We start from the raw sequence: 143,037 nt of genomic DNA on the forward strand, positions 1-143,037 counted from the left end.
CTTGCCTACTTATATTTCTGTACACTGGCATAAATCCTGTTTTTCTTTGCTATAGATTATCCTTTCCTATGTTATGTGCAGCCTAAGACTTCTAAAGCTATCCATGCAGCAGTGTCCTGGTGGCTTGTTTTTAATCATTCTGAAACACATGTATATTTACTGTGCCTAGGCTTTATCACGGTAACCTTTTCATAAATTTCATTCCAACACGATTTTGATGTTTGCAATTACTTTGAAATTCAGAAGTTGCAGTTGCTTGTATAGTCAGCTCCGTGGATCTTGAGCTGGTGGGTGAGTGGGTAGGTATTGGGGATAGAGATATCTCTCGTCAGGTCTGAAGTTCACTAAATAAGTTGTTGCTAATTGGGGATAATGTATAACTTTTTATATGAAAGATACTAGTATCTATAAAATTAACTCGCACAGTATTTTCAACATTTTGTATTCCTTAATAATTAAAAACTACATGAAGAATTACATGTCCTGTTACCATATTTTTATTAACTGTGTCAGTCTATAAGCTCCATACATGTTTATTGGAGAGTAAAATTAGAGGTACCAGCTGTATATTCCCCTTGAGTGGAACTGAGCGTAGTTCTCGGTGCATATTTATGGAATGCTATTACCTTGTCACATTCACTTTAGTCATGTGTATTGAAATGTTTGAAGTGCCTTAGACTCTTGCCATATTTTCAGAATAAAATTTCATTATGCTGTTTTACTCCTGTCCTGTTTTACATGTAATTTGTCATCATCCAAAAGTACTGCAAATTACAACTGCAGCAGCGAAACAGGGTAGGTGGGTAAGTCAAGGCAGGGAGGACTGGATAGCTCAACCCTTGGGGGCTGCTGATGCAAAGAGCGTCAATGGCCAAACTAGCTTTTTCCTGCTGACTGGCAGAGTAAAAAGCTTTGCCCAAGATGATCTGCCGTCACTGTTCTTGCACTTGCTGCAAAGGTTGAACCCTTTGCTGTTTGTGAGAGAAGTGGCCTCGCTTTCAGCCATGTGAAGCATCATGGGGAGGCACTGAAGGATGTTCAAGCAGTTTGCTTGAACTGCAAAGTAGTTACCAACTGAAATGAAAGCTTTTGAGCCTTATCTTCCAAACAGTCCTGGTAGCTTGGTGAAGAGGATGCTTTTTAGGTGGCACTGGAGCAAGTCCTAAACTAGTGCCTCTGTATCCTTGTCAGTTTAGACCTGCCTGATGAGATGGACACCTCAATGCCTTCCATCAAGAGACCTATACACTTCTGTTCTTCTGTGTTCTTCCTCCTTCCCTCCCCAAGTCCTTATCAAACAGCTTTTCCTACGTAGTCGCTTTGAAATAGGGACCCACTGAAGCCATCCTTACCCCACTTGGCCTACGTGGACTTGGTGGCTTGGACTGCATGAAGTTTCTGTGAGCTCTGTCAGACTTGGTTTGGTCCAGGCCCGCAAGTACTATGTGATACCAGTGCCTGGCTGGTATCCCAGTGCTTGGGAGGGTCCCCTGGGCAAAGGGCAGGTGAAGTCTCTCTGCTGGGGGGAACATGTCTTAACATAGCAGTCCCAAACAACCCCCACCCCCTGAACCCCTCCTTGAGGTCAGTCAGTTTTTACTATTGCACCCCTCTGGCCAACTTTTCTTCCCACTTCCCACATAGCAACTAATATTGTGTGGATGCTCTCTCACCTGGGTCCTACCTGCTAGTTAAAGACGTAGGTCACTGACTTGCCAGATTACTGTGAAAATAAGATCTTCCCTCTGACACCAGACTTGACAGCAAATGGCAGCAGCTGTAAAAACTTAAACCAGAAAAAAAATGCCCCTCTCTTTGCCAGCAGTGCTGGGTCAGAGACGGTGGGTGCAGGCTGTCCTGTGTAGCAGGTTGCGGAGCTGCATCCCACCCGTGCGTCCACCAAAGACCAGAGACTTGGTCACACGCAGTACGTGACACTGGTGCAGGCTTCCCAATGAATTCCTCATTCACTTAGGAGCCAGGTAGGTTTCTCGTTCAGCAGAATTAGTGCAAGTTGGATCTCCCTGCCTTGGGCATGGCAAGAGTGGCTTTTGTTTCATTTTCAGGTCTCTTATCTGCCACCTCGTGACGCGGTTCAAACAACTGTCTGGAAAGCAAAATCAGGGTAATCTGTTACTGTCTTTATGAGTTTAAAACACACAGGGTGCTGGAGTTAAACAAATCAAGCTGATGAAGTGAAAAAAAAGGATGACTGCTTTAATCTTTCTCCAGAACTTGTTCTAATTTTACAAAAAATCCAGTTACATTATTTATACATGCTTGCCTGTATCTAATGGCTTAAATTATTGTCTAGTGGAGAGACATTATGTTGCCAGGACAGAATTCGGATCAGGGACAGGTTTCTACTTTCACTTTTACCAAGAATGTAATTTTTATTTAGCATTGATTTGACCAAAACCAATCTAGTTGTGCTTTCTTAAGGAAGTTGTAATCATACCTTTAACTCTGGCTTATATCTCATGACAGTAGTTTTAGGTAGCCCTGTGAAGAGCAGGGAGTTGGACTTGATGATCTTTAAGGGTCCCTTCCAACTTGAGATACTCTGTGAAGCAGTTTTAAAGCCTGTAGGTTATGCTCTCAAGTCTGACTTTGTTAAAGAGTATGCTGAGCCATCTGATAATCATAGAATCATAGAATCATAGAATGGTTAGGGCTGGAAGGGACCTTCAAAGGTCATCTAGTCCAACCCCCCTGCAAGGAACAGGGATATCTCCAACTAGATCAGGTTGCTCAGGGCCTTGTCCAACCTGGCCTTGAACGTCTCCAGGGATGGAGCATCTACCACCTCTCTGGGCAACCTGTTCCAGTGTTCTACCACTCTCATAGTAAAAAATTTTTTCCTAATATCCAACCTGAACCTACCTCCCTCTATTTTAAAACCATTACCCCTTGTCCTATCATAACTGGCCCTCCTGAACAGCCTCTCCCCATCTTTCCTGTAGGCCCCCTTGAGGTACTGGAAGACCGCTATAAGGTCACCCCGGAGCCTCCTCTTCTCCAGGCTGAACAGCCCCAACTCTTTCAGCCTGTCCTCATAGGAAAGGTGCTCCAGCCCTCTTATCATCTTCGTGGCCCTCCTCTGGACCCTCTCCAACTGGTCCATGTCCTTCTTATGTTGGGGACTCCAGAACTGGACGCAGTACTCCAAGTGAGGTCTCACGAGGGCAGAGTACAGGGGGAGAATCACCTCTCTCGACCTGCTGGCCACGCTCCTCTTGATGCAGCCCAGGACGCGGTTGGCCTTCTGGGCCGCAAGAGCACATTGCCGGCTCATATTGAGCTTCTCGTCCACCAGTACTCCCAAGTCCTTCTCCTCAGGGCTGCTCTCGATCCAATCACCACCCAGTCTGTATTTATGCCTGGGATTGCCACGACCCAGATGTAGGACCTTGCATTTGGCCTGGTTAAGCTTCATGAGGTTGGTACGGGCCCACCTCTCCAGCCTGTCAAGGTCCCTCTGGATGGCATCCCTCCCTTCCAGCGTGTCGACGGCACCACACAGCTTGGTGTCATCGGCGAACTTGCTGAGGGTGCACTCCATGCCACTGTCCACGTCACCGACAAAGATGTTGAAGAGGGCCGGGCCCAACACGGACCCCTGAGGGACGCCACTTGTGACCGGTCTCCACTTGGACATTGAGCCGTTGACCACTACTCTCTGAGTGCGGCCATTGAGCCAATTCCTTATCCACCGAGTGGTCCATCCATCAAACCCATGTCAATAATGTCCTCTTCAGTAGTGCCACTGTATTGCTATAGGACATATCTTAATCAGTAACATGTCCAGTAGATCTTTGCCTCAAAAATAGCTTTTTAAACAATAATCTTTGTTGCTGCACTACTACCTTGCTACTGTGCTTCATTTGCACACATGCTTATTTGTACATACTGTAGCCTGAGGCTAAACAAAATCTTTGAAATGTCTGAATTCAGCTTTTCAGAGGAGAGGGCCATGACTGTTATTTTCTGGGCTGGCACAGATCCTTCTCTGTCCCTTCACAAATCACCAGGAGTCCTGGGCACACAACTATTGTAGAAGGGTTTAAAAAAACAGGTCCAGTGGTTTAGGTGACTAATGACACAGGGAGAGTCACCAAATGTATTTTAACACATTTATTTTTAACCTAGGAAAAAAAGCATAGGAAGAGGAATGCAGAAATAAACATTCCTTCCTTTTTTTCTTTTTTTTTTCCACCCCCCTGTAGAGAATTGGTGTATCAGAAACCAACATATTAGGGGTTAAAATTTTCTAAGTGATTGCTGCTTTCGAATGGCCTTGACCGGCAGAAGTCTGTGGATGAATCTGACCCTTCCAACAGTATGCAAGAGTCAGGTTATGCAACTCGGAGTTCCTGGATTTATTTGGGTGCCATTTTCCTCGAAAACGAAAGGTTTGACACAGAATCGACCTCCTAGAGCTTTAGAACATGTTAGGGGAAGCTGTGGATTCTGCATTTCTGTGCAAAGTTCAGTTTCTTCCTGAAAGTTCATTGTCTTGGGTTAAAATGCCTTGTAGAGCAAAGTGCCCTGGTTTTAGCTGTATGTTGAAGTAGGCCATTGCGGTATGCCATGTCAGGAAGACTGCCAAAAGTAACCAAAACTTTGGATGTGCTGGTGGATATGGGTTAAAAGTACAGAACAAACTGACTATTTTGCTGAAGTCAGTGGATGTCATTTCTGGCCTAAAATCCTACTAGGGAAGACTTAATGAATTGAGCAGTTTAAAAAAAAAAAAAAAAAAAGAAAAAAAAAAAAAGAAAAAAGAATAATTACTTCCCTTAGCATTATTTTGCTCTTGGACAGCCCTCCTGTCTCCAAGAGGTTGACACTTGAAGCAGTCCATGCTGTGGAAGTCAGGCCCTTCTCCAGGAAATAGTTAAGAGGTTCCCAAAAGTGTTCGTACCCACGGATGCCCTCTGCAAGCCAAGTTTAATTCCACCTGCTAATGCTGGATAGCGTTTATCACAGGTGCTGGGATTAAGGGGTTTACCATGCATACCAGCTCTGAACCGAACTACCCCCACACATTCTCCCCACTCTCCCCAGCATTTATTTTGCAGTTCAGATCAGATGATGATTGACTCTTAGTATATCGAAGCATGATGTTGTCATCACCTTTGAACTCTGACTGTCAGTGAATAAATAAAAGCTCTGGCACTTTTTCAAGACTGTAAAATACGTGACTCTCTTTTTCCAGTTATACTGTCATACATTAAGTGAGGCTGCCATTTATAATCATCCTAAGAGATAAAAGGCGAGGGTTACTGGTAACAAGTTTTAAAATGATGGAAATTGGCCAACACAATATTGATCTAAACACAATGGCTGAAGAAGGCATTTTTGCAAGACATACTTTCACAGGTTTTATCTTCTTGATACAGCTGGAAGAACTCAAGTTATTCGAGAAATAGCTTTTATGTCTGTTTCTCCCAGTGTCTCATACTTTTGGCTGAGAAGTCTGGCTGCTCTGGGTCCAGTTCTGCCATGGTGTGAATAATGTAAGCCTTGGCAACGATCCCTGACACACAGGACTGGCTCTGTTTGCTGGGATGGAAGCAGCCCAAAGGCTACAGACGTCCTCCTGCCTTTGAAAGGCAGCAGCAGAGCTGGCCAAAATGGTGCTCACACTCTTACTGCAGCTGCGAGCAGCCCTCTTCAGCGGGATCTGTGTCTGCATGTGGGTCTGTGAAGTTCAAGCCTTCCTGCCCTTGTGCCTTTTGCATCCTGGTCCATTGACTGAAAGCTTAACTACAAGCATTTCCTTGGTAAAAAGAGGCACATTCATATGTTCAGCTCACATAGGGATGCTCGGGCCTGCCTCTAAGAGCCTGACATGGGACAAGGAATGTTGGAAGACGGACAAGGAATGTTGGAAGACATACAAGGAGGATTTTGCATCAAACACCCAGAAATGGCCACAGTGAGATTAGGGGACTGGAAAGGGGTATCCAGGTTCAGGTTTGTTCCATATTTCAGTTGGGAACTGTAAAAGTATTAATTAGCCTTCACTGCTCACAGCCTAATGCAATGCTTATGGAAGTTAATTAAAAAAATCCCTGCCCATTTCCCTTCACTTTGGCTGCTGTGTCTCTGTGCATGCATACACTGAACAGGAGTGCCTGGTTAGAGCTGAGCTACCTGGTTGCTGCCTTTTTCCATCAGTTGATCCAGTTTCTGTTTGGTTGATATGACATCATCCAACATATCAGTACCTCATCTTTTCTCAACAAGTACCACTGGACAGCAAAGTGCTGTTACGGAGCTGCAGAATCACATGCTACCTGCAAGAATATTTGGGAATGTCTGTATAAGATACTCTGCAAGAAATACTATAACTGTGTATTTTTTTTTTTGCAAAGATGATTGTAACAACTTAAGTTGTTTGTAAAACAACACATCTGTTTTCCTACCAGGTTTTTAGGTAATGAGAACAAAGTATGTGAGTAAATCATGCTGGAAGTAGTATCGCCTTACGGCTGTATACATATGTAGTGGGTTGACCCTGTCTAGACACCAGGTGCCAACCAAAGCCACTCTGTCACTTCCCTCCTCGGCTGGACAGGGGAGAGAAAATATAATGAAAAGCTCATGGGTCAAGATAAGGACAGGAAAATCACTCACAAATTACCATCGCAGCAAAACTGACTCAACTTGAGGAAACTAGTTTAACTTATTACCAGTCAAAAACAGAGTAGGATAATGAGAAAACAAAAAAACTAAATCTTATAGCACCTTCGTCTTACTCCTCCCTTCCTCCCAGGCTCAACTTTCCTCCCAATTTCTCTACCTTCTCCCACCAGCAGCACAGGGGGACGAGGAATGGGAGTTGCAGCCAGACCATAACATGTCATCTCTGCCGCTTTTTCCTCCTCCAGGGGATGACTCCTCACACTATTCCTTTGCTCCAGTGTAGAGTCCCTCCCACAGCAGACAGTCCTCCATGAACTTCTCCAACTGAGTCCTTCCCATGGGCTACAGCTCTTCACAAACTGCTCCAGCGTGGGTCCCTCCCATGGGGTGCAGTCCTTCAGGAATAGACTGCTCCAGTGCTGAGTATCCCACAGGGTCACAAGTCCTGCCAGCAAACCTGCTCCAGGGTGGGCTCCTCTCTCCATGGGGCCACAGGTCCTGTCAGGAGCCTGCTCCAGCACAGGCTTCCCACAGGGCCACAGGCTCCTTCAGGCATCCACCTGCTCTGGCATAGGGTCCTCCATGAGCTGTAGGTGGCTATCTATCTGCTCCATCGTGACCTCCCCAGGTCTCCCAGGGACCTCCCTCAGGTTGCAGGAGGACAGCCTACCTCACCATGGTCTTCACCACAGGCTGCAGGAAAATCTCTGCTCTGGCACCTGCAGCACCTCCTCCTCCTCTTTCTTCACTGACCTTTGTGTCTGCAGAGTTGTTTCTCTCACATACTTGCACTCCTCTCTCCAGCTGCCATTGGTGTTGCACAGGTTTTTTCCTTCTTAAATATATTATCCCAGAGGTGCTACCACCATCACTGATGGGCTCGGCTGGCATCGGCTCTATCAGACATTGGGGAAGCTTCTAAGAGCTTCTCACAGAAGCCACTCTCGTAGCCCCCTCGCTAACAAAACCTTGGCACACAAACCCAATACAACATACATATATCGGACAGTTCTTTATCATAGGTGATTAACGGATTCAGTGCCTTAAAACCTCTGTGGTAAGCCTTCTGATTCCTTAATGATATGCACTTTCAGCTTTTCCTGTTATAAGAAAAAGATAAACATGTTTCCAACTCCATGCATGATCCTTGAAGAGACCTCAGGAATTAGAAGACCACCAGGGAAAACAGGAACCTTCAGGCAGCTGGTATCTGCTGTGAGCACTTCAGCTGGGGCCTTAAAGGAGGTGGTGAGGGGCGTGGGAAACAAGCTTGATGGACCTTTATTTTTCCTGTATCATTTTACCCACCTGTGCTTTGTTCCTTCACTCTCTGCCACTGGGCAATGGTAGTCTTTTCCCTTGGCCACTTCTTACTGGGAACCATGTCTGTACATTTTCTGTTTGGTTAGCCAACACAGCCAGCACTAGCAAAGATAAATTGCCTTTAAAATAATTCTTGCTATACAAAACTGCCCTTCAAAGACCTCTACAGTAGAGACCTGTAAATAAGGGCATCATTGTACTCTTAAGCAGAGTATCATTAAATACATTCAGCCATGAATAGCAGACCTCAATCTCCATGTCCTCTGAACACCACTACAGCCATTTGCAGGATTATTACTTAGATAACATAAGAGGTAACATTTGTTCAAAGTAGCGCACGTGCTTTTGCATGATCTGTAACTGCTGATCTGAATGGAAGTAGCGAAGAGATATTTCTAGGAGACATACTGGTGATTTTTTTCTCCAGCTTTTCACTTAAAGGCATAAGTCACTGTTGCAGAAACAGCCCTTGCTGTGTTCTCCTTAAGAGCTTCGGCTAGTCGCAGAATTGAAAGAGAAGCTCATGCTCCCCCAGTAACACTGTCCTTCCTCTCCCAGCCACATTAACTTCACCAAGATGAAGATAGGCCATTTCATTTGCATGCCATGGTGAAGAGGCAGATTAATAAATATCCTTCTGTACTTTCTGGCCATAGTATCACACCTTTCTTTGAGGCGTGAAAAGCCACCTCCTGTCTCTGGCAGTCATCCTGCGGTGCCCCTGCATCGCTCTTGGGCATTTTCTGGGGCCAGAAAAGCAACTTTTCTTCAGTCCCAGGGGTGAGTGAGACTTAGAGCCAACCAGTTACAACCCCCTGGGTACTGGGGAGGTGTGAGCAGGCAAGGGCTGGCCCAGGAAATGGCTTCCCCCCACCATACACTCGTTCTTGCAAATTCGTCATGAGAATTTTTCCAGACCAACCACATACATCTGCTCAGAATCCCTTTATTGTGGTGGTTTAATCTGCATCACTAGCCTAGCAGGAGGAGCAAGATGCATGTTAATGCCTTCTGCAGTGGATGCTGATTTGAGAGAAGTGTGAGCAGAACAGCTGTACAAAGAGCTCGAGAGAGATAAGAAACACAGTATGATAATAAAATGACATTTGGTTTAGGAAAATCAGACTGAAAAAAACCTGAGGAAAAAGAATATAAGTTTGTGGGAGTGAGAAAAAGTCAGAAATCTGTAATGCTGAAAGAGAACTTGCCAGACAGTGAATTAAACACAAGTTGGCAGTGAAATGAAAGCAAAAATGGACCAGAGCTGCTGGTGTGATGACAGCAAAAAAAGGTCCATGTATTTTTTTGTCCACTTCAGATGGAGCAGAGAGGCATCTGACACTGGAAGATGTAATGCAACTTGACACCATTTACAGTCAATGTGTCCCCAAGCAGACACCTCCAAAGGCTGCCACGAACAGCTGTTAACAAGTTGGAAGTTGCAAATAAGGAAGAAGTTGAAAAGAATATTTTTTTTTTTTTTTGCTTAGAGACAAATCCTGTAAATAAGAAATCTAAAATATCCCACAGTAAGTGACGGCTGAAATAATAAGCTATGCAGATGGTTTGCAAAGGGGCAGTAAAGCGAGGACATACAGCTGAAGGTGAAAAAGTTCTCCAGGTAAATTCTACAAAAAATATGATTTAGTTCTTGGGAAGTCTGGGTGAGTTTTTAAATGAATATGAGTTTGTCACCATCTCCGTTGCGTCCCAACATAAGTGCGCATTCTGGCCTTCGTACAACTCGTATTTGATCGGAATTGGGTCGAGAATTGGAGACAAAGGAGACACATATAGACATATGAAAACGGGTAAGTATGGGTGTGAGTTTCTGAAAACATGCTATGGAGAAGACTGTAAATCCCTCCTCTTAAGCCATGTAAATAAAATCATCCAGTGCCTTCCCATCATGCCCCGTTGATCTACCGCAGAGCCCAGTAGCCGTGTCCTCCTCGGCATCCCAGTGACTTCTCTGTGGAGCAGGGAGACCTCTGCAGCTGGGATAAATCCAATACGGCAGGCACACAGAGGAAAATAACCAGCCTCTGAAGGAGCAGTGGGTTTGTCTGGGGTTTTCTTTTTAGTATTCTGGTGTTGTTTCATTCATTTTCATCCTCTTTTAAAACCCCCGTTCAACCGCTGATGTGTCAGGGATGATCCAAGGGCTGGAGCACCTCTGCTATGAAGACAGGCTGAGAGAGTTGGGACTGTTCAGCCTGGAGAAGAGAAGGCTCTGGGGTGATCTTATTGCAGCCTTCCAGTACCTAAAGGGGGCCTACAGGAAAGCTGGAGAGGGAGTTTTTACAAGGGCATGTAGTGAAAGGACAAGGGGCAATGGATTTAAACTGAAAGAGGGGAGATTTAGATTGGATATAAGGAAGAAATTTTTCACTCAGAGGGTGGTGAGGCACTGGAACAGGTTGCCCAGAGAAGTTGTAGATGCTCCATCCCTGGAAGTGTTCAAGGCCAGGTGGGATGAGGCTTTAGTAGTGGAGGGTTTCCCTGCCCATGGCAGGGGGGTTGGAACTAGATGACCTTTGAGGTGCCTTCCAACTCTAACCATTCTATGATTCTATGTATGAGCTGACATATGCAAGACTTGGTCTTATATAATTATTTCCTTGAATAAATTAACATCTAATTAGTAGCCCACTGCTTTCTACCCAAGTTTTGTGCTTACAAGGAGGCCCAGCAGTATTTCCTGAGATCTGGGATTGGGAGCTGGAAAAATGCTGTGCCCTAGCATTGCCTTTGGAAGAAGCGATGAGCATTGCAAAACAACTGCTGACAGAAACGTAAGCTCTGTAGACAGAAAAAGGTACCTCACCATGTAGCCCTGTGCTAAACTGCAAAATTGCTACAGCTCTTGTACCAAATCAGCATGGAAGTAGTTTAGGAGCCTGGCATTACCTTCTAGGAAATCTCTAGGGGTGGCATATTTTGGTTTGTAAGGAAGTGGTCTACCCAAGAGCAAGAAGTATTAGGATGGTTATCCAGGCTCTGAGATCGACCTCTGCTCCAAGAATTAAAGTTTCCCTCAAATTACAGGATGACTTTCTTGAGGATGCTAACAAAATCACCTGCCATGTGACCTGGTGCAGGAGACATTTCTAGCGTCCAGGTGTGCCTTTTCCAGCTAAAGTGCGATAAACATGCAAACGTGTTACCCCCCACCACCTCGCCTCTGACCAGCAGCCAGATACAGCCCGAACTTAGAACAGCTGAGGATCAAGGCCGAAACTCTCTTCCAACTGCAGGAAAGGTTTGTGTATTATTCTTTTCAAGCCTGAAAGAACAAAGTTCCTCAACGGCAGGTACAAACCTAGAAGGCAGGCTTTCATCTACCACGGGCCTGCCAAGGGGATCCCATGGTCCACTGCTGGGACACATTAGTACTGAGGGGCAAGAAGATGAGCTGGGTTGGATAAGCTGATCCAATACAGAAATACTTGAGCTGAGTAACTAGCTATCCCAAAGACTTTTCACCTGAAATGTAACACAGGCTGCCTGAAAGTACCCAAAATAGCCAATTGCCTTCCACAGACAGCAAACCTGATCCCTTTCTGTGGCTGAGCAGAGCTGAGTGCGTCAATCTCAATGCCAAACAAAAATACAGCACAAGGATGCCTAACTTGCCATCCTGAACTGCCACGTCTTCTCCTTGAGATGCTGGTGGGGCAAAGGTGGAGAGAAGACTGCATGTGGAAATTTAGCCTTGGCTTTAAACAAAGCTTTAGGGAAAGCATGAGTCCAGAATTGCAAGGAAAATATGCAACTTTACTATCCCTGCCTCCTATACTTCTCTCCAGCATTCCTGATCATGAGTAAACTAACGAGTCCCTCATCATAATGAAGTTGTCTTTCCGACTGCTTTGATTACATCAAAACACAACAAAGCGTGTGAAAGCCACCCCTCCCATCCCCTACCAGAAGCAGGGTCGTATTAACCAGCATTTTGAAGCCAGGTCACTCCTGAATTCCAGTGATGGAACTAAAACTGTCTCCTTCTACCAACATGACCTTCACTGGTCCACTTACAAACTATGATTAACAGTGCAATCTCATATGACTTGGTCTGGTACATCAGTTATTTCTACCATCTTTCATGAGTGGTCAAATGGTGTCCCTTAAAACTTAACATTGATACTAGCAATGATTTGAGAGACCTTCTTTGAATAGGAATAAAAGGTAATTGCAAGATATTCCTTATAACAGCATTCCCATGCTTTGTAATAGTTCCTATTTTAACAAAGGGAATGTCATGATGGGACCAGGTGAGCACTTTAAAAAAAAAAAATAAATAAAGGGGCTCTGTGTGTGTAATTTTCATTTATTCCTAAAGTTTGCTTTGAAAAAATGACAGGAGGTAAAGTGAGCATCCAGGCAGGTACTTAAGGTATGCACCATTCTGCTGGTAGAACATAATGAGTCCTACAGAAAGGAGTTATGGGCTATTGTATTAATAGATACTTGAGAAATTTTAGAGATGCACTCTACTTACCTTCAGGTGCCTAATGAACAATCTTCTAAGACATCATTATTGTGAATTCACAGAAGCTGCATTCCAGTAGTGAAAATGCAGTATCTATGTCTTAGTTTCTTAAAAATAGGTAAAGAGAAAATAATAGCTTAAACAACCATGCAGCAAAGCTACTCTTTGTTCTCAATCTTACTGTGTGTTGTCTGTTACAATTTCAAATTCCAAGGGTATTTAAAAATATTTTACTCAGACAGTGTGAGTATTTGCATGCACTTAGCCAGGATGGCTGAGCTGGGCTCAGAACACCTTTATTCTTGCATCTGCAAGAGACACTGTTCGCATAGGGATGACAGAAAATTAAGATGTCTGACTAATTAGTTTCCATACAATGTTTCCATCACCTGACAAGGCATCTCCGTGTCTAGACAAAGGCTGCCTAATTAAAAGTAATAGCCTGACAGTTGAAATAATTTTAACAATGTGTCCTCTTCATTAGCACCTTCTAGCCAATAGAACTAGGAAAAGTCATTGGCTAATTAGACAATGTGCATATAAGATGTACAGAGATCATCAACCCCAACACTGCTGACCAACATGCAAATGACAGAAGGAAACTGTTACCTAAGGTAGCCAATTAAGTGCTCTGATTATCTATATCCTGATAGCACTAAGCAAAGCCTTACTTGAGAGTTGTAGGTCTCTTGGGACCCAGATCTCCTGGGTCTTTCCTCTGAATTGGATTCCTGTCACGGAGGTAGGATGAGCCCATGAGCCCTTAAAGATGGGGAGACCCAATACATCTGGGGACCACTGATTGATCTGGGGGCTCCGGGACACTGTGGAGAGACAGAAGAGGATGCGGGGAAGAGAACCAGGCCGACAGGGAAGAAGAAATCCTTTTTCTCAGACTAGATGAGAAAGGTCAGCAGCTCACATCAAGTCATTTCACAGCATGGCTGATTAAGCACCAGTCATTTGACTTTGATTAAAATATTTGGAAGAGCTCAGCTGCGGCTCGAGGCAATTCTGACACCCTCACCCCCCTTGCCCTGCATCTCCTCAGTGCGTTTGAAAGACTTCATGCGGGAAGGGGGGAGAAATGGGGGAAGCACAGGACAAAACTTTGGTCTTAGACAGGTATCCTACACTGACCGATTTTAATGGGAAGTCCCACAGAATGAAATGTGCTCCACCGAGAGCAGAAGATTACGTGAAAAAAGATATTTTCTATTTATTTAGGCTTAAATAAAAAAAAGAAGAAAAGAAATTCAGAAGAAATTCAGAAGGAGCTATTGTAACAATACTTTTTCTTCTACCAAGTATCGGAATTAGGAGCAACAAATAATAATGCACAAATAATTAAATGAATTGGACAGCCAATAAATAGACATAGCAAAACCTGCCCCTTCAGATACCTCAGTTGAAATCATTCCTCAAAGTCATGGAGCTCCAGCAGTTTTAGGTTACTAAAGGTGAAGAATATAAAATAATAAAAATTTGCACAATTGAAAAGAAAGCGTAGGTAATAAAGCAAGTGCTTGATAATTTGAAATGATCTATTTGTTCCTTTAAATACCAATGGGCTTGCTCAATGAAGTGGGAATTTAACTGTATCCATTAAAAGATTAAAGACTATAAATAAAAAAGTAGCAATTAATTGTGTTGCCTGTTTTTAAGAGGTTGGAGCTTAGTTTGTCACACTCTGGCAGTCTATCAAATTCAGCTCCATTACAGATGTCTTAGAGGTGAATTGATGATGATATTCAAAACTAAGGGCATTCTCTGCAGTAGTCCTACCCTGATGAAAGAGCTCGACTGTATAGATGGCTTCTGTGATTCTATCATTCTTACAGTGTGAATTACAAATGTTAGAAATGTCAGCTTAATGAGTCATGCAAGAGTCTTCAACGTTCTAAGTCACTGGATCCAATTAATTTTAAGTGTGCCTAAAATGAACAATGAAGACTGAGACTAAGTAACCCAGTGGTTTCCCCATACTTACTCTTTTACTTCCATTTTATGTCAGACCTAATCACGCTTCCAAATAGCCATCCAAGTCAATTATTAACAATGACTGAAATTTCTGAAAAGCTGGCAGCATGTTCTCTTCAGCCTTTAAATCCACAATGAAATTGTCTCGATTTGCATGAAAAAATGAGGAAACGGAGAACATAGGTGTCAGTGAAAAAAATGATAATTTTTCCTTTCTTTATCCCTGTTACTAGTAAAACTAGTCACAGCAGTGACATAACAAAATATATGCATTTTTAACATATCTCCATACTATTTGCTTCATTGTACTTGAATACTGTTTTCCTTCTGTACTGTACATGGCACGATGTATAGCACGAATTTTGTTTCCAGTGACTCATGTTTTTATTGAACACTGTTGGCCAATGTCATTGGCTGGGCTCAGAATTCAGAAAGGGAAGAGCCATTCGTTGTTACAGGCTGGCTTTTCTTGATTTTTACATAAATAATTTTTACCATAACCAGACATTTGGACCATTAAACTCCAGATTCTGACTAGTGTATTTCTTGCTGTCAAACATGCTTTTGCTCAGGCAAGAACGACTGGTGGCTTTTCTCAGCTGTAGCTCATCTGAAGTTCCTGACTTGGAGACTCCCTTTCCACACATCAGGAGAACACCAGCAAGCAGAGTGTGAATGAAGCTCCCACTTCAATGGCCATGAAGACATGTTACCCGCTGTGGCAGGCCTCTTCTCTAATTTGGGATACAGCTGATGCTGTTCCTCACCCCTTGTCAACATCCTGTCTTGCACTCTTTGGAGAAAGGTCCCCTGGGTGGGTGTCACATCTTACCTTCCCAGTGGGTGTGGATTTGGACCAAGAGAAGATGAACTGAGGGTGCTGAAGAGTGTACACATTCTGACTCATCTTGCCAACAACCAGTGGTCTTTGCAAGCAGAGCAGGGCACAGTAGTTTTCCAGCCTGATGCAGCAAGACATCCCTGAGCTCACTGGTGAGAGACCCCCTCCTCAGGGACTCCCCTAACTCTCACTGAGGAAACGTACCAAGTAGCTGAGTGGTGGCAGTGCTATAAACTGCCTCAGTTGTTCACCCAGTGAACATGAGCCCCTGAAAATGAGATGGCAAAGGAAAAAAAGAGTCTGAGGAGAAGAGGAGCAGCACATTGGGGCTTCCTGCACCTAAAGGCCTCACACCATAGAAACATGTTTTGGAGCAAGGAAGAATGAAGCACTTGAAATCTTCTGTCTGAATGAAAGTGTTAGCTTGATTGAATGGACTTTTAGCAAAAACCATCAGTGGCTTATCAGATTTCATTGATCTTGAGTAATGCTGCTGGTGCCAACACTCTATTATAGTCTCACAGAGAAGTGTCTGAGATGGCAAATCTAGGTCTGATTTTAAACTCTTGTAAACATTGGGTATTTCAATGCAGAGTTTGGGTTCGGATCTGCCTGTCTGAAGAAGAAACCCTTACCTTTTGTTATGGCGCAGGCAGTTCTAGAGGTATAACCTGAAAACAGAAAGTGTCAAAACATGAGTACAGAAAGAGACATATCAAAAAAAAAAAAAAAAAAAAGGCTATAAGCTGCCAGAAAGCAACAAGAAAATCCTCCACCTGGAATACAAAACATTGCCAGTGGGGTTGTGTTTTAATAGCCAGGGGACAAAACTTCAGCCTTCCTGTAAGTTAAAATAAGGAATGAATGAAAGAAAGAACAGCACAAGTATACAAGTGAAACTGCAAAAAATGCATGGCTTATTTATGCCACCTACTGGATTTTTCCTGAAATATCTTTTTAATCAGTTTAGTTGTCAAGATCATGCCTGCCACTCCAGCAAATACTTAACATTTGCGTGGGAGGCTGCTCGCAAAAGTAGACCGGCTGATATCAAGGTGATGACTCACATGAGAAAATGACATGTGCAGACCAACACAGCCCCAGGACTGGAGATGGGGGTAGCTGTACACCTCTTTATTCTGCTAACTTGATGGCTGTAGGCCAGCCAAGACACTCAAAGCTACAGGCAAGCCCTGAAGTCCAGCACTCTGGAGTTTCCCAGTCCTTGTCAGTGCCTCAGGGGGCACCTCATCATTTCCCTCCTTTGCTTGACTCCCTCTGTCTGTCTTTGATATTTTGTTCTAAATGTCCAGAGTGTTTATGGACATGTCAATGTTTTCAAACAACGGAGACCGGCAGTGCAAATGCTTTATCTTCTATCCCTCACCACTCCTGCAGCTGAGGCTCTGTTGAGAATCCACAACCAGACCTGATGATACGGTCTATAAAATGACCTGGGAGATTCCACAACCAGCCCTAGTGATACAGTCTATAAAATGACCTGGATAAGGAATTGGCTGGCTGACCGCACTCAAAGAGTTGTGGTCAATGGTTCAATGTCCACGTGGAGGCCAGTGACGAGTGGTGTTCCTCAGGAGTCAGTACTGGGACCAGTGCTATTTAACATCTTTGTTGGCGACATGGACAGTGGGATCGAGTGCACCCTCAGCAAGTTTGCAGATGACACCCAGTTGTGTGGTGTTGTGGACACGCTGGAGGGAAGGGATGCCATCCAGAGAGACTTGGACAGGCTGGAGAGGTGGGCCTGTGAGAACCTCATGAAGTTCAACAAGGCCAAAAGCAAGGTCCTGCACGTGGGTTGGGGCAATCCCAAGCACAAGTACAGGCTGGGTGGAGAATGGATTGAGAGCAGCATGGAGGAAAAGGACTTGGGAGTGCTGGTGGATGAGAAGCTCAACATGAGCACTGGCAGCCCAGAAAGCAAATCGTATCCTGGGCTGCATCAAAAGAAGCGTGGCCAGCAGGTCGAGGGAGGGGATTCTGCCCCTCTACTCTGCTCTCCTGACACCCTACCTGGAGTACTGTGTTCAGCTCTGGAGTCCCCAACACAAGAAGGACATGGAACTACTGGAGCGAGTCCAGAGGAGGGCCACGAAGATGATCCGATGGCTGGAGTACCTCTCCTATGAAGACAGGCTGAGAGAGTTGAGGCTGTTCAGCCTGGAGAAGAGAGGGCTCCAGGGTGATCTTATAGCAGCTTTCCAGTACCTAAAGGGGGCCTACAGGAAAGCTGGAGAGGGAGTTTTTACAAGGGTGTGTAGTGATAGGACAAGGGGAAATGGATTTAAACTGAAAGAGAGGAGATTTTGATCAGATATAAGGAAGAAATTTTTTACATTGAGGGTGGTGAGGCACTGGAACAGGTTGCCCAGAGAAGTTGCGGATGCCCCATCCCTGTAAGTGTTCAAGGCCAGGTTGGATGAGGCTTTGGGCAACCTGGTGTAGTGGAGGATTTCTCTGCCGGTGGCAGGGGGGTTGGAACTAGATCATCTTTAAGGTCCCTTCCAACCCTAACCATTCTATGATTCAAAAAAGATCTGCTGTGAACAGAGGGGGCAAAACCCTCTGGCTTAACCCACTGACAGCAAAAAAAAATATTAAACAGCATCAGATCTAGGAGATCTCTAAGACAGATATAGTAAATGCACTCAACCCCACTGACTTCTGTGAACCTAACTGTTGCTCACCAGCCCAGGCTGCAGCTCCAAAGATGTCTTTGCATCTCCCACAACCAAGAGGAAATGACCTGCCTTTTGTAGGCAGGATCTAAACCTTAATTAGGAAATTCAATCAATTCAACCCAGCTAGGCAATCCAGGCAATAGCCACAGTTGCAATAGCCATAATTCCCTCTTTTTGTTTTTTAAAGGAAGGTGAAGGCTTTATGGTGAGCAGAGACCCAGTCCACTCATTCCAACTCCAGCACACTTCCCTCTTTTGGGCTTGTGGCTTTACCTTCTTTACCGAAGGACTCTCGCTCCGGCCCTGGCTACTCTGGCTCCGGCAAGGGAGTCGCAGTCCTCAGGGTCTCACAGACATATCACATCAGGGTCACCAGTTGCTGCTCACCAGCCCAGGCTACAGCTCTAAGAATGTCATTACATCTTCCACAACCAGGAGGAAATGGCCCACCTTTTGTAGGCAGGGTCTAAACCTTAATTAGGAAATTCAATCAATTCAACCCAGCTGGGCAATCCGGGCAATAGCCACAGTTGCAACAGCCATACCTAACGGTCTTCACTTTCCAGGCAATGGTGTCAGAATCGAGTCCTCTTTGTGACCTCTCTACTGAGATGCTCAGCCGTGCCGAATGTCGTGGCCGAGACACGGCTTGTTCACATCTGTTCCTCAACATGACAATCTTGTTAGCAAATAAAACATTTTTGCAGGGTTCAAGGGATCAGCCAAAGGCATGCATAAGCAAAGCACAGACTGTCACTAGCAGATGACATTTTGCACTTCAAAGACAGCAAAAGCGTTAAAGCTAAAGGATAACCATCACAGCTACCTAGGAAAAAAGCAAAAATCTCATTTGATTCTTCTTACATTTTTCTTCACCAGGAACACTACTTACATTTTTTTCCAAAGGTGCCAGCAAACTGCAGTAACGTTTAGTCAGTGACATCATCACTGGATTCAAATCAGAGACGCCCAGACTTACGTGAAACGAATGACTACGATTTCCTGAAGTCTTGCAGTGAGATTGCTCTGATTCATGTTAGAACCGCTGGCAGTTTATAACCATCTCCTATTCCTTCATGACTCCAATGGATGTGTCAAATCCAGTAATGTGTTCTCATCCTCACCAAACACTCATTAAAAAAATTCGAGACAAACATGACACACTAAAACCATCTCAGAGTGCGATTTCAGCTAGCAAAATCAAAGCAATTCAGTATTAAAGCATCAGCCATGTACTTGTATTCATCAGGCATCTAGGTATTTTGGTGGTATTCATCCAGAACATAAAACACGAGGTAGGTGCTAACAACATTAGTATCTTGTTCCTCACCAATCGGTTCTGTAACACTATGGAAAACAGATCTGTGCAGTTAGCCTGAAAAGCAGGAGTAGAAAATACTAGTTATGTGAAAGACAGATGAATTAATGTTCTTCTTGGAATTGTTGCATTTTTTGCATCTTGTGATTCATCTTTGAGCTTGGCTGTTCCACTTGGTTCCTAGTGAAAAGTCATATATAAGCAGCTGGTGACTGCTATTATTTCTCCTTTGTCTGTCTTTGCCTGCTTTATGCACTGTGCTTCTCTTTTCTCTTTTTTCACTTCTTCCACGTTTCCTCTTCCTCCTCCTCCTGTCATTTCTGATGTGCTTTTTCTCCTCCTACGTGTTCCTACCTGGGTTTTATTTTATTTTGCCTTTCTCTTTCTTTTGATTTATCTTCCTCTCATCTCCTTTTTAGTTTGCATTTTCAATTGACTTCAAGACAATTTGCATCCAAGCACCTGAAAAGATCCCTGCAGTACACTCAACCACGCACAAAACTTCACAAACTGGAGTTTCGCTTTCAAGAGTCGCTCCTAGACAGCAGCTTCGGAGCCTAAAGAATGTCCCTACGAGTTGAGAAGATCTCAACTGATTTTGTTCAGGGAGGAATTTCACATTTCAATATACGAGGCTAAGCATGTCTGTCTGCATTGTTCACTTCCTTATATATTAGTGATATACACCCATTGGGTGTACAGGCAAATGACATTTTTGTTCCACTAACCATTGTATTCATCTTCTCTTTTGCAGGAAAACGTGCCATTGTTGCCTTCAGAAATGTCAATCCCAGCAAAGCGATGCAACGGAAAAGTTTCAGTTTCTGCGAGTTGAATGCTTGTCACAGCCCCGGGCCAAGCCCACCCAGCTTCTGCTGGTGCCTAACTTGAGGACCATCTGACTGCTCCAGACTGGGGCTTAACAGGAATGAGTGTTCTAATGTGGTCTCTCTGGAGGATGGAAAGTACCATAAATGTCTCCCACATTGTACCACGGAGAAAGTTATTTAAATGTAATTTAGTCAATGCTAATGGAAAGCATCAAGAAGCAAGGATCTGGGGCTTTCCTCAGGCTGGGATAGGCACTGATTGTTTCCAGCAGGGAGGCTCGGTGTGAGCAGAATTAGCTGAGAGATAGCTGATGTTGAAGAGGGAGAAGCTTTCCTCGGCTTCTCTAGCAGAAATAAATTTCTACCTACTGTAACTTATTACCATCTGATATGCTGAGTCATGAAGCTGGGGTTATAGAAATCTTTATGCAATCTTTATAAATCAGCCTCACATAATCTCAGGCGCTTTCTGCTTCATCTCTGTTGAGTCACTCATTTGACAGTTGTCATTCATCTTAGATTGAGATGTAATTTAATAGTTTCATTTCAGCATGAAGATAGCGTCATCTAAAGTTGAGCCTGGAAAGATTTAAAGGTGTAACAGAGGAAATATTAATACTGTAAATAATATCTGTAGAGCTGTATGGGTCTATAAATCACATAGTGCCGAGTTGGAAGGCGAGCCTATGTAAAAAAAGGAAAAGAAAAAAGCATCTTCTCCTCTCATCCTCTGCAGAGTATACCCACTCTAGCCACCCACACCGGCTCCAGAAGCGCTGGTTACCGAGTTGCCACTACAATCCGTCGGTATTTGTTAGGGTCACGGGCCCACACAGATATTCATGATCAAAACGTGTTTATACCCAGTTCAGGGATACGCGTGTGAGATGACCCGCGAACAGGGGAGGCAGGCAGCCAGGAGCCAGAAGCCTCAGCAAGGAGAGCAGCGGCGCTGCAGAAACTCGGGTGTTTTATTTGGGGGTCACAGCTCTCCCTGGGCCAGGCCGTGCCGGCCGCCTACCCAAGCAGGGGAACACAGGGCTTCGTAACGGCCTCTCCGGATCCCGGCTCGCTCCCTCTAGACCACGGCCGGCGCTACCACCGCTTGCGCGGCCTGCGGCGGCCCCTGCCCCGGCAGGAAGGGCCGTGCGGGCGGCCGCGGAGCCGCCCCCGCCCCAGGCGAAGGGCGCGTTGTCGTGCGGGGCCTGGGCGCACCTCCAGCACGAAGCCGGCGGTCGGGGGCTGCCCCGGCCCAGCGCCCACCGCCCCGACGCGCACCCGCCGCCGAAGCCGCCTCTCCGCCCCGGGCGGCCGCTTCGGGCCGGGCTGGGCGGGAGGGAGGGGCAGGGAGGGAGGGGTGGCCGCTCCCCCACCCCGGCGCCTGCCCCGCGGCGCAGAGAGGGCTTCGCGGCCGCACGGACCGGCCGGCGGGGGCCGCGGCGGGAGGGGCGACGTCGGGCTGCTGCCGCCCGCCAAAACGCGCGGTGTGGCGGGACGGGACGGGACGGGGCAGGGCAGGGCAGGGCAGAGCGGCGCCGACCCCTCCTCGCTCGGGTGCCCCCAGCCCGCCGCGATGCCCAGTGACTCCCCGGCCTTCAGCAAGACCCCGGACGCGGCGGGGCCGGGGGACAAGACGGGCGGCTTCGGGAAGGCGGCGGCCCTCATGGCGGCCGCCCCGGCGGACGGGGTCGCCGCCGCGGCGGGGAAGAAGCCGCCGCGTCTGCCCAAGTGTGCCCGCTGCCGCAACCACGGCTACTCCTCGCCGCTGAAGGGGCACAAGCGGTTCTGCATGTGGCGGGACTGCCAGTGCAAGAAGTGCAGCCTGATCGCCGAGCGGCAGCGGGTGATGGCAGCGCAGGTGAGCCCCGCGGGGCGGCCGGCCGCCGCCACCTCGGCGGGGTCTGCCCGGAGCAGGGTGGGCTGTCTGCCCGGCGTGCTGCCGGCAGCGGGGTCGTTCCTCCGCGCCCGGAGGGGTTTGGTGCCCGCAGGAGCCAAGCGGTCGGCGCGGCCGCGGCGCGGGGTGCTGAGACAGCGCGGCCGCGGCGGAGCCTCGCCCGGGGCTGGCGTTGCACCGCCGTCTTCCTAAATTAATGACGCTTTTCGCTGTCTTATGTTAATTTTGGGGTTTCTGCATAAAAACAGGAGATGCCCTGAAAAGGCGTGTAGGATTGAAGTGACGGTGAGCGAGCGGCCGCTGCCCGCCGCCCGCCGCCTGCACGCGTCTCCGTCCGAAACTGCGCAAAGCCGAGCGTGCCGCCCGCCCTGCCGCGCGCGGGAGGCGTCCAGTTACCGCCAAATTGCCGGGTTTTCAATTTGGTTGTGGTTTTTGTTTTTTTTTTTATTATTTTTTTTAATAGATAATGAATAATCTAGGCAACTAGTTGGTTAGCCAGAATATTTTCCACTCGTGGTTTCAGATTCCGTATATCTGCTTTTCTTGATGATGCTCGGTAGCTTTACTGGAGTGCGTTTCTAGAAAGACCTCTTTTTTTTTTTTTTTTTTTTTTTTTTTTTAATCGGCGTTGTTCCTGATTTTGCTTAGAGCGGCTCTATAAATAGCTGTGTAAAATCTTAAATCTAAACGAGGACTCAACAGTGTTCGCTGACAAACCAAAGTGCATCCAGTTCTGTGTAGGAATAACTTTTTTTCGTTAGGTAGTCCTGCTGAAGTCACAGCTTGTTGGCAATGTAAATGAGCGCTGTATTAGTCCGTGCGGTCCTTATCTTGAAAAACTTCATTAAGAAGAGTGCTGGGAGTGTGCTGGCTACGGGCGTGCTTGAGCTCTGTGAGGGGGGGGTTGCACGTCCTCGTTCGTGCAATTAGTCCCCTGCAGACAAATTAATGGGAAGGCGTTACAGCTACTGGTGCGAGTCAGTGATATCAGACCCACGGACTCAGTTTGCCATTAATGTGAGCTCAGAGCTTCGTGATCCCGCAGAAGATGAGTGTCCCACTAACAGAGTCTAAAAACTGTGGCAGTCCTGGATTAAATCCTTCCCTACTTTTTTGTTTAATTATTCAGTGCGGGTATACTAAACGTCCTCTGAACCCACTGGGAGCTTTCATTCGTTTAAATAATTGTCGGTGGCATGTCAGTCCAGAAATTGTTATTATGCCCAAGTTACATGTGCTTTCTCTGCCTGGTGTGAACCGTGGAATAATAAACATCAGTCTTTTTGCTGCCTGCCTCGGGGGAGGGAGCACGAAATGGGGTGGTGTTCCCCGTGCAAGTGTCCCCTTCTACCCAGCAGCTTCTGCCAGGCAGTGAAAGCCTCCTGCTAGCAGGTTCAGGCAGTGGCCCTCATGGGGGTTTTCTCTTCCCTGCCTACTATTTGAAAGTGGCTTTGAAAGCCTCCCTAACTAAACCTTATCGGCGTAGGAGTTACACATTGAAAGTCTGTCTTTCCCCCTTTTGATATATTTCTGCAGTAAGCCCCTTGACGCTGGTGGAATTTTACAGGTCAAGGTTGTTGGCTTGTGAAGTCAGAGTTACCCCTGATGTTTGCAAGTCTACACCTCCTCTTTGAGATGTCTCTGTTGTGAGAGCTATTATTAATTTCTCTAACGGTATTATGCATCTGTATTAGAAAAATGTTTCTGTTGAACATGGAAATGGAGGGAAACCCTGTTCAAGTTACCCAGGAGAATTTCCAGCAAGAATAGCCCATGATCCCAGTTGGTAATCTGAGACAGATTTTCCAAGGATCAAATACAGATGCAAATCAGTCACTGGGCATGTTGCAGGGCAGTTAGCTGTAAGGCCCCAGTGTCATATATATACCGCCTGGACATGTGTCACAACTTGGTATGGGGGGACAGCTGTGCAAAGTTGCTGGGCTTGGCCAGTGCTGGCTAGGATTTGGAACATTGTCAGTGTTGGGAAAGAAATGGAGAGCTCCTGCTGCTCCAGGCCTGGCCGGCCACCTGCAATGTGTGTGACTCTGGCTGAGATGCTTACAGGATGGTTCCCCAGATTTGCCATCCTTCTTCCATGATGGCTTTCTGTGTACAGTGTACGGTGTGCTGAAATTCCCTTGAAGGGCTGGATTTCCAGCAAGGAGCCAGCAAGGCTTGGACAGAGCAGCAGATGGCAGGTATAAGCCCTCATGGAACAGCTGCTTTATATGAAGAGGCGCAGCAGAGTCCTGCAAGTAGATGAGTTTCGTATCCCCAGCAGCTCTGTATCAGCAGAGAGGAGGGTAGTGACTGCACTTTTCGAAGTAGGCTTTGCCCAAAAGTGACTGTGTCAGGTGAGTGCAGTCAGCTTTCATACATCTGCACATGGCTTTGTTGGAGGAAGGTGTATATGGCACCAGCATTTCGTAGATTTATTGATACGTGTTTAGACACAAAAAGGGGGTGGTTTCAAATAGCTTTATAACCTCCTTTGTATCCTCCTCTACCCACTGGGTAGATCATGATATCAGCACTGTAGAGAGTTCAAAGAGGAAAAAACAGCCTTGAATTTGCATCTTTTGTTGTTGCTGTTACAAACTGTGCTCCAGCCAGAGAGCGTGCCTGACATCTGTCTTCTCGTTCCCAGGTTGCGCTGAGAAGGCAGCAAGCTCAGGAAGAGGAACTGGGCATCAGCCACCCGGTGCCCCTGCCCAGCACCCCTGAGACACCCGTTAAGAAGAACAGTGGTGGCAGCCCTTGTCTGCTGTTGGAGAGCAGCAGCCCTGCACACTCAACGAGCACGACCATGACGGCAGCCAGCACACCGTCAGGTGAGGTGCTGGGAGAGCGGTGCTCGCTGCTGGGGGCGAGGGCTGACGTGGCTCACCCATGCCTGCTGTTGCACCCCTTTCCCTCTCTGCAGCAGTGGGCTTATGGAGAGTCCCCTCTCCAAGGATGGTGTTACACCGTTGGTATGCTTAGCAAAAGGGAAGAACCCAGGATCAGCCTTTCGTATTTTAATTTATTTTTTTTACTTGACAATCAAAATTAGTTTGGTATAGACTGGCACTGCAATTGAATTCAATAGAGTATATGCCTGCAAGTGGAGATTTATGGGGAGCTTTTCTCCTTTTTCCCAAATGTGATGTGCGGCCGCCACAGTCCTGGCAACTGAATATTGGCTGGCTGTGTATCTTCTTCAAAACTGGAGAGTTTTCAGCGTTTCAGCGTTTTCAGCATAGGAGCCAAGTGTGTAGGTAATGTCATTGACCCGAGCAGCAGAGAGCTGCCCACCTTACGCGACTTGATGTGGTGGCCAGGTGTGATGAACTATGAAAGACTGATGTAGTCCTTCCACTCTCCTGCACCTTACTATGTTGCATCTAACCCTTGTAAAACAACAACAACAAAAAAACCCAAACCAAAAAACAAACAGTATTTGTTTGCAAATTCAGTAAAACCATGGCTAAGCGCAAACAGGACTTAAAGCTGCTCAAGTGAAGACTCTAGGCAAGATTGTTTTTTCCGATGCAGAGCTTATGCCTGAAAGATAAAGCAATTGAGTATGTTTAAAATGAAGCTGATGTAATTGACTTCTGCTGTATAGATAGAAAAAAGAAAAAAAAACAAACATAGAAGAAAGGAAAAGGAAATTTCATTTGTTTCTAATCATCTGTGCTGATGTCAGTAATACAGGTGAATATACTTCCCAGTTTAAAGGACACTTCTAAAGTGGACAGTGCCTTGCATTAACTGACAAAAGGACAGCGCGTATGTGTGTCTGTCAAGCGACATCACTCTGTTTTGCAGGCTATTTAAAGCCTTGTCAGATGGATTTGTTGCATCAGTTGCAGACAGGCAGTTTCAGACCGATGTGGACGAATTTCTTTGGGAAGCTTTTAGAAGAAATGGTTGATAAAACAATAAATAGCTTTTTATTAGCTTTTTTGTTTTCATTATTGCAGTCATGTTAGTGTCACCTTTGAATCGTCGCAATTACTCCTTTCATATTTGGATTACTGCATGCTTTGTCTATAGACATGGAAAAAGCTGGCCAAAGATTAAAGCAGTATATTTAGTAACGTATAGAGATTGTGTGTAACTCAGGAGAACAACAAAACCCTTGCTTATACAGAAAGGCAAAGATGAAATTTTCTTACTGTCAACCAAATTTGCATAAACTTTGATCTCAATGTTTTTAAAATGTCAGTGGAGGTATTTATTAATCTCACTTTGATAATTTCTTCTTAATTGAATTAAATTATGGTCTTTTAATGAAAAATATTCATTAAACAAGCTTAAAGTAATTCACTTACTTGAATAAAGACCTGAAAACATGAAAATGCCTGATTTTAAAGTAATTTGAATCGTCTGAAAAGGCAGTTGTCAATGGTTTGCAGTCATCTTTCTTACAGTAGACTTTTCTTTGTAAGCAATTCAAATACATAGTTTCTCAAGCATTTTACTAAATAACTGTGTGTGGGTGACAACATTTAAAATACATAGCTTCATGTCCAGTGAGAAGATGTGATTCCAGGCAAGAAGATCCTTTGCATTCAGCCAGACCTGTAGAGTGGCCTCATCAGATGTCAGAGTACAGGCTTCACTCTGGAAAGTATGATTTTTCATTGAGGAATACTGCTTAAATATTCCGAGGTGTTTTTTTTTTAGCATAGAAAGATCTTTTGTTAGTAAGAAACTGCCAGATATGATATGACATGAAGTTCTTGGTTTAGGTGTCAGGTTGTTTCGTTAGCAGGTACTCGATTGCTGTTTCACCATTTTGCTGGTACCCTCAACTGTGGGCAAAGTGAGAGACCCTGTTGGAGCCAGTGTCACAGCGTCTCAGTTTGGTGGGCTGAGATGCTGATTTTGCAAGAATTTACAGTAAGCATTAAGGCAGGCAGAGAGAGTGAAATGCGTCGTGGCAGGGGAAGTCAGCAGCTCCCTGCAATCCCGGGAGGAACCGTTGGCTCCTGGGAGTGCAGTGTGCCCTGTACGACACGCATTAGACTGGGCGAGAGGTGGTTTTGACGGCGGTAATTCTGTTCCTCCTGTAAGGTTTTGGCTTCGCAAGAGCGATTTTTCTTTTGGACTCCCATCACGCAGAGCGTCGTTTGCCAGCAGAGGAGTAATGTGTGAAGGAGTCACACAAATCAGACATCGTGCCAGAGAGAGAGAGTCTTGCCTCGCTGTATCCATTTTATCGGCAGATCAGAAATATTGTGACACCTGGAGAGACCAGAGACAATTTTTCAGATCCCTTTGTGACATGCTGTTTTTGGAAAGCGGAAAAATGAATTATCATGGTCATAGTGTAGAGGTTAGCACATTTACTATCGCAAGCTTGGAAACCATGTTTGCTTTGGATGGAACATACCTTCCCCACTCAAAAGCAAACTAGGAATTTGCAGGTTAGTTGAAAGGGAGGAGACCATGGTCGCAGGACATTAGCAGAACCTCTTGCAAACAGATACTAGAGTTTCTGTGCATTTTCTCTGAGAAAGTTGCAGGTTGCTGAGAGCAAAGACCATTAATTGTACAGAGCAGCAAAAAGTCATGATCCCAGGGCGTCTAAAGCCATTGTCCTTCCTTCTGTAGGGTGAGTACTACATCTTGTTAGATTAACTCGTGCAAAACTCAGGAAAATACTATGGTGAGGCATTTAAAATGTGCCTTTCAGACATACTCAGTTTTTAAAACCTGGGTTCTTCCCTGTTCCATGTCCGTTTGGTACCTCTGTCATTTTAGTATTTAGAAGTCACTGGGGGGCAGGACCAGGGGGAAGGAGCACAATCGTGAAACACCTTCGACTGAGAGCTGCTGACGCTGAAAGAAGGAGATGGTGCATTTCACCTTTCTTCTGTTTTATTTGGTCCTCGTCACAGAGTAGGGGTCGTGTTTGGCCTTTGGGCGGGGTGGCTGCAACATCCATCGCTGGATGACCAGAAGGTGCTGGAAAGCACCTCTTCTTTCTGCTGCTCTGTGCTTGTGTTGGCCCAGTTTAGAAACATCCAATACAGAGGGGATTACTGTATGATGCAAAGTGCCAGCTCCTGCTCCTGTGCTCTGTGGTGGTACGTGTCCCGTTGGCTTTGCAGTGGCGGTTAATAATGGCACTGTTGAGGTGCCTTCATAGTATTGCTGGTTGACAAGTTAAACATGTCATTGTCAACAACTGTGAGTAATAAGCTTGTGCTTGTTATTTCCCCTTGCTACATTTATTACACATGACGGAAACAAAATAGTGTTCTTTTTACTTTGCTCAAAGTATGAGCTGCCTTCACTTTGAAACTCTTTGAGGAACAGATGGGTTTTCATCTGCTCATAAATATGGACTGTAGTGGGGTCAGCAGTAATACTATGCCTAATGAATGATGGTACTGAGATCTCTTTGAACTTGCAGTTCCCTAGATGCCTCTGAAAACCCTACTTTGCCTTCTTTACTCTTCCTTTGCTTTTTTCATGTTATCTTTTGCGTTGACCTTTCCTACGACACTGTATTGTGATTTCAAAAATTGATGCTGTGACCTTGCAGATGTTGTGCTGCATAGGTAATGAGGTAAAAAAATTAGTTACTATGAAGATACCATAGCCTTGTTTTAAAAACAGTGAGAAATTTTCTTTATGAAAGAAAGTCCTTTTAAGTCTTTACAGTATAGTGTCCTATGCGGGTTTGTCAAAAAAATCTCATTCTAGTCAGCTGATGGGCAGCATGAGGAAGCTGCCATGGATACTTCACCATGAGAGTGCTTAAGCCCTGGAGCAGGTTGTCCACAGAGTTTGTGGAGCCTCCACTCTTGGGGAGACTCAAAACTCGGCTGGATGGTGCCTGAGCAACATGATCCACCAGTAAAGCTGGCCTTGTTTTGAGCAGAGTTTGGGCCAGATGGCCTCCAGAGGTGCTTTCCAAACTAAACTATTCTGTGAATCTGAGATGCCTACTTTTTTGTATTGACATTAAGTCAACGTATTGAAATTTGAAATTGAGCCAGCCTCAGTACTGATCAGCATTTGCAAGCCTGGGAAGGAAATCCTGACTCTTTTGACCTAAAAAACACTCGATGACTAAATCTACAGAAGATTTCAACAGAAAATTAGCATCACGGGGGTCGACAGATGGTGGGGAGGATTGCTAGTTCAGTTGGCAGCAGCCTCAGCGGGGCTGAGCAGTAAGGAGAAGGAGGCATTAGCTGCTTTGACTGCCTGTGCCAGGGCTGACATGACAGCAAATGTGTCCTCAGAGGTCTTGGTGCGTCTGCAGGGGTTACTGATCCATCATCCTGCTCTTTCCTTTTGTCTTTGTCTCCTTGTTACTTTCTAACGATGATTTTCTCCTGCTGCACCCACTACTACTTCTTCACCAGTTTTAGTTGTTGGCTGCCGCCTGGTCCTGCTGACTCTTCTTCGATACCAAGAGCCAAGCAGCCCCCTCCATTGCTTCCTGGTGCTTTTCCTCAACTTCTCCCACAGCCGACAAATCTCTGTTCAAAAGAAAAGAGCGTAGTTGAACATGGTGTGTCTTTACTGGATTGCGACAGCTGACAAAGAAGTAAGTTTTGCATCCTTCATCTGTGACTAACTAATACCTTTCCATCCATAATCATCTGGTTTTCTCCAGTTGGTTGCATTTCAGATGAGAGAAAGAGAGTCACATTTGCATATGTCTCTTGTAAGAGTTTGTGAACTGTCTTACCTCTCTCGTGTTGGCATTTTTTCCACAGCACAGGTTAGACTTTGTCTTGGGAAGCGGTTACTGGAGATGGCCTTACACCTGTATAGTGATTTTCTCAGTTGCTAAGTCTCTTTCCAGCAGGACCAAGTAAATATTCAGGGAGTGTTTCTCTTTGAACTATCTTTCCTTGGTTTAGGATAAAACTTTCCCTGATAGGCTTTTTTCAATTTCTGACTGATACAGCTGTGTGATGAACGAAGCACTCTGCAAGGAGGTGGCCATGGCTTTGTAATTTTCAGTTCCTACCGAAATCACGTGCGTTTTGTTCAGAGTTGTTGAAAACAGGCATTGCTTGTGAAGCAAGGGGGGCGTTTCTGCCTCTCTCTGCTGCTTTGATTTCGCCGTTCTTGGGAACGCTGCAAAGGAGTTTTGAGCATCTCATTATAAAAGGACATAGATAAATCTGAAAGGATAGAGGGAAGGGTGACAAAAATGATGTATGGCTTGTAGAAAAGGAGACTAAGGGTGGATATAACAGTCTATAAATATTTGAGAGGTAATAATATGGAGGAGGGGGAGGGATTATTTACAGTGCTTGAGACAGCATAACAAGGAGCAACGGCTTGAAACTAAAAAAGACAAAATTAAATTAGACAGTAGACACTTTTTCTCCTAACTAGAAGTGCAATTAGCAACGGAGTGACCTGCATAAGGACAAGGGGGTAAGTGAAGCATAATCAGGAAAGGTGTTTAAGAGTGTGTTAGATTATGATCTCAAGTGATTAATACGGGGGTAAACTCTGATCAATGTGCGGGTTAAGCTAGATGACGGAAATCTCCTGCAGCTTTGTCATCTCCCGTATGATTCATTGCCTGTGGCCATTGTTTGACTGTGTTAAATAAATCATAACGTTACAGGGTTCTGCATCCCTGCTTAGATGTTTCCAGTTAATTCTCCAGTTCTGGAGCCTGCAGCTTGCAAAGCTTGCACTTTCCCTGTGCCTCCTTTCAAACAATATTTGTTTGCCACCTTTGCAGCTTCGTGTGTATGTGTGTGTGTATGTGTGTTTAAAACACAGGTGCTGTGTTTTATCTGAGCTAATGTCTGAAGTGCAGTATGTGTTTATTCAGTGAGGCACAGACTTTTGTGGTATTTCTGCTGTGTTGGTGAAACAGGTAGAACTAGCGGCAATTTTCAGAGTTAAGTCTCTAAATGAGGAAGTTTTATTTTTTCTTTCAGGCTTTCAGTCCTATCTGAAGATTCAATGGAAATGTAAAACTAAATAGTAGCGTAAAAAGATTTGGAAGAAGATTGCTTTTCTTTTTCCATGCCAGTGGTACTGTGGGGCTTGTCCAGGGCTGTCTTCACCAGAGGCAGGGGCTGGGGAGAGCTTTCTGCAGCGTGTCGGGGAAGCAGGGGTGCTGGGGGACCAGCCATGACCTACCCGGATCCTCTTACTTCGGGAAAGACTGCTTAGCCCCAGGGCTAATGTGACTGCCTTTTGTATGGAAGGGTGGAGGTGAAAACCCACAGGCAGCTCAGCAGGTATTTCCATCTTTCTTTCACATTTCAGAAGAGTTTTTTTCCCTAAAGAATTTGGAGCGGATTTTTTTTTTTCCCAAAAAAAAATTTTTCACCGTAGAGCTTTCTGTGTTAGCAGCATCTTTCTATCTGACTTTCCTTGCAGTGGATGAGGTTTCCAGATGTAGAGCTACTGGTTGGAGCAAGCTCTTGCTGTGTGCTGAGCGGACTTTACCGTGTACATTGTCCTTGCACCCGGCTGCTGGGGGTTTCTCTTCCTGCCGAAGGCCATCGGGGCTGGTGGGCAGCCCCGATTGTTCTTTGTGCCTTGGCAGCTCTTCCGCCATCCCACTGGCATTTGCATATGTGCATTCACGTTTAGAGAGTTATTTGTGCAGGCTTGTGCTTTCCATTTGTCATTATGAACACTGAGATAAGGAATGGAGCCAGAGCAGAAGATGTACTAAGAATTTTCTGTCCATGGGTACGTTATTACACTATCTGCGGCTAACCTCTTGTTCCTTTCTGTGTCCTTGAAACAGTTATTATCACTTATCTGAATGTGTGGGGCTTTCTTTTTGCTTTTAGAAAAGATAGAAGTGGGGAGTGAAGGGTACTGCACGCTTCCTTAACTGAGCACTGGCGTGATTTCTTGCTTTTTCTTTTTTTCACATGCTTTCTTATACGTTCAACACTACTTTCATTGGCTTTATCAACTAACTTCCTAATTCAGCACGTTGGCCCATTTTCCATTTTCAGTAGATTTGTCACTTAATGACGTGGGGGCTGAAATGCAGTTTTGAAGGTTTCTTTTGTAAGAACACTTTTTCATGTTTCTTCAGATGCCTCTTTTTTGTTTTCTTTTTATGAACTTTGCTAAACTTTTTCCTGAGTTTGAATGCCTGCTAGTCTTAATTGGAATTGTGAGTAGCTCAGTTACTTGAATACAAACATGGTTCATGCACTTCTGTCCTATGTTTTCTTGAAGAGCGTGCGGAGAGTCAGTTAAGCACTGAGCTTCTCTTCCTTTGTAGTGAGATTGGAAGCCTAATTGTTTTATGATTTTTCTCCTCAGTTCCTGTCTCTAGTCTCAATACATATTATTTTCGTTGCTTACAGCGTAGGCCACCATTTGCTGACTCGGATGCCTATAGTCATGGGCACAACTGAACCTCAGCCAATGTAAGCCACTCTAGTTGCAGTCACTGTGCATTTCTGTCTGTTGGTTGTGCATGAACAAAATTCATAGCAATCAATTTGCATTTGCACGGAAGCAGATTTTGTGAGTGAAAATGTCGTAGCATCCATGCTATACTGCCAATGGTGCACAAAAGTGATGCACGTGCATGTGGTTTTTGCTGACTTGCTCAGGCCCAGTGGGTGTCTACAGTAGTTCTTTACCACTCCTGATATTAGTTTTTCCATCACATATTAGGTGGACAGAGTGAAAAAGCCCTCCTGTTATTTCTAGTTGGTCTTTTTTAGAAACCTTTTGGGTTTCTGTCATCATATAGCTTATAACCAAGCACGGACTTCAGCTAATTCCAACCATCATCCTACTCCCTTTATTATTTTTAGTGTGAGCTGTAATGATTTTATTCCAGTCATATTTCCTCCAAGGTCTCCTATCTCAGACACTTGTAAAGCCTTCCCTCCCTTCTAGTGTTCTCTTTGATCTCTTGTTAATGACTTAAATCTCTTTACGTTTAATCCACACTGAGTTTCTTTCTCCTCCTCTCAATTTGCTTCTTTGCACCTGCAGGTGTCTGAGCTGTTTTCCATCACTACTGTCTAGAAATCTGTTTTTCTTTCCTAATTTCCTTACTCTTTAAATTTTTCTTCTTTTTTTTTTTTTTTTTTTTTTACGTTGTGTTGATTTTAAGTTTTGCTCCCATTATACACTTTAGTAGCATGTTGGATGTCTGAATGGAATGTGGTAAATGTTTGTAAATTTCTTTCTCCAGTCAGATATCTCAAGATGATTCAGATATCTATGTATACAGATATAGTATGTATACATATATATGCACACATAGTAGTTGTACTCCCAGCTTGAAGATTGAAAATGGCACTTGTTTCTCATGCTCCTAATTTTCTGAAGCACTAATTTTGTTGGTCCTGATCTTGTTACCTGTCCTGCATGCTAGTAATTTTAGGTATGTAAATAATCCTGCTGTTTCAGTTCAACGTGAACAAACATATGCTGGAGCATTAAAATAGTGCTTAGCATCTTCACAGATTGAAAGCCATGTTCAAAGACTTTGAGTGCTTTTTCTTTCCTAAAGCCATTCTTTTTTGCCTCTAAAGATTTGAGTACGATTGCTAGAGCTGTATTATAAAGACCAAAAGTGCAAGTAAGGAAAGAACAATCATTGCCCCCCAGTTCACATACGAAGATCTGCTCTAGTCAGTGGCAGAAGGTGTTGAAAGTCGGATTTGCTGCTGTAGACATCTTATTGAGAGCCTGAAGCTTGCATAAACTATGTAAATAAAAATCATTTTCTGTAGGTTTTATTTCTTCAATATTAGGAGGATTTTTAAGTTGCATGCTAAATGTTTGCAGCAGATCATTTTTATTAACTGTATGCTAAATGTGAATAAAATCTACGTTCTTCAGTCCTACTGGCATCAGCAGTGGTATTTCAACTTCTCTTAGCTGGAGCTGGACTGGGGCTGTGTGTATGACTGGGAAACTTAGCACACCAAACTGCAGTCTTCTGGATGGGATTTTCCCCTCCTTGACCCATTATGAGATAATAATTCTACATGTGGAAGAGAGGAGGAAGTGCTCCATAATATTTTCTTATCTTTGCTTTAAAAACAGATGATATTGCTGTATGTGGAGATGGTGACATTTTGCTTTCATTTCCAGCAGTATCTGAATTCACCAGGATTGAGTAACTTGCATACGGTATTTAAAAAAACAACGGCAAACCAAAACCAACAGCTGAAAATCTCTCTGGTCCATTAATGCTGATTTCCAGTAAGTCTTTAAACACTAGGGAAAATCCTAAGGCTTGGAAAAAAGCTGATGTCATGCCAGTGTTTAAGCAAAACCATGCCAATGGTAGGATGGGTGGCTACAAATCTATTGGCGTGACGTCACTTTTTGTGAAAATGGTGGAACAGTCCACAGCAAACTGAAATGTGCAGGAGGGGGGGAAATGCAACAGTTAAAGGGTGCTCACACAACATGAATTAACAGAATTTATGGGTGAAAGGTTCTGTCAAGTTAGTAATCTTTCATTGTTACAAAATTGCCTGACAAAGTGACATACTGATGCAATCAAATTCTGCAAAGCATTTGGTTTTTGTATCCCCTGACATCTTGATTAGGAAACTGAATTGACAGAAATCAGTATTGTATGTGTTACGTGGTTTTAAGAAGGATGGTCCCGTCAGTCTGAAAACATAGTTCTGAGTGGCGGATCTCACACGATGGTGTTCCTGGAGGCATCTCACAGGGGCCTGCTCTTGGCTGTAAGCTGCGTGGTCTTCCTGCTGATATCTTGGAAGCAAGCCTAGGATCACCACAGGTCATGTTGGTAGGTGATGGAAAGGTGTGTGGACTGGCAAGCAGTGCAGAAGACAGAAGCGCGCTGCGGGAAAGCTTGGTTGGATGATCGGTTGCGTGCAAGCAAGAGCTGCTTTAACCATACCAGAAGTGAAAAATGGAGGAGTCTGTCCCCAGACGTTGTCTTTGCAGAGGAGCTGGTGGCCACGGAGGGTATTATGGTGAATGTTAGTGGTTCTCGGTGGAAACTGAAGACCAAGGACTGGCACAGTCCTTCCAGGCAGACGTCGTGATGGGAAGGAGGTTTGGTGTCATCTGTGCCTGAAACTGGTGAGACACTTGTGGAACTAGTGAGACTTCTTCTCTAGGGACATTGTATGTACTGGAAAGTGGGCTCAAAATGGATATTGGAAGGGAAGTGGGTGGTGGTTATTAAGGTTATTATAGGCACAGCACACCAGGCTCAGGAGCATCGCTGAGCCAGAAGCTATGGGAGGCTGGGGAAGGGAGCGAAGGAGGTATCACATCTGTTTGCCCTGTTTGTACTGCTCCTTAGGTTTCTCTTTATAGCTAGTAGTGGGATATAGCCATGGTCTGGACCTACACACCTGGACTCGAGCTTGGAAGGCCTCAGGCAGGAGACATAGGAGACATAGGAGTGATTAAAACACCAGCAAACATGTCCTGGAGTGAGAGACAGTGTGCTGGGTTCATGTGATGGGGTTTTGGTAGCAGGGGAGGGGCTGCAAACATAGCCCCTGTAAGGAGCTGCTTAGCTGCCAGCTGGGCTAGACCACGTCAGACAGCAATTTATTTTGCCCTTTATTGACCCCTTTATTTAATTAATCCCAGTATGATAGTTCCGAATTGCTTGTGCTTTTGCCAGACTAGACCAACTCAAGTTGAAGTTTTCTGTGCCATTTCATGGGATGGGCTTTGATGTTGTGAGGAGCAGCACGTGGATGCAGAGTCCTGTGAAAAGTTTGTGTTTTGGGTGCATCCACCATGAGCCTCAAGCAAGACAGTAACAAATAACCTTAATTCTGGGGTCTCCCAGAATTTTTTGAAATGTCCTGTCCCTGCTGCCTAACTTTTATCCTAGAGTGCGTCTTCTTGGCACATGTTGTTCTTGGTAAGATGTGCTTAAACCAGATGTGTCCTTAAACCAGCCCTAAAACACTTAGGGCTGGTTTAACCCTTCATAGGTGGAACTGGAAAAACTTTTTCTGTTTCACTCAAGGACTGCTCCAGAGTTATTTGTCCTAGGGGAGAAGAGAAAAAAGTAATATTAATTGCTTTGGGGTGAAAATGAACATTGTTCTGGCAGCTGAGTGTTCCTTGAAAAGCAGGAGAGCGCAGCCATCGATGCCTTGGTGGATAAAGCCATTTCCTGCCCTCAGGATGCATGCCCTACACCTGCAGTAACTGCTGCCATTGTGCCCGCTCCTCGCCGATAGTGCCAGCTGAACTTGTGGTCCAGCTGCTTCGTCTGACGAGGGGTGTTGTGGGACACCCCAACTCTGCCCTAGCTATCAGGGGGCTGCTGCAGGAAAGGTGCAATGACTGGTTATTTTGTGTTGAGATGGTGGAAGGAGGTGAAAAGCGTGGTAGGAGTTGGCAGGTGATAAGTGTTTGGTTTTTCTCTTTTTTTCTTCTTTTATTTAAATGTGGTTTTCTGCTTTGAGAAGAAAGGCGTATCTCTGCTGAGTAGCTGTGTTCCCCAGGTACAATCGGAGAGGTACCTATGGACTGTGGTAGCAATAAGCTGTTTTGGCTGTGATTTATTGTCTTTAGCCTGGAGACATAGCTACTTTTAGCCCACGCATCTTGATATGGCTGATAACAGATTTTCCGACCTCTCCCTCTAATAGATGTTAGGCAGAGCACAGCTGGGCATGCAGGGCTGTTTGGGCAGGCAATCCCCAACAAGGACGAAAGAGAACTGCTGGATTTGGCATTTGAGCTCAAGATGGGGTCGTAGCGTTGTTGGCACTTGGGGTAAGGAGGAAGATACATGCTTTTCTCGAAAGCTTTCTGGTCAAAACAATTGGGAGGACTGCAGAAGTGTCTTTCAACAGGCAAATGAGAGTAGGACAGCCCCGTATGTCTCAAGAAACTGGGCTCCTGGACAGCAGTATGAGCGCAAGCTCCCATCCTGCTCTGTAGACCCTGCTCTTCGTCTGTATTTGCTGTCTCATCTCGAACACAGAGCAACTCTCATTCTTGCTGCTCTTAAGGTCTCCACCTCCCACTGCCTGAGGGCCAGCACAGAGCGATGGTCCAGAGGTCGCACAGAGCGATGGGCCAGAGGTCTGCAAACAGTGCAGAAACGCGGAGAAGGGTTTCGTCTTCGCAGCAGTGGCTTGGGTAGCCGTCTCTTAGGGCCCGAATTCAGGGATGCTCTCAGGAGTCCAAGGTCCCTGTTTTTTCACTCTGCTTTTAGGGAGAAGGCTTTCACTGGCGGATCTGAAAGGCCTGATTCTGTATACCTTGTGCTACAGTAATTTATACTGTGTACTTTTCGTCTGAAGTGAGTACCTGATCCTTGACGTTTCCTTTTGTCATGATGGCAGAAAAGTATCTCAGATCTTCTTGTATATGGGAAGTTTATTTAATCACTCAGTTGGAAAGCATCAAAATAATTTTTTTACCAGAATTTGTAAATGATGATTTTTTAGGTACCTCTTTTCAGATAGAATCATAGAATCATGGAATGGTTAGGGTTGGAAGGGACCTCAAAGATCATATAGTTCCAACCCCCCTGCCATGGGCAAGGAAACCCTTCACTACACCAGGCTGCCCAAAGCCTCATCCAGCCTGGCCTTGAACACTTCCAGGGATGGGGCATCTACAGCTTCTCTGGGCAACCTGTTCCAGTACCTCACCATCCTCTGAGTGAAAAATTTCTTCCTTATATCTAATCTAAATCTGCCCTCTTTCAATTTAAAGTATGTAGTCCTATGACTACCTGCCCTTGTAGGGTTGTGAGTTGAGAGTTTTTTACATATATAAATATGTATAAACATATACATATGTACCTGAAAGAGAGGTTTTAAGATAAAGCACCCTCTGGATTATATCGATAAAAAGAGGACTAAGGGGAAAACAAAAATCAGGATGCAGGGAGTCAGCTCTGTTGTTTTCTTGATTGCCCTGCATGTGTGTAGGGTCCGTTTCCACTGTCCTTATGAAGAAGAGGGACATAGTGCATGGACTCGGTGAGGCTGTTAGCCGAAGCAAATGGTGGTGGGATCCTGGTCAGTATCTACTCCTTCACTGGGAGCTTTGAGAGCGGAGACGAAAACCTCATCCTTTGCGCACTCATGTCAGTATCCATAAAGGACGATCCCTGTGAATCTCGTATTGGCCCAGTGTATCTCTTAAGAACCTGTACTACATTGTACAGAACCTGCACAGAAGCTATAAATTGCGGGGGAGGTGGGGTGCAGCATGTTTCAAGTCCAAAGCACAGAGGGTGCTTGCTGAAGGAGCAGTAAATGGGCTTCTGTGTGAAAGAGTAGGGCTCGGCAGAGTAACACAGGTGTGAAAAGAAGCCGAAATGGTGGAATCAGACTCTAGGGAAGGAGAGGAGAAAGACAAAAGGTGGCACTGGAGAGGAGAGCTGCTGGGACCTTCTCCAGAGGTAACACACCTTAGCTGTGTGTTGCTGTCATGTTCCTCAAATTCCCATTGAGAGACTCCAGCCGCTTTTCATTCCCTTCCTGCCCTTACTAAAGAGGTTTCCTTTCCTTTTTTGTTTTAGCTAAAGCAGGGAGCAGGAATAGCGAAGGTGTTAGTGAGTAATATTTTGTATGGTATCACTATGCAGGGGGCAAATAATCAATCGCACACTACATGCTTAGACAATTTACTGCCGGCTTTTGTATGTGCTGTGACAAGTGCTCAAGAGGTCAAAAAAGCTTCCTTAACAAATTTGATAAGATAATGCAGTGAGCTGTAACAGCATAAAGTCCTGGGGGCCATAGACCAGAGTAGAAGAAATAATTATGCATGGTAATGGGTAATTACAGATAATGGCCTTTTTTGGGGGTGGCAGAAAATACACAGCCCCACAGCCTTGCCTGGAATGAACATTGTCTAGCACATTAACTTTATAGCAAGCTAAAAGTTCAGCACTGGAACCGAAGATTATCCACAACTTCTAATGGGAGGAGAACAGAAATAATCCTCTCAAAGGCAAGAGCAAATGTGTGGTTTTGTTCTTTGGGAGATAGAGTGTCTTCAGCAGAAAGTAAGTAATGGCGCCAGCTTTCTTTGACATCTGAAATAGCTCTGTCATGATTGTCCAGTGGGAGAAACATACTGTTCCAGCATTCCTGATTATGATGTTAGGGAGTGATTTCACACCGGCCTCATTCAAGGCTACTGTCCGACCTCAAAGCCAGCTATGAATTGAACTAACGTGTTGCAAGACTTAGTATTGCCAGACCAGTTAATAGGAGTGTACTGATGCTTTTTATGCAGAGCAAGGGGAAGTTGTCAGGTGCGGATCCTCTTTTGAGGTCTGAAGGCAAGTGTTTCCCGACTGAATAATTATTTTTTGACATTTTAATGGCATAGCTGCTTCCGGCCGCAGAGGCAGGCTTGCAGGAAGATAGTAACACTGCAGTGATGAAAACAATCACTCTGAATTGAAAACTACAGGAAATGAAAACTGCCAGAAGCTGAACTGTGCTCACTGTCCGATGTCTGTGCCTTCCTGCTGCTGGAGTAAATGCGTTACTGGAGTAGTCACAGTTCTTCTGCATCTTCAGCGGCATGTCTGTGTAGAGTCTCTGTAGGCATATAAGAAATAGAAGTGGCTAACCATAGGTGTATATGAGAACTCGTGTCAATAAATGTAGGCAGTGAAATTCTCTAAATTGCCACGCTGCATATACAGAATACCTTTTCTGAAATATGCAATCAGATGGGGACTAATCAGCTGTTATGGCCCCATGAGTCAATTGAACCATGTCACTGCATGCTCCCAGACATTGTAACATGACTGTATGTGCTATCCTGATTTTTAAAACAGCTCCTGGTGTGCTGACTGGTATTCTCCCCCAGATTCCCAAGTGTGGTCCAGTAATGGTTCCCGGTAGGCAATTGAGTGGTACCAGCTTGTTTTAGATGCTGAGGAAGTCTAATAGTATGGACTTTATTCCATTTGACCTCAATTGCCCAGGCAAATTTACTATTATCGGTGTACAATAAGATGTATAACTGGCCCTTAACAATACCAATAGGAATAGAAAATACTCCATGCTTATATACAGAATGAGTGAGTGTTACAGACAGAACTTCAGTGTTTGCCTTTCTCGGTGTGTATGCTTAAAAACGCATTTGCATCTGCGACACAGAGATGATGATAGAAATTCCTGTAAATTCCCTGACATTTCTCCTCTCTCCTCCCAAAAAGTAAGAAGGGAAAGAATGATCTATATGCTGGCTTCTGCGTTGATTTTGCCATGCATATCTGCAATTCGTGTAAATCGCCGTAGCTTTATTGAAGTAAATGGTCTGAGACTGGTTTACATTAACTGAGGACTGGACCACTGTTTTTCACCATGCTCTGCTAAGTGAAGGCAGGAGCCCCTCATAGGTTACTGAATGTATAAGACCCGTATGCGTAACTGACCCCGAGCACTCACCTTCCTTAAAAGAAAATACCAGCCGTCCTGAAATGAATTACTGGTTAACTACTATTAATATACCATAGAGCTGGAGAGTCGTCTACAACACTGCAAGATCAATAGCAGTATTTATCGTGCATCATATTGATCTTCTATGAAAGAGTGGGCCATATTTCACACTGTGTACATAGTGCAAAAAAAGTAGCATCGGTTCTCTACAGGAATTAGTAAAGACATAGGAAAGAGCTTAGAGATCCAAGGGCACAACTGCATGAAGAGGTGGGTACTGTTGTCTCACTGCAAGAGCGTTGCTCACACCTGGAGAGCCTCTAATGGCCCTGCACTGTAGATTTGGTGTTCCAAAAACTGAGCGAGAATATTAACCACCCTTTCTTTGGCTTGCTTGTCTAATTTCTGTTCCTTCTTGTACAGGTTCGGTCCTGTGGTTTTAATCATGTCCTGCTTGCAACTTGCAAAATGTTAAAATTTGTGACTAGTGGCAAGGGAGAGACCGGGAAGCCCTTCCCAGTCTTTCCATATAGAGGATGAGAACAGCCAAGGCATGAGCCCGGCTTCTGCAGTGGCCCTCTTATTTTAAAGGGCAGGTGGAGAGGCAGAGTGGGAGTCTGATGGTGCAGCAGCAGTTGCCTTGTTGAGAGCTTAATTCCGCTCGAAAATTGCTCCCCTTAGAGCAATGAACCTCAGGGCTGCCCCTCATGTGCAGGTGTTGTAATGCGGCAAGCTGTGAGGCAGGGGAGGACCCTCTCCTTGCCAGCGGAGCCATTCAGCTGTGTTGAATTACATTTGTGGAAAAAAAAAAAAGCTGAAAGCTGCTTTCTTAACCTTGGTATTCTCTCCTTGCTGGCAGAAAAAACAGCCATGGGCTGACAGCCTCCCTCGAGGAGGACACCTCGGTCGTTGAGCGGCCAGAGGCAAGGCTGTGGGACAGTTCAGACAGCAGGTAGGAGTCAAGAATTAGAGGTACAGGCCAAAGACGGACCGGAGGAGGAGCTCCAGTTAGTTAAATTTTAGTTACAGCCGTTGCTTGCAATAGCTCTGCCCTGTTCTGCAAAAGATGGCCATGCTCGAGGATGCTGCAGCCCAGCAGCAGTGTGCTCACCCGCCAGTGGGCTAGCAGACTTCAGCTGGAGAGAACTGGCATGGATAGGGCAAAAACTCCTCTGGGCATAAGACAAACATGGAATCTTCTCTGGGCAGATCTCTGAGTGCCTGGTTTTATCCCTAGAAGAGTTTAGCAGGGTTCTTTGGCCTTTAATTCTGCTCTCCTTGGCGCTTAGCACTTCTTTGAAGGTACTCCATGTAGCTACCGACTGGTGTGACCTGCTTTTCTTTCTGATCTTTTGTTGTTCAGGAAAAAAAGTAAAGACTTTCAGGGATTTCTCAATTAATAGCAAAACTCCTTCTCTTTAATATATTTACAGTTGTGTATGTTCTATATGTATTGTATATGTGTGATGTATGCATTAGTAGTAATAGATGACGTGATTCATCCAGGCTGGATAAGGTAAGAGCATAGAGCTGTTCTGCAGACCTGCCCTTGACCCATTGCATGTTAGAGTTGATGAAGACCTGCAAGAGCACATCTTTGCAGAGACATCCTCCCTCAGGCTAGCTGGTTCAAGGCTGCGAGGAACTTAGAGTAACTGGTGGGGTGCTTTGATCTGGTCTGACCTGACATCTGCCCAGAGCCCAGATGACACAAAGCTGTCTTGCATGACATGTCTCCCTTCTCCTGGGTGAAGCATCAAATCTCCTCCAGATGCTACAGAAAAAAAGCAGTCTTGTCCCAAAGCATGACATCAAAGAAAATCTCCCAGATTTGGGGGGAACTGTGAGTTGGAGCATGTGGCAGCTTTCTCCTACTCTTTGCCAGATGTTTCCAGTTCTTCCCTCTTCAGAGCAAGATGTGGCTTGGGATTTAGGGAAAAATAACCTTTCTGGCCGTCTTTCCAGCACCATTGTCAGGAGGCCTAGTTCTATATGGAGTTGGATGGGTCTGTCCCTTCACTCAGACTTTCACATGGCTCCTGTTTTTATTGCTAATCTGCTGGGGCACATCCCTGTGTTGTGGCCACAGCTCAGGTGAGTTGCATGCCAGCAATGTTAACAAGGATTGTGGATTCCATAATTCCACATTTATAAGAGAAGAATGCCCTAGGCTGCTGATGCCTGGGGATTTATGTGCATGGGTGTATGGGTGGTGGCATGAGCAGGTAACTGACTCTGCAGACTGCATACTGAGTCTTGAAAGGGCAACTGATAGTACTGTAGAGGCTATCAGGGAAAGGAGGGACAGCAGGAGGAAAGCAGAGGACCATTCTGGTGGCTTCATAACAGGCCTGAGCACTGAACCACCAGCAGCTGTTGTGCAGCTTGGTAAAGGAAAATGAGTGGCAGCAAGTCAACCCTTTTGCACCTTCGGTGGCAAATGATAGTAGCCCCAACTGCAGGTAGAAGGTAGAAAGAGAAAAGAAGGGGCAAAAAGCATAGTTTTTTCTCCTACTTAATGCAGCAGAAGACTGCTGCTGCTGCTCTTTCTTCAGGAAGGAGCTGTAGCGCTGCCAGCCACCAGAACATCACAGAGATGTCAAGGATGCTCGCAGGGTTTTGTGGATAACTATGGGCAGGTCTCTGTTCTAGCTTAACCCACCTCATCCCATGTTAGGAAGTATGGTGCGTGACACCTTTCCAAAAGTTGCAGCAGAACCTACTACTTTCTCGTCCTCTTCCATTTAGCTGCTCACACCTCAGGGTGGCTCATCTTTTGTGTGTAGGTGTAAAAATGCCCCGTCTTGCTGGTGCTAGTATTCTTAGCGGAAAGTATTATCCCTTGTTATGAAGCACTGGAAGTGGAAAGATGTTGCAGAGGTTTCAGAAGGAATTACACATCTGTGCAGCGTGCCATAGCCCTGGCAGAAGTTCTGGGGCTGGCTGCCTTGCATACCTCTGTCTCATGTGAAATCTGTATCCTAGCAGGGAACGCGTTGGAGGATTTTGCTTTTGGCTTCTATTAAGCAGAACAGTTAGACCACAGCTTTATTCAGGAGCTAAGTTTGGGAAGGGGAGTCAGGCTTGTGCTGCAATTTATCAGAGTTGTTGGCTTTTCAGTGCCAGTAATCTAAATTCTGATATTAACAAAGGCATGAAAAAAAGGACTTGAAGAGAGGCCTGCCCGGAAGCAGAATAATAGCAATAATAAAATTTCATAAAAATATGAAACTCCAAAAAGTGTGAAGGGTCTTTTGTGGCATTGCAGACTCCTCTGTTCTGTGTGCGAATTTGAGAGTTACTCCCAATGAAAAAGACCAGCTGGCTTGGTTGGTGCTCGTGTAGGGCTGAGGGGCAGAAAAGTCAAATTCAGGAGGCATAAAACACTCTGTTCGCTAATAAATGGGTATAGTTCGTTGATGTCAACAGAATGTCAGCAAGAGCTGAATGGGGGCACTGTATAATTTAGTGACCTGGAAGGAGACTATCCGTGATTGCAGAGAGCTTTCATTACAGCCAGAAAAGTGAAACAGAATTACCTTGTAGATGGCAATAACTGGTAAAACCGATCATTGGATCTAGCGTGCAGCTAATACATGGTACAGTGGAAGTTGTTACCGTGACTCTGAGAGGCCAATAAATGCCGCCACATCCATTTTGCAGGTAGGTAACCAAGGTACAGATGGATATGCCAGGAGAAAGACTTGAAACGAACTAGGTGATACCTGCCTGGCATCTCTCTTAGGACTGTTACTTCATACGTGCCTGTTGTCCACGCTGCTTCGTCTCTGTACCAGTAGCCCTGAGAGACCATCAGTATTTTAAGTCGCATCCTTTCCTCCTCCACGGTAGAGTTAGACAACATCATGGGAAGAGCAGGAGCTCCTTGCAGAAGGGATCATTGTGGTGCAAACACTGTACGAGTTGGTGCGGGGCAGGGTTACAGGGATGCGAACTGGAACCAGAGCTGCAGGGATGGTGGGATTTACAGTTGCTCCCTTGTTTAATATGTCAATGTATATTCCCCCTGTGGTTAGGCTATCTAAGGTTGTGGCAGTCTTTTGCTGTGTCCTGCTTGGCCAAATAGCTCATGCAGTATTGCAAAGAGAGCTTGGCTGTGAAACAGTACCGACCAACAAGCACCTTGCTTCCTCATGCTTGCAGATATCACAAGGCGCTGGTTGACACTGGAGTGAGGAAAACGGGAGTTAAAACATCCCCTGAGAAGCCTCCCCATCTTAGGGAACGACAGAGGAGGTAGACCTCTGTCGGCAAGCCTGAGAGCCAGAGGCAGCCGGCTGGCCTCTGGTCTGGGCACTCCTCCTCTTTCACCAGTGGTGTGGGAGCTTGTTCTGCTCTGTGATCTTGTAGGTAAACAGGAGCTAAATTTGGGTATGGAGGCTGGGCGAAGACTGATGGTCTCAAGAAGTAGCATGTGGTTTTCTGAGACACCTTGGCTGATCATGCGGAGCTTTCCCTGCTGCAGCTTCTCTTGGCCTCATGGCTGTTTGACCTTCCTAGGGACATGTTCAGAGAGTGTCCTCTCACCTGCAGGACACTGGCTGGAGAGGGATCATCCTGTAGCTAGGGCCTTTCTCCTTCCAGGGAGTTAGAAGAGACTTGTCACACTGTTACAATTTAAAAATAATAAAGGGCTGCATCCATGGCTGGTGTAAATCACCGTCAGATCGACTGATGCCACTTGAGGGCTTAAAGCATTGTCTTAGCCTGCAGTTGGTGTTGTCTCCTGTTTTGCAGTCTGCGGCGTGTGTAGACAGTGGTCTCAGGCTTTGAGCGGACGTTAGTCCACTTGAGTTTCCACCAAACATCCAGCCGCATTTCCCTTTTGACCCCCACCTCTTCCTATTTACTGATCTCTGTCCAGCCTTCAGGAGAAGTAGTAGCTCATCAGAAGGTGAAAGGTAATGGTCTTCATGGAGCCTCCTGTTTCATAATGGCTTGGTTTTTTGTTTTCCAGAGGGACGGATGCTGATTCAGGACATCCCCTCCATCCCCAGTAGAGGGCACTTGGAGAGCACGTCTGATTTGGTTGTGGACTCCACCTACTACAGCAGTTTCTACCAGCCGTCCCTGTATCCTTACTACAACAACCTGTACAACTACTCCCAGTACCAGATGGCAGTGGCCAGCGAGCCTTCCTCCAGTGAGGCAGGGGGTACGATTGTAGGGTCGGCTGTCAAAAACAGCCTTCGAAGCCTCCCAGCAGCGTACGTGCCAAGCCAGTCGGGAAAACAGTGGCAGGTATGATGTTACAGAGATGTTACTCGGAACAGTGAGGTGGACGATAAGCTGTTTCTTGGGTCTGATTCCACCTTCCTGTTTGTGAGGTTCGCGGCAGTGCAAAACCAGAGCCAGATTCTGAGGTGGGATTAGGACCAACGTTAGGAAAATTAGCAGACACGGGTGGTTACGGTGCAACACAACAAAAGCAATGATACAGGTGTAGGTAGGTTGCTGCAAGCACAGAAAAAAGGGCATCCGCTTGATTTTATCTTCTGAGTTACATCATAGCAGATTTGGGGCTGTTTTCTGGAAGAAGAGTCCAACCGAATTACCCAACGTAGCATCCTTGGAGCTTCAGATGTCATTTCTGAGAGGCTTTGCTCTCAGAAATGGACGAGGCCCTGAGCAACCTGATCTAGTTGGAGATATCCCTGTTCCTTGCAGGGGGGTTGGACTAGATGACCTTTGAAGGTCCCTTCCAGCCCTAACCATTCTATGATTCTATGATTCAGGAACCTGTCCTTGTCCTTCCATCTTTGACGTTCGAGACGCTGGAGTGACCCAGGAGACCATACTGTTGTGCAGTGGTTAGTGCCAGTCAGCTGAACGCGACGTGGCGTGTTGCTGACGGTGCGCTCTGGCAGTGGCAGCTCCAGGGCTTGCGATTGCGACTCAGGTACCTCAAGTCACAGGCTGTGCCCAAGAGGTTTGCAGCAGTGCAAACTAGAGGAACTTTGTTAGCTAGGGTCCAAAGCCAGCCAAGCCCTCTCACTCTTGGATTTGATAATTGTGGCCTCCAACTCAGTACCGGTCGGAGGCTGGAAAAAGGAGAGATCTAGCAAGGCAGGGGATTCTTGGCAGAGTAATTGGAGCCATTTTAGCGACCCTGAGGCTGTTTGGTCTTGGGCTGCAGTGGTGCTTTTCTGTCTGCGATTGAACTGGAGAGGCTATACCCTCTGAGCCTGCGTACGCCTATGTCCCTTGTCCAAGGGCAGGAGAGGGCAGGCCGCTTCTGTAGAGCATCAGGAGAGGGCAAGCTGCCTTCTGCAGAGGCTCTGTTGTGAAACCACTCAACAATGAAAGATTAAATGTCCACCGGAACCTCCTTTCAGAAAGGAATAGATGAGTCGGCCCCTTTGCTGGCAGGGAATTCCTCTAGCGATTCTGGCATAGGGAGCAACTCTGAAAGAGCGTTTTAAGTGCCCATGCCGAAGAGCTGGAAGTAAGACCAGAGTGGTTACAATTACTGTAGCAGTCCACATAACCTTCAGTGAGGCTTTCCTATCATTACACACTTTTTTCTTGGAAAGGTCCCTTCTGAAAACGTGGAGGCCTCCTGGGGCAACAGCTGGCAGGTCCATGAATTTTAAGATCATGGCTTTACAACAGTATACGTTTAGTGCTATTCCATGTGCCTTTTTTGCCATGAGTACAGCTGTGCAGGGAAAAGAGCTGTCTCCCTTCCTTCTACTGTATGAGCCCACACGACAAGAGCTGCTCTGTGTGTTGATAGGCTTCACCACAGTTGCCTCCAAATACACGGAAGCTTTTGCACTACCTGGCTGGTAAGAGGCTACTGCAGAGCTGATGCTTGGAGACACCGTGACAGCACAAACCAGGGGCAGCAACATTCATCTTGTGAACATAAGGTTCTTGCAGGCTGCTAGTCCCACACTTCGCCATTCCTGCAGCCAGCAAAGACTTCTGTGATTTTACTTGCTCGAGGAGAACGGAAGTAAATTACCGGTATTGACTATCCTAGCACATGGTGTTTGAGGAAGAAATACATGAGGATATGTTGAAATATGTTACACCTTGGAACGAAGATGATATCGTCTCGGTTCTGTTGTCATGTACTGTCATTTTAACCTAGACTATATGCGCAAAGTCTTGGCCTAGAGGGTCTGTTGTCTTGCTGTGAGATTGTCTGTTTCTTGTGAGACCTTTGACACCCCTTAAAGAAATAAAAGCAATAGCGTGTTTTCCATGCACTTGTCTCTTGGGGCCCTGCAGAACCTGTAACTAACTTCTGCTTAAGTGCCACTCAAATTAGCAGGATACCAAAGAGGTCATTAAGGAAAAAAGGGGTGATGTTGTCAAAAAGGACCATTTTCCTTCCACCAGCAGGCTCTGAGCACTGCGTGTTCATTCCCACCTGTGGACTGTATCATATGGTTCCATTCACCTCTGTGTGAATTTAGTGATTTACCTCTCCTAAGATTTTAATTTCTTCTGGCCAAAGCTTCTGGGATCTCTCAGTGCTGTTCTGGTGAGATGTCTGTGCAGAGAGACTAGAGGTAGTGCCTTCTGCCTGCAGAGGTGACATCTCCACAGCTTCTAAATGGCCTAAAACCAGGACCCACCTCTCCTGTTCAATAGGGCAGAGTGTAGTTCAGGGTCAGTGTTGTGTAACTTAAAAGCTGTTTCGCAGAATCTTCTGCAAGAAGGATGGTTATTGCTAGAAGAGTTATGAATCATGGGGTTCACATATTGTTAGGACAGCACAGTGTTGCATAAAAAGTTTTAGTGAGAGCTGGGCTAGATAATGTGTGATGGCAGTGGGTGCAGAGATGCCAAGGTTGTAAAACACCGTGTGGCACTGGAGATGGTGTGTTGTGAGGGGAATGAGCTCTCAGTTGCTGCACGGGGTTGAGCATCGGTGGAAGGTTACCAGCAAGGGAAGATCGCAGAAATACAGTGTTAATTGGAGAAGGATGAATGAGTTTCTTTGTTGAGCACAGTAGGGAGTTAGAGGACAGTTTCAAAGTGGGATCTGCAAAGAGGAATCAGACCTTGCTTACACCTTCTGGGGTTTTTGCTGGGAGCTGTGTGTGGGCTGATTCTCTCCCAAGGAAACACGTAGCTGTATCTACGCTGGGATTTTTGCTGGGCTGCCTGTACTGACTGGGTTTATCTTTCACATGCACAGGCTTGTTTATCCAGTCTTAACCACACAAGTGAGTCTGCTCGTGTGACTGGTAGTGCTGTAACTGTTTTTGATTAAGGTTTCTGATTTTTGCTTCTTTACCAGTATGATGATGGCTGTGTAATGCCTGCCGTAACCAAGTCAGGGTGGCTTGCTAAGCTGTGAGCCCACAGGAGGGTTTCTTTGTTGGTCTAAGCCACTCATGTGCTCTCTGGAAGCTCTCCTAGTTTGAGCATTGTCGGCAAGATTCCTGCCTTTTCCAGGCTCCATTGGTGGAGGCTTAACTTGTCCTGGGATAACTGTAACCACACAAGGAGAATTGCATACTTAAAGTAAGATAACTTCTGGATGCAGACAAGGCCTTGAGCAGCCTAGCTGTCTGCTGTTTCAGAATTTAGGGAGCCAGAGAGAAATGCCAGGGAGGAAACGTGTGAGTGTGTGTGGGATGGGATGAGGATTAATGCATCATTGAGCCTTGGCAAATAAACTGAATCACGGAATCTTTAATGTGGATTAATGCCAGATTTCATTAGTCTTTGTTCTTTGCAGAGGCTCGTGTACTTGAGTGGATTCATAGAGGTGCAAAATTTTTTAGATATTTCTGTGTAGGTTTTGTTCATTTGTATGCGGATATCCCAGAAGCTGTGTCCATCATGACTTGATAAGGATAGTGAAGATGATAGTTTTGATCGAGACTCCTTCAGTCATTTATATTCTGCTGCTTTTGCCAGCTCTAAGGCAGATAGTCCAGTGTGTCTGGTGTTGGACCTGAAGAAAAGACAAGCTTAGGTTGGAGAGGAAATGCAGTGGATGTGGTGGTTACTGTGCATCTCCTTTCACTCCAGTTCTATGTGAGCATCTGGGCCCTCCCTTTAAGATCTCATAATTGTTCATTACAACAGGAATTTATGTGCATTCAATACAATTAACAGTTAAATGAGTTCACCAGCATTAGTACTGCAAGTCAGTGTGTCAGTATGCAGTCGAAGTTGATGCTACTGAAACCAGTCCCACTGCGTCCTGCTTAGGGACAGCAACTGGAAAACGATGAGATGAATGCAGACTTCTCTGCCACAACGAAAGTGAAATCTGGATGGACACGTCCGAATCTAATTAGGTTTAATTCTCCAAGCTGGCAATGAAACTGCTCACGTGTGACCCACAGCATAAGGATAATCGAGACTCCTTGTGAGTCAGCGTCCTCCCAAAAAAGTGTTAAAACTCTTCCGGTTTCTACAGCTGGACCATTAAAAATTGGCAAGATGCAGAATGTGCCCCAACACCTGGGGACTAGTGGCTGCATTTTTTTCCAGGGATCCTGCTTCTGAGAAAGGTTAAGGTTGGCCACGAGGTTTTGGATAAATTTCAGAATTTCACATAATTTCTGTTTTGGTGCTTTGAGGTGGTTTTTTTCCTTTCTTCCTTTTATTTATTTTTTTTTTCAAATGCAGCTTGACAAACCAGTATTCTGACTTCCAAAACCTCAAATGTTTTGTTCTTTCTTTAAACCAGTTGAGAGCAAAAACCTGAAATCAGTGTCGGTGAGAGTCAGGCTGAGAAATTTCAACTAGTTTTCTAATATGGGAATTACATTTAGCATTTGGAAGTGAAATATTTAGCATTGCTGAGATAGGAAAATGTTTTTTAAGGATTTCTTAAAACATAGCAAACATATAACATTAAGACTATTATATTCCACATAACATTGAAATGTCAATTTTCCTGTCGTTTCAATCAGATCACGCTCCTCTTGCTACTATATCACAGGAATCAGTAAGTTGCAATGCTCTTCAGTCCATCCTCTTCCTTATTTTCATGGCTCTTACAATCTTCTTCCCTAGTTCTGCTCAAAGAGCACTTTTGACCATCATCCAAATCAGTCTGAAGCAAACAGCTTTGCTTGTGGTGAGATCTTCAGTGCTTGGGAAGGGATTAGTTTATATCAGCTAATTTAGCAAACCTGTCTTTTACTAAATCCAGAAAAGTGTGGCCATGACAGGGCAGCTAGCAGTTTGAACTCTTAAGAATAGCTGCTTGCTAGTAAAAAAGATTGATCTTTTCAACTTCCACAACCTGTTTCTAGTTTCTGGCACAGTTTTTTCTTCCATAAGCCTGGCCTTCTTACAGAAATGTACAGTCAGACTCCTCAGAAATAGGTGTAAAATGTGTGTGTGTGTAAATATATACACATTGTGCAAGTCACCCAACACAATCCTGATTTTATGTGTAAGCAGCGTATTATATACTGTATTCATAACATACCCTTCACACTACAGATTTATGCTAAAAGTATCCTAATGTTTCTGACAGCTCATGTGTGACATGAATGCAATCCATATTTCTTGGAGGAGCTAATCTAAGCGGTTTATTTTCCGATACTGCTGATAGGGCTATATCTCTAGGTGTCACCGCAGTTGAGATTCTGATGGTAACATATTGTTTATGGGTCACTGCCTTTGTCTGAAAGAATAGGTTGGAACAGAATAGCAAAGGTTAATTAAGTTTGTCTATCAAGGAGGGACAGATATAGATGTCTCTTGTATTTTCTGTGCTAGAATCAAAGTAAGTCAAGGCAGGGTATCATAGACTCATTTTTTCCTCCTGCTGGAAAATATGCTTAGCTGGTTTTAGGAACAAAACAAAGCCACCTTGGGCAGCGGGAGTGCGGCAGTATTTGCGAGGGATCAGCTCATGCACCGTAGCATTGCGAGGTGGGAGAGTAGCGGCAACCCTGGTTTACAGCTGGGAAAACTGAGGCAGGGAAGTGTTAAATGACTTGCCGACAGTCACACAGCCCGCACGTGACGGAGTGGTGATTCCTGATGTCTGGATTTCTTCTCCGGTGCCCAGCAGATGCCTTCTTGCTTTGTGCTAAAAAACAACCTGTGAATTCTGTTGTTTGCAAACAATGACATGTAAATGCAAAATGCGGTTTTATGCCCCCTAAAGCTGGCTTTAGTTTTAAGATCAAGGCAGAAGGAGGAGGCTATGTTAGAACTTTTCACAGAGTTTCTCTGATGTTTCCCTAATTACTGGTTTTGTTTTAAGGCAGCTGTCAATGAGTTGTGAGTGAGACAGAGGGATGGAAAGCCTAGGTGAAGTGATTTGGCTGAGATCACATGGTACACCAGTGGCAGAGATGAAGGATAGTACTTAGATCTCTTCTGTTGCTCTGATGTTTTTGCAGCCCTTGTCACCCAGGATTAGCATCTGTGACCTCCTCCTACTCCGTCTTGGGAATAAGCCGCATGGTCAGTATCAACTGCAAAATGTGAGGGTGCTGCCAAGAGTTAGTGCTGGCTTGCTCGCAAGGAGATTGTGGCTGGCAGCTTCTGCAAATGGAAGAATGACACGGGTCATGTTTTGTCTGAATAAATCATCTAGGGAGCACAGGTCCATTTGCTAGTCTCTGAGGCCGGAAGGAGAAGTGAGCCACCACTTGTCCCTGCCTTGCCTCTTCTCTGTCTCTGGTCTGGCCACCTCCTCTCCTCAGCTCTTCCTCCGTGAAGAAGATATGTAGAGATAATGCAGGTGCTGCCAGGAGGCTGGAAGGAGCAGCTGGGCTTTACGTTGCTCTTCAGCAACAGCTGCTGAGAAAGCTTTTTCGCAGGAGTGGTCTGAACTGATGCAAGAGCATTTTCTTTATGCTTCCCTGGCTTTTGCTACATATTCCGTGACTGTTGGGCACTGCTGTAGGGTTGTGCTGACGGTTCTGCTCAGTGATGGACAAATCCTTCTTCCAGCTTGCCTGTGTGTGGATGAGCTGTAGTTGCCTCTTGACGCACAGTATTGGCTTTACAAGGGAACAGGGGAATAATTTCCACTGTGTGTGTGGTCTTTTAATCAGGCTGTATTTATTTGTTCAGGAGTTATGAGCATCCCGCTGTTGTTTGCAGTACATCCTTTACAAAGTTACTGAGTGTGCACTGTGTTGTACAATTTAGGGGAACCCGTAAATGTTGAATAGGCCAAATGTGCTTCCCCGATGATCTGTGTCTCCCACTGAAGTCACCGAGGTGCTTGGTGAATCAGTCGTGCAGGGCGACGCGTGGCTGGAGGGGGACGCACTGCCGGCGAGCAGCTCAGGTGCTCCGCTCTGAAGCTCATCTTGCTCTCTGCAAAGAGCAAGCGCGTGCCCTTCTCTTCCACAGCACTTCCTCACCCAAAACACGCCGTGCCTTTAGCAAGGCGTAGCCTGTGGTGTTACAGACCAGAGTGGCTTGTGGGACCCTCCCAGCCCTTGCCTGTCTCAGCCTCACTGTAGGGCTGGAAGCGGCGAGGGAGGCATGAGCGGGTACCAGAGGGCCAGTCATCTCCTCCTGGGATCCCTGCATGACCCCAGTGTTCACCCAGGGCAGAGCCCAGGCAGCGATCCCAAACCTGGCACCTGGCTGGGGCATTCGGAAGGCCGAACTGCCCCAGGTTAGAAATAATCTGAATATTCCAGGGCCTCCCCAGGGCTGTTTTTATGTCCCTTTCTGGTACCCGAAAATGTGCGAGGACTCTCCAGAGCTGCAGAAGTTAATACAGAGCAAATGCCCCTTCTCGTGGGGTAATGATCTCCTAAACCCCCTTTTTAATGCAGCGCTAAGGTCAAGAATTTTTACGATTGGTTGTTTTTTTATTGTTACTGTAAAATAGGATTGCTAAGGACTATAAAAAGGAAACCTTATGGTTCAGATTTACTGCGGTGTGTATTCTAAACAGTTTAATAAAACAAAACCACAAGCTTTTAGATTTTCTTCAGCAGTTAATACACAGCATATTCTTTGCAGAGCCAAGCCTCTGGCTGTCGGTCGAACTGTGGTTCATAGACTTGGTGTGGGTAATAAGATTATAAAACATGTCTCTTGCTAGCCAGCTACCACACACTAATAATAATAGTAGTAATAATTCATTGCATCCAGAGATTTTAGGTGAGTTGTTTTTTTTTAAGAAATGGCGAAAAACCCTAAAAAAAGGTTTGAAAGGAAACAGGTCACCGCTTCCACTCTGCAGGGAGAGGAGACAACACACGTGATCGTTCAGTGCCGGGGAGCGATCCCTCCATTTTGTTACAGCTGGAAGGACGACGTATCCCGCGGGCAACCTGTTCCCATTTGTACGCACGCACATGCCCGTGCCAGAGGGAGAGGCGGAGATGTGAGGGCCAGGGACGCTGCCCGCAGCCCTGCCGTGCCCAAGGAAGGAAGACAGAACAGCGGGCAGGGAGGAGTTTGCTAACTCTTTTCCCCCAGTACTCCCAGAGCTCTTGAGCTTTGCAGAAGCACAGATTCCAAACGGCCTTTGGGCTGAGCTTTTGGGCAGTCTGTATAACTGGTCCATAATCTCAGGGCAGAGGCAGCCTGGGTTTTGTGGAGGAAGTCTGTGCAAACCACAGATGTCTGTTTGCAAGAGGAGACTGCCCTTGTTGGGAACAGCAGAGGGGGTGTCAGTGACTCTTCTGAGTCCAGGCTTCCTTGGCATGACACATTTTTTTAAGAGCAATGTGTTCTTTGTCATGGGTGAAACTTGGGTACATGTTGAACTTTCTCTGCATGCATAGGGTGCGGATGGAAGAAAAGTCACCTTTTAAGTATTGCTTTAATTTATAATAGAAAATTATTTCTATTATAAAATTATATTATTTCTCTTACTTTCACAGACTAAAAGCATGCCCTAATGGTCCCTCAGAACATGCACAAATATGTGCAACTGTGCTGCTGCCAGAAGACAGGCAGGGATGCACTTTGCTTCCTGGAAAGAGCCACTGCTCACTCTCGGCACTTCATCTCACTGCAAACCCAGCTTCACATGGGAAGCGAGATGTGGCCTTCTGTCTCAGAGAGCACCAGCAGGATTTTATGTGACTCTGGCCACGTTATTTCCAGCTAGGCATACTAAAATGAACATTGAATTATTAAGGGGACCCTTGGAAAACAAGGGGTGACTGCATTCCGGCTGCTTTGTTGGGAGGTGCTGGTGGCTCCTTTGGCCAGGACCAGACCCCGGGGGGTCCGCTGGCGCAGGGTGGCCACCTGGAACAGCAGGTTCCTCCCCTTGCTCCACTGCTCCCGGGGCCTGAGCTTTGCAGCCTGGGAAGGGCTGAGGAGCAGGGCTAGATGCGTGGCTGGCTGGGACCCATGGCGGAGCAGGCAGAGTTCCTCTAGCCGAGGTGAGACATGGCTGAAAAGGCTGTCAAGCACTTCTGCTTGTGGAGACAACGTCTAATGGCATAGCTGGACGTGTGTTAGTGCTGGCACTGCCGCCTTAAGCACTTCTGCTTGTGGAGATAACGTCTAATGGCATAGCTGGACGTGCGTTAGTGCTGGCACTGCTGCCTTTTTGCTTGGTACAAAACGGTGATGTTTTTTCTCTGCCAGGAAGCTTTCCGTCTTGAGATCTTTCACTGCCCAGTAGACTTAGAGAAACCAGATGGTGTTACCTTTACTGTTGAAAATCCTGATTTTGTGAAGTGTTTGGCTGTATGTTTTGGAGCACTGTAGCCACATTACATTGTAGGGCTTTGGAACAAATAATGGTAGATGGTAGTTCTTTCATAAAACAAAAATTTAGAAAAGCATTACCGCCTCTCTGAGGAGATGATTTGGATTATTTCAGGGCATTGGAGTAGGTTAAACTTTGATTTCTGAGTGCTGCCAACTTTGCTGCAGGCTGTGGCAGGGAGAAGGGTTTGTCTGGTGGACACTGTGCTGACACAGTGGACCTACTAGCTGGTCTCCAGCTGTGGCTCCACTACAGGCTTCCCATGTAGGCTGTCCATAACTTGGTTTCTCTGGATAAATCAGGAAAATACTTGTTCATCTCACTGGACTAAAAGAAAAGCGATGGGTTGTGCACATGCCATCACTGCTCAGATGCCACAGAGCGTGTCCCGAGTGAGTCAGTTGGTAGGACTGTCCTCCATTGCCACCCTGTAGGACCCTGGCAGAGCAGTTACGACCAGTCTGAGACGGGTTGATCTCTGGGGATGTGTAGGGACTGGATGGGCACTTCACCTCTGCCACTGACTGAGCACATGCAGTTGAAGGAGTCTGGAAAGCTTCCCGTGGTGGTGTCTATGCTGAAGCTTCTTGTAGTGAAGGGTACATGCTGGTGCGCCAGACACAGCATCAGCGGAGGTGAGGGAAACCAGCCGCAGGTGTGCCAGTGCTGCCGCTGCTGCTGCCGGGTCACATCCCTCACCACACCGGCTCACATCCCTCACCACACCGGCTCACCCGTAGCTGAGCAGCGTGGGCACACCATGAGCCAGCCAGAGCAAAGACCCATGGCCAGCGTGTCAGGACTTTACTTCCCATCCACCCGCCATGCCCTCCTTCGAAGCCGTGTGCGTGCAGGGCAGCACCGTGCCTGCAGGGTGCTGGGGCTAAGCTCTCACAGGCTGCTGTTGCACTTCTCCTCTCTCCAACAGGTGAAGGGCATGGAGGGCCGCCACGCCGTCAGCTCCCAGTACCGCATGTGCTCCTACTACCCACCCGCTTCCTACCTAGGACAGGGGGTTGGCACTCCCACATGCCTCCCCCAAATCCTGACCTCTGAGGACATCCCTTCCTACTCGGAGTCGAAAGCAAGAGGTAAGTGCACCCCCCCGGGGCATCTGGGACCGCAGAGACTTGGGGCAGGCAGCCAGAAGATGTGTTGCTGATGGGAAGGAACCTAGACGCCAGAAAATAGGTGTTTGCAAGACAGTGGCTACTTCGTGGAAGGCTTGTAGTGCAGTATCAATGTAGGGCTGTTGCTGTACAGTAGTACGAGCATGTGCTTCAGAAGTCTCGTGGTTCAGGAGCGCAGTTAGTCGGTACCTTTCCGCTCCTGTGTACCTCTCTAAGTTGTGTGAAGAGTCTCTTGAGGTACCATCCGTGGTGATCACCACCCAGCTCCCACAAAGAACAAAGAATTATCTTTGCCCCAACCAAAGATTTATGTTACCTCTCTTCTTCTCAGAAACGCTGTCCATGACTTTTTCCACAGGCCAATGTGGAAAAACATTTCCCCCCAATGACCCTTTGCTCTCCTCTTCTTTCTGAACCACCTGTGGCAGCTATTCCTGGGTCCCAACCATGCTGTGAATCTCTTTGTAGACTTGCTTTCTTGTTCGCTTTCACGCATCACATCGTATTACTTCATTTAAAACTATTGCAGATAAATTTGTCTTTTCACATCCAGTGTTCCTTGGCTGTCCTAAGGATTACTACAGTCTGCAATAATTATCCAGGCAGGTGTTGGTGAATTTACACTGTGGTTTTGACAGTGTTTCTCTTGCTTCCTTGTTCCTCGCTCTGGCATCAGGTAGAGCACATACAGGCATTAACATGGCCCTGCGGGAGCAAACCAAACTCTGCTTAGCTGCTTTTCTGTCCCTGCAACAGGACCGTAACAGAGGCTAGAGAAACGAGAAGAAAAACCAAGAGAGAGTAGAGTGATGCTACTTCATATATCCAAATTCCTCACGCTCCTACAGCATTCAAAGATGTGCTGAGCTGTCTATTGCCTCTGAACCGTTGCTTTCAGCAGCCAGCAGCAGACCTGCACTTCATGAGTTGAACTAACCCTTCTGTAAGCTTTTCACGCCTTTCGTCTCTCTGTAGCAATGGATTTGGCAGTTTAATTTTGTAGGATGTGTGGGGAGTATTTGTCTTCATTTACTTTACGCCTGCTGAATTTTTGGGTGCATGGTGAATTTTTTTTCTGCACAGAGTAACACTGCTGCCAACAGCACCCTTGCTCATTTGCTTCTCTGATGCACTTACACATTGAAATTAATCTTCTCCTCTTTATGTCTGATGGAAATATGTATTTTGCCTAGGTTCTGTAATTGTTTACAGTCATGACCTTTCTGTGACTGATGTCCTGGTGTCTGTTGCATTTGTTTTGTGTGGCGAAAAGTATGGAGGTTGTGTCATGACAGGACCGTAAGGACTCAAATGAAGTTTTGGAAGGTGAGGTACGTATAAAGTCATAGCTGTGGCTGGTGTAAATTGGCACTAGGCCCTTGAATTCAGTAAGTCTGGAATGATTTATGCTGCGGAGATGACTGCTCTTTCATAGTGGCTGTTTTCTGAAAGTCTTCCAACTAACGATGACGTATCAGATAGATGAAGAAACAACATGTGGTGTGATAAAACTTTCGACTTTTTCTCCTTCTCCAGTAGTTCTAAATGGCTTGGAGAAATCAGTGATCCTTGGTTCATTTTCCTTCTCTTTTCTTTGGTTTTATTTTCTTCCCTCTTTTCTGACCACCATCGAACAGTGACGTCTTCCTTTCTGCCCATTGGTTGGAGGAGCAGTTGGCTTTATGCTCAACTGCAGTCGATGCTTTTTCTTGCATCCATCACTACTAACTCACTAAGAAGTCTTACCAGTCGAGTGTTCTTAGAAATAGACAAAAGACCTTATACCCTTTGTTCCCAAATGCACTTCAGTAATTTTTCATCACTCAAGAAAAAAGTTGTGCGTAATGTGCCACTGATTTTTAAACTGCATAAATACTGTATTTTCAATAATCCCTGACTGCTTCTCCAGACTGTATTCCACACACAGATATTGTTCCCTAAGTTACGCCATCAATCAGAAACCGACAAGCAGTGAGATGTAATTTACTGAAATCAAACAGCATTTTCCAGACTCTGAAGAAGTGTTTTTCCATAGCAGGGAGCTAGTGGGTGAAAGAGGCACCAATGTTTTTGTGAGAAACTTGAACATGCGAGCAGGACTGTACCCGTTTCACAGGTTTCTTAGAAGCATCTTATTTTTTGTTAACGCTTGGTTTTGGAGGAGATGACCGCTTTTACTTTTTCCATCTACAGACAAAATAATATTGTCAGGCCGTTACTCAATGATGTACATTCCCATGACATTTTTCTTCTCATGCTTTTCACAGTCCTCAGAGGATTTGAGGGTTTTTGTGTCTTTGTCATCATCTGTGTGAGTGCTGAGCCAGCTGGCAGGCTGTGAGCAGTATTAAAGACGGTGGTCTATTCACCCAAAGTACTGACCACCTATGCTGCAAGTGTTGTCTCTTACAACAGACGTGTTCTTAACGTATTTCTCCATTGATTGTTGGGCTGGACCTTCTGTGGTGGTGTCATGTTTCTGCAGGGTTACTGATTGCTACTTCTTAAAGACAATTCTAGTTGCATGTTTTAAATGAGCAAATCGTATTTTACTCATTGTTCCTTTTCTACAGTTGAGATAGTAACCATGCTCAGAGCCTTGTTTTCTTTCTAAGAATACATGCTCATAGATTTTAGGTCCAGAAGGGAGCAATAGGATCATCTAATCTTACTTGCTATATAATGCAGACTGTAAAACTTCACCTAATAACTCCTGCAGCAACCCCATAACTGTTTTTTAAGATCTGTGTGAAGACTCATGTATTGTTAATCCAGAAGTTTCACAGGAAGGTGACAGTGCATATAGAAAAGCAACAGGTCAAAATAAAAAAATCTCATTTTACAGGCAAATTTTCAAAGCAATGGAAACCTGTATCTGTAACAAAAATGGTTATTAAATTCCCAGCCACAAATCAGAGATGGTCTTACAACACATGCAGCCTATTACCCACATTTTAGTGGTAACTTCAGCTTTATAGAGGTTTTGCCAGTTCATATATTATCTCAGTATTTCGGTCAGGCTATTTCATTATATTTGTTCTACTAAGTTAACTGCCTGCTTAGACCAGTTATGTTGAAAGGGAGGAGAGATGAGCTAGCAGACCACTGATTTACGCTTTGTTTTTATGAATGATGCGAAGTTCTCAGGAAGCTTTTGACATTCGTACATGAAGTCATACCATGTTACAGTGTGGTGCATATAGTAATGGGCTGACATTTTCTGAATGGGAAAACACCATCAGTCAACATCCTTGCAGTTTGAAGTGGTTCTAGGTGAAATGGTTTTGTTTCCAACTAAGCACAGCTGCTGCCCTTCCAGCGGAAATTGAAAAAAAAGTAGGGAGAAAAAGACGATAAACCAGTGACAAATGGCAAAAGGATATTTTAAGATGGCTCTCTTGGATCACCAGGTGGTAACTTTTATTGAATAGTTTCTAGATAGAAGAGGGATTTTGTACTCTGTACTTTCAAAAGAGTTTTCCTCTCATTTTTTCTACTTTGTTGCTAGGTTTTTAAAACAAAAACAATGAGAGGAAAAGATGTATGAGAGGTTATTATCAATCCTTGTGCTTACAGAGCATACTTTAAAACATGTCTTTCTTTTGGAAGAAGCCAAGCTGAGAGATCTTGGTGCAAAGAGTGGAAGAATGAGCATGTATCGCAACAGGGTATTTCATCTGCAAGAGCCAAGGGCCTTATTCCCATTGATTTCTGTGGGACAGTTGCATCATCATCATCATCATTATTATTATTATTGTTATTGTTATTACTATTAAATGTGTTTTTTTTCAGGATTGTTATCAGTGCCCAGATTGCATAGTACCTTCCACTGATTTTTAATCAGGTCCCTCCTGTGCTTAGATTTGTGAAATACCTGCACAAGACCTTGGTTTGAGAGAGCAAGAAAGCACATGCTTGGATCAGGACTGGGTGCCTTGCTCTGGGCCCTGTTTCCACTGAATAAAAGTTGAGCATTTGCTCACCTGTATGGGAGTAGTTTCCAGGTTTGGGACAGTGGAAGAAAAAGTTAGCATTTGGTTAGAAGGGTGCAAATGAAGAACATCCCTCTATTTGCAGACACCTTTAATTTTAGATTAGTTACCTTATCTTGAAGTTAGCATGGAATAAAAACTCCTCTTTGTCATTGTTATGTGAAATGTTGAGCTGGTAATTCTGTGTGCCTGTGCCAGTGGTGAAGGAGACGGCTTGCACATAAAATGTTGCACTATCAGCTGAATGGATTTGAAGTTTTGTTTTCCCATCTGAGTGTCAGGATAGTTTGAGCCACAAGTAATGAAGTGCTAAAGTAGTGCTGTATGTGCAGCTTGAACATATAGCAGCTTGAACCTTGAAACTCCTCCCAAGCACAAATCAGAAGAACTGGTATGAAGTGTTCATTTTGGTATGGAGCATGTCAACAGTTTTGTTTAAATCATCAAACAGCATTTTCCAAAGGAGAACATTTCTGGTAACAGGGTTTTTTTGTCAGCAGAACAGCTTCCAACGCTTTCAAAACACTTTCCAAAGAGTCAGTCCTGTCTAGAAGTTAAATAACTGGTATCTCCAGTTTTACAGCTATGAAAATCAACACAGCACAGACGTTTCAAGGGTCTGCATTTAAAGACTCATTCTTCTGTCTCTCTGCTTGGATGCTGTGTAGAAAATAGTGCTGAGCCATTGAAGAAACCTGCCCAAACTATGAAGCAGCTGCGTAAAGAGTCTCTCCCAGTGGTTTTGCAATCAAGGGCGCGTTGGAAACAGTCTCCCTGCTTAAGACAGAAAGTTTAATTTTGGCGAAAGCATTGCTGGAATGTGAGGAATGCCGTGCACCGGAAACGCATAGGAGAGGTTGGACATTTCTTTCAGGCTGGCTTTTTTCTGAGGTTTCCTACAGTATTTTTGCATGAACCCTGTGCCCTTGGAATGCCATATAAGATAAGAGTAATGCTCCAGAGCCACAGGTGGCACCTGCTTGTTGGGTCAAGGAGCCCTGGTATGGGCAACATCTTTGAGGCTATGTCCTTGAACTTGAACTGCTTTCTGCAACCATTCGAGTTACACAGACAGCACTGCAACAATGTGAGCTGGTATGGGTAAGAAATTACCCCAAAGACCAGAAAAAACTTTTCATCTGCTTTTTATTTACAGCCAGCTGAGAGGATGCACTGACAGAGCTATGCTACTAAGCAGTTCAGCAGCTACTATTTAGCTCATGTGTGGTGTGTGTGTCTTTTGCTTAAAAAGTGACCTCTGCTTAAGAGTATGCTACCCTTGGTGATGAAGGAGCAAGCGGTGTTTGCTGAAAACCCGAGACTGTATTTTCCACTAACTACCCATCTGACATCAAACTTTTAGAAGTAAATTTTGAAATAAGGCAAAAGAAGAAAGGAAGGGGTAATCATCTAAATCTGCAGATTTTGTACAGTCAGTTCAAGTGGGTCACTTGATCTTGTTGCATCTGTTTCTCTTTTCTGTGCATTCTCGTTGCTGCTACTCGCAGTCCCCGATGGCTTCGCTGCCGGCGACTTCCATTTGGCACTCATTACCAGGGTGGCAAGCAGATTTTGTACTGCCCTTCTTGATTCACATTGCTAGTTGTGCATGTGCATTGCAACATTTTACAGACCTCTTTAGGCAGATGCCCGTTTAACGCGTCATTTTCATTTTTGATGAAAAGTTGAATTTTGGGCTTAGCTGACTAGACAGTTGTTGAGTTTGGGGATTTTTTTACCTTTTAAACCAAGCAAATCGCTAACCCTGATTTGTGACATTCTTATTCATACTTCATCGTTTCATTAACTGTAACAGCAACTATCAAAACATTTTGAGAATGTGAGGCATATTCAGTATAAGCTCTGGTAACTCGTTTTTCTGTGTATTGAAGCCTTTTTGTCTGTCTGTTGAAGCTAACTACTGGTCTGTGTTCTAAATGAGGATAGATTGGTGAAGATTTGACCAATATTAAAATAACTTTGTAAGGGAGAGCAGCCCTGAGGAAAAGGACTTGGGAGTGCTGGTGGATGAGAAGCTCAAAATGAGCCGGCAGTGTGCGCTGGCAGCCCAGAAAGCAAATCGTATCCTGGGCTGTATTAAAAGCAGCATGGCCAGCAGGTCAAGGGAAGTGATTCTGCCCCTCTACTCTGCTGTCGTGAGACCCCACCTGGAATACTGCGTTCAGCTCTGGAGACCCCAGCACAAGAAGGTCATGGAGCTGCTGGAGCGGGTCCAGAGGAGGGCCACGAAGATGATCCAAGGGCTGGAACACCTGTGCTATGAAGACAGGCTGAGAGAGTAGGGGCTGTTCAGCCTGAAGAAGAGAAGGCTCCAGGGTGATCTTATTGCAGCTTTCCAGTACTTAAAGGGGGCCTACAGGAAAGCTGGAGAGGGACTTTTTACAAGGGCATGTAGTGATAGGACAAGGGGCAATGGCTTTAAATTGAAAGAGGGGAGATTTCGGTTAAATACAAGGAAGGAATTTTTCACTCAGAGAGTGGCGAGGTACTGGAACAGGTTGCCCAGAGAAGTTGTAGATGTCCCATCCCTGGAAGTGTTCAAGGCCAGGTTGGATGAGGCTTTGGGCAACCTGGCGTAGTGGAGGGTTTCCCTGCCCATGGCAGGGGGTTGGAACTAGATGATCTTTGAGGTCCCTTCCATCCCTAGCCATTCTATGATTCTATGAAATTAATGTAAGCATTTGCTTACATCCCATTCTGCTTCAGTTTACTCCTGATTAAAAGGCTCATTGTAGTAGTTTCTTCTCTAAACTCAGCCTTTATGTTATGCTCACTCATAAGCACACAGGAATTAAATAATATGTGCAGCAAAGCAACTTTTCACTGGACAATCGCAGAATTACAGGTGTGATTTGTGAGTTTTGCTGATTCATGCCAGGGTAGCAGATAAGCCCTTGCTGTTTGCTCTGGGTGAAGCTGCTGGTCGTGCCTCAGGAGCAGCTGGTTTTGATGGTTTTCCGCTAAATCTCTTTTTGCAGAAATGCAGATATTTCTGGACTGAGGCCTCAGCATCCTCTAGGATAAAAAGTACATGTGAATGCTTTTGTTTGTTGGCACCCTAGCAAGAGAGAGTGAACCCTCAGGAGATGCCAGTGGGACCCCACCCACCCACTCTGGCAAAACCACATCCACCCAGAAGGGGATCAGCCCTGGCAGTTGCTAAGCAGGCAAATAAAGCGTTTTTTTTTCACGGGATGTATTTATCCATGCTGTAATATTTACATGAATAATTGGTGCAGGGTTTTTGAAATTCAAGCCTGTGTTTTGGTAAGCATTGCAGGTATTGGTTTGGTAAAACAGGGGAGTTGAGGAAAGTCCTCCTATTCTGAGCAAAATCAAACCAGCGATGCAGTGGGCCACAGAAAGTGCAGATCCAAAGCAATAAATTTAAACCTACTACCAAAATCTCTACTTTTTCGAGCTGTCTTCTGTGAAGAGAAGTTCCCAGTGTCCCATCAATCGAGCTCTGAAAACGACCAGTTTTGGTGCATGCCCTTCGTTCTTGCTGGCCCTAGCTGAGGGTGCAGCAGAGAGCAGGCACCGGGGCAAGCAATGCCACCTTCACATCATGCAGCAGAGTGCACGTGGCAGTGCTGGGTCCCACGCCAGGCGACAGCATCTCTGCAAGCCCCTGCCAGGCTGCTGTCCTGCCAGAAGTAATGGCTCTGTTTGCTTTCCCCAGACACCGTCCCTCTTTTCCTTTGCATTCTCTAAGGGACAGAGATTTCTTCTCAGTCCCTCTTGTATTGAGGAGCGTTTTAGAGTCACATACACATCAGAGACCAGTGGTTTATACCCACTGCATGCCTTGACTTCTATAATTATATAATAATTATATATTATTATACGTATGTTCTATTCTACGTGTTTGAGCTGCTCTTTGTGTGGGATGGAAGGTTTTACTGTAGCTGATGCGGTTCTGTGGGATTTTTCCCCCCACTTTAAAGAATGTTGGGTATTTCACTGAAAAAATTCGCACCCAGTGTGGCTCTGACACTCTGATTTTGTTACTTCTGGGTACAGAATTTTTCCCACTGCAAGCAGAAATTGATAGAAATCACTAATAGTAGAACGAACTTTACCAGAAAGTGCTAAACAAGTGGAGACATCTTGTCAGGACAGCAGTGATAACAGTGTGCTTACCCAGGCGTGATTGGTAATTTAATTGTAACAAACAGCCTTACTGCTCGCCTCTTTGCTTTGCTTTAATGTGCAGTTGCATCCTCGTAACTTGACTGGTTAAGAGAAGAGAGAACTCACTCCATGTCCAGCTCTTCTGTGTGAGAGGGTCTGCGTAGGGCATCTTTGCAGCTCGGGTGAGGAGAGTCTCCAGCTGATCTAATTCTTCTGCGGCTTCTTCTGCCTAGGAAGCAGCCCTCTGCAGATTGTGAGAAACTCTACTGAAAGAAGCATTTGCCACTGACCTCTAAAGAAAATAAAAGAGAGGAGAAGTCAGAATTACTAAGGTTCTGTAGCGCAGAGCAGCGTAGAGTGGGTTACTCCTCTAGCAGGGAGGCGGTGAGCCGAATTGTGGCTCTTCACAAGAGGTTGTCGCAGTCTGTGGCGCTGCTCCCACGCCAGAACAATCTCAGGGAAAACAAAGAGGGGTAACATCTCTCCCCGCTGCCACGCTAGCATGCCATGAGAAGTTTCCTTTCTCTGTGCATTGTACCCTGTCGTAAGGGTGAACTTCTGACGGAAGAGAACCAGAAGTACCTTTCCTGCAAGCAGTGGGCAAAGGAGCTGGAGGACGGTTGAGCACTGTGTGTAACTGCGCAAGATACATGGGAATCATGGTGTGTGAGAAGACGGCCCATCGTTCATTCTGCCTGTTTTATAAATACGCATATTTATATTGCATATGTAAATAATACGTTGCCTGCACATGATGTATGTAACCTGGTGGGGCAGGATAGGGAACGGATACCAAGGCTACTTAATGGGCTTTCTTAATTTAGCAACCATGCCTGCTGGCCAAACGTTTTTAATTCTATGCTTCAGTGTAACCGATGAGTTTATTTCCAGTGCTCCTCACAGGCATAGCTTAGGCCAAGTACAAGTTGAATAACCTTCAGGAAAGCTGTGCTGTCCTTCTGTCGGCCGCTGTCTTTGAAAATTGCCTGCAGAGTTAGTGAGCAGGAACAGTTAAGATTTACAAACAATGATGAAGCTTGTCATGCATCTTTCACCATTCATCATCTGGGTGCCGTGGCTGGGCGGTGAAGTGTTCTTCATAAAAACCAGCTCAGTGTGAAATACACCTCGCAGCAATGTTTACTGCTCTGAAACTCGTCAGCAGCCCTTTATAGTAAATCCAGATTGCGATGTGACATTACAGTATATCATTGCAGAGCGCGCTGGGGTTTACACTAGGAATGAGTGCAGTTCACACCAGATGAGATGTCGAAATTGAGTTATGTAGGAATTTGGCTGTTATATGGGGATAGCTTTTGTTTTCTGAGGACTGAAAGTTAGCTTTATATATATAACATATATAATGTACACATACCTCTACTTGTGTGTGGGTGCCTATATCGATATAGAGAGATATATACATGGATATATGGATAGACACATGCTATGTGCACATTCTATATACAAACACTCCGTATGGCCAAATACAGACTTCTCTGACAGGACCCTGTCTTATTTTTATGCTCTTTCTTAAAAGTGTTTCAGTATTTTGTCAAAGTGCTGCATTTTAGCATTAGCTTTTCAGCAAAGTAGCCTTTTCTTTTAAAAAAAATGCTGTTCAAAATACAGTTCTCTGAATACCGTAGTTTCATGATTCCTGGCTAGAATTACAGAGTGAGAGGTTTCCCGAGGGATTTTTGGTTGACGTTAACTGGGTTTTTTTGATAGGTTTGCTATAGCAGGTGCTAACGTTGGATTTCTCAGTAGCAAAGCCGGGGGACCTGTGAGGTGTTACGCACAGCCCATGTGCTGCCTTTGGGAGAAGGGGGCTGCGTGCAGGTGCACCCCGCAGCAGCCGAGCTCCGGCCAGGCGGAGCACAGCGGGAGCAGCTCAGCCGGACGAGGTTGCTTCTGAGATGTGCAGATGATGCAGACAGCTGGTAATCACCGAAACGGAGCTAAGGCCCATCACTGGGTTTTGGTTTGGGTGGGTTTTTCTTGGTTTTTTTTGTGTGAATGTCTCCTAGAGCTTGGGAGATGCAGCTTTGAGCAGAAGATTTTGGGGAAATTTACCTGGGAGCCTTAAAATACGGAAACTACAAAAGTTACTGGTACATCTGGCTGTGTGCTGGGGTGGCAGATGTTCTGCCTGTGTGTACATGAGGTCATTAGGAATAAGATAAAATAGCAGGTGCCTTTATCCAGTTACATAAGTAGGAAGTCAGTGCAAAATACAACCAAGACATTTTGTGTATGAGTAAATTGAGACTGAGTCTTTGGAGATAAATCTGCTGCCCTGGGGATCTGGTAGTCTGAGAAATATCTCTGGAGTTAAACAGTAACAGCTGAGTGAAGTGGAAAGCACGCTGTGTTGGCTGGCCTACAGACAAAGACAGTAACCTGCTTTAGTGGAAGTTAGGTGCTTTGGTGGCAGTTAAGTGATTAAAAAGAAAGGAAAGTAAAGATTGGAGATAAACCAGCAAAGTTTTTAAGTGCTTCCTGTGATGTTATTATTTCAGTGCTATACTGCAAAACCTGGAAATTAAGTTATATTTCACTGTCTTTCGTGCTGTGACTGCTTTGTCCTCTGTGTTTGAAACAGAGCTGGCATGTTCTGGACTCTTCAACAAAGTCTTTTGGTTTTATTATTGCCTGGCTTTTCAACCAGAGGGAGAGGTGGGATGTTTGAAATACTGTTATATTTAATTTTAGGTTTCTCAGACCCATGCTCGGGTATTAAATATAGTACAGAAGTGGAAAAAGGAGTGGGACTGCAGTTGGTACTACCAGAGAGGAGAGATAACTATACTTCATTTGTCCTCCTCAGCTGTTTTCAGCTCCTGTAGTTGTTTTTGCTTTGAGTGCTAATCCTGCAGTGAAATCATACTTACCTAGCTCAGAACAGTTTCCACAAATGTATTTATTGTTACTGATTTTATTTAGTTGATTTATTATGTTTAAAAAAACAAACCAACAAACAACACTATAAAGTTTACCTTTCGGTCTGCTGCAGGCAATATGAAGGTAAAACTTCAGGTCCACTAATCACATAAACACACAAGCTTCCAGGCATACAAATAGCATTCTGGACTTGTTCATGTTCGTAATTATTTTAATGATACAGTATTTATCTCACTTACTTCTTCACCAGAGGCTTTAAAGGATCCAGTGGTGTTTTCTTAGCGATGATGGGGGGGTAAGAGGATAGAAGCGTTAAGCATTATTCATGACATTTTTTTTTACTTTCTCCTTTTATATGGTGAGGGGAAAGTTTGAACACCTTTTATGTTACTCTTGTGGCTTGAATTAGAAGGGTGGAGAGTAAAGCTGTCACTTACAATGTAGTAGTTTCAGGTGCCAGAACGTTGCATATAAAATCAAGGGAACGTATTTCTTCACAACCTTGGCTGCTTTATGTACCTGTTTGGTTTCCAGTAACTTTGCTAGGCTGCAGTCTTCAGATGTGTGTAGTAAGCGGAGGCTTGACATAGGGATGCTGCAACAGCCTTAGGAAGGTTGAGGTCTTCACGAATACATAGTCAGAACACTATGGCAGAGCATGTCATTTAATTTCCCATTCTTGCAGGCGACTCATTCCTCTTGCGGTGTCTGCCATATGCAGACTGAAAGAGACTTCCAGGAGTTAGGGCAGAAATTGGGAAAAATACTCCATAAAGGTGCCACGTTAACAGTATTTAGTGCAGTGCTAGCATCCTATTGTTGCTGTCTGGACATCTCCAAATTTAAGTTAAATGGGCAAGTGCAAGGGAAAAGAGGTATCTTGTATGTCAGGTTAAGACAATTTTGTGTTGCTTTTCCATACGCATACAAAGGCCTCGTGGTGGGGGAGGGTGGCACTTTGTTAGAGGGACCCTGTAGGGAATCAAAGCCAACGTGTCTATAGAGCACTGTAAAAACAGTCCAGGAGGAAATTGCTCAGAATAGGGGAAAAAAAAACAAACAACACACCACAAATAAGCTAACAGTATGTTGGCTGATTATAATGGCTGCCTTACAGCATCCAGGAGTTGTCAATCATACCTTAATGTTTATAGAAGTGAAAAGTCAATGTGTAGTTGTTTAATTTGACATGACTCCGAGGTTGAGAAAGTGTAATCGCTGGAGGGGACAGTTAAGTAGCTGCGCTCCGTGTCAGCCTGTCTCGCTCCGACTACTGCACTAAACGCTTTCCTGATGAGCGATAGATTTGGTTAAATACCAGGATAATTGCTAGCTACAGCATCCAGCACCCTTTTAATGCCTTGTACTACATCTGTATTAGCTCTTGCCTGAGGCTGTTTGAGGTTTCTCGGGGAAGAAGGCATGTACCTTCAATTACCGCCTTCTCCTGCGGGTTTTGAAGGGCAATTGTTGCAGAGCTAAATAGGCTGTAATAAATTACATTTCCTTTCTTCCAGACCTGTTGAAGTAGATCAGACACGCACGTGTTGCCGCTGCTTTCTGCTCCTGAGCGGCGTTTTGTTAGTCCGAGAACACGCAGAGAACTGAACTATTTAAGCAAGGCAGAGCGTTGTTTCACTCGGAAAAGGGGAAAACGCCGGGCAGCGCTGCCGCGAAGCCGGACGAACGCGTTCTGCGCGACGATGGAAGTGTTTGCTTCCCCTCCCTGCCTCCGCGCCTGCCAATAAGGTCGCGGTACCCACGCGTATCCGTGCCCTCCGTGCGCAGCCCGGACAGGAGGGGGTCCCCCCTCTCCCCTCTGGAGTTCGGAGAGCGTCAGCGGTTGCGCCAGCCTCTCGGTGCCGCTGGCGTTCGGAGGAGAGGGCGCGCAGCGGCGCGGCGGTCGGTCGCCCGCTGACGCGGGTCAGTGGCCGCACGGCCTGCGTGCGCGGTGGGGCGGGGGGGGGAGGAGGGACGCTGGCCCAGCTCTTGGCTGGCGACGTGCCGACGGGTGGCAGGTAGCCCACCTCTCCCCCAAAAAGCGTCCGCCCCGCCGGGGCCCCCGCGGGTCCCGGCGGGATGCGGGAAAGGCGGCGGGCGGCTGGGCACGGGCGGGCGTGTGACGGTCGCGTCAGAGGCGTCGGGAGCGGGTTCGTCGTGGGGCGGCGTTTGTTTGTGAGATACACCCGTCTGAGAGGGCTGGGAAGGTCTGGAGCTTGGGTTTGGAGGTATCTGCAGAAGGGAACGCTTTGTGCGTTGAGATGCGCTTTAGCGCGTGATCCAGAAAGAGCGGGAGGCGAGTTGACCCCGTGGGACGCCCTGTGGGTCGTTCAGAAATAAAACGAAACATTGTGATTCTGCTTCAAGATTGGCGTTTTACCGCCCTTGCATTTATTTCCTGCTTTTTTGTAGTTTTACTATGCCAGTTTTAAAGCCTGATGTTTGTCTCACGGTATCTGCTAAATTAGTTAAGCTTCCCACGTGGAAGATTTGCATAGGGTCTGAATCACACCCCATATGCTGTGGGTAGCGTGTTTATTTACCCCAAGCATGGCACTAATCACCTCTCTGACTGCTGAAAGTAAGAGAATGTTTTTAGTCCAGTTTGTCATTAGTTTTGTTTCCTTTCTGGACATGAAAGAAAAAGAAAAATCAATGAGCTCTCTCTCCTGTTCATTTATAAATCATTTTCCCTTTCAAGTTCTGTCTCAGAGCAGTTGCAGGCACTGCAAGGAGTGTTTTATTTTCCCACCCTGAAACAACTGTTCACACTAGATTTTTTCAGCAGATTTTTGTATTGGCTTTTGGCTGTTAAAACACATGTTGATAAATTTCGGTCTGAGCCAGGTTTGAGTTAGCTGCGTACCCTGTCATACAGTTTAGAACGCCCTAAATAATCTAAATCAAGACCTTGCTCATCTCAGTTTTTGCTGTCTCCTCTTTTGCATAAATATGAACTTCCAGTTCATAGAGCTGTCTCTACCAGCTATGTCAAACGCATCTTGCCCCTGCTCTTCCCTGAGTCACGAGTGTTTCCAGGGACTTCAATTTTGAGGATTGAATCCCTATATTTTCCAAAGCAGAAATGCTACGTGTGGGTTTGTGCAAGCAGAATCTACGCTGGAGTGAAATGGCACCAGCTTGTTGAGGGGCAACTGATATATTCCTGTTACGTGGATACTTTTGTGGGGACTGACCCAAATTAAGCTGTAACTGCCTAAACTGTAGTTAGAAAGGTGTGAGGAGAGAGGAACATGGGTTCCCTGGTTTGAAAGTAATTCACCTGCTCAGCTGTAAGGCCAACCTCTGTACCTCTGACTCTAACTGTCCAGCTTGGATCTCTTTTTCTGCTTTTCTTGCTGCATTCATCTGCTATTGCCTGTCAGCTACATCTGTGGAAGGGGACAGGGATGCCTGCCTGCCCCATCCTCCAAGGGAGGGAAGAAGCCTGCCTTAACCCTGAACAGCACCAGGTACTCAGTTATTCTGCTTGGTGGAAGCTGCTGCAGCTGCTACACTCTCCCTCCTCCACCACCCCAAGTCTGCAGTGGGTTTCAGCAGGGCTCTATGATACAGCAGAGGATGAGCTCCACTTTTGGCTTCCCTTCTCTCCTCCCTGCCTTGCCCCCACAGCGTTGAATCAGTTTTGTATTGACCAGGGTTGTCATTCAGCACTGTTGGAATTAACAGGCATAGTGTTGGAGTGGTCCTCTTGAAGGCAAGTGGTCTTCGACACAGCCACCACTGTCTGGATTGGCCCACTAGGCCCAAGCAACCAGTCTTAAAATTTCCTATATGACAGATGACAGTAATAAAATTCTGGGTTTCTAATTATTTATTTATTTTAGAACTTTTCTGCCACTTAAACATGAGTTAAGGTTCACCTTCCCAAATCAGACTGTGGCAAGCAAGGGCAAGGGAAGCACATGCTGAAAATTGGTCAGATATGCTCGAGCCCATTCCAGTGACCTTCATAAGGAAAGATGGCACAAGAGCACTAAAGTGACCTAGTACCTTCTAGGAAACTGAAATGACCAAGGTTTTTGGACCGTATTGACCCGCAGCTTGTAGACTTTTAGCTGTGATCTCAGAGAAGTTTGGCCCTTCCTAGCAAGGCTGCTGCTGTTGGGATCCTGAATAATGTGTTGAACACTGGTTGAGTTGACCATTCCACTAGGTCTTCATCGCGGTGGCTGTAGGACGTCAGCAAGACCTCCTGGGCCTGGGGGGGATGCCGCTGGCAGCACCAGCAGCATCATTAGGTGCAGCCCATGCCCTCTGGCTGGTAGCACGTGATAAGCCGGAGGCTGGCCCTTCTCCTCGGAGCAGGACTAGCCTCTGTGCCCTGCCAGCGTTCCACAATCTGCATTTAATAACTGCTATTGTGTTTGTGGAAATAAATATAAATACAACACAGTGGGTCTGTCTTAAGCCTAATGTTGTGTGAAACTTCATTTAACTTATTTGACTACCTCAAAAATGTTGTGTGTTCGTTTTTTTTCCCTGTTTTCTCAAGTATTGTGACTTATTGCAGCGAGGTTCCTAAACTTCAGAGGGCATAAATCTCTCTTTAAAATAAGTAGCAACATTTTTACTCTGTTCATGCATATACGCATCTTGTGCTGCATGTTTCATCGATACTTATTGAACCATTTTACTGCAAATCTACTGGACTTGCTTCCAAATTAAAGTTAATATTAAAAGTAGCAATGCCATGGTAGCATTAAGTCACTTTAAAGCCTCCTGGGCTTTTTAAACTGCAAATTCACTTAAATTGTAAGCTGTAAATGATAAGGCTGCTTCTTTCTTCCCTCGTGTTTGATTTTGAGCACAGTCGTTGGTGAGTACAGTCTTGCTCATGCCAAAGTCGGTGACAAACCTCCTGCTGCGTTTGCAAGTGTGGTATGAGTTGCAGGTCCTGTTTTCTCCCTTCCCAGCAGAGAAGCTTGCATTATAAGAGCATTAAAAAACCCCATCTGTTCTTTGCAAGTGAAAAATCTATTGTATCTACCATAACAGATCACTTTCATTAGACTTAGCATTTTCTGTGACTGTTTAGTAACCTCTTGATTTCCAAAAGCTTGGAAATCATGTCCAAAAAAAATCTTTTTAAGCTGTATGTAATATGGCACTTTTGCACTGAGCCAGTATTTTCTAAAATTAAGGTTGTCATTAAACCTGAAACTGCTGAGACCACCATTATTAGCTGTTTGGTTACTCTTTGAGCATTATGACTGATGACAACGGGCATGGATTTCATCTCGTTTTACAGATGGAAAGCAACATTGGCAACAATAAAAATGTAAAGAGGGGTAGCCAGAATTAACATTTACATTTATATGACTAGTTCTGGTGTTGTGCAAACTGTGATATTCTCCTTTTTTTCCTGATAGGCTAGTGAAGGTTAACAGCCTTTCTGACCCAAGAATGGAGAGACATTCAGCCAAAGTAATGTTATATTTGGATTTCTCTGCTGAATTTACACGTGATTATTAAAGTTCTTAGGATCCTATTTCCTTCCTTTAGTATAGCTACACAGGGAGAAACCTTGTGCATTTTTTTGACTGTCCACATACTCTGCTGCTTGATAACATTATCTTGAACCTTGAATGCACTCTTTCCTTTAAAATTACCATTGCTTTTCAAAAAACATTTTGCCACAGCTATTGCAAATGGCAGTGGGTTTTCTAGGTAGGACGATTTATGCTTCTAGAAGTAGTTATGCACAATAGACTTCCTGTTTAGACAGGTTTTAAGTATATATACTAGAAAAAACAAAGACAACTATGTTGTAGCAATGCTCAGAAGCAGGTGAGGAGTTGGGAGTCAGTAGCTGTCTCCTGCATTGCACTAGGAGATAGATGTCTTTCCTCATCTAGAGATGAGGTCTTTCCTCAAAACGGGGAGCAGCCCCCATGTCTCCGTCTGCACCCTGCACCATCAGCAGTCATCCCACAAAGCAGCAGTGGGCAGCGTTTTGCCCGTCCATTCTCACGTGCTGTCCTGCAACAGCTGTGATAAGCATATGCGACTACCTTGGCACTAGTTAACAGCAGGTGGGGATGTCCATTTCAGTCACCTCTGTGTGGCATTACCTGTGGGTTAAATGGTGTTGGGGATGTATGGAAAAGCCTGTGTCATCAGCGTAGGAGAAGACGCAGACCGCAAAGGAGGTGGACAGTAAGCAGTCTCCATAAAATTAGTGTGAGGTCCCCAGATTATTCCTGAGAAGACTGTAGAGTGCAGAGAGACAACACCATGTTCTCGTCTTTAGAGGTGGTTGGAAATTGTTCTGATAAAAACTTCCACTTTGAAAAAAATCCACCCACTGGTCGTTTTTGCTGAAATCACGTTTTTGCAAACTCATAGTGGGACAAGTGGAGGATTGAGCTGGACACCTGCCTTCTTTCCTCAACAGGCTCACATGGATGGTGAGTCCATTTGTTCAGCTAGGAGAAAAGGCCCTGCAGAAACCTTGCTGCGGCCTTTCAGTGCTTAAAGGGGGCTTGTGAGAAAGACGAGGACAGACTTTTTAGTGAGGCCTGTTGCGAAACGACAAGGGGTAATGGCTTTAAACTAAAAGAGGACAGATTCAGACTGGATATAAGGAATAAATTTTTTACGATGAAGGTGGTGAAGCACTGCATCAGGTTGTTCAGGGAGGTGGTAGACGCCCCATCCCTGGAAACTTCAAGGTCAGGTTGGATGGGGCTCTGAGCGACTTGATCTAGTTGAAGATGTCCCTGCTCATTGCAGGGAGTTGGACTAGATGACCTTTAAAGGTCCCTTTCAACCCAAACCATTCTATGATTCTGTGTTTCCTGTCCCTAGGTTTGCAGTTGTAGGCAATCTGTTGCTGGTTTTGCCTTGCCACAGGAGATTGCTACCTGTTCACATGGTTGTGTGGCCTCTTCTGACCTGGATCAGTGGAAAAAAAACAGGCTTAGTTATCGGAAAATGCAGTTCATTTCATAGCTCTCTCTTCAAAGGCGTCCAGACAGGAGGAGTGCGTGGGGCACTGAGATCTCCACCTTGCTACTGCACCCAGAGCCTGGGGAGTCCCAAGCCTTGTGGCCTCGTAGCATAGCAATTTTGTGCAGAACCAGTCCTGGCAGGATGAAACGCCCAGGATAGACGTTTGAGCATGGGCACTAGCAGCTGGCAAGATAACTAGAAGTTTCTCATGAGAAATTATTTATATGTGTTTTAATCTGGTTGTTAGAACAGTTTTTAATTATTACAGGAATAAGAAAAACAGTCCATAAATGGGTTTGGAGCCCTTTTTTTTTTCTCAGAGCTGCTCCTGTCTTTTGCCAGTCTTTTGAGTACAACACACCAGAGACATCTTTTTTTGATGGAGCATCAGTCTCCAGTGTTGTGTGTGAAACAGAGAAGTGGTACCCAGCCTCCAGTAATAAGGAGACGAAAGGTCCCAGCTTTTTCACAGCCTTGTTATGTGATGAAGCAAACCGCTTCGTTCCTCTGATTCTTTGCTGCTCCTCAGCTGGTGACAAATCTCCAAATACCCCCATCCGTCATAGCCACTTTTTTATATGCCTTTTCTGGAAATCCATGCCTCCTCGTATGTTTGCATGGCTGCTCTCTAATCTTGAAATGGTTTCGTTTTTTTTTTCCAAGAGAAACTCCTTTCAAAAGCATCATCTGTCTGTTGGCCTCCAGTTTAGAGTACAGGCATGCAAACCATTGCGCTTGCCCTGCCGTGGTGGACTATGGCTTTCTGAGGGAAGTAAGGATCTCCAGAAGTAGGTCTGCTGGTAGTCATAACACAGTGTCACAGCGTGACAGAGAGGCACGTGCATCTTTTCGGTACTGCCAGTACAAAATCAGAGGGCCTGCATGTTCAGCAGCAGGATTGGTTCTCTAGTGTAATTCCTTGTGTTGCTGAGCAAATGCGTGCACAGGACAATGCAGGGTTTAAACAAGTGACAAGAGAATGGTAGGGAAGGAAAAGGGAGATGCCTTTGGTATTTTATCATGATGCCTTTTCTTTGTAGTGCTACTACCAGGTTAAAAATACCTCAAATCTGTGACTTCATCTCAGCTCTTCTGTGGTGCCGAGGTCGTTATGCTTCTTGTGTGATCATATGAATGTTTACACTTAGAGATGACCCAAAAACCCCTCTACGGAAGTGCATGTTTTGCCTTGATACCCAGCATCAGGAAACGCCTGCTTTACATTGGGATGTCTCATTCCTGGAGAACGTTTTGCCTCTTGTCTTCCAAAACGGAATATATCTGTGTGAAACCACTGAAATCGTGTCTCTTTACGGAGAGAGCTATCCATTAGGGTTCCTGGCAGTGGAATGTAAACTGGGGAGCTTTCTGCAGAGTTATACAGATTTATACCTTGCTAAAAGCCGGCTCGGGCAGAGCGAGCATTTCTCGTGAATACCTTGCACAAGAGGTGAGTGACCATTCACTTCTGCCAGCCCAAAAGCAAGCTCTTACCAGCTGAATTTCGCACGTTGCCTTTCAGTCATTCCAAGCAAGGGTACTCATCTCAGCCCACCTGATCCTCTTGAAGTTTTTCTGAGATGGTTCACCCTCTCTGCCTTTCCTAGCCTGCAGCGGTGGCTTAGTGACATCAAGATAGATGCAGAATGTAATACTGACGATAGCAGAAAGTGTTGGTCTATCGGTATTGCTCTGCTCTGGGTTGTGTCTGCCAGCATGTAGGGCGATTATTTTGTAATTGATTGGTATAGGTTCAAGGTAGGTTTTGGAGTCTCAGAAAAAAAAGCCTGTGCTTCCCAATGTCGTCTTTGCGTCCTCCCCGTCTTAACTGGTGGTGCATGAGAAGTGGAAAGCCTTGTTTGATTGTTTCACATATTATTGTGAACGAATTTAAAGCCAGAGGTGAGGGAGTTCAACAAGTGGATATTTTCTTCAGCTTTTGGTTTCTGATTACATCAGTTATAGCCCCGCCTTCTCAGTTGCTAAAAGTACAAGCATGAACTGGAAAAGAATGAGATAATCCGTCGTAAAGCATGCTGAATAATGATCTCCATTCAGATCTTTACCTTTTATCCCGAGTTCCTAATGCCGAGAATTAATGCTATTTGACAATACACAATGAATGTGCCCTACTGTGGGCATCCAAGATTATCTTAATTGCTTTAAATGTTAGTGAGAAGGAGAGGTGTTTGAGAAGGGGGAAAGGGCTCTACTGTGAAATAGTATATCTGTGTTCAGAGGCGCAGACAGGGTGTGTTTTCAGTTCCAGATCCTTAGGCTTATTTATATTTTTGCATCGAAAAGCAGCTCTGCTTGTTGCTCTCGAAACTTCTTGTCAGCAGGAAAATAACCATGGACATACGTTCCTAGCACTGGACTGGTTGCCCTTGTGTTAGCAACACACAAAGCAGAGCAAGAGATGTGAGGAAGGAGATGGCAATTTTTTTTTTTACATTAGTTCACATGGAGTAGAAGCAAAAGAACTAAAAGGTACTAAGGATTCTCCAAGTGTGAACGTGCTTCAGAAACAGGAGTTATTGCAGCTTTACAAAATACAAATCGTCGTGTTCAAAGGAAGTCTTGAAAACACAGATGATGAAAGTTTATCTCTTAATTGTCTTAAATTCTTGCAGCTTTTCTGTGGCCTTCTAGCAGGAATCCATCAAGCCATAGGCCCCTGACTGCTGGTGTCTCAGATCTGCACAGAGCAGAATATCAGAGTGTGAGACTGATCCCCTTGCATGGCTGGTTTATGAAGAACAGCCTGCCTCTAACACTGGTTTCTTCACCCTGGTTTAAGTCAGTAGTCCTCCATCTTTTCAAATAGTGCGTTCACACAGGTGTGAATCACGTGGGAGGTTCCATGGAAATAGATTTTCTTTTTGAACTTTGGTTAATTAGCTCAGTGCTTAAAGAGTTGAACATTTGGGAACATAGGCTTAAGCGCTCCGAAGGCAAGAGGCAGCTGAATGGAGGTTACTTAGGAGAACTTGGTCTTTCTGCTTGTGTTTGCATCAAGATTTCATCTTGCTCATCTCATGATGATCTACAGGAAAGTCAGAACAGACCCTGGCACTTGTCATTCTAATGCTTTCTCCACAATAGGAAAATTGTGTTTTTCTCTCACTCTCTATTTTTGTGTATCTTCTTCTCAGTTGCTGACAGCAACAAATTATTCTGATGGTTCTCCAATGCTGAATGCCTGGTTTTGCAGCAGTAACTGGGTCGGGGGTTTTTTTTGTTGGTTTGGTTTGGTTTTTTGACCTAATGCTTTGTCAGGCAGTTGCTGTAGCTTGGCAGACTGTGTTACGGTAGTTGCTGTAGCTTGGCAGGCTGTTAGCAGGCTTTGGGTGGTAGAGTCAGCCCCCCAGGGTCAATCTGAGCAGTGGAGCAGCAGGACACCATCGACTTGGGCAGTGTTTTCAAACTGAATTTGACCCATGTTATTTCCAGGCCACCAAGCCAGCCTTCGTTCAGAGCGTTGCCAGTCACCCCACTGTGTCTGACCGTGGCACTGAGAAGACCGATACCAGTCCTTGAGATGATAAACTGGGGACGGTGCCTACTCCATTCTGTCTTGTTCCTCCCCTCAGGCAGATAGCGTGGTTTGCTTCTTGGTTTGACTGCTAACGATTTCCCAGGCCTGTCAAGTTTTTCAAGACACCTCATACAGGATCTGTGGAGCCTGGAGTGGAATTACTGCTTGCTTAGACAGCATCCGTTTCCAGTGGTGTTTGCAAAAGGAAAACGCTTTGGCTACAGAGGAGAAGGCACCATGAAGAGCTGCTCCTGTCCACCCTCGTGCTGAAAACCCAGGCACGATTTAGTGATGCTCTGGTGTCCTCGCGCTGCCGACAGTGGTCTGGTGCCGCTTCCCTTTGTCCTGCACACGTGGCTGGGCTTGCACACGTATGTGTGCACACCGGCAAGAAGTGTGTGGGCCTTAGCAGCTTGTGGGATTGGCATACTTAACTTATTTTCCTTTTCCCTGAAAAAGAAGGTGAAAGAGGTTTAGAAAATGGATTGTACCTCTCAACTTTAAATCTTTAAAAATTGCTCCTTATTGAGAGTTTAATAGTTTTTTAAATGTAAACTCGGGAAAATATTTACTTTTCAAGCATGAATATCCTTCCGCTTTCTCACATCATTGAAAGTGTATTACTCTTTTCAGTCCATTGAATTCCAGGGATCACTCATGTTAAAAGTCAATGCGGTTTCCAGTGTCAGAAGATATAAGCTTTTGTGTTTATGGTTGGAATCCCTTCTCGCTTCTTTTCCGGTGTGATATTAGCCGAAAATTTCTCGGCTTCGTATGGCTCAAAAGTATTCAGGTGCTTTCCCAAGGGTAAAAGGTAATTAGATCAGGAATGGTCTTTAAAAACTGTCACAGACCCAATTCTGGTACTGTTATTTACACAGATAAGGGCTGTGTAACAGCAGTGGGAGGATCAGCCGCAAGCCTCAAACAGATGAAACTCATAGACTTAAATCAAAAAGAACATGGCTTTTGTTTCTTTGAACTGGGAACTTCTACGTTTTATTGCTGTGTGATTAAAACACTGGAACAGAATTGCTTATTTCCTTTTTGCTGCCTTTTTACAGCTACAAGTCCCAATCCAAGTATCTTGCACTTATTATCAGCGTTGCACCTACCCACTGCTCCTTGCTTGAAGTGGAAGCCTATCCGAGTAGGCAGCGCAGGTTTGGATAGAGGAGTAGTGCTCTCATCTGTTAAAGGATAATGTCTTGGTGGTGACAGGTTGGTTTTCAAACCTATGTGGCTGTATTTACATACCTCTGTGCACATTCAGAGACCAGCGTATATAGCCCAAATTACCTAACTGGCAAAACTGTGATCAGTTTGGAAGTCAGTAGAAAAACAACCCATGTTACTTAGATCAGTGCCTCAAACCCTGGAACAATTTGTGAGACCAGCCAGTTGGTGACTAGAACTGTTCCCCTGTAGTGACACTTTCCATTTGAAATTTGATCGGAATGTCTGATGCCCCATGAGAAATGTTGGAAGATTGGTGGAGCTCCACTGGTGCAGAAGGCTTAGGAGCCACTGCTTGAGGTGCTAAGGAACACATGTGGGTGTCTGTCTACCAAAAAAAGTTGCCCTCTGTGTCATTCCCCAAGTTGGTAATAAATTAACGTAGAGTTGCTAGAAAAAATAGATCATGGAAACGAAGTGGCAGTTTTACTGTGGTAGGGTTTTAACATCTGTACTGTAGCATGGGTGGGTTTTCTGGTGGATTCTTTCCGTTTAGAAAAAAAACTTTCTGTAGGTCTGTCATGAAGATTTATAGATCTCAGTATTTAAAAATGGGCCTTTCCATCACTTCAGGCACATGCACACTAAAAATATTAACAAACCCTTTAAAATAAATAAGCCTTTTGCCCATTTGGCTACTCAGGAGTAAACAAAAAAATGTCCTCTTTTGACCCCAATCGCTTCCTTCATACTTCTGCCCTGGAGCCTGGGAACACAGAGATTCGTTACAGCATATCCTAAATCTTAACACATGGGGCTTTGCTAGATCAGAGCAGAATGAGGTTTCCGAGTCGGAGAGCTGAGTCCTTGCGCCAGCAAGCCCTGTTGAAGCCACACTACTCTTTGTTTACTACATAATGCAAGGTACTTCATGGAGTAAAGAGGTGTTTCCTGATACCAGACATGACCAGATCCAACCAAAGCTTGTGCTGTTGGCAGGCCAAAGCTAAGCCCCTGAATGACCTTTGAGGAGCTAGTCTCTAGCGCACGTCAGGACAGGAGCCAATTGCTGCATTTTCTGTAGGTTATTTCCCCTTTGACATCGGGGTGTGGACCTACAGAGCTTCTCTTTTCTATCATTTTGTAGTAGTCAAAGCATGGACCACTCCAGCCAAGTTACTCGCCTGAAATAATATACATGGTGTGTGCTTCAGATCATTGGAGCGTGGTGCAGACTGGGCCACCCACTGAACAGGTTTGTGCTGTGAGCCTGTCTTACCAGGCCAGCCAGAGCCAGCTTCCCTTCTGGAGGAGCAGAAATGTTTCTCTGTTCCTCCACTCATTTTCCCTCACCTGTATGTTTGCATCTGGTTCAAGTCCTAGGAGCTCTTAGGCAGTGATGAAATCTCAAGCACAGACTTAGCAGAGGAAGTGCAGTGGAAAGACAAGTTGCATCTTCATCCAGACTCCAAGGAGATGTGACTTCTCCTTGGACTCCACCATCAACCCCACTTACACACTGTAAAGGGGAGGTAGGAAACATTGCCTGGTGTGTTCTTACGGCAGAAAAGAGCTTGGCTTGATGGAGCAGGATTGGTGGGATAGAAAAAGTAAAAATCTACAAAGTTGTTCCCAACTGCAGGTTACCCAAGTGCTGTTCTAGCCTGCTCTAGGTGCAAATCTGTGTCCTTCTCCAGCAGTCCACTGGTTATTCAGGCTCGGAGATGTTAGAGAAACCTATTTGGCTGTTTTGTGCGTTTGACCATGTAGCAGAGGAATACATGATGCTCCAGACTCAGATTTCCCTTTCTGTGTCATTAAACCATTAGCAGCATTCGCGAGATGTCTAAGAACTGTTGGAAGTTGCCTTGACTACTTCGTCACTCCTTCCTATCTAAGCAATGCATTCTTTTTTTGTCTTTTAGCTAGGAGAAAATGTAGTATGGGGTTAATAACCCATTAATCAGGTTAAAAAAAGAAGTTTATGTCAGATATAAAAGACAGCAGTAGAGAGTCTGCTTTGGCAGGGTGATGTTAGAGACTTGCTTGTCCCTTGCATGGATCAAAGGAGAGACTTGCATGAAATCAAGGAGCCAGGTTCTGCAATGGCAAAAATGGACAAAAGTCCCTGAAAGTAACAGAAATTGCCATTTTATATAGTCACAGGAAAAGTAGATGAAAATGGTACATGAAACCTCAACTCCGTTGACGTCTTTTCCATCTCTTGATAACCAGCGTTGTGTTTAAAACGAGGACAAATCAGGAAGCTGAGCTGCAAACAGACATTACTGCAGAAACATATGTTACTACGGAAATGGAGTGTTGGTGGTTTTTTAAGATGGTGTTTCTCATTTTCCCAGTGAGAGAATAGACCCAGCTGGCTGGCTCTTTACTTTCCTTGAATCCCGTAGGATTTGCCTGGCTGGGAAAGTCAAGCCTGACCTTTTCTTTCTCATTGAGCTTCAGACGTGCTCGAAGTCCCCAGGGTCTCCAAGCACCCAGGGCTCAAGTGTGGAGGACCTGCTCGCTTAGGCTCAGTGGTGTGGTCTGGGGGCAGAGTTTAAGCCTTGACTCCATATTCCTTGTTCTTGCACAGTTGTGCTAGATTCATCATGGCTTCTATAAAACAAGCAGTGGTTGTAAACAGTATTCTCTTTTAAAAGATGACAGCCTGGTAATATTCTCCACTAACCAGTAAAATCCCGAACATAGTAAGTATTGATGATTAAGGTGTCAGGGGCCCATGGAGCTCCCGCAGTGATTTAGTTCCCTCCGACTGCCTCAACTAGCGATGCATTTTGCTAATTACATCATAGATTTTCCTATTGATGAACAGAATCTGAATTAACACGGGAAGCACTAATGTTACCCTTTCACTATTATTGTTGTACAAGAAGCCGTGGCAGATGCTGGCAGTTAGTTACACAAACATTAGTATTAACGATTGGCCATTTGGAATTGGTGACAAACTGCCGCCCGCTGGAATCCTGAGCCTGAAACCAATCAGGAAGTTAATGAGGAGAGAAATTACCACTGCAGCTTCCCCTTAATTATATTCACGGTAGGCAGGAAGGGAGTGCTGGGGGTGGATCTCAACTCATCTAAGGTTAGGAAGGTCAGAGACCCTTTTACTTGGTTTTTGTATCTACTGCAAATTGCAACGTTGCAACCATTCCTAGCACTATAGTAGTTTTAAATTCTTTAGTATTTGGCCTAAGCCTCGGGCTGCCCGAGCCAGGGCCTTGGATCTCTAGGTAGGTTAGTTTCCCACGGGGTGGAGGGGTTTTGCGGCCCCCAGACGTGGGGTTGTTCCCCTCTTCGTTACTCCTGCTGCATTCCCCTTGGCCGGAGGAGGGAGGCCCGTGCGGGTGGGGACACCCCCTCGCTCCTCTTTCCGGGGAGGGCGGCCCGCGTGGGTCCCCTCTGGTCGATGGAGGGGGTCTCAGGCGCTGTGTTGTTCTGTTTTTTTTTTTCCTCTCTCTCTTTCTTTCTCCCCCCCCCCCCGCCCCGCCCCGCAGTGTTTTCGCCGCCCAGCAGCCAGGACTCCGGCCTGGGGTGCCTGTCCAGCAGCGAGAGCACCAAGGGGGACCTGGAGTGCGAGCCCCCCCCGGAGCCCGGCGCCTTCGCGGTGAGCCCCGTCCTGGAGGGCGGCGAGTAGCCGCGGCTCGGCGGTCCTCGCCCGGGGCAGGGCGGTGCAGCAGCGTTCACGGTTTGCTTGTTCTGCTTGGGGGTTGCGGGGGGCGGGCAGGGATCGGGGGGGGGGGGCGTTTGGTTTCTTCTTTCAGGGTGCGGGGCGGGATGCGGGGGCAGCCGTAGGGGCGCTCCCCGGCCCCCGGGGAAGCCGGTGCTGGCTCTTCGCCGCTGGCCTGCGGGGCGGAGGGCCGCCGTCGGGGCGAAAGCAGAGACGGAGAGAGCGTCGCCGAAACGCGGGCAAGGGCTCGGTGGAGCGGGAGCCGAGATAACCGGGCGTCCCGCGCCCGCCCCTCTCCGCGCAGGGGCGGGGGGGCGCTGATAACCCATCTCTGGGAAACATCAACCCATTATGTATTTTTAATGGTTCTTCATAGGCTAATGCTGCTGCTCGTCTCCGGGTGTTTTCTTCTCGTGTCGCCAAATTAACATATTTTGCATATTACAGTCGAGTGCCTTGCCTTAGATTGCAATCTAAACTGCAAGTAAATAAGTCTCTAAAAAGTTACTGCGAATTTCCGTGTTTGTTATTTTGTTAAAAATGGCTTACGGTGTTCTTTTCTTGCGTTACAGAAGCCGACCCGAAATGAAACTAGTCTAGAAAAATTCATTGTTCTTTGTAGTTGCGGCTGTACCTGAAATAAAAATGTTATTGATGACTGAATTTTCTTGTGTGTATATTTGGTGAGCTGTATTAAAACAGAAAAAAAGAAATTACTTGTATTTTCTTCGCTCTGTGCTTTGAAAACATCTATTTGATTTCACCCCCATCTGTTGTAATCAATAACCTGACCATCTTGTTTTTTATTAAATGCACTTACTCTTAATTTCATCCACCAGTGGTTTTAGAGAGAATAATGTGGAGTTACCTATATAGGTTTGACATTATAAATCACTTCTTGAGGCTGAATCGTATAGCGGTATCGATTGATCCTGATATATCACAGAAATTTACTGTCACTTCTGTTTTCAATTAAAGATACAATCAGTCAGATAATGACTTAATTGGATTTTACAGAAGATTGAGTTTTATTGCCCAGTGCTTTACGAGTTTAGTTAAGGAAGATCATTTTATCACACTTGTCAGCCCGCTCCCGCGGCTCTGTGCCCTTCTGCCTCGGCTGCTGCCGTCGTCCCAGCGGCTCGGCTCTCCTGGAGGGCATGGGAAAACGGCACCGGGACGGAGGCGGGGTGCGCTCCTTCACCCCTTTCCCTGTCAGGCCCCGGGCGTGGTTAAAATCCGGTTTCTTAATTTAGGGGGGGGGGGGCTGTTTCACGGCTCCCTGCCCCTCTTCCCCCCACCTCTCCTACCCTTCCGCGGGTGCAGGGGGATACCGAGGGATGTGCGGCCCGGTCTGGGGACATCCTTCCCCTACAGCGGGCTGTCAGGCAGCCTCCCCAGGCGAGGGTCCGGGTCCGGGCGCGGTGCAAGGCACGACAAACGGGTCTGCTCCCGTGCTCGGTGGACCCTCCGGGGCGCAGGACCGGGGGGGGCCGCCTCGCTGCCCCAGGGGAGCCGGCCGCGGCCGGAGGGATGGGCGACACTGGGACCTCCTCGGCCCTCGGGAAGTGCTCTCGCCGGCTGAGCCTTACAAGCCGCCGCTGCTGGCAGCCGGAGCCCGCTTCTGCCCGCCGTCCTCCGGGGCGAGCCGCTTTTGGTACAATCGAGGCGCGTTTTGCCCCACTGCGGGAACCAGGGGGTGGGAGGACAAAAAGAAAAGTGATGCGCGTCCCTCTGAGGCTTTATATGGACCATGTGGGCCCTGGTCGGTGGCCAGGGCGGGGAGAGTAAGTTGTGGGGAGGACAAGCAGCATCCTTCAGAAGATAGTAAATCCTCACCTGCCTGGAGCGTCAGGTTTTGGGGGAAAATTCGGATCCAGCACAGAGAAAATTTCCAGGGAAAGGAGGCGGGGGGGCGGGGGCAGAGGCAGACAGCCAAGGGGTAGATAGTCAAGGGGCACATACCTGCCCGGATGCCCCGCCCCGCCAGGAACGGGCAGGTTTGGGGTGCTCCCCCCGGCAAGCCTGGATCTTCCTCCTTCAGGAAGGCAGCGGCTTCAGCCGGGAGCGCCGACCCGAAGTGGGTCGGGGGCCGGGTCGGTTGCCCCGGGAGGGGACGTGGCCCGCGGGGGACGAGTGCGTGGCGGCCGCGCTTTGCTCTGACGTGGCCGTGGGGGGATTTCTACCTGCCCCGCGGGACGGGCAGCATTTTCCCCTCTGGGGCTGCTACGAATAGAGCTGGCAAGCTGTGCAGGGAGCCCGGCCCTTTTCTCAAGTGCCTTTAGCTGGTTGGTAACCAGTGACCTTTATTAATGCAATTCCTCTCAAAAAGCTTGTTCCTCGCCGCTCGTCGGGCAACTTTGATTGGTGGTTTGCGTGACCCTGTGCGGAACTCGCATCTGTCCTCGAAGTCTGCCGTGAAGTTTCGCCCCGCTCCAGCGCGACGGCCTGCCACGCAGCCCACCACGGCCGGCATGTGCTCCTCTCCCTCCTTCTTATGTGACAACACGGACGTGCAGGACCACCCAGAATACCTCTCCGAGTGGCAAATCGTGGACAGTCACATCCTCTGTCTTTTCCCTGTAACGCGGGCGTTGCCTAAAAGCAGTTTTTGGAGAAGTGTAACCGAAAATAATGCCACTTGCATCCCCGCAACGGTAACCCAGCTTTCCGCAGATGTCCCCTCCCCAAATCCTTATTTTAGAGCAGTGCAAAGAGTAGTAAACACTTCCCCCAGCGCCCCCCCTCCCCCCGCCGCGGTATTTGGGGAACTGCCCGGAGTTGCCGGCGTGGCGGGCCCCGGCGGCCGCTGCTGTCCGCCCGCCCGGGACGGGGGTCCCGCCGGTCCCGGCAGCTGGGCGGCAGCGCCGTCTTCCCCAAACGGCTCCGCATCGAAAAGTACCGAAACGCCAGCGGATTCGCGCCGATTTCGACTTACCAGCCCGCCCCCCCCCCGCCTCCGCCTGGTCCGTCGGCGATTCTTTCTCGGAAAGCTGGTCTCTTTAGCGCAGCCGGGCCCTTTCCGCTAAATGATATTTGGAGCATATGTTTCACACATTCATTCTCTTTCAGTCTATTCTTCTGGGCGCTAACCGCTAACACGTTATAGTCACCTTGAAATTTCCTCTGCTATTTTCCAATTAAAAGCTTAATAGCCCTGGAAACGGAGTTCATGTGGTGCAGTTTACCATAGCCCCTTCTTCTGAAAAGCTTTCTGCTGGGATCCCATTATGTGCTTGAATAAACCTTTTCTGCGAGCAGAAGTGGGAACTGGGGTTGTCAGGTGTTGGGTTACAATAGACTTTCAGGCAGGGGACGTTTTGCTGACATAAATACGAACCTGGCCCTATGGGGAGATGTTGTCAAATACTAGGACATGGAAAACATTCCCATCAAATACGAGAAAAGGATTACGGCACTATATCAAACGAGTATTTCAGCCTAAGCGCCCAGTGTGCAGCCAAGCGAGAAAGGGGCCCCCGGCCCTAAGCCAGCCCGCCGCCGCGCCGGGGCAGCCCGGCCCGGGAGCGAGCAGCCTCCCGGCCGGCCGCGATGCCGGGGGCGTCCTGCGGACCCCTCTCCGGCTCGCGGCAGGGGAGAGTTTTTCACCCCGCCGCCGCACCCCCGCCGGCACTTGCACCCCGCTTCTTCGTTTTCGGGGAATGAATTCCCAAGGGCGGCTGCAGGTCGTCCTTTACGCGCACCTTGCAGTTTTGAAAGAATTGAATATTTATTCGGTCCGCGGAGGAGGCACCGCTGGTTCGTTTTTCTCCCCTCGACGGGGACACACGAGTGTGTAAGATGCCCCGCGGGGGAGGCCAGTTCGCGGTACGGCGGGCTGCAGGGCTGTCCGGGCGCAGTGCACGCACCCCGGCAGTAAAGAAAGGGAGATCCCGCTGGCGCTGCCGGAAAACGGACTGTTGCCCGCACCTCATCCCATTCACCTCCCCGCCTCGGGCCAGTTAACCGGCACCAAAGGGTGTTTCCGACGGAGCGCTCATGATCCCGCACATCCCGCACACAGCCCTGCAGAGAAACGTCTCCGTGAGTCTCTCTTCCTCTAGAAGTGGAAAAGTAGTTAGGAAGGAGCCAAATAAAGTTCAAGCAAATACGTTCGTAGCACACGCCGTGCTTTTTATTCTCTCCGGCGAAACACTTGCCGCGTTTTAAATCTGATTTTCTAGTTGCGTACCCTCGTGAAATGGTTTATTTCTTGTGTAGCGGTTACAGTGGAGAAGTGCCTGGGAAGAGCGAGGGAGATCTTGGGGCAGCGAGACGGGTTCAAGTCCAAGCAGCAGCCCCTGCCTATCCGCGGACTCTGTGCCGCTAAGTACCGGTGCGCGGGAAGATAAAAGCTTGCAGTGAATTTATTTCCTCCCAGCTGATACTCCCAAGCCTTCTTTCACTAATATATTACATTTGGTTTTAAACTTCTCGCTGCAGTGTTGGAAATAACCGTGTTTCAGCGAGAAACCTCGCCGCGGCCGGAGATACAGAAAATTACCACCCCGCCGCAATGAGACACATCAGATAGGCTGCGAGCAATCTGCCTTGCCCTGAATTGCACGTGCCTTTCTATAGGCACCGTTTGCGTTTCAGTAGCAAAAACTCCCTCGGCGAGGGAAACAGGAGAGGCAGCGGACAGCGCGGGGGCAGGTAGCCGCCCGCCTCCGCGGCGCGGTCCCGCGCGGATCCCCCGGCTCCTGCAGGGCAGCTTCTCGCAGCTTCAAAACTTGGATAAAACTTTGGGTTCAAAAGCCTCCGCGGTGCTAGCCCACAGACGGTTTTAGGGCATCGGGCGCACACCGTGCCGCCTCTCGTAGTGTCCCGTGGGATTGTGAGGGGCTCCCGCGCGGGGTCCAAACACTGTGTTCCCGGAGCCCGGGGAGACCTCCCAGACCCCGCTGGGCCCCAGCCCCGGGCGCTTTCGCGGGGTGAGCCGTGCGGAGGTGGGTGGGTGGGGGGGTGGGTAGGTGGCATCAGCCCCTGTCCCGGCCCGCTGGGGGACGGACCCCTTCGGCACGGCGCGGACAGCCCCGCCGCTCCCGACGGCGGGGCAGAGGGGGCCCCCCCAGCCTCCCACCTCCCTCCTCCCTCCCGCCTTCTCTTCCTCCATCCCCCCGGCGCCGGCCGGCGGGGAAGGAGGGTGGCGGAGGGGGGCGGGCGGGGGGCGGGGGCGGGCGGAGGGGCGCTGGGCTCGGTGGGGCGGCGCGGGCAGCGGCAGTGTCGCTCCGGCCGGCGGCAGCGCTTTGCCCGCCGGTGCCACCGCGGCGGGCGGCGGCTACCCCCGCCGGCCTGGGGCTGGGGCCGGCGCCGCGCCCCCCGCGGAGCCCGCGGGCAGAGCCGCCCGCCTCCTCTCCTCTTCTCTCCTCCGCCGCCCCGGCCTCCGCCCGCCCCCGCTGCCCCCTTCTCCGCCCCGGAGCCGGCCGGGCTCCTCCCGCGGGCATGAACGGCTACGGCTCCCCGTACCTCTACATGGGCGGCCCGGTGTCGCAGCCGCCGCGGGCTCCGCTGCAGCGGACGCCCAAGTGCGCCCGGTGCCGCAACCACGGCGTGCTCTCCTGGCTGAAGGGCCACAAGCGCTACTGCCGCTTCAAGGACTGCACCTGCGAGAAGTGCATCCTCATCATCGAGCGGCAGCGGGTGATGGCCGCGCAGGTGGCGCTTCGCCGACAGCAGGCTAACGAGAGCCTGGAGAGCCTCCTCCCGGACTCCCTGCGTGCCCTCCCGGGGCCGCCGGGCAGCGCCGAGCCCCCCGCCCCGCCGCCGGGGCCTCCGCCCTGCGCCGCGCCGCCGCGGGCCCCCGCCGAGCTGGCCGCCGCCGCCGCCCTGCGCTGGGCCGCCGAGCCGGGCCCCGCGCTCCCGGGGCAGCTCCCCAAGGCAGGTGAGGCCGGGCCGGGCCGGGCGCCGCGGGGCCGGGGGGGATGCGCGGGCCCGGAGGAGGAGGGGAAGGGAGGGCAGCGCCCGGGCCGGGACCCCGGCGGGCGGATCTCGGGGGACGGGTGCCCGGGGGACGAAAGGCGAGGGCTTTCCCTTCCTCCCGACGGGCGCCGTGGGAAGGGGAAGGAGGGAAATCCCGGCGAGTGCGCTTTGTCCCACTTAAAAAAGCAGGGAGCCGCAAGGTGCCGGGCCCGCTCCTCAGTCGGGCTCGCAGCCGCCGAGACCAGCGGAGAGGACTGGCAAACGCCGCCACAGCCAGCTGGCTCCCCGACGTGCCGCTTCTCGGTCCGTTCCCTCGGGCCGGCCGGAGCTGCTCGCCGGTTTCCCGCACCCGCGGCATCAGGCTGCGGGACCTCGTCCAGGACAAAACCTCTACGGGGAGCTTCGGGGCAAAAGCGGCGCCGGGAGCTGGAGGGTTTCTGCGGAGCAAGGAGGGCTGGGGGGCGGCAGGGGGGGATGAGGGAGGCGAGCTGGTTGTCTCGGCTTCCCTCCCGCCCTGGCGTGTCCCGGCGGGCCGCGCCCGGGGCGGCTTTCGGCAAGTCGGGAATGCTTACCGAGAAACCGCCGCTCGCAACCGGCACCTTGTGAGTGCTGCCTACATTGCTGGACGCAAAGTAACGCTCCAGAGCCGCCGTCCCTTTCCCTGCCCCGTGCCTGAGCGGGAGCCTACAGCCTCCCGCGACGGGGATGCCCGGCAGCCCGCTGGCATCCCGCTCCGCTGACAAGCAGCGGCTGCGACGAAGTTTTACCCGCTGCCCCGAGCGGGGAATGGCAAACTCGGCGGGCTCCCGCACGGCTCAGCTCCTTACGGCTCGCTGCCGGACGGACGGAGCCTTGCGGGGCGGCTGTGGGAGAACGGGACCAGCCGGTCTCTCTCCGAGGGCACGGTAAGGGAGCCGGCCCGGCTCCGGAGGCGTCCGCCGGGGCCCCGGCACGGGGCTCTTGCTCCTCCACCTCTGGGGAAGATACAACCCCGGGGCTCCAGGTGACGGCACGGACGGGTTTGTCGGTGCGGAGAGGCTGCCGGTGATCTGGGACTGACCCTCGGCACCGCCTGCCCGCCCTCCGTCCCTCGCCGTCCCCGACATCTCCGCCCGATTTGCCGGCCGTTCCCGGGGGCCAAGGCTGTAGGGGTCCCTCCGCCTCACAAATTTCCGCCTGGCAGCAGCTTCCTAGCGACGCGGAGCCTCTCCGCCCCCCGCCCCTGCGGCGGCGCTTGGCGGGGGCAGGAACCGCACGGAGCCGGGGGGACAAAAAAAAAAAAAAAAGAAGAGGGGAAAAAAAAAAAAGCCGCCTTGGCTCCTTCCAGAAAGTGAAACAAATAAACCTCGCCAGCATACTATAAATCTGTAGGATAGCAACCGTATTGACTTGCACGCCCAACTTTCCTTCTCCCTGATATATGAACTTCCCAGCTTAAAAGATTACAGTAATCACGGGAGGACAGTGTAAATCGAATCTGATAGCAATAACTTTTGGGGAAGGTCAGGCTCAAGTGAAATGTTACCAAGCAACAGGCATTTTGTTTGCAAAATACAATCAAAGTGTATTGATGAGAAATTCTTCCTTGCCAGCCAGTCAGCGCTTTCTGCTAATAGCTTTACGGGGTGCGGGGGGGGGAGAAATAACGGGAGATAGCTTCATAAATCAAGACCCGCGGCGCGGTGCCGGCCCCAACCCCGCCCGCGCTGAGTCCGGGCTGGACGGGGGTCGGGGCACCCCTGTCTCGGTTGCACAGACCTCACCCGCGCTCTCTGAGAGTTACAAAGTTCCGCCCCTCCCTCCCCCCCCCCCCCCTTTTATGAACGTGGGAATGCATGAGAGGAAAGCGGAAAATTATTTTCTCGGGGGGTCCTCCTGTCACCTGCCACCAGACACCGTTTAACGAGGTAACGTGTTTGTTTCCAGCCATCCTGTGCGCTGTGAACGGCGGAACTGTCTCTTCCCTCTCTCCCCACTACCTGTACTAAAACCCTCGTCAGGACAGAGGAGGTGATTATTTGCTCCCCCAGCACGTCCCGTCTCTAACCGCCCCCAGGACGTTAATCTCCTGGAAGGTTGGGTTTTGTGTTTTTTTTTTTTTTTTTAAGTACGGAGGAGGTAATTCCCGATGTAGGGTAGAATCAGATCCGTTTATTTTTATTCCTGCCAGAATCGGTCATTTCGGTGGGACAGTTGCAAAGTTCTGTTCTGTGCGAATAACGCGCCTAGAAACTACCCCTGTTGCATCTGCCCGTGCTAACCCGGAATAATTCCTCCTCCTAATACTGTGCTCGTGAACTTTAATCTCCCACATGAGTGCGTGTTACATTTTCTCTGGCTTAGTAATAGTTATTAAGGCTTGTAAACAATTAGCGTAGCGCTGTATCGAGTCTTCTGTTAATTTCAGAGCCAGCTTCTTAATGCAACACAGTAGTCTCTGTGTTAGTCTGGGAACAGTTAGTAGTCTCCTACAAAGTACCTTAGACCTTTGAAGATAGGGAAGAAAATTTGGCGTGAAAATAATTAAAAAAAATCCAACAACAAACAACAAAACAAAAAAACTCCCAAACCAACCAACCGAAAAAAAAAAAGCCCAACCCAAAACCAAACCACAAAAACCCCCTTAAGTGTTACACGACCTTAGCTTTATGCTAGTTCTGGTATTAGTCCGTTCTAATAATAGAAATAGGGGAAGTAGTAGATGTTTTTGGCATCCAAGAAAATCTGTGCGGCAGTAAGAGCTGTCCTAACAATCAAAGTGCAAGCTGTTTTAACAGAGAGTCAGCGGTGGGAATATCAAGGAGGCGAATTTGGTTCCAAGTATTATACCAAATTTTCCAGACGAGTTATTAGTTTGAGGAGAACAGCTTCTCTCTCACACTGGTTTTGCTTTTATTTGGCCCCTTTACAATATTTGCCTCATGATCCTCAGTGCATAAACAGGCAAGGAAAAATTGGGGTGTACATTGCTCCAAATTCGTAGCAGCTTTATTTATTAGTGTAGATTTTGTCGTGAATGCATGCACGGTTCTCTCACCGTACTGTATGTCATACGTTATCTGTATTGGCGCTGCATCTCTGTAGATCTGTGGTACGTGTATATCTCTGCAGGCTTATTATTTGATGAATGTTCCCCGTCGCTTACACCGATGAGAAGACAATTTCCCTAGTTTCCTCAGGGCTGGCAAAGTGAATACTTGGATGCAGGCAATTTGAAATAGAAGGTGTGGGGGAAAAAAAAAAAAAAAAACAACAAACCCCAAACCACTCAAAACCCTCAAAACTTAAAAAATGTCTGAGGACTAGATTTCTTTCTTAACGCCTCGAACATCCCCATGTGAAGCTTATCAGTGGTGCGAAAAATACTGTTGATGAAGAGCAGCGTGTTGTACATCCTGAACAAAAAAAATCAATATTTTTGTACCTGAAAATATAAATATTTGAGATTAATACATATACGCAACATTCTGCAATTCAGTGCCCACATAAGGACATTTATACTCAAGGACAGTTATTCTAGAATCCTTTTTTTTTTAATTATTATTTAGCGATTGCTGCTTTGTGCCCGTTTGACCCAAACGAAAAGCCTGATCTCGGTGGTTCCCAGGAAGCGGTGGGGACAGTCCCGGGAGCGCGCTTTCCGCCTGGCCCTCCCCGCCAGGGAAACGGTGTTCAGATGAGGAAAAAGCATAGTCAAAACACGACCTGCCAGGCAGGAGGCCATCGGGAACCCGCCAGGTAAGCCGGCAGCGGCCACCCGACCCTCCTGCAGCACCGGCCCGGGGCACCCGGGGCAGCCGGGGCGGGGGGTGGCACCGCGCTCCGCCGCATCCCGGGGAGATGCTGAGATTTCACTCGCATCCCGAGTGAAACCGCCCGGCGCCGGCGGCGAGAAACGCTCTCGAAAAGGCAAAGAAAAGAAAATAAATATAGCAGCGTTCAAACTCAGTGTTAACCAGCGGAGAATAATCCTCCTGGTGTTAGTAGCAGCATTTGATTTACATCATAGAAATCTCGTTTTACGGGTTTTACCCTGTGAGCTTGACAGTCTGGTGAGACGCACCGCTATGGTTGGTGCTGTGGCGAGGAGACCGTCTCTGTGCAAGGCTAAGAGTCGGGATTTGTGCCGTCTGCTGACGATAAAGACGCAAACTTCAGTGGGGTGAGTTTTCACAATACGAAGAATATTTTTAGCCAAGCCTTATAAGGACAATTTTAAGGGTACTGAAAATTAAACAAACCTGAAATATCTTGAAAATAATGATCACGGAATGTATTAGGGAGATCTAATATGATTTTTTTTAATTATATTTTTTTAGCATACATTTGTTCCCCAGTGGTACTTCTCGTTATCAGCCTATAAAGATACAGTGAAAAAGCGCAGTAGTTCTGCAATACGGTCTACCTGCAATGTGGTCCACTTGGTAATATTGGGTACCACAGTTCAATCTATTTATGTGAAAATTAGGACCATTGTCTCCCTTAAACGTCTCTGCCAAGACAGGGACAGAGGGAGGTAGCTGTCCTCATACTGCCCAGTAAGACTTTGATGTATAAATTACCCAATAACTCAGATGTGATTAATTTTTAGCATCCTGTCTTTTGTACTAAATGCATGATTATGAATATGTGAAAGGATTAGGAGGGAAAGCTATCGTAAGCCTCACTTTTTTTCAAGTCATGGATCAGCCATGCCTTAAGTCTTACCATTTCCTCAAAAGGATACACATTGCCAGTTTGCTACTGGTAAACATTTCCTGCGTTCCCCTTTGTCTGCTAAGGCAAGACTGGTGCGCCGAGTGTATGAAGAAAAGCATGCATACATTGCCTTCTCTGTGATATGCCTACATGAAGAGTTACTGCTTCTCCATTTGCACTGGACAGAGAGCGTACCCAATATAAAAATGAGTACCCAAAACAGGCTATCCTGCTAAAAGAGAAGTGTGAGATCTTCATACGGCATCCGTTTTCCTCAGCTCCGCTCCCATGCTCATCTTCCACAGCCCGAACTGGCAGCATCCCACAGCTCTGTAGAATGGCCCATCATTTCTGCCATCCTCATGAGGAGAAACTGCCTTTGCCACACTGGCTGTCAGGCTGTGCTCTGCCAGGACCTCGTATTTATTTATAGCTCCCATTCCGGTGAGCCTAGTGGCTTCTAGCTGAGCGCAGACTTGCTCAGACCCTGACTCTGTTCTCAAGGTGGGTAAATTGCACTAAGAGAGTTTGTCTTGAGCTGATCTGTTCAATGTTACACGTAGCCCGCTGCATGGGGAAATGTGCCGCCTGTTCCTGGGGTGAGAGGAAGGCAGGGCTGTCTGTGGTAGCAGCGAGGCTCAGGTGCTCACACGCCTTTAAGTTGTTCCGTCTCGATTTGGCAGATGTGATCATCAGCACATTTTGGCAACCTTTGCTTGCTTCTTGTACCATCTTTCTCTAGCTGGGCTGGTCACCAGGGGCTTGGGAAACTGAGCAAACAGTTGTATTGGTTTCTGCAGACAGTTTCTCACCTCTGTGTGTCCCTGTGCAGTTAAAGCAGGCTCTGTCAGTGCAGCTTGGACAATGACCCTGTCCTCAAACATTGATGCTTCCCAGGGACATCATTGTTGTAGTGTATGAGGAAGGCCAGCACAACAGCGTTCTTGGGCAGTAACTGAACAGTCTCAAGCAAGTACATTGCCCCCTTGCATTTAACTGTGAAAGCTGTCAACCTTTCTTCTTCTTCTCTTTTTCTTCTTTCTGACAAAAAGCCTTATTTTAAAGGTTTCCCTACTCTGTCCAGGTGCTACCAAAGTAACCAGAGATATGAGGTGTCTTTATTTTTGAGTGTCTATCTGGAGACAGTGTGGTCAGTGGGCTTGTATTCAGCCCTGTACTCAGCTCTTGCCCTTCTTAGTTTAGCACACAAAAAGCAAGATACCTGGAATAAGCGCTGAGCGAGGTTGTGGAGCATCCGTCCTTGGAATTCTTTAAAACTCAGCTGAGCATGGACATGAGCAACCTGCTCAATGTTTTAGGTTACTCAATGCTTTGAACAGGAGGTTGGACCAGATGCCTTCCAGAGATCCTCTCCAAACCAGATTTTAATGGAACTCTAATCAGCTGTGCTCCAGGGTTTGGAGGAAAAGCCTTTGATTCTTGCTGGGGAAGGAACCAATTTCTGCAGAGCCTGGAATCACTGAAATACACTGATTTATTTCAAGACTTCTTTAACCTTTAGCCAGTAGTCATGATGGCGTGGTTCCACCAGTGCTGTTGAACTTGCAGAGGGAATTTTGGTCTCCCAAGTGCCCTCTGGATATCTTCAGCTCACAGTCAGTGAGATGTTGCTAGTGGGGAACTACCATGTGAAAGTGCTGAAGTTCCTCTGAGAAAGCTTGCACTTGGCTGGTGTGTTGCTGCTTTGTAACAGGTGTGAGAGGATTGAAATAGCATATTTTATGCAGCAGAAAAATGATCACTGCTTCTTTTCTTGTACATGGGAGAATGCGACAGATATCTATAATATGCCTAGATAAAATAAATAGCATAAAATGCCTAGACCAGATTACGTCATTCTTTTGCAGTTTTGTTCTCATAAGACGTTGCAAAGAGACGTTAATTTTAGTAGGATCTCTGTGAAAACTGTTTTTTTTTTTCCACCTAGGATCCTGCTCTGTTCATTTAAGAAAACTGTATCCTCAAACGTCTGTAAAAGCGTTTGGCCTCAGGTTTTCATTAATTTCTCTGCCTTCTTTTTGCAGACATGAATGAGGAACGGTTGGGTGATGCCAGTGGAGCAGACAATGCCGAGACCTACAGTGACAAAGACACAGACCAAAGGAGTTCCCCAGACATGACTAAAGCCAAAAGTTGCTTCACCCCTGAAAGCCCTGAAATTGTTTCAGTCGATGAGGTCGGTTATGCAGTTCAGAAAAATGGTGGGAGCGCGGAGAGCCGTCCAGACAGCCCCAAGTACCACCCAGAGCAGAACCACCTCCTGATAGAAGGTCCTTCTGGGACAGTTTCTTTACCTTTCAGTTTGAAAGCCAACAGACCTCCACTTGAAGTCTTGAAAAAGATCTTCCCTAACCAAAAGCCAACTGTGCTGGAGTTGATCCTGAAGGGGTGCGGCGGCGATCTGGTGAGTGCTGTAGAGGTTCTCCTATCCAGTCGGTCTTCGGTGGCCAGTGGGGAGAGAACTTCTGCAGAATCTGATGGTCTTGTTTTGCCTTCCAACGGGCACATTTTTGAACACACGCTGAGTTCGTACCCTATTTCCTCTTCCAAGTGGTCTGTAGGCTCAGCATTTAGGGTTCCCGACACGCTGAGGTTCTCTGCCGATTCCAGTAATGTCGTGCCAAACCCTCTGGCTGTACCTTTGCAGCACCCTTTTCCTCAGCCACCGCGCTACCCGCTGATGCTGAGGAACACTTTGGCAAGAAACCAGTCCAGCCCGTTCCTGCCCAACGATGTCACCCTGTGGAACACCATGACGCTGCAGCAGCAGTACCAGCTGCGGTCCCAGTATGTCAGTCCTTTCTCTAGCAACTCAGCCAGCGTTTTCCGAAGCTCGCCTGTCCTTCCTTCCCGCTCGTCAGAAGATCCTAGGATCTCAATCCCTGACGATGGGTGTCCTATTGTGTCTAAGCAACCGATTTACACAGAAGATGAGTACGATGAAAGGTCTGATTCTTCAGACTCAAGAATACTCAACACGTCTTCTTAGACTGACATTTGGCACGTGATAGCTAAGTGATACTTGCAATGCAGCTGAACTACTGGGCCCTAAGAGGAGGGACACGTACTCTACGAAACCCTTGCATTTGTGTTAAAAAGAGACTTTGCTTGGTATTGTACTATAGCAATAAAGACATAACTTATTTAATTTCTTGCACTTCACTGGATAATGCCAAATAGCAATACTCTGGCTTTAGTGCTGAGTGTATGTTACAAAGGAAGACTTCACGGCTATCAGTTATGGACTCTGGAAGACTCATAATAGAAACAGAAGTCCAAGGTCTACTTTGTTCCTTAACTCAGAGAAATGGGGATGTTAAACTAGAATACTTGAATGCTGTTTTATAAGAGAGAACTCCTCAGGACATAAGAAATCAAACAAACGTAGTTCAATTGCAGATGGACTGAAACAAGGACCTTACAATCTTAACGCCAGTGATCATCCTTGCAGTGAAAGAAAAGGCGGAAGAAAGAAATATGCACATGAAACTAGCATGAACTGCTTCTGTGCCATTTGAGCTTGGACACTTCTCAGAGAAATAAGAGTTATTCTTCTCCCATGGCTAGGTCAAAACGTGTAATGTCAGTGTAAAACCAATTACAGCTGTGAATTGCATGAAGTGTATTGTGAAATGAACACCAGATTAAGAATTGTCAGGTTAATGTAGCATGCTAAGGACTCTAGAAAAATAAACTAAGATGATGATCTTGGTTTATGTCATTTATACTGGGCAAATAACATTTCTGAAGATAGAGAGCTGATTAGTCCTCAGCCGGGGTTAAAATGTCCAGCTCCAGCAACTGCAGTCAAGGGAAGCCTCTTTCTCGAAGTCAGGGTTCTGCTTCCCTGCCTCGTAGCTTGCAACTGAAATTAGACAAATGTTGTCATTGGGGAAGCTGAGGTCTCTTGAGTATGTACTGCAGACACCTCCAAGCTCAGCTGAGTAAAGCAGAGCTTGCTACTGTCACAGCAAGCAGAAAGAGAGGCTCTCCTGATGCTTCAGAAGCATCTTTATTCCTAGGCTGTAGAAGTAGAAAAAAAGAAAATAGGATGTAATAGCAGACATCTCTTTAAAATAATGTTTAGCCAAAAGGCAGCTTCCTTAAATCTAGAAAAGTAACAGTTTGAACAATTTATTGCATGTTTGCATGCATTGATTACACTGCATATCTTATGTGTGTCAGAGTAACATTACGAATTGCTTCTGATGAGGAATGCCACTAAGTTAATCGTCCACTTAGAAGTTTGTTAAGGTTTTAGTGCTATTTTTCCAACTGTTCACAAGTGACCGCATCTGCTTGGCAGTTGGCTTTTCTGAAACACACCTCTGAATGCAGATGAAGTGTCTGTCAGGCATGTCAGGTGTATGGATTAGTCCCACACCTCAAAAACAGTTGAGGCTGCCCTGAAGTTGGGCTCTAAAGCAGACGGGCTTTAAAACTATAAAACATATCAGGCATGTTAGCTGGTGTCATTGCTGGTACAAACGCCTGTGTTGGCGTTCCATATTTTGTAAGGTTTATGTACTCAGTGAATCTTGAATTTTATAATGAACATGCACAAAAAAGAAGGAGAATAAAATAATGATTTTATTTTCCTTAGGGGATAAATGAACAGAAAGATACTTTTTCTTGCATAATTTTCCAACCTGTTCAGAAAAACAATTTGTTGGTAATGCTACAGAACAAAGACATAAAGGCAGGGGGAGGGAGAAAAGAAAAGAAATAGCTTCCCTTGTGGTAGTTTAAATCTGGAAACATCTGGAGTTTTCATAAACGCAGAACTACAGTTTTGAACTGACAGATTTGCCTGCACTCACATGGCACTTGTAAACAAATTCATCTTCCAGCCACTTCAGAGAGAAAAGTAATAGGTAAAATAGGCTGATCTTGCAAACAGAAAGGGGTGAGGTAGTGAAATGCGGTGGTCCAACATCATGGAGAAATTGAGTGTTAAAGGCCAGATAAGAGCAGGCAGGTCCAGGTGCTCTGCTTTTGAGCTCATGCACCAAGCAGATATCTCTCCAGCAGAAACATTTTTATAGGCATACCCGTACACTGAATTAATTTTTTTTTTTTTTTTTTTTTTTTTGCTACAGAGGGCAAATCATCTCCAGCAGAAAGACCAAACAGTGGCTCCTATGACAGGTCATAGTGAAATTAGACACTATGGCCTATAGGTTTTCAGAGAACAGAATTTTGGCAACTCGGAATTGGGACACATCTTTCAAAGAAAGGTGACCCTTGACTAAACTAGAGTGAACTATTATCACTCTAAACACTTGTGGTGAAAAATGCAGATTGAGCGGTATGTTTTTTTAATTAGATCTCTTTTGATAAACTGTTTTCTGAAAAAGCAAACAAGTTAAAATAATCCTTAGCCAGTATTTTAGAGCATATTTTGACTCAATTCACTTTTTTTTTTTTGAAACAAAGTAAACCTGAACGTGTTCAAAATCAAAAATGCAAATTTTGGTGTTGCATGTTTTTTGTTTCACTACACCATATTTTGGCTATCTAGAAGATTTTTTTTTTTTTTTTTTTAATATGGATTGGCCCACAACGATATCTTTGAGAAATTGCTCTATTCACCCAGCTGTATTTTCCAGCCTGGCACTACAGGCAAATGTAGTTTTTAACTTCTAGCCGCCACACCTCAAGGACCCCTTGGCATGTTGGCAGGACCCCCTCGTGGTTGCGCGGTGCTGGGACCTGTTCCGCAGACCCTCGCCGTGCTGGTGGGGGACGCTCGCCCACTCCCACCTTCGCAGCGTGGGCAACCGAGGGGCGAGGGAGCCCCAGAGCTAATGGGCCCAGTTCTGGCTCAGGCCGTGCTTTTACCGGGGTCGGCGACAGCTGCGTCACCGCAGCTGGCAGCAGCAAGGGCTGTGTCCGGAGCCAGCAGAGCGCCCGCGGCCCCGCAGCATCCTTTCCCACCGCTCCGGGGTCCAGGGGTATGCCTGCGGGTACGGCACCCAAACCCTGCGTTTTCCAGCTCCATCTTGTGGTAAAAATGGGTATTTCCATGTCGGAGCAAATAACTCCGTGCTGTGGGAGCGGGTAGATGTGTGGATGGGGAGAGGTGAAGATGGAGGTGTTGATGCTCAGAAACCCCCAGTGGAAAAAAAAATGAATTGAGGCATCGAGAAAGATGGATTTAGCCTGGTGAGGTCTCTGCTGAAGCCCAGAAACCAAGAGGTCCTTTTCTTCTTTTTAGGTGCTAGGGCAGCTGTGGCTTTCTTGCAGCAAAAGAGCTTCACCCCTTGCCCCCTGCACAGTTCCTGCTCCTGGTTGAGCAGCTGTCCGGGTGCCTCTCTGGGGTGCCCCGGGGCTGATTGTTCTCCTGTCAGGCAGGTGATTTCGCTGTCAACTCTCATGGGCGTGCACAAAGCCAACAGGTGATGCCCACAGCTCTACTTGTCACCAGCAGCGGCACAGGCCCACCAGAGATCAGAGCTACGGGCTGTGCAGAGGCTGGCTGCTGCCCCAGCGGCACGCTGCTTCATCCCTGCTTGTTAAACTCTAGCTGTGACAAGGTGGATAAGGCCAACGATGATGTAAACAATAACAATAACAATTTCTCCCTCAGAGGAACGCTGTGGAGGCTCCTAATGCGAAGCTCACCTTCTTCAGCAGCTTGCATGCCTGTAGATACGGGAACAGTCAGGGTGGGGGCAAGCACAATGCAATGAGGATGTCCTGCCCCCAAATCTCCCCTGCCTTGCCTTTGCCGGTGGTTGTGCTGCTTCCCCTGGGGGTCCCCGTCTTGCCCTCCTTATGGGCCTGAAGGGCCACCTCTGCAACATTTGTTGGATGCTTGGTGAACAGGCTCACCTCACATTTGTGCTGACATCTTTGAAAAATGACTTTGATTCTCTCAGTATACTGTTTCAGTGATTCATTCTTTATGTGCATTTACTCAGCAGACGTGAGTGGGGAAATAAGATTGATGATAAATTTATATGTTAATTTTAATATTGAAGCTATCCTGTATTTGAAGAATAAGATCAATTCTTCAATTTCATTTCTTAAGTGATATTGCATATTGTCATTACTGGAAAATAAAATTATTTCTGAATGCATGCTATCCAAACTTCAATTTTAGTGGACATATAACTCTGAAGCATCATTCTTCTCCCTTCCCTATAACAACTAACTTAATACAGTATTTTAACATTCTCGCGCTAGTCGGCCACTGGAAGATAACAAAGACAAGTCTTTTCACCCTAAATAGTGTTTTGTTACTGTGCTGCCTGCAGCATTCTGCACTGTCACAAGCAGATTTGGTGGGTGACTCAGCAACTTCCTACAGGCTGTTGCACGTATGATACAACAGGAATCTCGGGTAAGAGTTGCGTCCCTCACTGGAGACTGATTCTATTCATTTCCACAATTGCAGCACTGCTTGAGAGCTGTAGCCACAGCTATATGCCAAGCATGTGTGTATACAGGATGAATCCCGACCTTAAATGGAGGATCAGACCCTTAGAGCGCTACCAGGAAGCAGATCCTGCAGAGGATAGGTACAGAGCATCACATGCACAGAAAGATTGGGCACCTACAAAGTGAGATGTACTTTCAGGAGGTCTGCTGCCAGAGACCAGCCTCTCTTGAAGCTGCAACAGAAGGAAAATATTTGCAGCATCTTTGGGAGTGTGGTTTGCTATTTTTTTGTCTTTGCAAGCTGTGCAGGAATTTGAGCTGAGGGATGGATAGCAGGAACATGTTCAAAGTTACATCCTTACCCTTCCCCCTAACCTGAGGAAGATCACATAGGTCAGTTTAAATTTCAAGTGTCTCTTTTTCCCCCTCCATGAGACAAAGATAACTACTACAAGGATTTAATGGATATTATCTGAAAATTCTTAAAAAAAAAAAAAAAAAGTGCTCTGTAAATATGAGAGCAGAGCATAGAATTTCCCAGAGCATGTAGTGTAAGATTTTGTTTCTAATTTTTTCTCTCCCAGAGGGAGACAGAAGCTATAGTTTTTCAATAGCTGAACAGTGCCTGCCTTCAGCAAGAGAGTTCCCCTGAAAAGCTAAGGTCAGGGTAATCCTGAGACAATCCTGAGCCAGCCACTGTCATACAATGGCTAAAAGTTGTGAGACCTAAGGTAAACGCTGCTTGGGTTCTTTCCATCTGTCGTGTTTCTGAGCCTATAGATTCCATACATTCCAACTTTCTCCTCTGCGACACACAGATAAAACCAGAAATCTTGTGACAAAGCTGTGCTAATTGCCCTTCTTTTCCCTAAAGGCAGTGAATACAGTAGTCAGCAAAAGGTTCAGGAAAAATGAGAAAGCAGAACTTAAGACACGAGAAAGTCTGTTCTTTCTTCTAAGCCCCGATGGCCCCACTTGTGTGGCTCAGGCAGGGAGGTCTGCAGGCTCAGGAGGAGCTGATCTCCTCCTGGTCTCTCCGGGGGAGGTGAGCATACACGAGCACTTCTCCCAGCAGTATGGTCTCAGCTTGGGGGCTGCACCTCCTCACAAGTGGGTGTGTGTCATAGGAGAAAGGCTGTGCAAGAGTGAATAGCGTGGCAGCAGTGTGATTGTGAAGGCGCTTGTGGCAACTAACAGAAGAAGTTACTTTCCTGCTTTGTTGCACGTGGTGAAGCTCAAACCCCCTTTCAGAAACATCTTTCTTTGGAGCCTAATCCCTCTGCCTTACCTGCACATTGCTGAGATTCCTTCGTGCCACAGTGAATACAAGCCAGAAAGTGTGAGACAAAACTCGACGTATACAGAGAAATATAAAAGAGACACTGAAATACACAGAAATAGAGACATACTTCCTTATTACTTGTCAAATCTAGATGTTCTATCCTTCATGAGGGCTGCATGACTGATGGTGACAAGGGATGCAGAAGCAATCTGATGGGCCATTATTCCTGAGGGAGTGCTGCAGTAAAATTTAAGTTCTTATCACTCTGCCTCTGCATGTTAATCTCTTGGCTCACTCACTAGGAGCAGGCTCCTGGAGGGTGCTCCAAGGTGTTCCCATGGCACAACTAGCGTCTTCCCTGGGAACAGAAATCGGTGGGTTCTCACTTGTCCTGGTTTCGACTGGAATAGAGCTAATTTTCTTAGCAGCTGCTACAGGGCTATATATTTGGATTTAGTATGAGAACAATACTGATACTACACTGATGTTTTCACTATTGCTGAGCAGTGCTTACACAGAGTCAAGGTCTTTTCTGCTTCTCAACCCACCCCACCAGTGAGGAGGTTGGGGATGCACAAGAAGTTGGGAAGAGACAGAGCTGGGACAGCTGACCCCAGCTGACTACTGGGATATTCCATACCATATGATGTCATGCACAGCAATGAAATCTGGGGGAAGAAGAAGGAAGCGGGGGGGGGGTACATTCAGAGTGATGGCGTTCTTCTTTCCAAGTAGCCATTACATGTGACGGAGCCCTGCTTTCCTGGAGACGGCTGAACACCTGCCTGCCCATGGGAAGCGGTGAATGAATTTCTTGTTTTGCTTTGCTTGTGCATGCAGCTTTTGCTTAACCTATTAAACTGCCTTTATCTCAACCTAAGAGCTTTCTCACTTCTACTCTTCCAATTCTCTCCCCAATCCCACCAGTGAGGAGTGAGCGAGCAGCTGTGTGGTGCCTAGTTGCTCGATGGGGTTAAACCACGACATCACCTGGAACCTGCCTTATTCCCCAGTAAAACAAGGGCAATGCTTAATGTCTGGTACAGCTACATACTATATGTACTAAAAAGCAACACTTTCTCAAGAAGAACAGTTCCTAAGCTACAGAAAATTATTCTACATGGCTCCATACTTACCGCAAAACCCTTTCCAGGAAACTTTAACACCCTTTATAGATTTGGCCCAACTCACAGCTAGCTATTACATTTTAAACTATGTGGCTTAATCACTAGTACAGTTATGATCAGCTACATGTAAGTTACAATTTTTCTTCCTTGCTCATTCCTCTATAATTTCTTTTTTTTTTCCTAAGAGACTGAAGAAGTATAAACAAGAGGAACATTCAGCTGCATGTATTTTGCTTCTTTCAGCTCCATTGCCAAATAATTCATAATCCGGGACAGCAAGAGTGCTAAGGAGGAGAAGTGAATTTATTTTAAATTTTTGTTGAAAACATAAATACTTCAAAACATAGCTGATAATGTTTCAGAGGATCCAAAGGGAGGAGGGGATTGGTTCCTCCTACCCTCACGTACCTCGTTCTGCTGTTCTCACCTATGCTGGGTGAAGGCAGAACTGGCATCAATCACTGCAATCCTTGTGACTGAGTGGGGATTGGGCTGGATTTGGGGTTGTTCTGTAGAAGTTTGAAACAAGTAAGGAGCAAGGGATGGGCCCATTTCTGACCTTCAGTGGCTTCTGGGGAGTGGCGCTTTCCCAGGCCCAAGCCTGCACTATCAGAGCCTATGCCCACGTTGCCGTTGCCTTGAAAAGGGAACAGAGTGATCCACAGCAGACGTCAGGAGGTGAGAGGGGCTGGTCTCACTGCCTGGCTGTGCTCACTCCTCCCTCCTCCCTTGGAAAGTTCACCACATGAAGTTTTAGCAGACTTGCGTGATGTATGGATATGGAAAGCTATGACTAATTCCCCAGGTGATCGATATATATTTAATATTTGAAATCTCCAGCAAACATCCTGCTTGTTGAATTATTGTCTGGCATTTACATATTTCCTGATTTGGCCATCACTGCTGGCTGCTGTTTTAGCAGATTTTCACTTTTTCTGCTGTCCTGTTGGTCTGGCAATAGGATAAATAGCTGTGGTGAGAGGCAGCACAATCACCACGATCCTGCTCATGGTGGCCGTACTGTGACGCCTCACCTCTGTTGCAGCACTGCTCCTGCAGTTTTTCACACACTTTGAGGCCTGGAAGCACAGGCCAACACTGAGGTACTGTGACCTGGTTTCAATTCATTTGTAACCAACTAAAATCACTCCCTGAAGGAACTTCAATTGCTTTTTTGTTTTGCTGGGACCCCAAAAAATCCCTGATGCCGAAGAATTGGTTTGTGACTCCAGTTCTTCAGCCCAGGGCTCCTTCCTCCTCCTTAAATTGGCAAAGGAAGAGTTCAGGCAAAAATGTGAACTGTGTGTACAAGATATTTGAGAGCTCCTTGGGAAATGGGTTATGTTTTCGCCTTCCAAATGTCTGGAATCGCAACCGTCTTTGAATGCATCCCTGAGCCGAGCTTAGAGGAGACAGAGTCAGTCACAAACGACTATAACATGCATTATTCAGACGTATATCTAAAGGGAACGATGCCTTGCACAACGTGACCTGGACATCAAAGGCATGCCCTTGTCGTCACCTACAACTGGCGGTATTTCAGCCAAATCCTGGACGGATTTGTAAAACCGAAGGAGCGGGACGTCACTCGGGACGGGAACCGGGGAGAAGGTGACGTTGCGATCCCGGACCCCCCCTCCTCGGGCTCCTTCCCTCGGGCCGACGGCCCCACCTAGTGTCAGCTCCGTCACGGGGCGGCCCCCCCGGCGCCGCGGCAGCCCCCGCACCCCCGCCGTCAGCGCACCGTGCCCCCCGCCTGCGCCGGGTGACGCGTAGCTGCATGACGTTGTAAGGAAGTGGGGTGATTCTGTCCTTTCCTAATTCTGCGTGGCCCTGGCAGCTCGGCCGGGGGTGGGTTTGGGGTCTGCTTTGGTGATCAGCGCAGGGCGACGAGGTCCCCGGGACTTCCTCTCCCTTGCCGTGAGCGCTTGTTTTGGCAAACCTGAAGGCAAACACGAGTCAGCACTTAGGCAGTGCTGAGTTTCCACTGCGTGGTGGGAAGCTCAAGCCAGGCGTGTTTCTGAAGCTCCGGTAACTGGAGCGGTGGTTCCACCAAGGGAGGCCTCTGCGGAGGCAGGTGGTTCCAGGGGGTTCGTGTCAGTGTCTCCCCACGGTTAAGCTTCACTCCTCCTGGGGCTGGCTTGGTGGGACAGCAAGCACTGTCAAGCGATCGCTGCACCTACGTGAGGGGGCACAGCGATTGTGCATGAAAACCTCCTGCGTGCAGGGCAATGGCTGCTCTGGAGAGCCCTCCAGGAAGCATCGTCGCAGGCAGCTCATGGAAAACACACTTCTCCTAGGTGCCAGCACTTACGGTGGAACTGTCCTGTGTTCGCCACCAGCACATGGGAGAGGGAAATAAATGGCTCCTGCAACACACTCTGAAAATCCGTAAACGAGGATGGCAGGTTTTGCTGATTGAAAATGATTGGTGCTGTGAGCTCCTGGAAGAAGTACTCCGTAACACTGAGCTGCCAGATGTTGCTCCCACTTTCGTGGCTCGCTAGATTTACAGTGTGTACTGATATAAAATGTATTACAATAGTTGAAGGCATGGGTGATGACCGCTAGGTCCTCTGTCAAAAGAGAGTTAAGTCTTTGGCAGTACATAAAATAAACCAAGCTGTTCTCGGGCAACAACACTGAAAGACTCTTAGATTATGCCTCGTCTTCAAAATTTGTAAGCAAATTGTGAACCTCAAATACAAAATGAAATTTCCCTGTCATTTGTGCCAGAAGTGGTTTATCCTGTATTATCCTCTGGGGATAGCAATCTGGTGGAAAAGATGTGGCCTTGAGTTCCCTGTCATACCTGAATGTAGTTCATATCTGTGCCTGAGGTTTTATCCAGAACTTAGCCCAGCAGAGAAGGCCACTTCTCTGAGCAGGTGAATGGAGGCATCTGGAACCAGTTGATGTGACCTGCCTGCTCAAAAGAAGCTGCCTATCTGGCTTCTTCAAGAGGAACACAGGTAGTACAGCAGTGACGTAGACCTTGTCTTTTCAGTGTACTGGTAAGTCTTGTGCTAGAACTTTTTCTTGTAGCTCTCCAATTGCCCTCCTTCTTGCTTAAGCCTACTGCAATTCCTGTATAATCTAATGTAACCTGTGGAGCTGGAACTGTTCAAAAGATTGTCAAGGAGGCCATTTCAACAAGTTAAGGTCAAGAAAAATGTCATCACCTGCTACTACGTTTCAAGGAATTCTTCATTAGTGAAGGTTAGTTTTAAAGGTTTGTGTTGCAACACTACAGTAATCCTGCCCAGGATTAGCAACAACAGGGCTAGTGGTGATGATGAAGAAGAAGCAGAAGCAGCAGCTAAAGGTGAATCAGGGCACTATTCTCCTTCCACAGTAAGGGGCCACTGTAACCGCTGTTTTCACTGGTCAAAAGAATGGAGATGAGAGTAAATAAAGTCTTTGGGTTTGATCCTTGGGTTCAGTTTTCATTGATGAAATGAAGCAAATCAAAGGATAGATCCAAACTATGCAGCCTTGGGGATTCTTCATATGTGTCAATATTATCAGCTGGCTGGAGCTACTGGCAGCTTTTGCACTGAGGCAGAGGTAGATTTGGTGTCACTTTGACATGAGACCCAGACTGTCATATATATATTTTGGTTCCACTCCATATAATGCTTTAACTTCCTCAAGAAACAAGCTGCATATTTCTTATTTTCTAATGTCATATTTTTTGATTAGCATGTTAGTTGCTGCTTGCTAACATTTCCAGATATGTGACCTCAAAATCCCAAGGTAGCTTTTGAACAGATCCTCAAGTACCTATACATTGCCTTTTCAGAGTATTGAGCCATTTTTGGCCCATATGTTTCACTGTAGACAAGAAAATTAACTCATAACTGAACACAATCAGATTATTAACATCACTGTCATGGACACAGACACATGACTACTAATAATGGCATTGGAAGACAGCTGCAGTGGGACCTACCGAAGTCACCAAACTCCATCTAGTGGGAGAAAATCAGAAACAAAACAAAAAAACAGATGCAGTAGAGTCCACTTGCTTATGCATACATCTTGCATGCATACGCATATACACACAACTTTGCTTTGAACTCCTCTTTCACAAAAAGTTGAACATGTTAAAGGTATTTTGTTTATCCTATTTGACTGTGGAAGGGGGCACAACAAAACGCAGGAGGGATACTTGAGGAAGCCGTATGCCAAACCTTTGGCTCATCAAGTGTCTCAGGGTTTCAAGACACTTGATACTGCCTTTCTCCCTTATCATTCAAGAGACTTATTCTTTTTCTCAGCTTTTACAATGTATGCTGCCAAACTTTTTTTTGCCACTGCGCAGTAGAATGGTGACTGGGTGATGGGGGGAGTTAACTAGTGTCTGGTCAGTCCAGAGATACCTGGCAATGTTGGCAGTCTGTGATACACGTGTGTGATGTGTATGCCCTTTTAAGTGAGGTTGTCTTGTGCTGGATCGCTACCTGCTAGCTGCTTTTCAATATGAAGAGAAAAGCCTTTTTCCCAGTTATCTCTGTCTTGGACATTTCAAGCCCTCCTTTTGGTATGTATTGAACTCTCTTTGTTACAGTCCATACTAGATTATTTCAGTACAGTCTATCAGAGAACGAGCTGTAAGCCTGCCTGAAAGTGAGGCTAATGCCAGATACAGCAGTTTGTTTCACATCCTCAAATGACAAACATTTTGTAGTCAAAACAAAGTGCCTGCATTGATGCCTACTCTATCTAGTGAAATTAAGATGTTCCTAGCATTATCTTTCTTTTCATGTCAAATAGAATGTGTTACATCCTGCCTGTGGAGCAGCCCTGTTGATGCTCTTGAAAGTCATCCTCTGTGCTTTAAAAATACCGTATCTGTGCCGATATTTGTGTCGTGCTAAGGTCTTGATTTTGAAATAAGGGAGAAGTAGTGTGGGTTTGATTTTCTGGTGGGACGTTTCCTAGTTTGCGAAAAGCTGCTTTTTCTGTTTCCTTTGCTACGTATTTAAGGCAAGGTGCCTGCTTAAAAAAGCCTGCCTCCCTGCTGGCTATTTCTGATAGTAAAGCTCAGTAGGCTAATATGAAATAGTAAGTCATGCCCCATGTGTAAATTAGCCTCTATGTTTAGAAATATATATGTATAAATACAAGTTTTAGAAATCCAGTTTAGGCACTGCTCCTCTTGGTTGTGGACTTTTGATGCTAGTTGTGCTAGGGCTTAAATATCATGCCAAATGTCTTGGGTACAGAGGAGCAAATGCAGTCACATTACCCAACATATGTTAGAATACAATCAGGACTGTAAGCTTTGGCGTACCCAGTGGATGCCACGAGTGCCGATACTGTGAGCCAGGAGGGGACTGAAAAATTTCCCGTGGAAGACAAGCAGTTACAGAGTTGGGCTAAAGCTGCCACGACAGGAACAGCTAGGAGCTAGCCTGGACTCTCTGTGACCCATTTCCCCTCATAAATTAACAGCATCTGGTGAAGTAGGATGTAAGGAAAATCAGTGGCGTTCAGTTATATGCTGTATTTTTTAACTGTCTCTGTGTCCGGAGTAAGTGTAGGGATCGTCCTGCCGGGAGGCAGAGAGCTGTGGGAGCTGGAGTCGCTAACATTTCTTGTACACCTCTCTCCAGCTAAGCCCTGTGTTCAAACAGCACAGGAATTTCCTGTTGCCACCACTCTTCTGCTGATTCCTGGTGTAATTCTAGATAGCGGAAAAAAGAAAATTCGGCCAGTTCAGTAACCTTGAGCTGTAATTATGGGAAGAATATGCTTTGGGACATTTTTCCCCTCATTGAAACAATTAATGTCATGCACTTTAACAAATCATTAGTGTTGGGAGAGATGGCATTAATGTCCACTATTTTTCATCTAATTTTCTCTGGCTCACGTGCTTTATGTTTAGGGCATAGGCAGTAGAGGACACTCACAGTGGTCTGCTCTGGCCTTGCTGCCATATTTCGGGGCCTGATGAACCTCTTTTTGTGTGGATGCTCAGGACACCAGTGTTTCAGGAGACAGTTTTTGTGGAGAAGCCGTTTGCCTCTGTCTCCAGCGTGCAAGATTTTGGGAAGCAACAAGTCGTGTAAATGACATTAGATTGGTTTTCTAATCTCATATTAGGTTCCTTCTCAGTAGATCCATCCAGTGCTCTTTCTGCACAGAGCTACCTTGTACAGACTGCTTAGCTTTATGTGTGCCTCGTTCTGAGGTCTTTGGCTGACCCAGAGACCCATCAAAGGTATATTTAATAAAACAGCATTGCATTACAGTGAAGTGAGTTCACCATGTAACACTTTTCAGTGGTGCACATAAAATGAAGACTAAATGAAAGACAGTAATACCTTGGATGTGGCCTCAAGTGAATTTCCTTATGGACTTCACTGCTGAGTGTGGTGTTTTCTGATTTTGCCATTAACAATAACATTTTTTGGAACACATCCTCTTTCTCATTCAGTAGTGATATTGCGCTAACGTACAACACAGAGTGAAGTTTATGTTACCAAAACTCATTCCTCGACATGAGTGTCAGTAGGTTAATATTGTTGTAGGGATTTTGTGGAGAACTCTAGTGCAGATTGTTTTACCACAAGAAGCTTTTCTCGAAATTTTCCTTCATGCTGCTTAAAGTATTTATGTTCACACGAAATAAATCCCCTCACCTGTAAGCAAAATACTTTCTTCATAAAAGGTGACCTGTTCTCAAACTATCTTTCCTGTGCCCTGATTTCTGACTCTCTGTCACTTCCCTATAATAAAGCTGCTGCTTTATAATGCTCAAGGTACCTTAAAAGGATAGTGCTGTGTTTATGACCGAGCACGGTTTGCACTGGCAAAAGTTCTGATTCTTTGTCATGGGCAACTGAAAATAAAACACTGGAAAATTTAATAAACAGATGTCCTGCCTGTCACAGGAGTTCCCAATTTCTGCAGTATTTATATCCCAGGACTGTCCCTTTCTTCATACGATCAAGGTTCTTTTTTTTTTTATTAGAGATGTGCCAAGCCATAAAGACCGTTTCAGTCTCTTTAGCTGTGTCTGTTACCTCTAGATGTGAGAAGCAGGAAATGACTGCAGAGCACAGCATCCAGCGAAGGATTACGATTGGACTTGCCTGCTTGTATTTTGGCATTGCTCAGAGGCTGCTGTCAGGTTTTAGGGCTGCAGTGTGCAAGGTTCCACACAGAACGCGAGTTAGCAAGGTTGCACTCCTAATGTTACAGAGCTGAAGGGTCACTTGCCCAACCGCGCAGAAAGGGCTTTGCCTGAGAGCAGACTGTTAAAAAGTGATCATCATACTCCTGATTTTGATCATCCTTGCCTGGTGTCCTAAGAGATGGCAAAGTCCATCTGCAGTGCTGAAGTGCCTTGCCACATGCTGGTCTGGCTTCCCTGCAACAATAACAAATTGGTCATTCATACCGGCACATCTGGCTTGTCCTAGGTGAGTTATTTATGGTGGATCGGTTGCTGACATGGTCTGACAGCCGAAAGGTAGACATGCTGTATATCGTAGGATCTGACATAGACCTGAAGAATATCTCTTTAGACATTGTAGTTGTTCAGTTATCCCAAATTGCCTCTTAGCTTTGTGGTTGTGGACAGCAGGGCTGTTAACAATGTTTTCATTCTCTAAAAAAATGAAATCACAGCAGTCTTAAAGTATGGCTGCAGTCGAAAGATGATTAAATTAATATATTGAAAATGTTTTTACAACCACCGAGATACAGAGTGGCCATCTGTAGCTTTCAAGTTAGAATAGAATTTCTTTTTGGCTGCTGATGTGGCAAGATCAGCAAGCCCATGCCTGATTCATGTGGCAATTGGGACTGTGCTGGGCTCACTTGAGACACTGAATTGAACACGGGAGAAAATACTTTTGTCCATAGATTAGATGATATGACTGGGAAGACACACAAACAGATCCAGTTCATGGTGTCATGGTTTATGCCAGCCGGCAACTAAACTCCACACAGCCGCTCACTCACCCTCCCTCACCCCTAGGGGATGGGGAAGAGAATTAGAGGGGAAAAGGGAAAGAGACCTGTGGGTTGAGATAAGAATAATTTAATATTACTACTACTAATACATGAATATATATATGTATGTACAATGATAATAATATATACAAACAAGCGATGCACAGTGTAATTGCTCACCACCCCTTGACCAAGGCCTGTCCTGCCCCAGACTAACAATCCTGAAACAGATAAGTCCCAACACCGCAATCCTGGATGAGCGAGAGGCCCAAAAAAGAGAGTGAGAGACAGCACTCTGAGAGCCCGAGAGTGAGAGCCCCAGAAGAGCAAAAGCCCTTCTTTCCGGCTGACCCTCTCTTTTGTACTGGGCATGATGCTGCATGACTGAAATACTTCATTGGCCAATTTAGCCCTCAGTCCTAAGTCTAAGTTCAAGTCATAAGGGGAGTTGTGGACCCTTGTGCCGGCCATGCTCTCCCCTATCCTGTTGTGCTCCTGCACACTGGCAAGAACACGGCAAGCTGAAAAGTCCTTGAGGTCTTGGTGCCAACTATAAACATCAGTGGGCTATCAACACTTTTCTCATAACAAGTTCCCAGACTAAAACCAAAACACAGAGCTCTTCTAGCTGCTAAAAAGAACTGTGTCCCAACTGAAACCAGGACACATGAGTATGCGTATTTAACCCAAATTGTCTCAGTCAGATTACACAGACATAATTCACTATGAAAAGATGGTCTGTAGAGTGAAAATAATTCAATAGCAATCTGTCAGTTGTTTTGATGCTTCTTTTCTGGTTGTAATCATCCATTTGAGTTCATACTTCTGGGGTTTGCAACACATATGCTTCAACACAAAAGGCCAACTCAACTCATTGCAATTACATCAACTACTGCTGTTAGCACGCTTGGCTGCACAAATTATTTGTGTTTCTAGCTACTCTAAGCTGTGCTGGAAAACAAACAAGAGAAGTATTAGGCCAACATCAGGTCCATGGCTCTACCAGGGCCTGCTCTGCTAATTATTAATTGCTAACGACTGTAACTGGAATGCTGAAGGGTAATCCCATGCATACATTCAAGACACAAAATTGTTGTAGGATGTTTGCCAAAATCAGCTCTACAGAACAGCTGCAGAATTGGTGGCGACTAAGATGATCAGAGAAAGCAACGGATTTGCTGGAAGGTGAAGATGGCATTTGTTTCGGCATTGCTTACATTGTCATACTTGCCGATTTCTGTGATGGAATTTTTAGCACTAGTGTAAGAAGACAAATATTAGCCTATCAGGTCAGGTTTGAGGTGAAGGAGACTGGGGTGGGGAAGAAAGGTGTGTGCAAGGAAGACAGCTGTTCCTAAGGGTTGTGAGGAGGCCAGGTAATGAGAGAGGAAGCTTGCATGAAAAAAGGAAATAGAGCTGCTGTTGTCTTCTGAAGGTCCCAGTGCTACCTCGAAAGAAGTATGTGGGTTGGGTGGCCTTCTCCCACATAGGAAACTTCAAAGAATTTCTCCAGCGAGACACATCATCAGGGAGCAGAGCTGAGGTTTTGATGATTTTTTGGCACATGGAAGGATCAGTGTGTTGGACCTGGCCATGGAAAAATTGTATTTAGCCTCTCTTGCAATCATTTCTCCTTGGCGCTCTGAAAAGGGCTGAGGCTCTTGCAGAAGTTTGTCCCTCCTGCTGATTTGCATCTCCAGATTGCAGACAAAAGAGTTACCTTGCTGGCTGGTATGATAGCATTGCTTGGGGAGAGGGGGTCGTTTGGGCCAGGGGAAGGAAACAGCCCCGTCAGTTCCTCTGCCTTCTCTTCTGTGGAGGAATTTCACTAAGAGACGTGTCTTACCCATCTCTTACTGAACCCCCTGCTCCTATCTTCTCTACCAGAGAAGCTGTGAAGAGAAAGTGCCTGTTTGTCCAGGCTGGTGCTTCTCCACCTCTCCCTCCCTCAAGAGATGCTTTGGAGAGATCTTTGATGTGGGGATTCCCAGCGTGACCGCGGGCTGGGCTGGAACCTGGTCCTGCTGGGTCTGAACATGGGGTGGGTGTCCCCCATGGCCCCTATCAGGAATGAATTAGAATGTTTCATTCTCGTAAGTGATACTTTTTTGAGTAAACATCCCTGGGTTCCTCTGATGTGTAACTAATGGAGTGCTAAACTCTCAGGGCTGGTTTAAGACTCACAAAGTACACGTGTTGCCAATCCATCATGTTCCTAATACTAATTAACATAGCAGGGACACAATAAAGCCCCAGAACCTGCACACATTACCCAGCTCACATTACCACTCTATAGCAGTCTCTATTGACCTAACAAAAGCACACACTGGAAAAAGGAGATGTGTTCTCTTCTGACTCAGCTAGACCTATTCAGGCAAAGAAGAGAGCCAAGGACTCTCATTTATTATTGCTCATTATTTTTCTGGTATATCATGGAAGGGAGTTCTGAAACCATGTACAATGACATCTCTACCTTGCCAGCAGCTGTATGTGTTACATGCTGCTGGGCAGGCAGCCCTAATGCAGGCAGAGCAGCCACTGACTTGTGGAGAGATGTGATTGCATTGGAGGGCACATTCTGCTCCCCAGCAAGTAAAAGGAAGACATCATTTGTTGATTTACATCCCTGTTATTTGCAATTCAGGTACAATTAAAATCTTATTGTTCTTAAACCTTTACTAATATAACTGTCTTTTGTTTCCAGGCTTAAACTAGTTCCTGTGTAGATGAAGGAGAAAAGGTAACATTTTGATTAAAATTTATTCTTGGCTACAAGAACATTTGTCTTTAGGTCCCAGAAAAATTTTCCTGATACTGAAACACATTGACATCCCTGTAATACACTCCTTTCAATATATGGTAATTTCACTGATTTTAAGAGATGCGTGAGGTACAGCCAAAGAAAAGCTGGCAGGAATTTGGACAGCAAGGGATTAACACATTCATGTTGCAGTGATCCCTAACTGGATGCAGTCCAGCTTTGTGGAAGTTGGGGGCAAGCTGCCGTTTACTTCCACAATTTCATGGTTAGGATTTTACGGTGCCTCTGGCTGAATTTGGTAGAGTTCACTCATCAGCACTTGAGGCTGGGGTGTATCTCCATAATTGTTGCACGTCCTTCAGTGGGCTAATTATGGAGACCACTAGTTTAATCATTACGATATGAAATTCTGGTACCTTGTCAAAGTGACGGTAAGTTTTGTAAGTCAGTACATTACTACAAACAGCTAGGCCCTTGGGTACATTCTCATGTTTCCTTACTTCTTGGTTAAAAATTTGGATGATTTTTTTTCCTGAACCAGCTGTTAGCATGTGTCTTGCTATCATAAATATATTTTGAAAGAGTTTTCTCATCACTATTCAGAAGAGAGAGCTAGTTGTTTATAGCTATATATCCCCCAAATTGTGTATCAACCCAGCTGTCTAGTATGTGGTTAAACCAGATGTTGTCAACTGGTTGGACATTCTGGCTGAGGTGTTGGTGTTTCTGTGCCGCAGTTTGGTATGGGATGGAGAATATCCCCTATAGACCAGGATAGTGTGTCCTATAGATAAAATCCTTCAATTTGGAGTCACAGAGCAAACAGAAATGTGCAGTGCCAGACCAATGTCAGGAAGGTGGTGCTGCCTCAGGTCTGTGGCGCAGCAGCTCCTCTCACCTCCTCTCTGAGGTGAATAATTGAAGAAGAACCATCAAGAAACTCTTCAAGCCTAGCGTTTTCTGGATTGTACTGCCAGTGAACTGGTCATGGAGCACAGGCTGAATCCTTGAACAGCGCGTTGTCTTCTCTTTTAAAACAAACAAACTAAACATGGGCCTTGCCCAATTTCCCCTACAGTCGACACAGGAGGTTTTCTGTTGACTTCAGCAGAGCTTGTTAAAGCCCTTTACTCCTAAAATCAGTTAATTTTATGCACTGAGTGGTTTGACACTTTGTGTAGTTGATATCATGTTGGATGGCCAAAGACCGCGAATTACTGAAGTGTCACAGATGTTAAATCATGAAGTAGATGACAGTGTGCTCGCTATGCCATATGATCTTAGCACAGTTTGTGGAACAGTCTCTTTTATTATTGCAAGTAATCATAAGTGCTGAAAAAATACCATAAGTAAAATAGCATTTTTGAGTACAATGCATCCAATGTTCTTACTGTATATACACATCTGCAATATGTTAAACTCAGACTTATGCCCATTTAATCTCAAGGATTTCAATGGAGTGTCTGTATGGAATGAAGGGAAGAGTTTGATCCCAGAATACTGAATGGCTGAAACTTTCAGAAAGGCTTTATGCCTTAGATTTTCACCTAGATTTGTATTTGCAGTAGTAAACACATTTATTAAATATATATTAAATATAAATGTATTTATAATATATTCCGCACTAATAATGATCTATCTAATGTAGGCATCATTTCAGGTATTGTTTGCTTTTTCTTTGGTGATTTCAGAAAACAGTTAAATCTGATGTGTGGCCATGGGTTGAGCCACAGCGCTAAATGCCTGGTCAGGATGGGCTCTGCCTACAGATGTGACGAGGATATCTTTTCCAAGAGTCAAATTCAAGCCAGTCAAGGAGCAGGTGCACTTGTGAGAGGAAAAGAGTTTGAAGCAGTTACAGCTCCTGTGTTCCCCTTCACAAATGTAAGTCAGAACAAAACCACATACTTCAGTCCTGCTCCTTTCTGCTATGGGACAAATTCACAAGATGGGGCAGAGGCACTTCTGCCCAATGAGAGTGCTTGTAAAACCACTGCTTAGAACTGCAACCACGAGTGCACCAAAGGCAGGGCAAAAGAAGCAGCAAATGAACTGCTCCTAAATGTCCTTTAGCACAGAAGTGCTGTGTCTAGCCATGACATCAGCTTCTCTCCTGAGGTAGCAATGCCATCTCTTCAGAAGGTGACCCTGGTGTCACCCCTCCATTCATGTTGACTCTGAGTGGAGTCAGAGGTGCCAATGATGGCAGATGAGACAAAGAGGCAAAGGCTGACAGCAGCTATACTCATATCCCCTCCAAAATACTTGATAAGAATGATGTATGGAGCGAGTGTGGTGTACTGAAAAATTCCCTGGGTATCAAAAGTTTTCCCAGGCTGTTTGAGGCACTTGAAATACTTTCAATGTAAGGATTCTGCTTCCAGAGTCCTAAACATACTGTTTCTATCTCTATACACCATGTGCTTTTTTGATTCTCTCAATGCTGTCTCTGAACCTAGCGTCAACAAAGCGAAACAGAAAATGTGCAGAAGTACTGGCCGAGATGAAAAAAAGGAAAAAAACAAACCCCCAAATAGGGTCAGATTTTATTTTTATAGCTCCAGAAATCTTTTCCACCTCAAACATCACCTAAAATCTTCTGGAAGGGGGCCATGCACCTATAAAGGCTTCCTTTTAAGTATGGGAGGAGTTTGAGATGCATCAATCTCACATCTGCTGTCTTGAGAGTTCATCCCTTGCTTTCCTGTTTCCTCAATTGATGTCCAAGAACCAAGCGAGCGGGAGTTTACAGTACCTGCACGTGTCCACATGCCACGTGGACAGATCTCCTACTCCATGGAGGCACAGCAAAGGCTCATCTGATTTTCCAGTTAAGTTCTCAGAAGGGTAGATGGCAAAATCCTTCAGAGAACTTCAGTGGAAATGTCACAGGCGGGGATGTACTACGCTGTGATTTCTGCACAGTTTTGGGAGAGCCAAACCTTTTTGCCTTCTCTCTGACATGCTGTGAGTTCTGAGCAGGTCTCACTCACCTCTTCTACCTCTACCCACCTCGGACATCTGCATATTCCATAGCAGACCCATAGTGAACCAGAATCCAATACTTGTATTTGCATGGTGCAATATCACACTCTGTAAATGGTTCTGCAAACTTTCTTGCAACTAGGAGTATAACAAGCAGCCTTTAGTGTGGCCTGGATACCTGAATGTATCAATATGTCCTGAGTCTGTCTGGGTTATTTTAACTGATATATTGCCAGATTCTGATGCTATTTTTCATGCTGACTAATACCTGAGGTCATCCTATTAATTTCAGTAAGGCTCCTCAGTGACTGCAGTGCTACCTGGCAAATGAGAACACAATCTGGCTAGTTACGGTTATGTAATTGAATTTTTACTGCTAAGTACAGCATAGCCTGCCCAACTTAATTTGGTTTAGCAGGTGTCTTACTGGCATTTAAAATATTTTGCATATGGTTATAATGCATCCTGAGAAGAAAAAAAAAAAAAAAACAACTCACCACAAAACAGTTTATTAGTAAGACTTCTTGTTGCTCCACTAAAATATGGCAATCAAAAAAACCAAATTACTTTGCAGAGACTTGACCTTTACTTTCCAGAACTGTAAAATAAAACCCAAAACCCCGCACTTTCTGCATCTGGTTGACATTTGAATAAAACTGCCAGAGTGCAAACAAGTTCTGAGACAACATCTCCAGCAAACTCTGCAGTGACTCTAAAAATATTCTTGGCTAAGTTACTTTTTAAGGCCATATGTTGAAAAAAAAAACAAACCCCCAAACTTCACTAGAATTTATTGCAACAAGAGATTTGCCAAACTACTTAAGCCATTTGGGAAGATTATAGTGAAGTACATTAGTTGCTGACTTGACAATTTGCTATGCTCACTGCTTGTATAGTGGATTCTTGATATTCATGCTGAGAGCTGATCCAACTTTCTAGTACATTTTAGCAAGAGACCTGCCAAATGTCTACTGGCTTTTTAAATGCTGGCAAACCAAAGGTCAGCCTTGTTCATGAGCCAGAGCAAAGCTTCTGTGGATGGCACACAAGCCCTCCTCATGGCAATTTTTCTTGTTTAAATTCAAAATTCCAGCACAGGATGGGATAAGGACTGGTTTGGATTGGTTTTGATCCGGAGTCTCTCTAGATCTATCCCGTTGTCCCCTGGCCGCAAACCTGGTGGCTGCAGAAGAGGGAATTCTAGTTCCACTGAGATGTGTTTCTTCCTTGCTTCGACTAACAATCACCACGCCTGCGTGGTCCCGTTCGCAGAGGCGTGGTCCAGAATGTGCCTCCCTGGTGCAGCCCCGATGAGCAGGCAGAGCCCTCAGCTGCAGACAGCAAACCTGCCCTTCCTTCATGGCCCACTGCTTCCTCTTCTCTGGGAGCTCATCCCTTCTTCCAGACAGCTGCCAGGGTGAAAAAGGTTGCAGACAGTAAACTCTGCTGCACCCTGTGCCTGATCCAAAGCTGTCTATGTCCATGGGAAACTTTCCGTTGACGCCTCCGGACTTCCCATCAAACTTTCTATAATCGTGCCCAAAGTGGCAATTCTGCTCTGTTCACCGTTACTGCTTTTGATATCAATCCAGTTTTACAGGACTGAAGATTGTCCTGGTATGATATGCAAGTTTCCCTATAAAGGCTAACCCTTGCCCTCCTTGCCAAAGCAAACATTCCTACAAAGGCAGTGGAATCACTGTCACAGTCAATAAAATTTGCTTCCAATCATGCTATAGCAAACACGCTACCTCGACATTTCTTACATCTTTATTATATGTATTTATTATATTTATTTGACTGACATTTAGGAAAAACAGAAATTTCGTCCTCTGACCCTGTACCTAGCTGCTTTACAAATATGTTAAGTAGCAATGTACTAAAAAAATAAACAATTAAACGCTTGTTTAAAACGGAAAAACAAAACTTGCTTGTTTAAAATGTTTTAAGGTACGATCGGTTTAAAAAGACCCATATCATGGATGAAAATCGTATCCATGGTTTACCTTAGTGTAAGTGCTGTTTACAAGAGACAGAGGGAGTCTGATGTAGAAGACAAATCCACATTTTTATGGAAGAAAACTGCAAAAGAAATCACGGTTTTTACTGGTTGGTTACTACCGGAAAAGGTGATTTTTTCCTTTTTTTTCTTCTCTCCTCACCCCCAGCCACTGGCAATTGAGATAACTTGAGAAATCCCAACGTCTTCTCTGGAGCAAACACATGGTAACTTTATGTTCTGCGGAGGAGAAGCCTTTTTGACAAGGCCTGGATACCGGGCTAAACTGTGCTGGTACCGGTCCCTGACACCGTCGCTCCGGTGCGCGCATCGCGCAGGCACGGCGGGAGCCTCTGCCCGGGCACCGGGACCCCGGGACGGGGAAGGAGAGGGGGCGGCGGGCGGGGCAGGAGCAGAGGCAATTTGTTTCAGATTAACTGGTAACATCTCTGACCAAACAAGCGGCGGGATCGCCCGCGTTTGGCAATGTAATCTACTCCCGACGGCGCGGGGAGAGGGAGAGATCAAAGCATTCCTCCCGAGGAAATTGCACCCGGAGCTGCCGTTGGTTAGCCTGCCCTAACCTCGCTAATAAATTTCCTGGGAGGAAGGGAGGGCTGGGAAGGCGAGGAGCGGGGGGACCGCGGCACCTGCACCTGCGCGCCCGGGAGATCGATGCAAAGCAGGGCCCAGTGCCGGGCACCCCGCTGCCGCCAGCTGTCAAGGGAGACCTATTTACAACCTTTACACTGCCCCGGAGCTGCTCTTGCCCTCCGCCTTTCACGGACCGGGACGCTGGTACGAGCGCCTCAGCACCCACCGCTGCCTGAGCGGCCTGAGGACCCATCCCCACCCCCACATCGGGGTCTAGCACGTCCCCACGCCGCCTTAGGCACTGCAGCTCCCGAGGGGATCCCTGTGGCTGTGCGCGGGGTGGGGAGAGGCACGGGCGACGGTGTGCGGAGGAGTCTCTGAAGGGGCCCGGGAGCATCCCAGCAACCCCGGCCGCGGGTCGCCGATCCGGCCACCCGGGCCCGCAGGCATCGGGACTGAGCGGGACGGCGGGCTGCTCCAGCGGGGAGCGTTACAGCGAGGCAGGTGGATGCACAGTTGCGCATCGCGGGCTCTGCTTCCTTCCCTCGAGTGGAAATCGGTGCTTTTCCCAGCACGGGACGGCGCGACATCCTCCCGTGTCAGCTCTCAGCGGGCACGGCTGGCACCATGGGAGCGCAGGTGCCCGCGGCACACGAGTGAGAGCAGCGATGCCGGAGGCCGCTCTCCGCCTTCTCCGCCCGCGGGTGCGTCCGGCCAGAGGACGGCAGAGGCACTTCTCCTTCCCGGTGGGAAAGGGGAAAGAGGCTGCAGGGGAGCGCAAACGCGCTGTGGAGCCGAGCGCAAACAAGAGGGGCAGAAGAAAGTTATACAAACACGCTTTAAAATCATGGCTGGGTTTCACAGTTCCTGTGGATAAAGTAAACAGGAGGCGAACTGTTTTGTAATTTACTCCAGCGGCCCGCAGAATCGTACTTTGTAATTTGGTGTCGGTTTACAAGCGAAGGGGACTTCTGTTTCCTAACCTAGCAGGTCCTTTGTCATGCTTATGCCTCTTAAGAGGGACCCCAAGGGGGAAAGTGGAATTCCTTAGGTATTTGCCTTTAGTCATGCTTGTAAGTCAAACAGTAGCCAGGCTCTGTTCTGGGATGAATAATACCTGCCGTCGGGAGATGCTCTCCCCGCTCTTCCGGCGTGAGCACTGGGAGGCGGTGCGGCCCTCGGAGGACAAACGCTTCCTCGGGGCAAACGCTCACCCCCTTCCCGCAGGTGTTCGCCGCCCGCGGAGCGAGGGGAAGGGCCGGTGCCCTGCCCGGGCGGCGGCGGCGCTGGAAGCTGCGGACGACGAGCGGGCGGCGGCGGCGGAGCCCGCGACCGTCCTTCCGACTCTCGGCGCCGCCTGCGCCGCTCGCTCGCTGGCCTCCGTCCCGAAAGGCTGCAAGAGCAGGGTTTTTCCGTGCCGAGCCGGTGGACGGCAGCCGATCCGTGTGCTCACCGTGAGTGAATGCCCGTGTTTATTATATACATGAACATTACCAGTATTTAATATACAGACGCGCTGCTCAGGGAAAGAGCAAAATATTTTCCGTTTTCGTATAATAGTTTCGGCCGTATTTTCTGCATATTGTCAGTTTTCGATCTGATGAGGACCCGATGCTCTCTCGTTTTTTTTTTTTTTTTTCCCCCCTGGGGATACTCTCTTTAAATTCACTAGCTCTTTCCCTGCCGTGTCCGCTTCTGTCCTATGGAGTTCCCATTTTCACCGACGGAAGCACCGAGCTCTAACACCTCGCTGGCATGGCCGAGACTTCGTGCGCTACAATTTCGATCGCTCCCCGTTTTGGCAGACCAGGGACGCTCTCCGGTCTCCGAAGAGCAACCTCCGTCAGGGAGCGGGGAGAAAAAGTTACTCAACAGCTCGGCGCCCGTTGGAAAACGCCACTGAGGGGAGGGAATACTAAAAAATAATTGAATATTTTTCCTCGCCGTAATTCCCGAAAGGGCAGGAAGACAACGCCGATTCCGTTGCACTTTCAGAACGGAAGAAAAGCCATTGCCCCGAGTCCCCTCCACTCGCGGAGCAAGCAACGCGAACGACCGCAAACGAAAAACGCGGGGGCTGTTTCAGCCTTTTAAACGCGCGCCCCCGGCCCGCTCCCCGGTCAGGGAGACGCCGTTCGCCCGCGGAGCTGGTTTCTTATCTGCCGCCACCACCCGCGTTACCGTCTTCTCCCCCTTTCTTGCGTTCCCCTCCTCCACTTTTTTGCCCTAAAATTGAAGATCGCCACCCCGCCGCCCGCTCACGTTTCCCGCTCGGCGCGGCTGTGCCGGCGGGGTGCCGGGGCGCGTCGCCCCCGCCGCCCGCCCGCACCCACGAGCGAGCGGCTGGCCGCTGGCACACGCGCGGCGGGGCGGGGCGGCGGGGGCGCCGGCCAATCGGAAGCCGCGGCCGCGCGGCGCGGGCCCAATGGGCGGCGCGGGCGGCGGCGGCCGGCGCTAATAACGCGGCGGGGCCGGCGCGGCGGGCACTGTGCCGCGGGGCGGGCGCGACGTGGGCGAGGCGAGTGCCAGCCCCGGGGCCGGTGCAGCGAGCGCGCATCCACGGCCACGCACCGCCCGGCCCGGCCCGGCCCTGACCGCCGCCCTGCGGCGCGGCGACCCCTCGACGACGCGGCGCCCCGGCTGTCGGGGAGCTTTTCACCGTGAGGTGCGGGGATCGGGAGTCGGCTGCGTCCAGCTGGGCTTGGGCAGCGGCGGCCCTGCGAGCTGCGGGGAGCGAGGGGGCTGCGTGCAGCCTGCACCGCCTGCCGGCCTCGGACACCGAACTTGGGTAAGCGCAAAGTGCGAGAGGAAGGATGGAGAGGTCGGGAGGGAGGAGGTGGGGGTCCGAAGACACTGTGTCCGCGGTGCAGAGAGCTCCAGGAGCCCATACGGCTCCTGGTCGCTGGAGCTGACAGCGGCAGTGTGTGAAGCCCATGTATTCCCTACCTCTCCCCTAAGCGTGACGGCAGCGGGCAGGAGGGTTGTCAGGTTCCTGAAATAAACAGGTCCCTGTGAAGACCTAACAGCCCCGCGCCCTGCGACACTGAGCATCGCGTTGGGGCGGTTCCTCCCACGTCCTCCGCTGTTGGAGACGCACTCCTGCGCGGCGGGAGAGCACAGTTGCCCGGCAAGCCAGGGCGGGCGGGGGGAAAACATCCGTCGAAGTTAAGCTGAGCCCTGCGTCGGGCATGGGGAAGAGACTCGAGCAGACGGTAGCGGGGGAGACGCCATCCCAAGCGGGCTCTGCCCTGACTTCCCGATGGGGGTGCATCTCGGCGGGGATGCCGGGCAGGCCGGGCGGCGGCGGGTACCTCCGAAGCTGGGTGTGGCCCCGCCTGCTGTCCCGCGGCGGAGGCGGGCGTCCTGACCACTCTCTTGCAGCTGCGCGACCGAGGAGCATGGCTGAAGGACGCGCCGCCGCCGACTGGGAGATCGACGTGGAGAGCGTGGAGGGGGAGGCGGCCGAGGCCCCCGGCGCGCCGCGCAGCAGCGCAGCCCCGGAGGAGGAAGGGGAGGAGGAGGAAGGCGAGGAGGCGGGCGGCGGCCCCTCGGCGGGGCGAGCCGCGGAAGCTGAGCCGCACGCCTAAGTGCGCCCGGTGCCGCAACCACGGCGTGGTGTCGTGCCTGAAGGGGACACAAGCGGTTCTGTCGCTGGCGCGACTGCCAGTGCGCAAACTGCCTGCTGGTGGTGGAGCGACAGCGCGTCATGGCCGCCCAGGTGGCGCTCCCGACGGCAGCAGGCCACCGAGGTGAGAAGGGAACGGGACGGGGCGGGACGGGACGGGGCGGACGTTCGGCCTCCCGGACTGACGGCGCCGGCCGATCTCGCTCTACCAGGACAAGAAGGGTCTGGCGGGGAAGCAGGCGAGCCTGGAGCGCAAAGCCGTCTACCAGAGGCACGTCCGGACACCCAGCCTCCTGGCCAAGAGCATCCTAGAAGGTAAGCGCATTCCTCGGCCATGCACGTACTGGCCGGCGGCGAGGAAACCGCGCTCTGCCCTAGAAAAACCTGTACCTCCCGTCTGAGGCGGAGCTGCTTACGGACACGCGTGAAATGCAGCATTATTTCCCGAAATAAACGCGGAACGGCGTTAAAGCGACCCCCGCTACCGGCGGCGGAGGCTTCGAGGGGCGCGGTGCCGGATGCTCTCGGAGCCTCAGCCCGCGTCTCCTGCCCTTCGTGGCTAGAATCGCTGTGACAGAATTTCAGTTCCACTCCCCTCCCGCCCAAAATAATGCCTGAAATGCTAGCAACGGTAATTTGAAATTTGAGAGTTACTGTTACAAGCTGACATTCTTTGTTCATGACTACCCAGGAGCGTTTTGCAGCGCCGGGTGATTTATTCGTGGGTTGTTTTTATCAGCAAATGAGAAAATAAATTAGGGTGGAGTTTTTTTTTTTGTGGTGTGTTTTTTTTTTTTTTTTTCTTTTGAGCTGAACGCCTGACGCAGCGGCACTGTTTGCTGCATTATCAACAGTGAGATATGTATAATAGGCTACTCTTTCTTTCTTTTTTTTTTCTCTCTCTACCTGTCAAAAATATTAACTGTAGAAGAATGACATTTTAAAGATCCATATTTTAGTAAGAGGATGTGCTTTTTTGTTCCTTACTCCCTTTTTGAATCGTGCCCAAATTTATTTCTATGTCTGCTTTAATTACTTTCCAAACTGTAGCCCTGTAAAGCATTACAGTTCTCAAATCTAGCTTGCTTGTTTTTTTTTTTTCCAAAATAGAAAGCTCTTTTCTTTGCCTGTGCAAGCACAATTAAAATTTTGTATTGTTAGAAACCTCTAATTTTCATTTGCAGTTCACTCTTTAAAAAAAAAAAACTTCTGTGTTCTTTCCTCTAATTATCTTAACTTTCTTTTCTTTTCTCCTAGTTCTCCTTGGAATTTTCTACCATCTGTAGCAATGTGTGCATAGTGGTTCATCTTAGAGAATAGAAAAGGCATCAGCTGTAGGTATAGATACCTTTCTTGGCAATGGGGAAACCCATGTGAGAGGAATGGGAGTGAAACAGGTAAAACCCTGTTCTCCTTACTCATGTAAGTAGTTCCATTAATTCAATGGAACTTGTCTGGGTTAGAGCAGACAGGATTGGACCCTATTGGTTATATTAAATGAATCCAGTTAGCCTGGTAATTGAATATAATGGAGACCGGATTTCTGTGTTTTATCAAAGTTCTCTTTTAGTTTAGAAAAAATAAAATATTGGATACATTCCATGTTTGTTAAAAATGATGGTATATCCTTAGGCTGCATGATGCAATACCGTCATAACACACAGCAGGGTTTTGGTTTTTTACAAACACGCTTTAATGTTTTCTTACACGGCGTCATTCCTAATGCTGCTTTGTTGTTTTAGGTTACCGTCCTATTCCAACAGACCCTTACCTGGGAGGGAATTCACCCTTGCCACCCCCTGTAAGTGACAGGATGAGGAAAGAGACGGGCTTTTGCTGATAAAGAGTTGGAGAACATTATGCTAGAGAGAGAGTATAAGAGAGAGAGATGATGGAAGCTACTCAAGCAGCTGCCCTTTTTCTCCCTAACCACATGGTGCACGGAGCTGAATACAACTCGTATAAAGCAGCCTTCAACACTACTCAAGTTGATACTCCAAAACAAGGAGTTTTGCAATTTTTTACCGACCTGCCTTGATCTAGCCATGCAGTATTCAGGATCCAGCAACATGGAACTAATTTCTTCGAATGTCAGTGTAGCTACTACCTACAGGCAGTATCCACTGTCTTCTAGGTTCTTAGTGTGGCCAAAATGCGGCCCCATTAGTGATGCTCTCCTCTACCAGCAGTGCCTGTTAAACACTACTACTGTCCAAGCTCTCAAACCTGGGGCTGGCTGGGACTGCCAAAGTCTCACAAAGTCAGGACTGTCCAAGCACTGAGCACGACATAATGTTTCCAAATTGGAAAATTCACTTGTTCTGACCCACACGCAGGAACTTCAGCAGTCAGGTAATGAGATGCCGTGCCTTCCTCAGGAAGCTCGTGAGAGATCGGCTTTCTCTCCTCCAAAAAGGACTTCTCTCAGATTTCTGATAAGGATTCTCTGGCTCCTCAGGAACAGGTATTAAGCAAGATCAGCAAAGACAGTACCAAGCCCCCTCCACCACTCAAATATGGTCGGTTTCAGTCGCTGTTCCAGCAGACGTTTCCTGACAAATCAGGAGCAGAGTTGAGAACGTCATTAGTGAAAGAGACCTTTGAAGGTGCTTCTAAGAAATACAGAGAGTGTGCCATTAAAGAGAACCAAAAATGCAAGTTTACAACAGACAAATGTGCAAAAGACTTCTTTGGGGCCAAACAGGCCACAGTAAAACTTTCAACAACTGAGCCACTGTCATTTTCAGTTGAATCCATCCTTAAACGACCTTCTTCTGCAGTTGCTAATGTCTCTCAATGAATAAACTGTACCGTTAGTGTAGAGAGTTTGTAATGCTTGCCTGCTGGCAGAACTGCTGCTGCCTGCCTTGTCTGTTAAAAGATTTATAAAGAGGAGTTTCTACTCTAAATGGTAATTCTTAATCTCAAATAATATACATAAATATGCATGTTTTCTCTTCTGAAAAATTAAATATATTTAATTTTTTAAAATTGAAACTGCATGTACAGACTGTAAAATGAAGTTATTTTAAGCAGCACTTCAAACCATTCAATGAAGTGAGATTACCTACAAGCAGAGATGTATTTCCTGATCTCTGTTTTGTCTCTGGTATCTCACAGGCAAGTATGCCCTGCTTTCAGAATATACTTAACTCTCTTATCCGCTATTATCAATGTAGTTACTAGTTATTTTCGTGAGGTAAGTGGTCATTTCTGCTTTGAACCTCCAGTAACTAAGAGAAGAGGTAACAGTGGTGTGTAAGCTAGTGTGAATCCACAAGAGTTTTTTATTCACTTAAGCAAGACTTGGATTGGATTCCAAATGCCTTTCTTATTCTGAAGGTGGAGTGCATGCTAGTGTAAAAGACTGGTTTATTCCACACCTCTCTATAAAAACTTCCATTCCTAAAGCAGAAGAGTTACTAGAGTGGATTTGAGGAGAATGGCTCTGGTGAGCTTTTGGATTAAAAGTCAGCATTTTAAGAATTCAGTTTTTGAAGAAAAAGTCTTCTGTTTGTTTGTTTATTTGTTGTGACTTTTTTTTTCTTTTACATGTTCGGCTGACTTTACTCTGGATTTCCACCCCCTAGAATATTTCCCTTCTGAAAACATTTCACCTTTGACCAGCAAAAGCCTGAGATTCTTGTGTGTGGTAATTGAAATGACCCTTGGGCTGTAAAAGTGGTGCACAGAATCATCACTGCTAATGGGAAATCAAGTCATGATCTTTCAGTTTTGTAATACTACATGTTTTTGCAGGAATAGCAGAAATAAAGGGGATTAACAAGTAGAATTTACTCAGGAACCTGAAATGCCTTCAAGGTTGTAGGAAATGGGGATATCAGCTGTCATTATGACTGAGCTTGAAGCTGTCTGAATTTCTGATTTTTTTTAAACTTTCCCTATATGTTACTGTTAGCACTCTAGTTTTAACTAGTAATCCCTTGTTTACCTTCTTCCCTTAACGTTTTTGTCCTGCAGACAATGCTCAGCCAGTTGAAAGGAGCTGTGGTTTGTTCTTAGTTTTTATTATTTGCTAAGGACAGTTTCTGTTTGGTATTTGTGAGCGGAATGTAATATTTTCTGATTTTATCACACATGGTGCACAGGTTAAATGCTTATTTTTGTGTGAATAAATCTGAGCCTGTAAATTTCTGATCCCGTAAGTGTCTTTGAAAGTGTTAATTGTTTCTGTTGGGAGTGTTGGGTGTTGCTGAATAGCAGGACCCTTCTCATGGATGGGAGGAGTCGTCTGTCGTGGATGCTTTTCTAAGCCACTTTTTAAAGCAACAAATGCGTTGGAGAAAACACCTTTTACATAGTGTGTAAATTTTTGTATAGCACATCTTACAAAGCACATTAAAATATGTTAGGAATGTAAACATTTTTTTTTGTAATTTGACAGAATCTTGGGTCCTAGCTAAATTTTCACTTTTCAAAAGCATTCATACTAACCAGATTTTGCCTAGTCGAAAATACATTCAAACACAGTGAGGTACTTTTCATTTTTTTCCAACGCTGTCCTTTATCCACTTACCATTAGAGGGAGCTTTAACTTAATTGAGAGCTGAATCTGCTTGTTAATTAGTTTAGCAGTCAGACGAAGCTAAGCAGCTTTTACCCAGAGTAAATGGAGAGAAAGTCTTCATGTTTCATATTTGTTTGCTTTCACCACAGCTTCATTCTTTGGCTTAGTTGAACATTAAATGCTAACAAGGGAGTTTAATTTAAGCAGGGTTTCATTTTGCTAAAATTGTTTGTTTTGTTTTTTTGAGCAGCTAGCATAACCTAGGATGACAGATGAAAGAGAGTTCTGGAATCTGTGTAGTGAACAGATATTGAATACTGGAATTAGTTGTGTATAAATATTTTTTTTGTGAGACAACGTGTGCATCTAACTGAAATACTTTCCAGGAAGTCATTTGACCTTATTTATCTCTTTAAAAAATGACCAGAAAACCAAAACTCTCCAACAGACTAGTACGTCTTGACCTTTTAAAGAACCAGTGGAACTGAAGAAATTCAAACTCTGAAGATATACCCACATATAATATACACACATACACACACACACTTTTATCCTAATATGTATGTTCCAGATAGTTTTTTTCAAACCCAAATAATCAGAAGAGGAGTGACATTTCTATTGCTGTTTGAAAAAGTGTGACCCTTGAGATGAAACGTGGACAAATTTGTTTAACTGTTAATTCGCTTAACAAATTAGTCTCACTGGAGACAGCATTTGGCCACCCTGTCTTGCTGTCACTTGCGCCTGTCTTGCTTCAGTTCCATTAGCTATTTCTCCCTGTATTTATTTTCCTTCATTTCATAGGCCCTGGACCTTAACTCTCATGCAGACAGATCGTGTTTTCCTTTCCTTTGTTAAAAGCGTGTACAAAGTCTGTTGTTCATGGAGAGGGTGATTAATAGCTTGAGCAAGATAGCATATAGACAGACAGCATGTGACTTTCCTCACACAGTTTTACAGTGTATGTACAGCAGTCTTGCCTCTTTCAGCCATGCCCTTCTCTAGAGCAGAAACAGCAACTTGTCTGCATGTGCTGGTGTGGCTGTGCAAACTCATGGAGGAAAAGTCATTGCTCTGAAACTGTCTAGCACTTACTGCTAGGCAGCATCTCCCTGGCAGTAAGTCAGCTGTTAAAATATCCTATGATCCCTTACGCTCCCTGCTATTTAAATACAATTTTTGTGGCATGTGTTGGATATGCAGGCACCTGTATCTCCTGTACAGTGCGACTAGTTTTCTCTAAGTACAAGATACGCCTTTGTGCTCATGGAAGTCAGGTTCAATTTCCCTTCTGATCCCTTTCTAACCTCAGTTTTTCTTATGTGATAATTGAACATGCTCGTTGGGAACCTCAGCTTTAGGGTTGGGATAGGAGGTCAAGAACCTGTGCTGGCCGGGAACACAAAATGGTAATGGAAAGGAATACGAAGAACAATTATCCACTTGGTCTGCAAAATATTAAGCCTGGCTGATGGTCTTGTCAGAGAGAAACAACTACTTGTTGGAAGTGCATGCTGAGACAAAATTTTTATAGGTGTTGGAGGTGTATAAGTGTAGAGAAACAGAGGAATGGGATTTAATAGTACCTCAGTGTCAGGGTTTAGCCCAGCTAGCGACTAAGCACCATGTGGCTGTTCTCTCACGCCTCCCCCACCAGTGTGATGGAGAGGAGAAATATAACAAAAGGCTCGAGGGTCGAGACAAGGACAGGGAGGGATCACTCACCAATTATGGCCACAGGCAAAACAAACTGTCTTCGGGAAAAATCAGTTTGTTACCAATCATATCAGAGAGGATAATGAGAAACAAAGCCAGATCTTAAAAACACCTTCCCTCCATGCCTCCTTCTTCCTGGCTCTAACTCCTCCCCCAGCGACACTGTGGCACAGGGAATGGGGGTTGCAGTCAGTTCCTCACTTGTTGTTTCTGCTGCTCCTTCCTCCTCAGGAGGAGGGTTCCTCAGACTCTTTCTCTGCTTCAGTGTAGGGTTCCTCCCAAGGGAGACACTTCTCCACAAACTTGTCAGATGTGAGTCCTTCCCACAGACTGCAGCTCTTCATGAACTGCTCCAGCGTGGGTCCCTCTCATTGGAGTACAGTCCTTCAGGAACAGACGACTCCGTGCGGGCTTCCCATGGAGTCATGGCCCTTCAGGCACAGCCACCTGCTCTGGTGTGGGGCTCTCCATGGGCTGCAGGTGGGTCTCTGCTCCACCATTTCTCTCATGGGTGGCGGGGGGGGCCGTATGCCATCTCACCACGGACTGCAGGGGAATCTCAGCTCTGGCACACCTCCTCCTGCTCCATCTTCACTGACTTTAGAGCCTGTGTAGCCATTTCTCTCAGATCTCACTCTCTCTCTGCTGCAGCAGCGTGGGGCCCAACTGTCCTGATGAACTTTGGTGGCCCTGACAGGATGCATTTGTCCAGCAGGTGCCCCAGGAGTGAGGCGCTTCGGAGCGCTCCAAGCCATGGCTGCCACCTCATCCACCAGGCGCGGACAGGGGGAAGAGCAGCACAGACAGCTGCCCCTGCTGCCCTCCTCTCTGCTGCAGCTCCCATATGGTGTGAGTTCTTTTGTCCCTTCTTAAATACGTTACTCACGAGGCGCTGATAGGCTCAGCCCTGGCCAGAGATGGATCAGACTTGGAGCCAGGGAAGTTTCTCTTCCCTGTAGAGTCAATGGTTGAAGGCTGAACATTAACCAGCTCCCATTCCTGTTGTTCTGGAATTAGAACATTTGACACTCTCTCCATGTCTTTATTTTAAGTGTAGAACAGGGAGGTGTGTTCTTATTTTGATTTGGCAGCTTGTTCGCACGATCAAGCCTTTCAGTTCCCGTATCCAACACTTTCTATTCATCTGACCTTGACTGAAAGTTGGCACCAGGAGTCATTGCCCATGATGGATGAGATTCTCACTGTATCACTAAGTTCCTTCCCTGAATTTCTGCCAGCTGAACAGCATAAAGTACATATAACCTCCTTTAACTCAGACAGTAGTGATCAGCCATTTTCTGTTTGCTTGCATTGAAACCAAGACAAACTGTGACTTATGCAAGAAGGGCTCCTGGGGAAGCATGTGTAGGCAGTGGAAACCAGTGGCAGGAATGTCAGTGTGACTGGGAGAAAGGAATCAGGTGGTGTCTTATGGTAGGAAGCACCCCTTTTCATAAATAATGAAAACATGCAAACTGGAAAAAAAAACCCCAAGCCATTCAACATCGCCAGTTCCTTCTCTTCCTGTCCCAGCATCAGCTTTTGAACAAACTACAATGATTTTTCTGTTCAGAAGCAGGTCAGAAACCAGGTTCATGGGCTCCAGCCATCCCTTTGTTGTTAATTGGAGTTGGTAGCCTGAAATCAGTGAGCCCTGATGTTTTGTGACCCACTGCCTGCAGTACTGAGGCTGATGCTGGCCCTGCTCTATGGTCACAGGCTGAGAGTAGGAGTCTACCCCTCACCCTCACTCAGTGCTCCAAACTTTGCATGGGTGTGAGGACATTTGGGTCTCTGGAATAAAAATCACCATCTAAGCTGTACGTTACCACAGGACACACTGCTAGGTCTAATTTTTGATGACAAATAAGAACTTCCACAGTGACCAACAGAAAAAAAGGAAGAGATTCCTCATATTTAGCTATGTTGTGATACTATGTTGGAATAATTGGAAGAACAAACAATTATGTTGGAAGAAGGCAGTGGCCCTTTTCCCAGCTTTTGTAAAAAATAATTACATCTGAAGTCCACCTAAGGAAAAACTTGCGTAGGCAAGCCTACTGATGCGTACACCAACTGAAGCCTACTAAGATAGGTACTTATGCTGGCAAGATGGAGTCTAGAAGTAAATTTAGAAGAGATACAAAGGTTTTATGAATATCAGATTTCACAATCACACTGTCTGCTGACAGCCTCTGCATCTATACCTCACTGTAATCCACCAAATCTGGGCTTAAAACAGTGACTAGATGTTTCACTTACTCTTTGGCTAATTAGTTGGGCAGGAAACAGGCAAGTTGAACTAGTACCATGTGTGACATACAGTTTCTATATTTGTGTATCAAGAGCTAATAGTGGCATCCATTACCCCCTGCCTGGTTTCATCTACTCATTTTATTTCTACACAAAGAGCCTCTGTCGTGGTTTAGGCCCATCCGGCAGCTAAATTCTTCACAACCGCTCGCACCTCCCCTCTCCCACTCCCTGGGGATGAGGAAGAGAATTAAAAGAGAAAGAAAAAAAAGACCCATGGGTTGAGATAACAATTTACTACTACTGCTGCTATGTACAATGATAAATATACAAACGAGTGATGTACAGTGTAATTGCTCCCCCTCTTGACTGAGGCCCGTCCTGTCCTGGACTAACGATCCCGAACAGATAAGTCCTGATATCACAACCCGGATGAACGAAAGGCCCGAAAATAGAGAGTGAGACAGAGAGAGCACTCTGAGAGTCTGAGAGTGAGAGTCCTGGAAGAGCAAAGGCCCTTCTTTCTGGCTGTCCCTCACTTTTATGCTGGGCATGATGCTGCATGATGGAATACTTCATTGGCCAATTTGGCCCTCAATCCTAAATCTAAGTTCAAATAATAAGGAGAGTCATGGACCCCATGTCCTGGCCATGCTCCCCCTATCCCGTTGTGCTCCTGCACACTGGCAAGAACACGGCAGCTGAAAAGTCCTTGAGACCTCAGTGCCAACTATAAACCCAGTGCGCTGTCAGCGTTCTTCTCAGAGCAAGTCTCAGACTAAAACCAAAACACGGAGCTCTTCCAGCTGCTAAAAAGAAGAGCTAACTCTGTCCCAGCTGAAACCAGGACAACCTTAAATGAGTTGGCTATGACAAGACTCCACTTTTCTAAGTCAGACAGAAAACATGGGTGAACGGTCCATCTTCAGAGATAGCTTGCCTCTGGGTCGTGAGAAGGACCCTGGGACTTGGTCTTCTGTGGAAAGATGCTGTAAGTAGTCATAGGATTGTTGGATCATAGATTTAGAAAGACCAGAGTTATTTATACGGATAGGAAAACAAAATCTTAATGTAAAATATGTATAGGTAAATCAATTCATTTCAGGCAATTTTAGAGTGGCAGCAGTGTCAGCATGAATGGAGGGCTGAAAAAAATCATCGGATCTTAGTAAGTGACTTGGAGATGACAAATATACAGGAGCCTTACACTTTAACCTATGTGGAAAATCACATTTTATTTGATCTTTCATGTAATTTAGAAAGTTTTTATTACACTTAGTCGTGGGTTAGGCCGCTCCAGCAACACAGATCACCACACAGCTGGTCACTCACCCCCTCTACCCTCAGGAATGAGAAGAGAATTAAAGGAGAAACGGGAAACCGGTGGGTTGAGATAAGACAATTTAATACAGATAAGTAATACACAGTGTAGATGCTCACTACCCCTCTTATCCACAGCCCATCTCGTCCCGAAGCTGCAATCCTGGACAAACGCGAGGCCCCGAAATAGAGAGGGGCAGAGAGACAGAGATAGTACTCCGAGAGTGGGAGTACTGGCAGAGAGACAAAAAAAAGCAATAGAGCAAAAGCGCAGCAAGTGCAAAAGAGCAAAAGCAGTGAAAGAGCCAAAGCGCAAAAGCCCTTCTTTCTGGCTGCCCCTCACTTTATACTGGGCATGACGCGCATGATATGGAATACTAATTGGCCAGTTTGGCCCTCAATCTTAAATTCCACCACAAATCACAAGGGGAATCGTGGCCCCCTTGTCCCGGCTATGCTCCCCCCTTATCCCGCCGTGTTTTGCACTCCGGCACACTGAAAAGTCCTTGGAGTCTCACGTCCAACCACAAACATCAACTTGCTATCAGCATTCTTCTCAGAGTGAGCCTGAGTAAAACCAAAACACGGAGCTCTTCTAGCTGCTAAAAAGAAGAGCTGACTCTGTCCCAGCTAACATCAGGACACACTTGTTACTATCTGAGCTGTCCCTACCTTGAAGAGGCAGTACTACTTCCTCTACTGGATCCTCAAACTCATTTATTAATTGGAACTTAGTGCTATGATAGAACCTTAGGGTAGAACCACAGTGGCTCCGAGGCTGGATGGCACCTCTGGAGTGCACCCAGTCCCACCCTTGACCGTAGGAGATTGGCCACAGCAGGTTGCTCAGGGCTGTGTTCAGTTGGGTTTGAGCATCTCTAAGGATGGAGACTTCACTGCCTCTCTAGGCAGACACTGTTCCAGTGTTTGACCACCTGCACAGGAAAAAAGTTCTATTTAGATGGAATTTCATGTATTCCAGTGTGTGCCCATTGCTTCTTATCCTGTCCTGGACACCACTACAAGATCTGTCTTCTTTGCTCCCCTGTCTTTGCTTCCACCATCTATACACAGTGATAAGGTCCTCGCTGAGCCTTCTTTTCTCCAGGCTGGATAGCCACAGCTCTCTCAACCTTTCGTCATACGAGAGTGCTCTAGTCTCTTCCTCATCTTCAAGACACCTTTGCGGGACTCAGTCCAGTATATCCTTTTATACTGGGGCCCAGCACTGGATGAGGTACTCCAGATGTCTCACTGGGGCTGAGTAGAAGGGAGGATCACCTCCCTCCATGTGCTGGCAACATTGCCAAATGCAGACCAGGATGTTTTGAACATACTTGCTGAAGAGCGCTCCGCTATCTTTTGGTCAACTCAGTGTTGTCTGCCAAGGCCACCCTGACTCAGTACACATCATTCAGGACATATTTTGCAATAATACGTCATCCACACTAGAAGTAAATTAACTCTCTTTTAAATCATGTCACATTAGATTCATGATGAAGTAAGTGCAAAAGAATGACTTCCTATGACTTTAGGACTGCGAGATCTGAAAAGAGAAGAAAAAAAGAATAGTTGTGAAGTTCTGAAAGCGTAACACACTATACTGCAAACCTATGCAAACCTGAGATTAAGATGTTGCTCAAACTTCAGCTCAGGCTCAAGATGACATAGTTGCATAGAGCATGACTAAAAAGCTTTATGTTAAGAACGGCTGAGTTCCCTCAGCTTCAAACATAATGTCCACCTCATCACTCATCATGCCTCCTCATTTAACTCTTTCGTAAATGGACTGAGAAAAAGGAGTCTAATTATCATAACTTAAAATATTTCCATCCTGACTCTGGCAAACTGGTCTAGGATTCAAGTTCAAGAACAAAGGGCTTCATATCAAAATTGTCTTGTCACTAATTTGCCTCCAGGATGTGCCTGGAGGGAGCGGTAGCCTGGTTGCTTTGGGAAATTCTCTTGGTGTGGCAGGAAGGTACACAGAAAAACAAGACCAAAAGTGACAGGGAGGACTCTACCTGGTGGCTGCTGGGTTGGCCCCACCTGACTTCCACCTTCTCCTGCTGGCCTTTGAGAAGGCGGGAAAGATAGAGGGCCCTGTACAGAGCCCAGCACCTGCACCCTTCCCACAACACCTGCCCTAGCTGGGCAGGAGAGCACAACCACGGCCTCAGCACCTGCCTGGCCACAGAGGGGCAACTAGCTGTCCTCACAGAATGATAGAATGGTTTGGGTTGGAAGGGACCTCAAAGATCACCGAGTTCCAACCCCGCTGCCACGGGCAGGGACACCCTCCGGTGGATGGGTGGCAGTCAGATTTGAAGCACCCTGACAGAGCTTTTTCAGTCAAAAGCTCTAGTTTTTTTCGGACAGTGGAGCATCCACCAATGCAATACATCTTGCCTACAAAGCTGCTATGTCCTGAGTGAGCAGCAATTTCAGGCTAACAGTTTGCAGATGTAGCAGTAAGACGCATACTTGGCTGGGTATGGAGGTTTAGGCAGAGGCTTGCAATGCGAAGAAGTGAGAGGAAAAAGGTTTTGGGATAAAAATATTTTCTTCTGTCTATTAAATTTTGTGCTCAAAATTAGAGGAGAGTGACTCAGAGATTTTGAACTAGGAACAACTGAGAGTAAATCCATGAGACTGTGAGCATTATTTGTAATAATTTAACCTCAAAGTAATGGTGATGTAGCTAACCATAAAGGGGTTTGCATCTAACAGAGGAGGATATGAGCAGAAGGTTATGCTGAGTGCATGATCTTCTGTAATTTACGGCAATCAGTAATAAGTCCAGGCTTACAGAAAGGAAAGCATACATATGTTAAAAAGGGTCCCTGTAGCAATGTCTTGATTCAGCTTCTGGTGTTACTCTCACACAGTGTACTCAGAGTGGTCTCGTTTGTGGGAGCAGGATGGGAAGGTGCAGTGGCAACATCTACAAAGCAGTAATAAAAGAGAGCTTATCTTTGCACTCCTCCATTTCTTACTGCTCACTGCACAACAGCTCACGCTTCACGCGTGGCCAGCAGGTCGAGGAAGTGATTCTGCCCCTCTACTCAGCTCTTGTGAGACCCCTGGAATACTGTGTTCAGCTCTGGAGTCCCCAACACAAGAAGGACATGGAGCTACTGGAACGAGTCCAGAGGAGGGCCACGAAGATGATCAGAGGGCTGAATCACCTCTCCTATGAAGACAGGCTGAGAGAGTTGGGGCTGTTCAGCCTGGAGAAGAGAAGGCTCCGGGGTGATCTTATTGCAGCTTTCCAGTACCTAAAGGGGGCCTACAGGAAAGCTGTGAGGGAGTTTTTACAAGGGCATGTAGTGATAAGACAAGGGGCAATGGATTTAAACTGAAAGAGGGGAGATTTAGGTTAGATATAGGAAAGAATTCTTTACAGTGAGGGTGGTGAGGCACTGGAACAGCTTGCCCAGAGAAGTTGTGGGTGCCCCATCCCTGGAAGTGTTCAAGGCCAGGTTGGATGAGGCGTTGAGCAACCTGGTGTAGTGGAGGATGTCCCTGCCCATGGCAGGGTGTTGGAACTAGATGATCTTTGAGGTCTCTTCCAACTCAAACCATTCTATGATTCTATGGTTCTATGATTCACTTCCCACGGCACCAACGTGCACTCTTGGTAGACAGGGTTTGATACCATTCCAGCAGGTACATGAAGAGAAGACTGGCATGCATTTTCTTAGCTGGCTCTGCTTTAGCTTTTACTTGGCACTCACTTTGACACCTGCAAATGCAAATCAAGCCCTTCTAAAAGCAACCCATTGCTTGAAGCTGGGATCCCAGCAGAAGGGTCTTTGAGTTGGATTCTCTGTAGCCCAGCTAGTAAAAGCAAGGATCCTCCTACCAGTTTTTCTCCTGGAATGGAGTCAGCTGTATAGTGTATCTTCTCTATCCAACTGACTATATCTGTGACAGTTGTTGAATTTGCCATCGTTGAGACAGCTGCTGTCTGCAAATGTAGCTGAAATAGTTTCAAAAGTGGTGAGGAGTAAAGTAGATGCAAAATGTTCTGGGAAACGAGGCTGAAGAAATGTTTGTTCTCATGTGCTTTTCCTGTCGTCCTCTCCCATGCAGTTAATCTTATGTATCTTTCTAATCTCCTTCCTTTCCTGTCACACATGATATACCCTTCTGTCTAGGACATACCAGGGACAACTCCAACATAAACGTCCATGCTTCCGCTTACACATGGCAGCTCTTGAGTACCGGCAGTGCTCGTCGTGCTCGGGACTGGGTTCTTGTGCTGAAAAGCAGCCTATCCCAGAGTGACTTCTAAAGGCTTTCTACAAAGCAACCAGCTCAGCACGCTCGTGTGGAAGCTGCAAAATAACAAGGAATGATATATCTCCCACAGCTGGGAAATGCCACATGTGGATGAGGATAATCCGTTCATTAGGTTCTGAACACGAAATCCCATGAGACAGTATCATAAATCCATGTTGTCCCTGAATGCTGGATTTTTCATTTGGGCCTATGAAGGAACTGAAAAATGTGTAAAATGAGAATCACATGTACTCCAAAAGCAGCTCCATAGGGCTGGAAGCTGGTAACATCTGAAAGTGCGTAGGCAAAACTGACACATAAAGATGTGCTCTGAGCCAATTTACAGCAAAGGGTAAAGATCATATGCATCTGAGTCGAAACAGGGTAGGCACTGCTCCCTAGTGACTGTACATCCGAAGAGTCTCCTGTGTACTGATTATACCAGAAAATGCATGGAATACATTCAATTATGAATGTTCCACTGACATGTTATTTCAGAAAAGTCCGTGAGAGTAGGACAAAATATAGGGCTTAGCCTTTCAACTTGCAGTTATAACTGGCTCAATTTCCATTGCTGTCAAAGATGAAGCAGCGATGTTTATCTCCACACAGCCACTTGTTAGAAGAGACAAGTACTCTGACAGAATGAAGGTTTTCAGCAAAAGCAGTTTCAAGCTTTTCTAAAACACTGTGCTTACTGTTACTTGTTTGAAGTTAACAGCTGAGTCCAGGCAGGGCTCCAAAATGCTTGCACAGTGCATTCAGCAGTTACACATGAACATGCTTAAATGGAAGCGTTTTGGTCTTCATACTGTCATGCCATTGGTTTGCTCAAGAGCTTTCAAAATGTGGCTTAAACCTTCAAAGACAAAAAAAAAAAAAAAAAGACTAACTCAGTCCTGTGACTGATGTTTTATTATGCAGCTGATCTGATTAATTCCTTCCTACTATTTTGGACTGTTCTGTCCTTGCTGTTGTTTTATGTTAAGGAAATGCATTCTTGTGTCAGCAAATATACTATGCAGTTTGGGAGATTAAAGCCATGAGGGAAAAAGCTGATGTACATGCAGAAACTTGGATTTGGAGTGGAAGGAAAATGAAGGCCACCTGCTGTGCCATCCACTGTGCGTCTTACTACTAATGAAGTCTATGGAAAGAAGATACAGTGAATATGGGACTGATGTTTGGACCAAAAGGCAGTCCAGAAGTCCTGAGTTCAGCATATCCTAGGTGACAGTGCCTGCACGTAAGAGAAAGTCAGCGAACTTCTGCCAAACCATCTGTCCTGGTTTCGGCTGGGATAGAGTTAATTTTTCTTCCTCGTAGCTGGTGTTTTGGATTTAATACGAAAATAATGTAGATAACTCACTGATATTTTGGTTGTTGCTAAGTAGTACTTATACTAAGTCAAGGGCTTTTCAGCTTCCCATGCTCTGCTAGTGAGGAGGTACACAATAAGCTGGAGGGAGCATAGCCAGGACAGCAGACCCAAACTGACCAACGGGATATTCCATACCATACTCAGTATGTCAGCTGAGGGGAGTTGGCCAGGGTGTTGTGATTGCTGCTTGGGGACTGGTCAGCGGGTGCTGAGCGATTGTGTTGTGTATCACTTGTTTTGTGATGATGATGATGATGATGATTATTGTTGTTGTTGTTGTTATTAATCTCCTCCTTTTCTGTCTTATAAACTGTCTTTATCTCAAGCCACGAGTTTTACTTTTTTTTTCAATTCTTCTCCTCATCCCACTGGAGGTGGGGAGTGAGTGAGTGGCTGTGTGGTGCTTAGTTGCCACCTGGGGTTAAACCATGACACCACCTTTAAAGTGTATCAACATTGCAAAGCTCTTTTGACTTGATAAAGTCTTCTAGATTTTAAATGGTCAAATCAAATATGTTGATGGTGTAGAAACTATCACCATTTCCATCCCTACTTGGCAGCTCCTTGCTTCAGCAGGAGATCAGTGACTGGTTAGACTGAATGAGACCCTAAGAAAGGGGCAGAGCAATTCTGAAGGAGCTGGTGATGGTCTCCATTGATTTCTGCCAGCTGAAGAGAGTTCAAATTCGTGGAGACAGGAGACAGGGAGAATCTAGCATGAAGTACTCAAAAACTTTTTGCCTCAGTCTTCACTGACAAGAGCTCTGGCCATGCTGCCCAAGTCACATAGAGCAAAGGCAGGACTGGAGAATGAACAACTGCTCACTGTAGGAGAAGATCAGTTCGAGACCATTTAAGGAACCTGAAGGTGCACAAGTCCTAAGATCTCATGGGATGCATCCACAGGTCCTGAGGGAACTGTGAGATGAATTTACTAACCCATTATCCATCATACTGGAGAAGCCGTGGCAGTCCGGTGAAGTTCTCACTGACTGGAAAAGGGAAACATAGCCCCCATTTTTAAAAAGGAGAAAAAAGGAAGACCCAGGGAATTACAGGCCAGTCAATTTCACCTCTGTGCCTGGCAAGATCATGGAGCAGATCCTCTCGGAAACTATGGTAAGGTATATGTTAAAAAGGTGATTTGTGACAGCCAACATGGCTTCACTAAGGGCAAATCGTGCCTGACAAATTTGTTGGCCTTCTATGATGGGGTGACAGCATTGTTGATAAGGGAAGAGCAACTGACATCATCTACCCAGATTTGTTCAAAGCATTTGACACTGTCTCGCGCGACATCTCTGTCTCTAAACTGGAGAGACATGGATTTGATGGATGGACCACTCGTTGGATAAGAAATTGGCTGGATGGTCGCACTCAAAGAGTTGCGGTCAATGGCTTGATGTCCAAGTGGAGGCCAGTGACTAGTGATGTTCCAGGGCCAGTACTGGGGCCGGTTTTTTTAACATCTTCATCGGTGACATGGACAGTGGGATCAAGTGCACCACCAGAAAGTTTGCTGAAGATATCAAACTGTGGTGTGGTGGACATGCTGGAGGGAAGGGATGGCATCCAGAGGGACCTTGACAGCTTGACAGGTGGGCGTGTACAAACCTCATAAATTTCAACAGGCCAGTGAAAGGTCTTGACATCAGTTGGGGGCAATCCCAAGCACAAGTACAGGCTGGGCGGAGAATGGATTGAGAGCAGCATGGAGGAAAAGGACTTGGGGTGTTGATTGATGAGAAGCTCAACATGAGCTGGCAATGTATGCTTGCAGCTCAGAAAGCCAATCTTATCCTGGGCTGCATCAAAAGAAGCGTGGCCAGTAGGTTGATCTCCGGAGGTCATTCTTCCCCTCTACTCTGCTCTCATGAGACTCCACCTGAGTACTGCATTCAGCTCTGGGGCCTCCAACATAAGAAGGACACAGACCTGTTGAGGTAAGTCCGGAGGAGAAAAGATGTTTTGAGGGCTGGAGCACTTTTCCTATGAAAACAGGCTGAGAGAGTTGGGGTTGTTCAGCCTGGGCTTTGGGGCGATCTTATAGCAGCCTTCCAGTACCTAAAAGGGCCTACAAGGAAGCTGAAGAGGGACTTTTTGCAAGGGCATGTAGTGATAGGACAAGGGGAAATGGCTTTAAACTGAAAGAGGGTAGGTTAGATTAGATAGAAGGAAGAAATTTTTCACTCGGAGGGTGGTGAGGCACTGGAACAGGTGCCCAGAGAAGTTGCGGCTGCTTCATCCTGGAAGTGTTCAAGGCCAGGTTGGATGAGACTTTGAGCAACCTAGTGTAGTGGAAGGTGTCCCTGACCATGGCAGAGGGTTTGGAACTAGATCTTTAAGGTCCCTTCCAACCCAAACCATTGTATGATTCTCTGATAATAGATGGGAGTAGCTGGGTGTCTTGGCTTTTTTAGGAAAAACTTTTGTCCAAGAGAAAGGTTGCAACTCAGAAAGCCATCCAGGGACATCAATATCTGGTGACCTATTGCTAGTCATCCTAGATTCGTCTAAACCAAGTTTAGACAACAAAGAGATTGTTCCCGTATTTCAGCCTGGTTTTTAGAGACTGTAGGAGGACAGTATCCTGTGCAAGCAGGATTTCTGTCTCTGCTTCGAACAACTCAATGGGAAGTTTGTGAGCCAGTCCTTTGGCTATTTGCCGTGGTGAGTTTGGGAAAAGGGGCAATAGCTCCCAAAGATCTAGATCACTGCATGGGAATTTGCAGTGTCTTGGTCCTGGATGAAGTGCGGGTGTGCTGGGTGACCTGAGGGTTCAGTTCTGCTTCCACCAAAGCTGCTGGTGAAACTCTTTTGTCCGTTCTTCACCTGCAAGGTGGGAGAAGAGCACTTTATAAACAAGGACAGACGTGATGGGGTGACGCTCTGGTGTCAAAAGCCCTGGTATCATGAAAATTTTGTCAAAGGCCTAGTTAATGCACTGCCTTCTGGGTGGGGAGAGAAAAGGCTAAATATATCATCAGCTGCTGTATCAGAGTGTGTCCTTGCCAAGCTAGCAGACTCATGTGCCACTGCTTCCTCCTAGGAAGAAGCATGTGCCGATGAATAAATCTTAAAAATAGGATCTATCTATACAGATCACTGAATTAACAAAGTAATACAAGACCCTCCCCGTCCACCCATAATATATATAGGTTTCCAGAGCACTCACAATCTTCCTAGGGAGAGGAAGCACGGTACGCTATGTCCTGCCTAACAGGAGAGACCGCCCTGTGGGACAGTTTTGGGAAAGCTTATTCACCTTTTTGGTCTCACCTTCACAACCTCCTACTGAGGGTAGAGATACCTTGTGAGGGTTGGCAAACTTCAGTGATAAACACTTTGCATCCTTTCTTGGTCTGATATCTCGAAGTACTTTATAAGAACACTAATAGGTCCCAACATGAGGAGGCACAGAGGTGGTTAGGAGAGCAGGGAACTTTGGCTGCTCTGATGCCGGGTGGCTTCTGGGGACAGCAGGGTGAAGCAGGCTGCAGAAGGGACCAGGACAGATGGCTTGCCCTGAGGTGTCCTCAGGTGGCCATCAGGAATGTCTCACCAGGGGCTGAGATGGGGTGTGGAGGCTGGTCTCACGGTCTGCCCAGCACCACACTGAGGCAGAGCTACATCCAGACACCCAACACCAGCATTTTTATTCTTCTTTCACACTAACTCACACTCTCTGTGGTAATGTAACCTTAAACAAATATAATAAAAACAAGCTTCCACATGCTGTAATCGCTAGGCATATTCCCCCATAAATAGAACATGTACATGAAAAGTGAAGGACAAGCCAGGGGTAAGAAAGAAGCCATGTAAAATCACTTTAGCATGTGGCTGCTAACACCAAAATCCTCAACATTTATTGCATGATGCTTGGTAATATAGTTTGACCTTCAAATGCTTTGCAGAGTTAGCAGAGGGACAAGCAAGTCCCCTGGTACGAAACCTATCTTGGAGCTGACTGAAACATGCAGCAAAATGTGCAGCACTCAGTGAAATTTCTTCAGGACTCACCTTAAAAGCAGCAAGCTGAATGGTGAACCCTGACTGAACTTCGACTGAAGTGTTTAGTTTAGTGTAATCAAGTGACTGGAACAATAATAATGATAATCATCATCATCATCATCATCTTTGCCATTGCAATATCATTGCAACAAGATCTATCTAGATACTCTCAAACCTTGGAAGGACTTTCTTATAATTTACACCCGTAGCTGAAATACAGATTCTGATGCACTGGTACCATACATCTGTTGTCCTGACTTTTTAACCATAGAGTGCTAGTTTATGCTGAGCTTAAGGATAAAAGAAGCAAGAAATGAAAGTTTTTTTTTTTAAAAAAAGAACTTTCCTCTCCACTAAGTACATTCAGATGTCAGCCTCCAAAAGCCCTATACAGTGTTTCATTCCCAGATTATTTTATCTTTCTCCTTATGTTGTTATCGAATAGGTTTAATCACAAAAAGGGCTAGATTTTAGATGGGGGTATATTATTTGCAGATATTGTCAATAAAGTAAATTAAAAATAGCTGCAGTGTATCAGCACTAGTGCATTGAAAAGGACAGATTGTGAAATAGCTGTT

General features: G+C 46.5%; 3 protein-coding genes across 5 annotated transcripts; all 3 read left to right on the forward strand.

The window, feature by feature from the left end:
* The first annotated feature begins 21,710 nt into the window (after window positions 1-21,710).
* Window positions 21,711-82,571, forward strand: DMRT1 (doublesex and mab-3 related transcription factor 1). 3 transcript variants are annotated; one of them, XM_086628860.1, is made up of 6 exons: window positions 21,786-21,995; window positions 24,682-24,865; window positions 42,043-42,048; window positions 45,369-45,652; window positions 55,975-56,137; window positions 82,432-82,571. In XM_086628860.1, the coding sequence occupies exons 1-6, from the start codon at window positions 21,801-21,803 to the stop codon at window positions 82,569-82,571; spliced, it is 972 nt and encodes a 323-aa protein (XP_086484986.1). In that variant the 5' UTR covers window positions 21,786-21,800. The 3 variants fall into 3 exon arrangements, with proteins under 3 accessions (XP_086484983.1, XP_086484985.1, XP_086484986.1); XM_086628857.1 differs by lacking the exon at window positions 42,043-42,048 and having other exon boundaries at window positions 21,711-21,995; window positions 24,682-24,870; window positions 45,371-45,652; XM_086628859.1 differs by lacking the exon at window positions 42,043-42,048 and having other exon boundaries at window positions 21,711-21,995.
* A 5,478-nt stretch (window positions 82,572-88,049) lies between these two features.
* Window positions 88,050-96,234, forward strand: DMRT3 (doublesex and mab-3 related transcription factor 3). Its single transcript, XM_086629814.1, has 2 exons — window positions 88,050-88,488; window positions 95,270-96,234. Exons 1-2 carry the CDS (start codon window positions 88,050-88,052, stop codon window positions 96,232-96,234), a joined length of 1,404 nt encoding a protein of 467 aa, XP_086485940.1.
* A 26,505-nt stretch (window positions 96,235-122,739) lies between these two features.
* DMRT2 (doublesex and mab-3 related transcription factor 2) lies at window positions 122,740-125,766 on the forward strand. Its single transcript, XM_086629929.1, is given in 12 exon segments — window positions 122,740-122,877; window positions 122,879-122,971; window positions 122,973-123,068; window positions 123,070-123,090; window positions 123,179-123,281; window positions 124,709-124,785; window positions 124,787-124,841; window positions 124,844-124,965; window positions 124,967-125,209; window positions 125,211-125,259; window positions 125,262-125,384; window positions 125,387-125,766. Coding segments are annotated over 12 exon segments (1,500 nt in total).
* The last annotated feature ends 17,271 nt before the right edge of the window (window positions 125,767-143,037 follow it).

Source organism: Tauraco erythrolophus, chromosome Z, assembly GCF_009769465.1.
Source record: "Tauraco erythrolophus isolate bTauEry1 chromosome Z, bTauEry1.pri, whole genome shotgun sequence".
Lineage (NCBI taxonomy): Eukaryota > Metazoa > Chordata > Aves > Musophagiformes > Musophagidae > Tauraco > Tauraco erythrolophus.

Bases quoted from the DNA above. Each gene is read 5' to 3' on its own strand.
- DMRT1 (XM_086628857.1), top strand. From the start codon at position 21,711: ATGCCCAGTGACTCCCCGGCCTTCAGCAAGACCCCGGACGCGGCGGGG. The intron at 24,871-45,370 runs GTGCTGGGAGAG...TGTTTTCCAGAG, and splicing joins CCAGCACACCGTCAGGTGAG to GGACGGATGCTGATTCAGGA. The intron at 45,653-55,974 runs GTATGATGTTAC...TCTCTCCAACAG, and splicing joins AGTCGGGAAAACAGTGGCAG to GTGAAGGGCATGGAGGGCCG.
- DMRT3 (XM_086629814.1), top strand. From the start codon at position 88,050: ATGAACGGCTACGGCTCCCCGTACCTCTACATGGGCGGCCCGGTGTCG. The intron at 88,489-95,269 runs GTGAGGCCGGGC...TTCTTTTTGCAG, and splicing joins GGGGCAGCTCCCCAAGGCAG to ACATGAATGAGGAACGGTTG.